Source organism: Chiloscyllium plagiosum, unplaced genomic scaffold (assembly GCF_037043375.1).
Source record: "Chiloscyllium plagiosum isolate Xiang-an unplaced genomic scaffold, Cpla_swu_hap1 HiC_scaffold_15, whole genome shotgun sequence".
Lineage (NCBI taxonomy): Eukaryota > Metazoa > Chordata > Chondrichthyes > Orectolobiformes > Hemiscylliidae > Chiloscyllium > Chiloscyllium plagiosum.
Genome location: NW_028270153.1, coordinates 51452548 through 51596726, shown reverse-complemented (window position 1 = coordinate 51596726; position 144179 = coordinate 51452548).

The following is a 144179-nucleotide window of genomic DNA, read 5'->3' as shown; positions in this document are numbered from 1 at the left end:
ATTTACAAGGTGTCACCTTCAAGGATGTTTGACAGTTGGAAAGGATTTGGTGAAGCCAGGGCTGTCTGGATACATCTTTAAAATCACAGTCAACATGGTTAGGGGCCAAAAATACAAATGCAAAATCCAACAAGTTGTCCTTGGATGTGCCAACATAGTCAGACACACAATGATTTTTTAATGGTTCTTAAAGGGATTTCTGCAAACCAAGTAGGTTCACTACACACTAAACACACCTACTGAAGTAAACATCCTGTTAATGGATCACTACAGAGTTCACATTTGTACATAATGCAGCAGCTAATCTCCTTAATAGCCACATATATGCAGTCAGTACAATTTAGGGCATTTATCATACATAAGCAGCACATGCATTTCAGAAATAATTCCACTAACCAAAAGTGTCATTGTCTAAAAATAAACAGCTGATGAAATCCAATTTTTCAGTATGGAATACCAAACAGCCCACAAAAGGAAGCCATGGTGTGGAGTATGGCATGGATGAAAGACAACATATTTTCACAGCAGATTATAAATTCTTTCTCATTTATTGATGTCATTATCACTATTACATAGATACTTTTTACAATGGTAGTGCCGCACTGATTCTTAGCAACTCAATTTCACAAGTGATTGTAGAAGCCTACAACTTCAGAATTAAGAGTTAGTTTCCACTTGGGGACCCTGCAGCCTTCAGAACTAAATAATTCAATAATTTTGGGGCCTGAACATCACTTTGCATCTCAAAAGTGTGGCACTGGAAAAGCACAGCAGGTCAGGCAGCTTCCGAAGGGCAGGAGAGTTGATATTTTGTGCATAAGCTCTTCAAGTGAAATTCTTATGCTCAAAATATCAACTCTCCTGCTCCTCGGATGCTGCCTGACCTGCTGAGCTTTTCCAGCGTCACACTTTTGTCTCTGATCTTCAGCATCTGCAGTCCTCACTTTCTCCTACTTCCTTCCATCTGTCATTGCCACACCCTCACCATTTAACATGTGGTGATTGATGTTGTGCTGCATTTTGAATTGGTTCAGTCCCTCTCTAAAGTGAAATTCCTTATGGCCTATGCTCTTTGTTAGTGTGACCCCACACCCACTATGATTGGAGATGGGAAGTGGTCTCGGGGTGGGGTGGGTGGGGGAGGGGGGTCAAGCTGCTCAAGCTGCCTTTAAACACATTATTAGAACTTATTTGAATTTGGGATAGGCAGTTGTTCTCATCTTCTTCCTTGCTGGAGAGAATGTTGACTTGTCAAACTAATTCAACATGCTTGCTCAGTGCTTCAGAGTCAATGAAAATCTCAATGGCATCCACTCTCTTTGGTCTACTTTTCACTTAATGCTACTGTTTACCACTTATCATACCAACCTCACTGTCTCTCAAATTGATAATAATTTTAGCTTTTATAAATCCTTTAACCATAGTTATGGAATCTGAGCATCCTTTCTCAAAGATCTTAGCTTCAAATGCTGGCTTGTGCAGAGTTTCATGATTTCATCCTCTAATATGGTCAAATTCCTCTGCAAATAGTTGGTGCAGTCATATGATAAACTTGCACAGTTTTGTTAGTTTGGGATTACCAGTCTAGAATTTCCAATCATCAATATATTGCTATTCTGCTAGCAGGACAAGCTGACTACCTAGACATCATGAGAAACTCAGGTTATTGAAATTTGACTCATTGCAATTTCACTGTAATCTAAATTAGCATTTCTAGTTAAGTAGCAGAATAATTTCATCATTGCCAAGAAATTTCATAACTGGCAAAAACTACCCTTGTTTATAAAATGCTGTTACCTTAATTGAACATGTCTAATTCAATACCCAGGAGAATTCCCTGCTGCTCTCACTTATTACTAACTTTTATAAACAGCAGCATATATGCTAATGGCCGGATGCTGTGCACAAACATGAGACGAAGATGCCTGTTATGTATCAAATTGTCAAAATACATATTTATATCTAGCACCATTTATTACTAATTATCTGACATTTACAGAATCACTGAAACTCAGGGATCATTCAAATGACCTGGATTTTTGTTATTTTTTTTAATTCTCATTCCTGGGGCATGGGCATCAATGGCTGGGCCAACATTTACTGCCTGTCCCTAGTTGCCCTTTAGAAGGTAGCGAGAGCTCATTGTGAAGCTCTACAGTCCACGTGCTGGAGATTGACCCACACTGCTGTTACAAAAGGAATTTCAGTATTTTGACCCAGTGACTGTGAAGGAATAGCGTTATATTTCCAAGTCAGGATGGGAAGTGGTTTGGTGGGGAATTTGCAGGTGGTGGAGCTCTCATCAATTCCAATTTGAATATCCCCAACTGTTCTGCTGCAGATTTACCCAGAGAAGTAGCCATTCCCAGTCTATTTTGGCCAGCTCCTGGTTTACTTTAATAAAACCTGCCTTTCCCCAGTCCAAAAACCTTTTCACAGACCAAATTCTCCATAGTAATCAATTCCCATTACCAAAAGGTTCTCCCCTGTAAATTGAACATCTGTACAGTGTATGGAGAATTCAACATTTCCATCTTCTCACTCTTCTTACAAACCATCATATGCAGTACCTTTCTTTTGAATATTCCATTTGCTCAATCAGATTAAAACAATTTCTCAACCACACAAAAAAAATCTAAGCCTCAAAAGCTATATTGTGAACAATGGTATTTACCATGTCTGCCAGCCAGCTGCTAAAGAACAACGATGAGGAACCTGGTTCTACTTTGATTACTAGGCATCATTACTGAATGACAAATAGACAGTGAGAGTAGGTGAGGTGGGCAATGGATGTATTATAGCAAAAAATCCCTTTGTAGACCTTTGCAACATAGTAGGTTTGGTCTTGCTAGAGTGAGGCAGTTCCTATTATATATTTCTCTGCTTCGTTCAGTTCAAAGTAATTTTGAATTACAATGTGCTATTAGGTTAAAAATCACACAACACCAGGTTATAGTCCAACAGGTTTAATTGGAAGCACACTAGCTTTCGGAGCGATGCTCCTTCATCAGGTGATAGTGGAGGGCCCAATCCTAACGTCGCTCCGAAAGCTAGTGTGCTTCCAATTAAACCTGTTGGACTATAACCTGGTTTTGTATGATTTTTAACTTTGTACACCCCAGTCCAACACCGGCATCTCCAAATCAATGTGCTATTAGTGTGAGTTGCTAATAGCATGACAAAGGCTCAGGGCACCTGAGAATTCAGTGGATAATGAAATTAACAGTATATCTCCTTAATTGTATCTGTGAGCGGGAGCACAAATCACAGAAGACACATTACAAAGGTATTAAGCAATTGAGCATTTCAAATGCAAACTTTCACTTTTTGCATCAATACTTGTAACCATTGATCGCCTTACATTACAATAACAAAAATCTTCCATTTCTGTAGTAATTTCCATCTGCAAGTTATTTTTTAAAGAAGACATTTGTCTGCATATTGTCAATGGGTTAGGACTGGCTCTTTGTTTTACCAAATGTGTCACATAGCATAAACACTATCAACACGAGCAAAGCATAGAATTATTAACGCCATTTGATGAAAATGTAAATTGCATTTTATTCTGATCTAAGCCTACAATTATAAACAGTTATTCCCTTTTCAGTAAAATGATTGTCTCGATTCTCCTCACCAGTGACAACTTCAATAGTATTGTCACTCTTGAATCAGCCATATCTCCAGATCCAGTGTTAGGTACATAGTTTCTTCATCACTCCATCTTTACCGTATTCAATAGGTCAGATCAATGCTATTAGGTTAAAAATCACATAATACCAGGTTATTTTGTTTAAAGGGAGCACTGACTGAGGAATTCAGTATTAGTATCATCACAGCTGATTTTTATGCGCTGGTAATTAAAATCATTATTGATACAGTGGGCTAAAATTTTCCAATCTGCAGTTAAAAAGTGTGATAGTGAATGAGTCTTCCATGGCCCAGGGTGATTTTTCTTGTGTGATCTTCCACCATGACGCTGGAATGTTTCTCAGGGAATTGCTTGGAAAATAGGACAGATGTTTCCACCATTGCTGTGGCTTCATTGCTTTCATACCTTAGCCATACTTAAAATACTTAAAAGCTCATTGATTCAGTTGCTGCGAGCAAGAAACAGCCTCTTGCAGTTTACTGCTCAACCCTAATCCCTGAAAATATGACCCAGAGGAAAGACAGGCTCACTTTCCACTTGCCCGACAGAGGATGGAAATCTGGGGGTACTGGTGGGTGAGATGGTCAGTTATTTCCCAGTTGACTTCAGAGTAGGCTGCAGATATAGCTAGCCTGGACCCAGCTAGCAGAACGTGTCAGGACAGTGTCCAGCGTGAAGCAAGAAGCTCAGCACAGAGCTGCATGGGTAGCTTCACATTCCAAGGACCAGCACTCAGTCTACCTCTGCCACTGCACAAGCATCGCACAGGGCTGATTACCTATAGCCCTAAGAATTACATACATCACATTCATGCAAGAGCTCTCAGTTTACTTATCATCCAAAACTACTCACCTCTCCTCTCCTCTGTGTTTCCTACTCACCTACTGGAAACACCTGAGCACCTCTCCTGCTCATGCATTACCACCAGCTGCCCTTACAACCATTTATATTCTTATTCCCTCCATCTCATTGCAGGAAATCTTTCCCACTCCCAAGACTAATGCCTCAAAAGCATCCTAACTGATCTGCCCATAATCTCAGCACTGTGTGCACTGAACCTCTGCGAGTGACTGTGGCCCAATTCCTGGTTTCCCTCTTGAGTCCATGTGCCTGACTCACTGTGGCCAAGTCTGAAGTGTAATTGGACAAGCTATTTGACTGACTGTTGCAGTAACCCCTGAATGGCTAGAAACTCCTTCACCCAACTAAGGACTCTGTCCTTTTGATGTTCATGCATTGCCATTTCCTTGAAACACATCAAATGTTTGTTACCTAGGCTGCTGGCATATGCTACTGCTGCCTCACAGCACCAGGGATCCCAGCTCAATTCCAACCTTGGGCAACTGTCTGTGTGAGTTTGCACATTCTCCCAGTGTCCGCGTTGGTTTTCTCCCACAATTCAAAGATGTGCAAGTTAGGTGATTGGCCATGCTAAATTGCTCAGAGTGTTCAGGGATGTGTAGGGTAGGTACATCAGGGGAAATATAGGGTAGGGGAATGGGTCTGCGTGGGTTACTTTTCAGAGGGTCAGTGTGGATTTGTTGAGCCAAAGGGCCTGTTTCCACACTGTAGGGATTCTACGATTCTATGATTCATAATGGTGTACAGCAACATCTATGTGACTGAAGCATTTAATGTTTAATGCTCCCCATCAAGACAAGTTGCCTACCTCTGTGTTTAAAAAGTAAGTTAAGCCACAGTGGGTTTAGTCTGTAACTCAGTCCTAAAGTCAGTAAGCATGAAGAAAACCATCAAAGACTCATAAGACAAGTATGGCCATGTTAGCATCCAGTAAAGATGAACAAAACATGTGGCTGTCACTGCATACAAGGTGACCTGGAAGAAGCATGCAAGTCATCGGTGTCCTTGATGTACAGTGTTGACATGACTTGCAGTGGTGTCTGAGCTGTTCCAAAAGCAGGGATGATGATGCATTGAAGCAGGTGGTTTGTTAATGCTGAAGTGAGTGGCTGGCGGGTCAGGGAAGATGGTGCTCATGGAGCCTTCAGAAGCAATTGCATGGTGGTTGGGCCAGGCAATGAAAGGTCTGCAGCTGCCAGGTACATGCTCTATTTGGTCTCAGAAGAATGTTGATAAAGCTCACAGGCATAGCATCAGCTCCTGGAGTGAGACAACATCCTGACTTTGACATACATCATTATTCCTTCATCATTTCTGGATTAAAAGCCCATAATTTTTAACCTAACATTATCACGGCAGTATCATCAAACAAGAACTATAGTTTTTCCACTAAGATATACCTCCAACGGCATTAAGATGTGGGTAATGATCACATCTGCACCAATGTTGCCAACAGCTCATGACCAAATAAAATAAAAGGACAAATTTATCAGCCTTCTTGATGTTGCTTTAATATTATTGATCTATATAAGATAGTAAAGGAAGGGATAAATCTAGAACACACTTCAAGCTGAACAATACAATTCAAACTAGTAAGGCATTTATTTCGAAGTAATTTCATCAAGTGCTTCACATATTGTGATTAATGCATGCAATGAGCTTTGGATAGTGTAGACAATGTTCTAATTATTGAAGGAACAATTGGATGCTGCATGTGCCTTTTTAGCTTGATGGATCAGGTGAACCGACTGGCCTTTCTTGTCAATAATTATGTGAACAAAGATTGATAAGTAACAATTAAAGATCTGACAATAATATGTATTAACATATACTCTTTACTTGCTTTGGGACAACAATGAGACTCGAACTCTTTCAAAGATAAAGTACTCTTTATAGTATATTCATCACAAGCACTTCTAATAGAGGTCAAAGCAGCTAGTTCTCATGGTGTTGTGAATTCCCCAAGAAACTTTTTGTTCAGAATGGATATGTCAATAAATGGAGCCCAATTCATTACAGATGCTTTGCAAAATGTGCGTAATCTACAAATCAGGAAATCAATCCCTTACAGCTGGTTAAAATGAGTAACCCAGCTCCCTTTATACACTCAAGTCAATGCAGTCAGTGTATTGACCTGTCCATAGCTAGACAGGAGAAATAACTTTACCCAAAGTCATTGACAGAGATTGGAGACATCATATTAATGTAACCCAACTACATGTGTAAGCATATTTAGAAATTAAGTGTGCTGAAATGATACTTTCAATATTTTAATCATTCAAGTGGAGTCTTTCAAGTAGAACTAACAAAGATAATTTTTAAGAAAGATAAAGATTTGAATTTAAATAGTTTCATGATGACAAGATATCACATAAAACTTTAAAGTAAATGAATAGTTTTGAAGTGCTGTCATCATTTTATTATAGGTTAGAACAAACAGTTTTACCACAAATTCAACCCAAACTCTGGGTCAGATACGTTGATGACACCTTTGTAATCATTAAAAACACGGAAATAGAGAATACACACCGGATCATCAACTCCACACTCACAGGAATCCAATTCACGAGAGAGGAAGAAAAGGACAGCCAACTCCTATTCCTAGATGTGAGGGTACAGAGAACACCAAACGGAGAATTCACCACTAAGGTACACAGGAAAGCCACACACACAGACCAAGTCCTGAACTATGAAAGCAACCACCCCAATACACACAAACGAAGTTGCATCAAGACACTGTTCAAAAGGGCCACAACACACTGCAGCACACCAGAACTGCAAAAAGAGGAAGAGGAACACCTATACAAGGTATTCGCAAAAAACGGATATCCTCGCAATTTCATCAACAGATGCCTAAGGGAGAGACAACAGAACGAGGACATGCCGCAACCCAAAGGACTAGCCACACTACCATACGTCAAGAACATCTCTGAAATGACAGCCAGACTACTGCGGCCACTAGGACTTATAACAGCACACAAACCAACAGCCACTCTCAGACAACAACTCACCAAAACTAAGGACCCGATACCCAGCATGAGCAAAACTAACGTAGTGTACAAAATCCCATGCAAGGACTGCACAAAACACTATATAGGACAAACAAGAAGACAGCTAACGATCCGCATCCACGAACATCAACTAGCCACGAAACGACACGACCAGCTATCCCTAGTAGCCACACACACAGACGACAAGCAACATGAATTTGACTGGGACAACACTACCATTATAGGGCAAGCGAAACAAAGAACAGCCAGGGAATTCCTAGAAGCATGGCATTCATCCACAAATTCCATCAACAAACACATCGACCTGGACCCAATATACCGGCCACTACAGCGGACAGCTGAAACTGACAATCAGAAGCGGCAAGGACAGGCCACTATAAATGCCAGAGGAATCACCACAGAAGCGCTTCACAGGAAGCTCCCAAGCACTGAGGATATCACCTAGACAGAGGCAACAAAAACTTCCAGCTCGGCGAACAGAACCACAGCAACGAGCACCCGAGCTACAAATCTTCTCACAAACTTTGAAATTATAGGTTATACTTTTTTAGATCATTTATTACAAGTTTTGGTTATTGGATTTTGGGTTAATGAATGACATGGATTTTTCTGTGTTTGAGAATAATTTTTTTTCCAATTTTTCTGTGTGCATTGGTAGCTTTCTGCATCTAAACCAAGACAAACTAGCCCCATTTGGAAAGTCAGAGGAGGCCTTTATTTCACTTAACTGTAATATCCATAGCTTAGAGAGAGAAAGATTTTCTCTTTCAGTTTTACTTTGAGTTTTGGAGCAGTCGTGTGAAGTCTTTTGTTGAAGATGGCTTTGGAAGTGCTCTTGAATGGGGAAGCATATAGTGAAACTAAATAACTTTAGACTAAAGAGTTAACAGTGATCACAGATTAGAGGTAATGGAGTAAAACCCTAAAGAGGTTACTTATTGTTGGTACATAATGACCCTCAAGAGAAAGCTACCTACAGTTTCAATCTATATGTTAAAGTCACAAGTATTGTAAACCTATCCAGGTCTTAGTGACAGAAATTGAGGTGAGTGCAGTACAAGTGTTTTTTTGGGGGGGTATTATACAAGATGCATTTTTTGAGTACTATATCAGGGATATCTATTCAAAAGCTATTGTCTTTCTTTTCAATTTATAGATTTTTTAAAAAATCAACCTTTTCAGAGATGTTATCATGCAAGGATTGTTTGGGATTATTGGGATTTTGTATTTGCTATCTGTTTTAAAAGCTTTGAATCCATGTTACAGAGACAGTCTTAATTTCCTCTGTTAATTAACTGTTTCATTGTGAAGGCAAAATCTGAAGCATTGAAATATAAGAGAGAACACTTGGTTTAAAACTAAAATGAAAAGATGATCTACCAAAGCAGAATCCAGTCTGGGATCTGATTTGTCCAGTACTAACATCAGCTGGGATCATGAAATTATATTAAAATTTGCAAGTTTGTATTGCTTTATCTGTAGTTTTGCAATTTATTTAATCTCAAAAGTTGGTTATTAATAGAAGTTATTCCAGAAGAGAGGCCCCAGGCATTGAACAGTATAAACAGATAAGCGATGAAAGCCTTGCATTCAATTTTCAGAACTTCAGTTTTATTAATATTGCATAAGAGCAAAGGAAATAAGTGAGTAAAACTAAACCACTAAATTTTGTTATTGTGAAGAATAGATGGGAAAATAGTTATTTAAGAATTTTAAAAAGTGACGAGCATTACATTTACAAGAAAGCAAGAGATGGTAGTATAACAGTTAGACCACTGGATTAGCAATTCAGTGAGTCAGGATAATGCTCAGGGGACACAGGTACCATTGGTGGGAATTTTAATTCATTTATTAATATCTGGAATAGAAAGCTAATCTCAGTAATTGTGACTGTGAAGCTAGCAATGACTGTCAATAAAAACCCATTTGGTTCATTAGCTTCCTTTATGGAAGGAAATGTATACTCCTCACTCAGGTGACTTTAGTTCCACATGTGGTTGAATCTTAACTTTCCAGTGATATTCGCATCCTATCAACTGTTAACAAAACATAGCAGAAAATGTCCTTCTTTTGAATATTGCTGTCATTTCTATTGTCTTTTCATGCTATTGGTGAAACAGCATTTCTTCAACATAGTGAGGATAGAGCTGTTGATTTTCATGACAGCTGTAATTACTTTGATTTATAAATAATGGCAAGAAATCTTAGGGGTTTTAATATTATGTAGAAGTATGAAAAACAAGGAACATATGGATATCTTCCATTCATTGTTTGCAATTCATAGTCGAAATGTCATATGCTTGGAAAACTGATTTCACCTACAAACATACCATTAGAGCAAATAAACAATCCTAGTCTCAGAAAGAAAATACGGGCAGCTTGGTTTTCTAAAGATACAGGTGACTAAGACCACCAGATTCCACAAAGGAGCCCTCAGTGAGCCTCTGGGAAAAAGCATGTATTTCTTTATCACTGCAATCCCTTTAAAAGTTAAGTAGTCTGTGAGTATTCTGAAATTGAGTTAATTGGTTAATTAGGCTCCAAGAAGTGTTGATGCAGCTGCAGTGAGGTTGAACTGCTAAGATGTGGTTTTGTTCAGTCTGTTTTTCTTCCATTTGAAGTCTGTGACCTGTCGAGCTCAAAGCCCTCTATCACATTTACAAAAAGCAAAAGAAAGGTTCTATCTTGATTCCTGACATAAAAGTTAAATTATAGCAGCCTACTTGGAGCTAGGGCAGCACAGTGGTTAGCACTGCTGCCTCACAGCGCCAGAGACCCGCGTTCAATTCCCACCTCAGACAACTGTCTGTGTGGAGTTTGCACATTCTCCCTGTGTCTGCGTGGGTTTCCTCCAGGTGCTCTGGTTTCCTCCCACAGTCCAAAGATGTGCAGGTTAGGTGAATTGGCCATGCTAAATTGCCTGTAGTGAAAGGGGTAAATGTAGGGGAATGGGTCTGGGTGGGTTGCTCATCGGAAGCTCAGTGTGGACTTGTTGGGGCAAAGGGCCTGTTTTCACACTGTAAGTAATCTAATCTTAAAAGCAAAATCAGCAGTAAAAGTCTTCCTACTGTCTTAAGACTAACATTGGCTCCCAAAAGACATGGTTCATTTAATTCCAGAGCCTTCACATTTGAAAAAAAATTGAACTTTATTCACAAGAAATGATTTTCTAACCTGAAAAGATTTACCTCTACACAATGATCAGTTGGTTCTGCCATTTTGTTTGTTTCAATTTGGCATCATCATCATTGTGACCATAACTATACAAACAAAAGAAAAATGGAAGCAAAAGAAGAAGAGTACAATTGCAGAACACTGAACCAAGTAAAAGAAATGAACAAACAAGACATGAGTTCTTCAATAAAACAAAAAGATACAGGCTTTCACCAAGAAACAAAAGGCAAATATTTGTTTATGGACTAAACAGTGAGAAACATATTCACTGAATTACAGCTTTAAATAACATATGCAGGTTCATCTCGCAGATCAAACTATCAATGATCCCACGAGGAGATCCTGGAAAATGTGCCTTGCTATTGGCAAAGGAGGGGTTTTGTAGAATAACTACATCTTGTATTTCAAAAGATCCAGAGAAAATTTGGACAGTACTTAAGGACATTGCTTCATTGGCACATTTGAAAACTCTGGGCTACTCCGGTGGCTGCAGTATTGTGAGTGAAAGGCTGCTAGTTTTCCATGGACTAAACAGAGTTAGCCTTGCAGGATAATAATGACTAGGTCTGGCCTAGCAAGGTCAGTTTTAGACTGCAACATGCTGCCTAGGTGATCTGGGCTGGCTGGCATAAGGGCATCAACAAGGACATTTATTGAGTATGTGGAAGGAGCACAGAAACAGTTGAGGAAAGAAACCTTGTGGCACATGGTGTTAATGCCACTACCTTGGGCACCATCTCAGCAGGTTGTACAACCTGATGGAAAACACCTTGCTGGCCTGTTACGATAGCCTGAATATCTCTTTAAGCATTGAGAACTGCATATCATGATGGTAGCAGCCAGTAAGGCACCAAGCAGCCTTTGCAGCAGGGCATCAAGCTGAAATTGTATTACTTCATTTTCTGAGCTTCCATTGATCTTAGACATTGGGTGGGTTTTGCTTTTGCTGCAAGGGAAGGATGCTCATGACAGGAAATGAAGGTTCCTTCATACATTGCCCACCATTTTGTCACTGGAAAGAATGGCTTTCACACTCCATGTAAAGCTTTGTGCCAACTTGGTGCCAGACACCTTTGTACCAGTCAGTGCAGGTGTTCTGCCAATGCACCAAGCATTTCAAAATGCATTTATGTCCAGCTTTTTCTGGATAGCAACCCCACCAAAGCCCTCACCTACTTCCTCTGCAGCAGAACACATGTGCAACCTCGTCCTCCATGGAGGTAGCATTTGTGTAATGCTTTTCTCTGCTCTCTTTGCAGGACCATTCATCATGTACAGTTATTGCCTCTATATTATCCTTTAATGTTCCTTTAGTGCTGACACCTGAGCTGATAGCTGTGAATGTAAGATTGCGTGATGATGCTTCATCATCATCAGCCTCTTGCACCTCTTGCCTCCTGCATCAGGAGCTGATGAGATGACAGTTCTTGGGTGTCTGAAAGAAGCAAGACATATAAGTAAGACTGGGATGAATGTAGAGAATAAAACAAAAGGAACATGCCTTCATCTAGAGGGGAAGTTAGATGTCAAAATGACAGTTAGTAGAGAACAGGCAATCTTATTAATTTCTTTCAGTTACTTGCCACTAAATACAGCCTCAATCACAGTTACCCCAGTAGGGTCAGAATGTTATCCTTCTTCAGGGCAAGTGTAAGTAGCACTGCCTGTCCCCTGTTAATTGGTCTTTTTAAAAACAATCACTCATAGGATAAGAGCATCGTTGTGTGGTCAGCATTTATTGCCTGTCCCTATTGGCCCCGGAGAAGGTGGTGGTGAGCTGCCTTCCTGTACCGCTGCAGTTCATATGCTGTAGATTGATCCACAATGCCCTCAGGGAGGCAATTCCAAGATTTTGACCCAGTGATACATTTTCAAGTCTGGATACTGAGTGGTTTGGAGGACCACTTGCATGTGGTGGTGTGTCCAGGTATCCAACTGCCCTGCCCTTCTAGATTAAAGGGAATTTATATTTGCCAGGAATTGGTGTTGGAGAGACTGTTAGGCCTGAAGGCTGATAAGTTCCCGGGGCCTGATGGTCTACATCCCAGGGTACTGAAGGAGGTGGCTCGAGAAATCGTGGATGCGTTGGTGATTGTTTTCCAGAGTTTGATAGATTCAGGATCAGTTCCTGCAGATTGGAGGATGGCTAATGTTGTACCACTTTTTAAGAAAGGAGTGAGAGAGAAAGCAGGAAATTATGGACCAGTTAGTCTGACCTCAGTGGTGGGAAAGATGCTGGAGTCAATTGTAAAGGATGAAATTACGACACATCTGGATAGCAGTAACAGGATAGGTCAGAGTCAGCATGGATTTATGAAGGGGAAATCATCTTCTGGAATTTTTTGAGGATGTAACTCTGAAGATGGACAAGGGAGATCCAATGGATGTCATGTACCTGGACTTTCAGAAAGCCTTTGATAAAGTCCCACATAGGAGGTTAGTGAGCAAAATTAGGGCTCATGGTATTGGGGGCAAAGTACTGACTTGGATTGAAAATTGTTGGCTGATAGGAAACAAAGAGTAGTGATAAACGTCTCCCTTTTGGAATGGCAGGCTGTGACCAGTGGTGTGCTGCAGGGATCAGTGCTGGGACCGCAGCTTTTTCCAATATATATTAATGATATATAAGATGGTATGAATAGTAATATTAGCAAATTTGCTGATGATACAAAGCTGGGTGGCAGGGTGAAATGTGAGGAGGATGTTAGGAGATTATAGGGTGACCTGGACAGGTTAGGTGAGTGACAGATGCATGGCAGATGTAATTTAATGTGGATAAATGTATGGTTATCCACTTTGGTGGCAAGACCAGGAAGGCAGATTACTACCTAAATGGAGTCAAGTTAGGTAAAGGGGCAGTACAAAGGAATCTGGGTGTTCTTGTACACCAGTCAATGAAGGCAAGCATGCAGGTACAGCAGGTAGTGAAGAAAGCTAATAGCATGCTGGCCTTCATAACAAGAGGGATTGAGTATAGAAGCAAAGAGGTTCTTCTGCAGCTGTACAGGGCCCTGGTGAGACCGCACCTGGAATATTGTGTGCAGTTCTGGTCTCCAAATTTGAGGAAAGACATTCTGGCTATTGAGTGAGTGCAGCGTAGGTTCACGAGGTCAATTCCTGGAATGGCGGGACTATCTTCTGTTGAAAGATTGGAGCGACTTGTATTGGATCAGCTTGTATACCCTTGAATTTAGAAGACTGAAAGGGGATCTGATTGAGACATATAAGATTATTAAAAGATTGGACACTCTGGAGACAGGAAACATGTTTCCGCTGATGGGTGAGTACCGAACCAGAGGACACAATTTAAAAATACGGGGTAGACCATTTAGGACAGAGATGAGGAGAAACTTCTTCACCAGAGAGTGGTGGGTGTGTGGAATTCTCTGCCCCAGAAGGCAGTGGAGGCCCAGTCTCTGTATTCATTTAAGAAAGAGTTGGATAGAGCTCTCAAGGATAGTGGAATCAAGGGTTATGGAGATAAGGCAGGAACAGGATACTGATTGAGATGATCAGCCATGATCATAATGAATGGTGGTGCAGGCTCGAAGGGCAGAATGGCCTACTCCTGCACCTATTTATTATTGTCTATTATCTATTATGTAAGTAGTTTGGAAGGTGTTAACTAAGAATCTTTGGTGAATTTCTGCAGTGCATATTGTAAAAAGTATATATTGTTGCCACTGAGCATTGATGGTGGAGGGAGTGGATGCTTGTGAATGTGTTCCAAAAAGGCCAGCTGCTTTGTCCTGGATTGTGTCAAGTTTCTCGAGTGTTGTTAGAGCTATATTCATCCATGCAAGTGGGGAGTATTCTATCACACTCCTGACTTGTGCCTTGTGGATGGTTGTCAAGCTCTGGGGAATCAGGAGATGAGTTACTCATTGCAGTGTCCCTAGTCTCTGACCTGCTCTTGTAGTCATTGCATTTATGTGGTACATCCAGTTGAATTTATGGTCAATGGTAACCCTCAGGAAGATGATAGTGTGGGTGGGGATGGGGGGCAGGGGTGCGATTTCAGTGATGGTAACATCATTAAATGTCAAGGGGCAGTTGTTAGATTGTCTCTTATTGGAGATGGCCATTGCCTAGCATTTGTGTGGCATGTATATTATTTATCAGCCCAAGCCTGGATATTGTTCAGATGGCAATTTGACTTTAGTGATGGTCTGAGGAGTGCACACAACCTCCTGTAGTTTCTTACAGTCCTGAGCAGAGCAGATGCCATACTAGGCCACAAAGCACCCAGACAGTAATTTTTCAATGATGCACCTGTAAAAGTTGATGGGGGATCTTGTGTATAAGCCAGATATCCTGATCTGCCTGAGGAAAAAGAGGCATTGGAGAGGATACATTGAACACTTAGAGCAGTGAGAGGCTTCAGGTAAGTGCAGAGAATTGAGAAGCCAATATTGTCTTCTTTAGATCTGGGACAGTTAAAAAGAGATTTAATAAAAGTGTTCAGAATTAAAGGGCACTTTGTTAAAGTAAATGGTGAGAAGCTGTTTCCATTGGCAATGCATTGGTAACCAGAAGAAATGAAGTTAAGATAAGGAAATTAGATATATATCAAAGGGGAAAAGCAGGCAATTGAAAGAATCATCCAATTAGATTCAAAGAATGGGAAGAGGCAAGATGAACTAAATGGTCTCCTTTTGTGCAGAAATATCCTTTAGTTACACAATCAAATTCCATCCCACAGGTAAATTGTACACATTTTAATGATCCACAGTTCCTCTAATTTAACTGCTTTCTGCTGATGATACAGTTAATGTTTGGACTCATTATGGAATGATGATCAAACTGATATCATCCTTCTATTTTCTAAACCTTGAAATAGACTTTTATTTTTCATATAGTGAAGCACTGCCTGAATTCTATATCTTGAAAATGTTGAATGACTTTCTTGCTGACAGGAATCCTGCAACAGAGGCATAGTCATGGTACAATTGGTGCAGAAAATGGAAATATTACCCTCCTGCCACTATTGCAAAGATAATTCAGGCTCTAATAGACATAACTACCAAACTTGAAGGAACTTTGTGAAATTGTTTTTTAAGTCGTTAGCAATAGCATGGCTAAGCACCAAATGGTTGTCGACATCCATCAGATAAAAGTGTTGAGTTAATCCTAGAAAATACTGCAGGAAAAAAAAATGCTGTTAAGGCAATTATATGTGGACATGCATTGACTGACAGATGAAATGTTGGAAATATTTTTGTGTCTACTTACAGTTGCATTGCACCAACAGTCTACAATGTCCTCATAAGCATTCACCTGAGGAGAAAGCAGTTAAACAGCATTTTTAACCTGAGGGATTTTGTTTTGCCTCCAACAGTGATGAGATTGTAAGGAGAGAACTGATTACTTTCTCAGTTCGCTGCAATCTTGGAAGAAATGCACGTTCAGAAATCCTGTGACTCACATTTGAGGATAAAAAACTCTTTGGCGAAGCATAAATAAGTGTCGATAGGGATGATAAACAGTTCGAGCTGGTAGCTTACAGAAACACAGAGCACAGCCAATTGAGCAGCCACTGTGCTTTAGCTGACTGTCAGAATATAAATGTCACAAGTCAAGTTTCAGGGGGAAAAAAAACTTCCCAAGATATTGTTTTAACAAAGATTTTGAGTCTAAAATAATAAAATGATGCAGACTGCCAAGATAAGACTGAGTGGAAAAGTGCTACAATAGCAGGTTCCAATCCAACGAAAGTAAAACAGTTCACTTTATTGTATTCATTAGTGTTCAACATTTTTACTGGACCAATGTGTGTGAATTATTTTGATCATTGAATATCAACCTTGCAACAATTTCAAGAGGACTTGGTTTGAGTTGTATTTATAAAACAAAAAAAAAGGAAAAAAAAACAAGTGACTACACATGAATAAAGGGCACAGGTTGCCTCTTCCTATGCCCCATTCTAAAGTTAAGCCTAAGGTTGAATATAAGGTGCCAGTGCTTTCAGGTGCTGTTCAGTTGTTGATGACTTATTACACTCCTTCGATTTTTGCCATTTCAATTACAAAATCGTGCAGTACCTGTGAAACAGTTCTTTATAGCACAGCACTTTGCACGAGCATTATGAACAAGATTTGTCACAAAGTCACATATGAGGCGTAGGACAGGTGCCCAAAGCTTGGGAAAATATTTAGGCTTTATTTGATTTGTTTTTTGTCACATGTATTTTGTTACAAAATACAGTGAAAAGTGTTGTATAGTGTCACCACTCTCCAGCACCACCTTAAAATACAGAAAAAAAAACATTGATGATTAAAGGCAGAAAAATAAAGAACTAAACAAAAGCACCTGACACACAACCACCTGATGAAGGAGAGGTGCTCTGAAAGCTAGTGCTTCCAATTAAACCTGTTGGACCATAACCTGGTGTTGTGTGATTTTTAACTTTGTACACCCCAGTTCAACACCGGCATCTCTAAATCAAAAATAAAACATGTTCAACCATACAGTCCTTCCTGTTAATGCTCTGCCATGGGCCATTGGCCTGGTGGACAGGCACGAGTCCCATTTGCTGTGCCGCTGGAATGAAAGTCGCCATTCTTCGGCTTCACGCACTCACCACAATGAGTTCTCATTGGATCATTCCAGTGGAGACACCACCAATGCTGTCAGATACTGCACTGGCCCAAACTTGAGTCCGCCATTGCCATGAATCGGCTTCGGGCCCACCTTGCTGCAGTAGCCACTACCGATGCCACCAGGTGTTGTTCTGGGCCCAAACTCACCGCCACCACTGCCTCCATGAATCTACGCTGGATGCAGATGGTGCCGGGAGCCTAAACTACGCTCCGCCGTGGCAGCCATGAGTCAGAGCTAGGGCCGCCTCGGCGACACGGAAGCCACCAGGATCCAAATGCACCTCTGACATGGGTCCACACTGGGCCCATTTGATTCTGCGCTGTGCTTACTCACCACTGCTGATGCCGTCACTGTCACTGAGCTCCTCAACAAGAGGTAAGGCAAATAAAAGAGAAAAAATAAGGGAATAGAGAGAAAAAGAGAAAATAAATTGCAAGCTAAGCGGACGGAGCTGACAAGCCCCAGGCTCAAAAGTCTTACTCCTCCGCCATCTTACTGGGACAATTTAAAAGATATTAAGACACATTGGTAGAGAACTTTTCCAGATTGGTGACTTTCTTTTAACTGCTAATCCATGCAATGTTGGTGTGATTACAATTGATGTTTGGCAAGAATTAGGGGAACACATAGATCCTGCTAGAGTATAAGGCTGGATGATGTTTCTGAGTTAGAGAGGGGCAAATGTTAGAGAGGGATGAGATTTGAAATAAGGATGCAAATTTGAAAATGATGGTTTTTCCCAACTGTGACCCAATATAGTTTGTTATGTATAGATGTGATGAATAAGTATGATTCATTGAGACTTAGGAAATGGACAGCAGAATTTTGGATGAGCTCCAATTGACAGAGGATGCAAGGAGAAAGTCTGGTGAGAACAGCATTGAGGCTGTCAAGGACAAAAATAAGAAAAGTAGCAGTAAGGGTTTCAATACAAGGATGTTTCCAGGATTGGAATTTGCGCTGTAGGGAGAGGCTGACTAGGCTGGAGCTGTTTTCCCTGACACTTCGAAGGCTGAGGGGTGACCTTATGGAGGTTTATAAAATCACAAGGGGAATGGATACGGTAAATAGACAAGGTCCTTTCCCTGGGGTGGGGGTGTCCTAAATTAGAGGGCATAGGTTTGGGGTGAGAGCTGAAAGATATAAATGAGGCTTAAGGGGCAAACTTTTCATGCAGAGGGTGGTACATGTATGGAATGAGCTGCCAGAGGAAGTGATGGAGGCTGGTACAATTACAGCATTTAAAAGGCATCTGGATGGGTATACAAATAGGAAAGATTTAGAGGGATATGGGCCAAGTGCTGGTAAATGGGACTTTGAGTGCGAGCAGCAGCTAAGGTAAGACAGTTTGTTTTAAAATTACTTACCGGTAGCGGGCAGCGGTGTTTTTTTTTTCTCTTCACAGAAAGAGCGGGAGCAGCAGGGGGAAGTGACGAAGACCAGAGGGGCAGCCGGGAAGGAAAGCAGTGAGTATAAATACTCATCCTTCGACGCCAACGGTCACTTTGAGTGCGAGCAGCAGCTAAGGTAAGACAGTTTGTTTTAAAATTACTTACCGGTAGCAGGCAGCGGTGTTTTTTTTTCTCTTCACAGAAAGAGCGGGAGCAGCAGGGGGAAGTGACGAAGACCAGAGGGGCCGCCGGGAGCCGGAAGCAGGTAGAGCGTAAGCTTACCTGGGTAGGTTTTTTCCCTTTAAAAGCGCGCAGGAGAAGAACCCGAGGCACTATAGAGGTGGTGTCTCCCACCCGCCCTCCTCCTCTAACCTAAATAATAAGACCCGTTGTGGTAAGTAGGTAAGGGCTGCATTTTGCTAGTTGTATTCTTTAGACCCAGTTTTTTTAAAAAAGGTTACTTTCAGAGGGATGGCAGTGAAGGCAGTGCAATGTTCCTCTTGCAACATGTTTGAGGTGAGGGATGCCATGGACGTCCCTGCTGATTACACTTGCAGGAAGTGCACCCATCTCCAGCTCCTCCAAGACCATGTTAGGGAACTGGAGCTGGAGTTGGATGAACTTAGGATCATTCGGGAGGCAGAGGGGGTCATAGATTGGAACTTTAGGGAAGTAGTCACTCCAAAGATGGCAGATAGATGGGTGACAGTGAGGGGGACTGGGAGGAAGCAGCCAGTGCAGGGACCCCCTGCGGCCGTTCCCCTCAAGAACAAGTATACCGTTTTGGATACTTGTGGGGGGGACGACTTGCCAGGGGTAAGTAACGGGCTCAGGCCTCTGGCACGGAGCCTGTCCCCGTTACTCAGAAGGGAAGGGTGGAGAAGAGCAGAGCAATAGTAATTGGGGACTCGATAATTCGGGGCACAGATAGGCGGTTTTGTGGGAATGAGAGAGACTCACGTTTGGTATGTTGCCTCCCAGGTGCACCGGTATGTGATGTCTCTGATCGTGTTTTCCGGGTCCTTAAGGGGAAGGGGGAGCAGCCCAAAGTCATGGTCCACATTGGCACCAATGACATAAGTAGGAGGAGGGCTGAGGACGTTAGGCAGGCTTTCAGGGAGCTAGGTTGGAAGCTCAGAGTGAGAACAAACAGAGTTGTTGTCTCTGGTTTGTTACCCGTGCCACGTGATAGAGAGTCAAGGAATAGGGAGAGAGAACAGTTAAATGCGTGGCTACAGGGATGGTGCAGGAGGGAGGGATTCCGGTATTTGGATAACTGGGGTTCTTTCTGGGGAAGGTGGGACCTCTATAAACAGGATGGTCTACACCTGAACCTGAGGGGCACCAATATCCTTGGTGGGAGGTTTGCTAGTGCTCTTGGGGGGGGTTTAAACTAACTCTGCAGGGGCATGGGAAGCCAGACTGTAGCTTTAGGGTGCAGGACCTGGAGTGTAGGGTGGTTAGGAACATGGCATCAATTTCAAAGGAGGGTGCCTGTAAACAGGAAAGTGGCTTGAAGTGTGTATACTTCAATGCAAGAAGTATACGAAATAAGGTAGGTGAACTTGCAGCGTGGGTTGGTACCTGGGACTTCGATGTTATGGCTATTACGGAGACATGGGTAGAACAGGGACAGGATTGGCTGTTGCAGGTTCCAGGGTTTAAATGTTTTAGTAGGGTCAGAGGTGGGGGTAAAAGAGGGGGAGGTGTGGCATTGCTTGTCAAAGATAGTATTTCAGCTGTGGAAAGGACGATGGATGAAGACTCACCATCTGAGGTAGTTTGGGCTGAGGTTAGGAATAGGAAAGGTGAGCTCACCCTGTTAGGAGTCTTTTACAGGCCTCCTAATAGTCCTAGAATCGTAGAAGAAAGGATTGCGAGGATGATTCAAGAGAAGAGTGAAAGTAATAGGGTGGTTGTTATGGGGGACTTTAACTTTCCTGATATTGATTGGGAAAGCTACAGCTCAAGTTCGTTAGATGGGTCAGTGTTTGTCCAATGTGTGCAGGAGGGTTTCCTGACACAATATGTAGATAGGCCAACAAGAGGAGAGGCCATACTGGATTTGGTTCTGGGTAACGAACCAGGCCAGGTGTTAGAATTAGAGGTAGGTGAGCACTTTGGGGACAGTGACCACAATTCGGTGACTTTTACTCTAGTGATGGAGAGGGATAAGTGTGCACTACAGGGCAAGAGTTATAGCTGGGGGCAGGGAAATTATGATGCACTGAGGCATGACTTAGGATGTGTGGCTTGGAAAAGTAAGCTTCAAGGCAAGGGCGTAATTGATATGTGGAGCTTGTTCAAGGAGCAACTATTGAGTGTCCTTGATAAGTATGTACCCGTCAGGCAGGGAGGTAAGGGTCGTGTGAGGGAGCCGTGGTTTAATAAGGAATTGGAATCCCTTGTTAAATGGAAGAGGGCGGCCTATGTAAAGATGAGGCGTGAAGGTTCAATTGGGGCGATTGAGAGTTATAAGGTAGCCAGGAAGGACCTGAAGAGAGAGCTAAGAGCAGCAAGGAGGGGACATGAAAGGTCCTTAGTTGGTAAGATTAGGGAAAACCCTAAGGCTTTCTATAGGTATGTCAGGAATAAAAGAATGACTAGGGTAGGAATAGGTCCAGTCAAGGATAGTAGTGGGAAGTTGTGTGTGGAGGCTGAAGAGATTGGGGAGACACTGAATGAATACTTTTCATCAGTATTCACTCAGGAACAGGACATTGTTGTCGGTGTGAATACTGAGTCACAATTAAGTAGAATGGATGGCTTTGAGGTATGTAGAGAAGAGGTGTTGGAAATTCTGGAAAGGATGAAAATAGATAAGTCCCCTGGGCCTGATGGCATTTATCCTAGGATTCTCTGGGAAGAAAGGGAGGAGATTGCAGAGCCATTGGCCTTGATTTTTATGTCCTCGTTGTCTACAGGAATAGTGCCAGAAGATTGGAGGCTAGCAAATGTGGTTCCCTTGTTCAAGAAGGGGAGTAGGGATAACCCTAGTAACTATAGGCCAGTGAGTCTCACTTCTGTTGTGGGCAAAGTCTTAGAGAGAATTGTAAGGGATAGGATTTATGAACATCTGGATAGGAATAATGTGATCAAGGATAGTCAGCATGGTTTTGTGAAGGGCAGGTCGTGCCTCACAAACCTTATTGAATTCTTTGAGAAGGTGACTAAGGAGGTGGACGAGGGGAAAGCGGTAGATGTGGTGTATATGGATTTAGTAAGGCGTTTGATAAGGTTCCCCATGGTAGACTACTGCAAAAAATATGGAGGTATGGCATTGAGGGTGAGTTGGAGGTTTGGATTAGGAGTTGGCTGGCTGGAAGAAGACAGAGGGTAGTAGTTGATGGCAAAGGTTCATCTTGGAGTGCCATCACTAGCGGTGTTCCGCAAGGATCTGTTTTGGGACCATTGCTGTTTGTCATTTTTATAAATGACCTGGAGGAGGGGTTAGAAGGTTGGGTGAGCAAGTTTGCGGATGATACGAAAGTCGGAGGAGTTGTAGACAGTGAGGAAGGATGTGGCAGGTTACAGCGGGATATAGATAAGCTGCAGTGCTGGGCAGAAAGGTGGCAAATGGAGTTCAATGTAGCTAAGTGTGAGGTGATTCACTTTGGTAAGAGTAACAAAAAGATGGGGTACTGGGCTAATGGTCGGATACTTAGTAGTATGGATGAGCAGAGGGATCTTGGTGTCCATGTACACAGATCTTTGAAAGTTGCCACCCAGGTAAATAGTGCGGTGAAGAAGGCATATGGCGTACTGGCTTTTATTGGTAGAGGAATTGAGTTCCGGAGTCCTGAGGTCATGTTGCAGTCGTATAAGACTCTGGTGCGGCCACATCTGGAGTATTGTGTGCAGTTTTGGTCGCCATACTATAGGAAGGATGTGGAGGCACTGGAACGGGTGCAGAGGAGGTTTACTAGGATGTTGCCTGGTATGGTAGGAAGATCGTATGAGGAAAGGCTGAGGCACTTGGGGTTGTTTTCATTGGAGAAAAGAAGGTTTAGGGGTGACTTGATAGAGGTGTACAAGATGATTAGGGGTTTAGATAGGGTTGACAGTGAGAATCTTTTTCCATGTATGGAGTCAGCTATTACAAGGGGGCATAGCTTTAAATTAAGGGGGTTAGGTATAGGACAGATGTTAGGGGTAGGTTCTTTACTCAGCGAGTCGTGAGTTCATGGAATGCCTTGCTAGTAGCAGCGGTGGACTCTCCCTCATTATGGGCATTTAAGCGGGCATTGGATAGGCATATGGAGGATAGTGGGCTAGTGTAGGTTAGGTGGGCTTGGATCGGCGCAACATCGAGGGCCGAAGGGCCTGTACTGCACTGTATTCTTCTATGTTCTATGTTCTAGATTAGGTTAGGAAATCTGGTCGGCATGGACAAGTTGGACCGAATGGCATGTTTCAGTCACATTCGGTCATGTTATTAGAGTCTTAGAGATGTACATGACTCTTTTTTTTTTAACTTAGATTTTGATAATTTCTTTTCTCTTATTTTTCTGTAACACAAGAATCTTCTCAACATCTTCATAGTCATCTTTTGATGACATATTCAACAATTTGCTAAAGGTCAGGCTTATGTGTTTGAATGACAGGCTTTGTTTTGAATATGCTGAAAATGTGTTGCTAGAAAAGCGCAGCAGGTCAGGCAGCATCCAAGGAACAGGAGAATCGATGTTTCGGGCATAAGCCCTTCTTCAGGAATATCACAACTTGCCAACTGTCGACATTATATTCACAGTACTTTCAGTAGCTATTCATTGTTTTGATTGAGGGGTGCTTCAAGATAAACTACTGGAACACTCTGCCAAACATAAATACCCTCTCAGAAATAATTTCATTCAAAATTTTCTCCTTGATCCATTTGCTTGCTTTAGTATCTTTAGTAAAAGAGTCAAGTCAAAAATCAGCCAGACTAATTATACCCATTTACTGACTTGGTTATACCTATGCAGAATTCCAGTGTTTGCCCATTAGATATATTAGTTTGTATTATTTTCTTTGCAACAGATTTATATTTTTGCCACTACTTCTTGAATTTACAGGGAAAATAATCAAATCATGCAATGATTTGTATCTTAATAGCTGCGGCTTTAATATTGTGCTTGATTCCATCTTCCCTCCCATTCTGCAATTTTTATATTCCATCTGGGCCTGGTGACTCATGTGTTTTCAAGTATTCCAGTTTCTTTTTCATTATTAATACATTGATAAAAAGTTCCATCATAGCATAATAAATGTTCTTTTCTGCTTCTTAAATTTATTATGAATTCTATACAAGTTCCTTGTGAAAATCTATTTAATAATTTGACAAGTTCTTTCTATTTTTAACTCAGCTGATTTCTTATTTATTTTCCTTAGTTTCTGTACTTTTCTTCTTTGACACCTTCTTTGCTTCAGAAATGATTGAATCAGTTTTTTTGTTTCTATTGTTGCCAATTTCCTTTGTTTCCTGATCATTTTTACTTTGGCTCTGACCATCTCATGAATTTATTGGAATTTGAATATTGATGACCTCCAGTGCTATCCATTGAAGTTTATAAAATTACTAAATCTATATGTACCAAATTGGGCATCTATAAATTCTCATCCAATATTGGGTTCTTTGCAAGTGAAATAACATCAGAAAATTTAGGATGGCACAGTGACTCAGTGGTTAGCACTGCTGCCTCACAATGCCAGGGACCTGGGTTCAATCCCAGTCTGTGTGGAGTTTGCACGTTTTCCCTGTGTCTGTGTGAGTTTCCTCTGGGTGCTCCAGTTTCCTCCCACTGTCCAAAGATGTGCAGGTTGGTTGGATTGACAAGGCTAAATTGTGTACAGCGAAGTGTAGACTAGTTGGATTAGCCATGGGAAATGCAAGGGTTGGGGGTAAGTCTGGATGGGGGGGGGAGGGATGGTGGTAGTGGGGTCAAGTGGAAATCACCAGAGCATTGCTGTGATGGCACTTATCTTTTTTAGAAACTGCTTTTCCCTCTCTTGAGATGCCACGTTTCCTGAGGTGTGCAAAATCTAGCAGGACAGGGTTAAATGAGGGAAACACGTGAAAAGTGAATTTCCAGTCTCATGCCTGTTCTGAGATGCACCCACATCCTCCCCCCCCCCCCCCCCCCCCCCCCCCCCCGCCCTCCCCAATCAAGTGGGAGGTTCACTACTTCTTTTTCTGCCTCAATTAAACTCAGAGGTGGGTGACTTGGAGATGGTTCAGAGTTAGATTTGAGATTTTGAAAATTTTCCAACTGATCTAAAGCTAAGCCATGTCTTTTTGTGGTTATGAATATTCATCCTTTTTTATTTTCAGATGTTCAGTTCTGTTTTGAAATCACCTAAATACTTCCTTATGTTTCACTTCATTGGTTATTATGCTGGACTTTAACTGAAATTCTTTTGACCTGGAATATATTGGAGATGTGTCCTGTCTTCTTTCTCTTCCAAAATTATTTAGCTTTCAGAATACCTCCATTTCAATGCTACTCTCTACTGCAACCTCCCAAATTATTTTACCATTAATTTCAATTGAGCTGAACTCACATCACTATAGTAAATTCATTAGCTCCTCCTTGAGCTGATATTATATTCATAAATAAAACAACAAGTCACAGTAATGTAAATGAACAGCAGCAAGTGCATGTGGACATAACTATGTCCAGAGGATTGTAAGAGAGAACATGTTATTTGGAGCCTTACAGACCTGGGTCTGGTTCCATGTGATCTAACATCACTATGATATAGTTCCTTTCATGCAAGTTCTCTCGCTGTACTGAGAGTAAAGGCATAATTCCCTTCACTATACCCCATTCCCTCCATTATTTCATAGTAACCCTTTTCACCATTAATAAGTAACCAGGAACATTTAACTCTTTTTACTACACTTGTACCATGATCCACTCATTTGCTTGGTCTTCATGAGAACTCACTGTTCTTTTTGAAGACAAAGAAGATATACATGCTTTCCTTTCATTCCCTTGGAAGGCTAGCATGATGATGGAATGGAATGACAGCTGGACTTTGGGCTGCGTCACTCCCAAAATTTGAACGTAACAGCAGCCAAGATCAGGCAAAAAGGTATTGAAAGGAGAAGATCTAAGAACTTTAAAATTGAATATCTTTTATTGTTGTATGTATCCAGTACAGGGGTACAGTGAAACGTTTTACAATGGCTGCCTCCAATGGTGTCATCTTAGGTACAAGCACTGAGGCACAAATCTCAGTTACAAAAGAGGAATAAAAAGAAAAGTAGTAACATTACTTACAGTGTCTAAAAAATAAGTTAGAAGTAAGATAGTTATCATATAGTTAAAGGATTGACATTATTGTCCAGGAAAGAATTTCAGATCGACATTATATTGTGCATCAGTTCAGCGAGCAAATGGCCTGCCATCTGCACTAGGCCTCAGTCCAACAACAGTCCCACTCCACTCCAAGCCTCCAGTCCGCTCTGCACTGGTACTTAGCTGCTCCAAGGTAAGTCACATTATTCCAGGACTTGCTTTCCTCTTGCACAGCACCGGGACTTCGTTCCCCTTGTTGCTCCAGGACATGCTTCCCCTTTCACCGCTCTGGGACACTTCTCCCCTCGCACTGCTCCAGGACGTGTATGATTGCAGCCTCTTGGAACGTAAGACAATGAATTGAAATGCATGTTTTTTTCTTGGTTTTAAGGGTGATCGAACTATTGCAACATTTTGTTCTTTTTGCATTTCAGCAGTGGGCTGGACTTCTACTCTGAAAGGAGCTTTTTCATTTAACTGCGACTATCATTTCTGCTGTTGCATGTTGTTGTGTAATATGTAGACAATTTTACTTCTTTATCTTCTTCAAGAAAAGACCAACTGTTCTCAAAAGAGACAACTGGATTTTCACAAATGATGCCACCTGAATTCATAGATACAAGAGACCGAATGTTGTAGCAAATGAAGGACTTGTGCAGTGGTTTGTTCTCTGTAACCATATGCTGAAGGGCTCATGCCCGAAACGTCGATTCTCCTGTTCCTTGGATGCTGCCTGACCTGCTGTGCTTTTCCAGCAACACATTTTCAGCTCTGATCTCCAGCATCTGCAGTCCTCACTTTCTCCTGCTGAAAGAACAAGTCAAGTCTGCTTCCTTTTTTTAGAATAGATTAGATTACTTACAGTGTGGAAACAGGCCCTTCGGCCCAACAAGTCCACACCGCCCCGCCGAAGCGCAACCCACCCATACTCCTACATTTACCCCTTACCTAACACTACGGGCAATTTAACATGGCCAATTCACCTGCCCTGCACATCTTTGGACTGTGGGAGGAAACCAGAGCAAACCCACGCAGAAACGGGTAGAACATGCAAACTCCAGACAGTCAGTCGCCTGAGGCGGGAATTGAACCCGGATCTCTGGCGCTGTGAGGCAACAGTGCTAACCATTGTGCCACCGTGCCGCTTGATATATTCTTTCGCTTCTGTTCTAAAGAGAAATGAAGGGTCTGTCCCATCTTTTATATTGTTAAGGCTGTTGTGTCTCTAATTAACATCTGTATTGGAGTGTGATCCCTGGCTTTGGTATCTGGCAGCTGAAGAATATTAAACATCATCCAAGCAGCCCCACATAGTACAAATCATAATGTGTTGGAATTCGGTACAAGATCTCTGTAATCTCTTTTCCATTGTGGCAAAGTGCAACACACATTAGGTCTGTCACTTTGATTCTAGTACTTCCTCAGCTACAAAATTAAATGGATTTTTGCCTGTGGATTTTTGGCCTCAATCTTGACATTACATAGAAAAGACTGACTGGTCTCATCTGACATGCAAATTAGAACTAACATTTCCTACCATTCACTTTAAGATCTACATACGCCCAGGTTCATCCTGCAGGCCTGTATCATTAGTGGAGTTGAATTCTTATTGTGAGTCTGCCTCATCCCCCAAGAAGTCTTCTTATTCCTTTATGTCCCTTGCTGATGGAATCCCTGAAGATTTCTGTGGTCAATGCTTAATTCACCATGCAGCTGTTCCAGCTGTGGCTTGGTCTCTCTCTTTACCCTCATGACCCTGTTTAAAACTGTCATTTTGGGTTCCTGACAAAGGAGTTTTTGAATGGCATGAATCATGTCCTTTCTTTGCACACTTTCTGCACTCCCTTTATGATAAGGATATATTTCTTCAGTTAAAGGAGCTAAACTACATAAAATACCCCAAGTCTGGCATCAATAAGATTCTATCCAATTAAAACAAATTCTTGCTCCTGTCCCAAATCTTCTTGGACACAGTCAGTCAGCTACTCGGGACAGTCAGAGCCAGGATATTATCTACATAAGGGGTAAAGAACTGAATGATATGTTTCCCCATCCATCTTGACTCATTCTACCCCATTGTGTGTCTTTTCTCTCCTGGAGTGATGTTCAGGTAGGTATTAAAATTGGCACAGCTGGGGCTTTTTTGTAAAAATGAGGAGATGTCCCCAGCGAGTGTATAGGCAGCAAAGTAGGCATGTAGAGTGAGTGGTGTCAGATATTGGGGTGGATGACAGCGAGTGAGGGAAGATGTTGCAGCCAATACTGAGATTGGTAAAGCATGACCCTTCATAGAAGGTAGGTAAAGTAGAAGAGATAGAGAAGATGGTGGCACTTACACTAGTGGAATGGAGAATGTCTTGACCTTCCTCCCATATTACTGGCCATTTTTCCATATGGCTGAGACTGCTTTAATCTGGATGGAAACCGTGGAGGATGCTGGCTGGATGTGGTGTAATGCACTCCTGGAGGAAGAGGAAGTTCTGCCTCTGATACTCATTGTCCAGAAAAACCTCCAGGTTCCTGTCCATAAAGTAGGTCACCAATTTCCCCCCTCTCTCCCATATCTAGGACAATTGTCAGGGTAAGGTAACTCTGGACTGGCTGTGTTTGTCTAGATGCATGATGGGCTTTTAAAGATAGCATGGCTACAATGGATATAAACTGAGTGGAAAGTTGTTTCAGGAGTATAGATGGGGCTGTAGTTGGACATGAGGGACACCGTAGCAACAGGGTAGATATTGATGGAAGTCTTTTTAAGATCGAGAAATCACTTTTGGTTTTGCAGTGAAAGATCTTCCAAAAAGCTCGATACAACTTGCATTTACCCAAAAAGAAAGGAGTTTCAGGCTAATATGTTTGCTGTCTACTTCCAAATCCATTCATTGAAAATAGCTGGGGTCCAAACTTTGAACAGTGCAGTATTCCATTAGTCACAGACTACCAAATGAGAACATTTACTGTTAATTTCTATTTTCTTTCTTTTAACCAATCTTGAATGTATTCCAACATATTAATTCCTCTCCCATGGGCACTAATTTTGTTTGTCATCGTCCCGTATGGTTAGAGACAAAAAAAACTGCAGATGCTAGAATCAAAAATAGACAGGAGGCTGGGAGAACACAGCAAGGAGAAAGTGAGGTCTGCAGATGCTGGAGATCAAAGTTGAAACTTTATTGCTGGAACAGCACAGCAGGTCAGGCAGCATCCAGGGAACAGGAGATTCGACGTTTCGGGCACAGGCCCTTCTTCAGAACAAAGCAAGTCAGGCAGCATCAAGAGGTGGAGAAGTCGATGTTTTGGTTGCAACACGTTTTCAGAACTGGGGCTGGGTGTAGGGGGAGCTGCAGATAAAGGGCATGGTGGGGGCAGGGTGATGAAGTGGGGATAGGTGAAGACAGCTAGAGGGTACGACCTGGTTGATCAATGGGAGGAATAAATCCAGATGGTGGCTGGGAGGAGTGGAAGGGATGGGGAGGCGCTGGGAAGGGAGTCTCCAATTTCAAATCCATCTTCTGCCTGGGCAGCCTTTAGCCTGGAGAACTCATTATTTAGTTCTCCAATTTCAAATAACCTCCCTTCCCATCTTCTGGCCAATGGACTTGTCACCAATGGAGCCATTCCTCCCATTGACCAAACAGGTCATACCCTCTTTCTGTCTTCACCTATACCCACTTCACTACCCTGCCCCCACCACCCCCTTTACCTGCAGCTCCCCCTACAACCACCCCGAGTACTGAAGAAGAGTTACACCCGAAACATCGGCTTCTCCACTTCCTGATGCTGCTTGGCTTGCTGTGGTCCTGCCTGTCTATCCTACCATATGTGTCTTTATTGAAAGACTTCTGAAAATCCAAATGTATTACATCTGCTGGTTTTCCCTTATCTATTCTGTCAGTAATATAAAGTCATTGAGTCAGAGAGTTCTACAGCATGGAAACTGACCCTTCAGTCCAACTTGTCCATACCAACCAGATATCCTAAATTAATCTAGTCCCATTTGCCAGCATTTGGCCCATATCCCTCTAAACCTGTCCTATTAATGTACCCATCCAGATGCCTTTTAAATGTTGTAATTGCATTCTCAAAACTTCAAGTTTATCAAACATGGATGCCATCTCACAAATCCACATTGAGTCTGCCCAATCAAATCACTAATGTCCGCATGTCCAATTATATAACCTTTTTGAAATCTTATTTCTATTTATCTCCCACTCTTTTCTGAATTTGTAATCCTCCAATCTGATCACATTATTCCAAAATCTATAGACTTTTGTAAGATCATCAGTTATGTATCTACTATGCCTATAGCCATAAAGATTTCTGTGGCTTCTTTTGCATCGAGACTGGGAGGGAACGGATCTCCTTCCAGGCTCTGAAACATCTAGAATAGGAGTGCTAACCAGAAAGTACTTACATTAGTTCAGTGGTGGCAGGCAATCAATTAAACTGGTAGGAGAGTGTGTGATGGACATCCAGATGTATTCCTAGTCACTGTCACCCAGTGGGAAGGATGGAAGATGATATTTTGAGTTAAAGCCAAAATGAGGGCCTTATATGGCAACTTGAGGACATTATCCTACTGCTGGTAATTAACAAATGATGGGGGAGGCTTACTATCTGGGGAAGCTACCTAGAAATTCCTGCTGAGTCTGTCTGTGGCCGATTGAAGTTGCTAGGAGTCGCTCATTTACCGGCATTCTATCCCTCATCAAGGGACCAGGCATTTGGAAGGCAGGTGTCCATGTACTGCTAAACTATACCCTTGTAACTGACCTTACTCTCCATTCTTTACCATTGATGTGTGACTGTGACGTCCATCCCATCCACATCTAGAGGTCCATAAACTGATCTGTGCTGAAGATATGAGGGTGATACCAGAGGTTACCACAATTTCCCCATGATGCTGGAGGTTCAGAAAAGCTATTCAACTGTGATTGGTCAGAAGCTTTCAAGGGCAGACTATCCACATGATAAAGAGTATAATCAAGGGGATGCCAATACTGTCCAGCTGAGTGCCTGATTGCCTGCTGATTCGAACCAGTGGATGAGACTCCCATCACATTCTTTAAAACCTGCTTCGAGTAACCTTTCAACACTTCTCACCTCATTTTGCTTTTAGTTCCAGTTAATATTCTGTTAGCTGCTACTCTCCATCACTTGTCCCTGTACAGATTCAATCCTCTTTAATGTTAATAGGATCTGCAGCACATTTTTTCGACATTTTGTGTGCAAAGTAATTGTACTCATGACCTACCTCTCCTGACATATTACATGCCACCCTTAGTAATTACTCTTTCCATCATTTCAACACTAATTATGTACTTAACAAAGGATTTAAATGCTAATGGTTGTATGAAGGAGATGAAGGGGCTAAGAATCCATTTTGGCCAATATCGACTCTGCAGATTCTAATTAACGTCATGGTGCTATCCTGTTTCGCAAATGTATTGTACCTTTGTTTATGCTCCACAATTCAATGGGCAAATTAGGGTGGTTGCTGCTGCAGGAATGGAGCATTAGCACTGATTTTTCAGCTTGACACTTTCTTTTTAAATCTCCTTTCCATCACAAATCTATTCACTCATATAGGTCTACAGGTCATCTTAATAATAAAGTGTTCCACACTTATTACCTGTAACAAACTTATTTACGAATATAGTCACTGTAGAACTTGAAAGGAATCATGAACAACAATAGGTCAGAAGAAGTGAGGCGTGTACAATCTTTCAATTGTGCAAAACTTATGGTAATATTTCAGCTTCTGTTACAATAGAACTAATAATGGGGCTTGGGAAGAAAATTAGTTCTTCTGATCATTATCTTTAGAAACATTATGAATGTTCATTATAATCTCCTCTGGTTTGTATTTCTAGCAAAATCATAAGAGTATATTTTAATATCTTGACAACTTTACTTATCAGCCTCATTCCTGATGAAGGGCTCATGCCTGAAATGTCGATTTTCCTGCTCCTTGGATGCTGCCTGACCTGCTGTGCTTTTCCAGCACCAGAGCATCTGCAGTCCTCAATTTCTCCAACTTTATTTGAGAGGGTGACCAAGTATCTTCATAAATTTTTATATCACTGTGCAGAGGAAATAAAATGGTTCCTTCTCTAACTTTTTTTGACATTTAGAATAAACTTATAATTACTCAAGGGGTCTCAAAACCTCAACGTATCTTAATGTGCTTTACACACACTTATGTAGTGTTGCAGTATATTTAAGGGGAGGTTACGGCGTAGGGGTATTTTTGCTGGACCGTTATTCCAGAGACCCAAGTAATGTTCTGGGGCTTATATCCTGCCCTGGCAGATGGTTGAATTCAATGAAACCTGGAATTTAGAGTCAAATGATGACCATGAATCAATTGTTGGTTGTTGGGAAAAACCCATCTGGTTTGCAAATGAGGAAACTTCCATCTTACCTGGTCTGGCCTCCATTCATTCCTGAAGAAGGGCCTGTGCCCGAAACGTCGAATCTCCTGTTCCCTGGATGCTGCCTGACCTGCTGTGCTGTTCCAGCAATAAAGTTTCAACTTTGATCTCCAGCATCTGCAGACCTCACTTTCTCCTCCATGTGACTCTAGACTCACAGCAATGTGGTTGACACTTAACTTCACCCTTGGCAATTAGCGATGCTCAATAAATGCTGGCCTAGCCAGTGATGCCCACATCTGTGAATAGGAATTAGCCAGCTACCTTTTCACAAAGCAAGACTGAACAAACCGAAATATGACAATGATCAAATAATCTGGTGATGTTGGTGAAGCAATAAATATTCAAGCCCAACAGAGTTTAAGTTGCATGCCCATCCATTTGAATGGATTTACTTCCGTGGTATTGTTATCTAAGCCTATCTAAACATTATCTAGGCATGTGGGGAGAAAATAGGAATATTGTATTGTGATAGAGGATCAACCATGCTCACATTGAATGGCGGAGCAGATTTGAAGGATTGAATGGTCAACTGAATGTTTCAGTCATTTCAGGAGATCTTGTCAGGGTGAGAGCAGTACCTCTGCCTCTAAGTCAGAAGATCCAGGTTTGATGGAGGTCAGGTCTTGATGTTACATCCATAACTTGGGCGGCACGGTGGCTCAGTGGTTAGCACTGCTGCCTCACAGCACCAGGGTGCGAGGTTTGACTCCAGCCTTGGGTGACTGTGTGGAGTTTGCACATTCTCCCCATGTCTGTGTGGGTTTCCTCCAGGTGCTCCAGTTTCCTCCCACGATCCAAAGATGTGCAGGACAGGTGAATTGGCCATGCTAATTTGCCCATAGTGATAGGTGCATTGGTCAGAGGGAAATGGGACTGGGTGGGTTACTCTTCGGAGGGTCGGTGTGGACTTGTTGGGCCAAAGGGCCTGTTTCCACACTGTAGGGAATCTAATCTAATCTATCTTGGACAAGCAGGTTTATTAACAACCTGCAAATCCTTTCAACACACTCCAATGGCAGGTTGTGGGAGTAGGAAAGATACCTTGTCAATCAAGGAAGTTGGAACTCTTGCTATCAATATGTATAGCTCCCATGTAAAACAACATGGCACCATAACAATTTATACTGCTTGAGTGAAGTGGAAATCACTGTCACCACCATATTCTTTTCAAACATTTACTCCAATATCCATAATACATGGGAGAGGTATTCTGATCATCTCCAACAAAGTCCAAGTCACTTACTAAACTTCACAAACAGGGAGAACTTCAGCAGCTGGAGAAAACGTGCTCCTATGAATAGTGTTGAAGGAAATGATGAAGACTGCTGCTACAATCAAAGTCTAGATCTCTCTAATGCTTGTTGGTGATAGACTTACAAGTGAACTTGTCTGCAATAAACCTGGGAGAAATCGTCACACTGAGGCCCTCCAGAGCTGTGTGCTCAGTCCACTGCCATTCACCCTGCTGACACACAACTGTGCAGTGATGCACAGCTTGCATCATATTATTAAGTTTACTGATGACACAACGGTAGTAGGTCTCATTCGCTGGAACGATGAGCCAGCATACAGGGAGGAAGTGCAGCGGCAAATTGACTGGTGCAGAGCCAACAACCTGTCTCTGAATGTGGACAAAATGAAAAAGATGGTTGTTGACTTCAGGAGGGCACAGAGCGATCACTCTTCGCTGGACATCGACAGCTCCCCCTTGGAGATTGTGAAGAGCATGAAATTTCTTGACATCCACCTGGCAGATAATCTCACCTGGTCCCACAACACCAGTTCCATAGCCAAGAAAGCGAGCAATGTCTCAACTTTCTGAGCAGGCTGAGGAAAGCCCATCTCCCATTCCCCATCTTCACCACATTCTACAGAGGGTTCATTGAGAGTACCCTGAGCAGCTGCTTCGCTGCCTGGTTTGAGAACTGCACCGTCTTGGATTATAAGACCCTACAATGGATAGTGAGGACTGCTGAGATGATCATCGGGGTCTCTCTTCTCTCCATTACAGACATTTACACCACACGCTGCATCTGCAAGACTAAGAGCATTGTGGACGACCCAAGACATCCCTACCCAAACTCTACACCCCTTCTGCCATCTGACAGAAGATACCGGAGCATTCGGTCTTGCATGGCCAGACTGTGTAACAGTTATTTTCCCCCAAGCCATCAGGCTCCTTAACACAGTGTGATCACAATCAATTCCATTTGCAATTCTTGGACAACTTTTTGAATTGCTGCTCAAATAATGTTTTATTAATGACCATTCATTGTTACACTGTAATTTGTCCACCACTGTGCCTATTGTCTTGTCTTGTCGGGAATTATTGTGCTGCCTTATATTTTTCTAAGCACTTTATGCTGCCCTGTAAATGACTGTACTCTCGTGTAGTCTACGCATTCATATAGCACCTTGGTCCTGGAGGAACGCTGTCTTGTTTTTATTGTTCCAGCTGCATATGGTAGAAATGATAAAAAGAAGTTACTTTAGTCTACATGTGACAGGGGAGCAGCAAGCTGCAGGAAAGTCAGTGTTGCTGCTGAAAAAGTCACCATGGAGCACATTCTACTGGAAGCCAGGATTTGATATCTGGTTGGAAGAGGGGGCAATAGCAACACCTGGTGATGGTTGGGTACGAGAGCTGAGGCTGTGCAGCACAGCAGAGCTGGATCTAAAGTGGTGAAAGCTTGTTCACAGGGGACTGGAAAGGAAGCGAGAGAGGCCATGGAGGGGTGTGACTGCTGAAGTCAGGAAAAGCAGTCAGGTAGTGATGGTGGGCTGTGGGAGTACTGTTGCAGAGAGCCGCCAGTGGCTGGAATGTGGAACTTTTGTCAGGGCAGCTTTTTGCTAAAGCTAGAAGTATCTTTTGCCAGTGTTGGCAGCTCCATCTGCTAGGTCGAAGGTGAGGGCCAGAGGAGAGCAGTGGTAAGAAGAGGACATGATTACAGAAAGGGTTATTGGACTGTTAAGGTAGAAGCTGTAAGGATATCAACACAAAATACTAAAGTTATTGTTTCAACATGGCAAGATCACCTAATAAATGAGTGATGGAGACTGAAAAAAGTAGTCCTGGAAGACCAATAAGTCACCCTTGAGGAAACCTGGAGAGTAGCCCTTTAAGAAGAAACATTACTTTGAGCCTTGGTGCTCTCAATGCAAAGCTTATGTCAGTAAAGATAACTATTTTGCAAAATACATCTCAATCAAACCTGGGATTGGATTTACAAATATGTTTTTCTTCAATAGAAAACACCTCACTAACTGTTCTATTTGAAATGGACTCCATGCAAATTTTAGTGTCCTATCTTGAAAGATTTTAACTGCTGTATAGGAGTGGTTCAGAGAATATTGACATGGACAATTGCCGTATGCAGAAATTAAGCGATGCTGCAGCATGACAAATTTCAATTCTTTACCGAGACTCATGAAACAAGCAATAAACCAGCTCCATTACACCCAGCAGATCCTCAATGGTGTATTGGTTCATCCTGTAAGCAAAGTGGTCGCCATAACATTTAGAAGTAAAATCTTAACAGGAACTCCTGGAGGTATATGGAATGGACATCTATTTTAAAACTGCTTAGCTGCTTAATTAACTAATTAACATCATTGCACATCAGCAGCTGTAAGAACAGCAGGAGCTGCACCGGACGCAGACAAAACAACAAAATCGCATGAGCATCAGTGAAATTTTCCCAGAAGACCAATCTACCGACCTTATGGTATCTGCCAACTCTTCTAGCACATGGTATGAGGGAAGGATTGGTCGAGGTAGTTCACTGCTACAAATCCCCATTTATCTTTCTTTCTTTTGGGCTTTTTGTGATTAGTAGTAGAGGATACATCACTGTAGAACATCGATGGAAGGTACACTGCACTTAGATACAAAAACAATTGCATGATGGCAATTAAAAATCTATATTTTGTCAGACATTATGAGTAGGATCTAAAGGAGCTGTTACAGAAACGTTTGCTCTCTTTAAAAGCTGGAGTGGAACTCCTTATCTTCTCCCAGAAACTATGTGCAACATCAGTAAAATTGGCAGACCCAATTTAACATGAACATTAACCTCTTCAGAACCATTAACTTATAGAACAGCAAAGTCTGCATTGCAATCCTGGCATGCATTATCTGCAAGCAGAAGATAAGCTTCCTCTAATGTCTGTGCCTGAGGATGCTCAGGATGTGGCATCAAATGGTGGTGGATATTAGCAACTTGCTAGAAACAAGACGTGTTACTTATTAGACTTGATGGAGAAACTTACCAGTGGCTTTCAGTGTCAGCACTGACCTCAATACTGTTGTCTCTAGGCCTTCTTTATATTGTGTCAGGTTTCTATTGGAGACAATTGTGGGATCTCACCATTAGCAGCACACACTTAGTTAAGATAGTTGACTTCTTTGCAATTACATAAACTTGCCATTGATGATACCAGTCAGAATGAATGGCTGCACAGGTTTGCAGGCCTGGATGATATCTATATTATAATTAAAGCACCCACAGCCCATCCAGGAATACTTGACTGGAAGGACTTCCTCTCCTATGGGCAGTTGAACAACTACAAAGTTTTACAAAAGTGCTCAAAATTCCTGGCTGGCTGACATTGTCCTGCAGCAGTCCATCCTCCCTGATCGTGTTATATTTTGAAGCAGAGTTGTCAGTAGGTTGCTTGGAGAGAAGTGAAATCCTTTGGGAAAGGAGAAACCTGAGACGTAAGGCTTTAGTATGGTAGGAATGTTATAATAAAAGCCACGTGATTGGTATATGTGTGTTCAAAGAAATCATCAATGTTCTGAAGATGTGCATCAGGTCCCTTGGCAGATCAGGTAGTACCCTTCAGAATGGTATTGTGGAATAACATCACACAGCTCTAGCCCTGCAGCAGAACAAACTTCTACTGATGATTCCAAGGATGAGGAGGGAGATGAGAAGGAGGGGAAGACAAGAGAGAGAGAGAGAGAGAGATGACTCATCTTCATGGAAAAACACCAGTCCCACACCAAAGAGGAAGGTGATTCCAATGATCCAGTTCAGACATGAGGATCATTGCAGGTAATATCCTTTCTCAGACAGATAGAGCTGGACAGACAGTAAATACTGTGGGAATTTGAGAAATGTTCACATGGTGTTTTTAACAAGGAATTTCTTGCTAATAAAATTGAGCTGAACTGCAAATCGAATTCTGTGTCCTTTTATCCGCCTCACCGACAGGAGTGCTTGAGTAAAATGCTTTTAATGCATAAACTGGGTTCGAAGTGTCCAAAGGACAGACAACAACACACTCAAACAAAATTGATTCTCCCTGGGGAATCTTTGTTGTTATCCACAGCCTGGAACACATACTGTGTGAGAAAGAAGGAAGAAATGTTTGGAGATAAAAAGATAGGAGTGAGAGTATTTGAAGTTATAGATATGCAAATGAGCATCTTTCACTCACTATTGAAAAATAGTCACCATGACGAAAGGTTATTTGGTGAATAGCTGGCTAATTTCATTCAGACACTTCCTCCTCTTTGATTTTCAATTGCAAGTTCCTTTATAGTGCATGTTTGGAGTATTCTTAAAAAACATTATTCAGTTTTTGATATTCTTCTCATCAAATTGAACAATCTTACATTTTCCCATACTATGCTCCATATGCCAAGTTTTTTGCCTACTCATTTAATTTACATATATGCCTTTACAAACTCCATCTACTCTCACTGTCGTGTGAGTAACATTGTCCCTCACTCACTCTCAGACCCACCCCAATACCCCAAACTATTAACTCTGTATAGCCTGCATGCTGCCTATTCCCTCACCCTGATACCTCAGCACATTTCCCCCATTGGCTCCAGCACTCACAGCTTTGTCACTCATGTTCATTTCATTGGATCCCTCCCTTTGTCTTATTCCAGGAGAAAATGCCCCATGAAAGGCTGGACAAAGTCAAAATGGCTGGTGGGCCACTGGACCGCTCTTCATCAAGAAACCCTGGCACTTGCTGGCAAGGTTGGGACTGCTCTTGTAGAGATCCCAAAACCTCTATGCTCTGGTAACCAAGTTTGAACCATTGTCCATTGTTGTTCTACTCTTCCCATCTTAGAGGTCAGAATTTCTATCCCTCATTCACGATTCATAGTCTCATTGTTTACCTGCAGGTATGAGTCGCATCAGCACTGTCCATGGCCCCCAGAGGGCAGTAGGCCTACCTCATGCCAAATCTCTGCAGCAAAGGAACAAACGTCCCAGGTCCTTGCGCTCAGAGGAATGTCAGAGACCAAGCACATACTCAGTCTCAGGCAGCAGACAACCCCATGTTGTCAGTAATTAACAACTTAATTCAAATGAACAAGCAGACATTAGAGCAGCCAGAGGGTTTGTCAGGGGCACTGAGCAAACAGACACAAAGGTTGCAGCAATGTGTTGGCATCCTGCTGCCTCTCATATGCGAGCATCTGGCATCCTCCACAGACAGGTTGGCAGCTGCCAGGAAGAGCCACCTCCTGCACTCAGTGGCTACTGGAGAGATGTTTGGCTCGGTACTCAATCACTCCAGCCACAGGGGCTCAGCACCATAGGGAAAATGGTCAGGTACTTTACTCCAGATATGCCTGTGCAAGTAGTTAACACACACAGGCACTCTCCTACACCCTTTTCCTCCCCCCCCCCCCCCCCCCCCCCACCAACAACACACACACCACACACACCCAACTTCCAGAGAGATGACCAGACCTTCCATATCCACTTTACCTTCCATTCTCAGCCCTGTGGAAGTTCAAGCTGGGGAGGGTGTGTCTACCTCTGGGTAGGACACACTCAGCATGTCTGAGCCCTCTGGACACAAGCACTCTGGGATCACCTGACCATCAATAATCAGCAAGGCCAATGAGCTTCGCTGCTCAGTGCACTCTTTCTGTGGATCCAAAGAATACAGCAAAACTTACTGGTAGTGAAAGAAAGAAGAAGAAATTCTGATGGTATCAATCTGGCACTTTATTGTAATTACATTATTGCATTTTGAGTGAAAGTTGACTTTCAACATCCGTTTTGGGTGCAAATGTCTTCAAGTACGAGACTGAAGAAGCAGAGCTGAGCCACCCTTAGTGCTATGTCAGGTGCTATGGCCTAAGTTGTAAAGTGAACAGTTCCTGCACAGTGTGCATACATTGGTACTGATAAGGTGATTGCCACCTTGGCAACTAAAGTGAATCTTTCCAGGTTGTAACTCATTGCTTGTACATCACACCAATAAAGGGATTGTCTCCTGATGCTGGATGATTTAGTCAAGAGAACTTGAGGCCAGGAATTGAATTCCACAACAGGTTAATATTTACATGTGGGATGTAGTGCTCCCAGATATGTTTCAGCTGCACAGTATGGGTGTCTGTGTAATGCTGATGCCCCTTAAAGGGCCTCCCACTGCTCAAACAGAGAGCCCTGACTCACAGAATGAAAATATTAACTCGCTTTCTGAATGTGGTGGCAGACACTTTCAGCTCCATTACCTGCTTGCTATTATTGGAAGGAAGTAGCTGTCACTCCTCACACACTGAGCCTCAGATTCAACACCTTACCGTTGGCGATTCCCTTCTAATAGCCCTCCCTGTCAACCCTAATCAGCTTTGAACATCACCCATGTTTTCCCCTTTCCTGATGCTCATATCCCTGTGTTACATTCCCAGCCGCAGGCATGTTGAATCAACATGTCTGATATAGTGATCCATTGTCCCAAAATTGAAGACAGGATTTTGCTAGGTGTTGGTGAGCTCGTTCTCGTTGCACTTTTCCCTTCAAAGCTCCATTGAGTTCATCTCTTTCATATTCAATTGACCCTGTCCCTATAACACCTTCTTCATTGTTCGTGCACTGACCCCCATGACTGAACCTGACCTTCCCCTTTGAAAGTCTTTGATGGACATCCCACAGTGGTGAGTAATTGGCCCCTGATTCTGTACAGCACCCTGACTGCCTTCCTGTGACTCCCTGGACTGTTTGTACTGGATATAAGGTGCTACCCAGAGCCCAATTCCCAGATTATAGATGGACAGATGCCCTAGACGCTGACTGTCCAAGGTCCTGGAATTGGAGGTTACGCCTGACTTATTGTGCCAGTATCCCCTGACTGAAGCGTGCATCCCTTGACTGGACTGGGGCCTACTCCTTGTGGAGTTTGAGATGTGATCATTTAGTTGATTTGCATGCAGGATGTTTTGCCCTGGATATAGCTGGCACATGGTTCAGAAAGCACAACTACCTGCTTGACTGAACATTGCTGATAAGTATGACATGCTGCCTGGCTTTCTATCTATGCTAAAGGGCAAGTCAAGACTGAAGAACTATGAGCTTTTAAGCTTTAACCAAGCACCAAAGCAGAGAAAGGTAGGGATGCTGTGATCATTCAGGTTGGCACAAAGTGGCTGAGTGCTAAGAAACTGACTGAGACAGTCTTGTCCAATTGCACAATGGGTGCCCATCCCTGCATGGCTACCTGCTTGCCAGTAGTTGGTTAGCCAAAAAAGACCACATAAAATGCCAATTGAGACGACTTTCCATTAGCCAGTTCAATTTTCTTGAGAGGGACAAGCCAATGACTGGATCCTTCGATAGAATGGGTGCATCCTCACAGTGGGAGGCTGGGGTGAGCAGAGGCAAAGAAGCCTATCTTGCATCTTCTGGCCTGGGAGGGTCACAGAGGGGGCCAGAGGCCAGCGTATAAATGGGGTCCTCTTCCATAGTGATGACCTAGCAACTATGGCCATATGAATGCCACACATTTCTAAGATATCAGAAAATCACCTCTGTCCTGAAAAGCTCCAATGGCCTTCCCAGCTGTGGAACCTGCCAACATCCTCAATTGGATGGTACTCACAGGTATGGCCTCTGAATTGACCACATACTTGAAAATCTCCTCCTACCCAAGCCATTTCCAGGTTACCATGCTGCAATTCAGTGCATCATCAGATTTGGGAAATTGGGACTAAAATTTAGTGCTGAAAATGTGTTGCTGGAAAAGCGCAGCAGGTCAGGCAGCATCCAAGGAGCAGGAGAATCGACGTTTCGGGCATAAGCCCTTCCTGAAGAAGGGCTCATGCCCAAAATGTCGATTCTCCTGCTCCTTGGATGCTGCCTGACCTGCTGCGCTTTTCCAGCAACACATTTTCAGCTCTGATCTCCAGCATCTGCAGATCTTACTTTCTCCTAAAATTTAGTTACCGCTCTCTGCTTGTTGGGCCACTATTTTTAATGTTAATGGATAAATAGTTAGAACTGGTCCTTTTAGAAAGATCTTAACCTTTTTTTTGAATGGGTTAATATTTCTACAAGAACTAAGAAAACATTAATATCATAGGCACTTGTTATGTCTTCATCCAATTATATCACTAACAATAATTAATAGACTTGACTCTCAAATAAAATGATGACATGTATTATTAAGGTAGCCAGCTTATTGCAGTTTCTATAAATTTTATTAAACTCTGACATGGATAATTTGATTAGCACAGTCAGGTTCCATCAAAAAGAAATGGTCAGTGGTATGTAATACAATTCTGTAAATCAGAAAACCTGAATTGCCTCAGAACCATCTGATCCTGACTGAATCCCTGATTGTAAGTCTCCAAGCCTCATGAGTGATCTTGCAGGACTTCACAAGTATATTTCTTCTTTGTCTTTGCCTTTGGTTAAACAATTAAGATATTCTCACCAATTGTATGACACCCTGTAACTTCACACAGCTATATAAATAACTCAATTTTAAACATCTGCAATTATTAACAACAAGACATGAATGGCATAGTATGTAAAAAGCAATGTAAATCTAACAACGGAGTTGTTGAACAGTCCAGTTCATCTACGTAAAACAGCAGTGAAGATGCTTCAGAAAGTTGCCCCTTAAAAGCTTTCCTGCTGTTCCATTTATTTTCTTTCCATTCTTGACATGTTACATACAAATCTATTTACTTCAGTGACAATTTGGCAGCTGATAAAGCAGCTGCTGTTCTCCCACAAAGTAGAATATTTCCAAGGCTATTTTTAAGTATTAGAAAAACCATTTAATGGTTCAAAAAAATTATCCCGTTGTGCATGAAAAGACAGCAATATGCCATTGCACAGATGGGTCTGTCAGGTAACTTGTACTTTAAAGGTCATATCCTCACTGAAGGCTCTTTTGTGTGGGAGAACCTTCTGAAACGTTAACTATGAATATATTTTGCGAAAGAGAATAATCCACTACTGGCTTAGATCTGTAAAAGAATGTTTGGAATGTTCTATCAGGAAAAAATTAAATTGTGTTGATGTATCATTTTGGATATCCAGGATATTTGCCTTTTTTCTTCACTGATTTTTGCAGTTACACTAAATCAATACGGAAGAACAGTGAAGAGTGAATTATTTCTCTCACTGATGTCCATTCACAGTACTGCAGCTCAAAAAGATCTTGGGGATCTGAATTAAAAGTAGAATCTGGTCTGACTGCTGCTCGCAAATTCTTCCATTAGTTGGTTTTAATTGCTTTGACCAGTGTAAGGAGAAAATAAAGTGGACCTCTCTTTATTTTAGACATAGTTTGGTTAAGAGAATAATTGAAGAAAATTGTTACATTTATAAATATTCTGGGGAGAGATAGGGTTTCAGGTTTGGCAGTACTAATCTCCTCAAAGCAATGCATTTAGCATTTGATTTGTTTATGGAAATCTCTATCAGTCTGTCTCTCTGTCTCATTGGTATATTGCATCCCTCTGTTTCAATATATCTCACTGCTCTGTTTGTCTGTCCTCACTATTTCTCTTTCTCTCTTCAACTGTCAGACTGCTAATGTTTACAACTTGCCAACTGATTTTAAAAAATGCTTAATTTCATCAGAACCTTTACATTTAACTGACAATATATAATGCAGGACAACACTTTCATTATCTTCCACACTAACTTCAATTGAAGCATACCAGAAAACCTACAGCGAATTACTGCACGTGAAAGTTAAGTTTCTAAGACTAATGTTTTTGCTGAAATGTAAAAATTCTTACATGGCACTAACAAGAATTTAGAAGAGTTGAAATCTACAAAGTCCCATCCTCTTGCTTTTCCAGAGTTAACAAGTCAGGGACTGTACTTGGCAATTCCCACCTCCAGAAAGTAGACAAGAAGTATTTTTATTATTTTATTATTCCACTATTGTTTAAAAATAAGTAATGGCTTCCATTGAGGCGGACATTAATTTGTGCACATTAAATTAATCAAAAACAAAAGGTATAGACAAACTTATACAATTTCACTCAATTATTTTTCACAGTACTTTCCGCTTTCCGCAAAGACCGTTCCCTCTGTGACTACCTGGTCAGGTCCACGTCCCCCAACAACCCACCCTCCCGTCCTGGCACCCTCCCCTGCCGCTGCAGAAATTGCAAAACCTGCGCCACACCTCCTCCCTCACCTCTATCCAAAGCCCCAAAGGATCCTTCCACATCCATCAAAGTTTCACCTGCGCATCCACCAATATAATTTATTGTATCCGCTGCTCCCGATGCAGTCTCCTGTACATTGGGGAGACTGGACGCCTCCTAGCAGAGCGCTTTAGGGAACATCTCCGGGACACCCACACCAATCAACCCACCACCCCATGGCCCAACATTTCAACTCCCCCTCCCACTCTGCCGAGGGCATGCAGGTCCTGGGCCTCCTCCACCGCTGCTCCCTCACCACCCGATGCCTGGAGGAAGAACGCCTCATCTTCCGCCTTGGAATACTTCAACCCCAGGGCATCAATGTGAATTTCACCAGTTTCCTCATTTCCCCTTCCCCCACCTCACCCCAGCTCCAGCCTTCCAGCTTAGCACCGCCCTCATGACCTGTCCTACCTGCCTATCTTCCTTTCCACCTATCCACTCCACCTTCCTCTCTGACCTATCAGCTTCATCTCCACTCCTATTCACCCATTGTACTGTTTGCTACCTTCCCCCACCCTCCTCTTTGACCTATCACCTCCATCCCCACCCCCATTTACTTATTGGACTCTATGCTACTTTCTCCCCACTCCCACCCCCCTCTCATTTATCTCTCCACTCTGTGGGCACCCTGCTTGTATTCCTGATGAAAGGCTTTTGCCCAAAATGTCGATTTTCCTGCTCCTTGGATGCTGCCTGACCTGCTGTGCTTTTCTAGCACCACTCTAATCTAGACTCTGGTTTCCAGCATCTGCAGTCCTTGTTTTTTACCAAGAACATGCATCATGTCATTTGTATTGGGTAACCTGCATTTCTTGAATGATTTAACAAGAATCTTCATTCTTGTTTCATTCAAAGCCACCACAACTATTCATTGGAGGTGTCTAACTTTGGATACTTCTGCTGCCTCCCTTGGTAAATATCTTTCTTTCTCCAATCATCCAGCCATAGAGTCATAGCGTCCTACAGTATGGAGACATGCCTGTTGGCTCAAACTGGTTCATGCTGACCAAAACGCCCACCAACGCTAACCCCATTTCCACTTTTCTCATGCTATCCCTGAAGGGCTTGTTTGCAAAGACATCCCATGGTTTAACAAGGTTAGTTAGACCATCAGAAATTACTGAAGTACTGAAGAGATTTCGCTTCAACAACAACATGAACAAGATGTGATCTTAGCATGTCATGGATGAAAAAAATTTGTTATTTATGTCTTTATTCCTGGACAGACATTCCAAACTTTTCTCAGATGTAATTTCAAGCCACTTTCATCCATCCATCCATTTTTATTGTGAATATGGACAATTTCTCCTTACGGCAATTGATGTTCATGTTTATTTATCTCTTGAGCATCACCATTAGCTTAAATCCAATGTTTATAAATGCATCATGGTAAATTTACTCTTTCTATAGTTACTTGTCTTCACTTAAACTGTTTTCTCTCCAACTTGGCTCACCATTTAACTGGATGACATGTCAAATTCAAGATACTCACACCCATATTCCCAATACAGCCCAATCTGTTTCATGATTTTGTCAATCTTTGGTTATAAACCATTTAATTACGATAAGTTTGCATTCTAATTCTGCTGGGAGATCATTTGTGTTGTGGTTTTATACCCACTTCCATGAGTTTGAGTTCAAGTCAGACTGGTCAAAGAGGAGGCACAGTCAAGAAGTGTCTTCAGGCTTGGGATTCTTTATAATACCGTTTTTTATAAATTAAGACTAAATATTACATTACATGGCATTCCTGCTCTAAACTTACTGCTATATTATTAAAGGGCTAATCTGCTGTCTAAGTCTTGTGTTTCTACTTCACTTGCTTCTCAGCACATTACCATAGCTATACTCCAGGATTCTGCCTAGCTGTCTATGTATTTCCTGTCCTAGCTTTGAAATCTGCAATATCTCAATTTTCTTTCTTGTCACAGGGAGAAGATTTGGATAGACACTTGAGAACCTGAGAATCTACTTTGCGGCTTTTCATTGATATAGTTTATGACATAATTTCCAAATCCATGCTAGGATTTGCTCTTGTTGGATACTTATTGATAGGCATCAGCCTCATCTGTTTTGTGAGCCTCTTCCAATGTTTATCAAACTTCCCTGATATCTTGAATTCTCCAGCTGATGCACAATTACTTCAGTGCTCTGCAAACTCAACCAGTTTAAGTTTGAACAGCAAGATGTATCTTACATTCCCTTTCAATATCATATTGCTGAATTAAAGGGTGGGTTTGGCAAGAACACAACATGCACCCGTGAAGTGGTAGCCTTCAGAGTACATGTTTCCATACACAGGCAAAAGGAGCTGACCAGCTACCTTTGATGATGTGGCCATCTATGATTTTTTGAATGAGTAGGTTTGCACCAGGGAGAGGTTTGGGTTGACTAACCTTGGCACATATGAAAAATGACCGTATTTTTTGCCAAAAGTCAGGTATCAAGTTTTACATGGAATCAATCATTATTGAAGTGTATTATTTCTCAAGGATTGCTGATGAATTAAAAGTAAGAGACCAGGAAAAGGGCCATAGTAATTATTGGTGTACAAATATAAACAGAAGTTATCTTTAATGCTACATTGATTTTAGAACCTCAAAGGAAATGAAAAGCAATATCGTATCCAAGTTCCTCGGCACTGAAGCAGCCATAACCAATGCTGACGAACTAGGTTTATAAATGACTACATCAGAACAATAAGCTAGCTGTACACTTATTGGATGATCACCTCTTTTCAATTCTCACCTGACAAGCAGACCATCACAAGAACCAAAGGGTTTTGATTAGTGGGAGTCAATTACCCGAATGGAAATTCTCATCATGACTATAATAGTCTTCCTCCTTCTCAGTTTCACCAACAAACTTGATAAGTTTTACAGTCACGTCACCTTTTTCTACCAACAACCTTCTCTCCACCATTTTATATTTTTACCTTGTCTGACATTCAGCTGTGAGAACAGCATTAGCTGGGTAATGTCACGCGCAAAAAAACACATCCTCTTATGCTTATGCATTTTGAAAAGGCCAATCTATAATCGCTTCTACCATTCAGAAAAGAACAGCTGCTCACGTTTTGATCCACGGCTTCCTACTGTTAGATATATTAACTCTTTAAGGAGTGGATTTCATGGAAATTGAGTTTGATTTAATTGCCAAAAAACTTCCTGGAAAGTAGTATAGCATCAAATAAAATTAAACAATTTCCAGGAATTCAACATTTTTGCTGGCAGCAATCTTTGAGCAACACAATTTAAAATGATGAACGATCAGCTTTCAGGCCCCTTTTTATTGGACACAGTCTGTGAAAGGCCCAAACTTCAATTAGACCAACAAGGATGTGATGCCAGTTTTAACTAAATCCACAACAAAGTATAAATGCACGAACTGTTCTTTCCTCTAATTTTCACAGCTTGCTGCTCACTTGAGTAAGTCTCACAACTTTTATGTTAAGTGCTTGAACCATTTTCTTGTTTTAAGTTGCCCTTTAACAATTTTTATGTCATCTAGCAATTTTCTAATCAACAAATTGTAAATTATTTGCCCCAATAACTCAATTTCCTAGATTGTGGTACTTATTCTTCCTCCCCTCCTTTGTTTCAATAGTGTTTTATTTTATTTAAATGATTGTTTACCTATTTAAATTTTCATCCAAAACAAACTATATAGACCCGAAACATTTAACATGTTTTTTTTCTCTCTTTTAATTGTGTATTTGTTTGCATTGTCTTATATTCCAACTTTCAACACGAGTTTTTAGGTTATACATAAAGTCAAGAGAAAACTGTATGGTCTCTTTTCTACTGAATGATCAATTGTGCATTCCTTCCACAAATCAGGGACCCTCCTGCACATATTGTGTCCCTCTTTATTCCAGGCACAGGCACTCATTTTGTGCTCAAAGATGGGTCATGACAAATTATACAGCCACAATATAACAATTAGACAAGAAGGCCTATTGCCCTGCATGCGTAGCTGACCAGACAGCTCATTTTATGTTGCCAATTTGTTTAATCACAAATTACTCATTGTGCAGAACAATTAACGAAGAAAGAGCATTCATGGTGATGTGGGACAGAGCGCAATAGGGTGTCTGTTTCTTTTAAAGTCAGTGAAACAGAGATGGAAGTTTTCCAGATCAAAGTTTTCCTGCTGGTATTTGAGTATCGAGGCATAGAATTTCCTTTAGGAAAGGATATCTGCCATCTTTATCTGGTCTGGTCCATGTGTTGGTTTCCAGTTCACCACTACAGATACTTTGTGGTATTTGACATCTCTACCAATATGTATTCCTGGGCAAGAGTTATTTGAGGTAGTTAGCTGTCACCAATTTTCCTTTGTTTTTGCTTTGTCTTGAGCCTGATGATTAGTAGAAGACAATATACCAGTGAAGAATATCCACAGAAGAACCATTGTTCTTAGACAAAAAACAGTCTATTGCACAATAGGAGGAATTACAATAACACTTAATTAGGCATAATAAAAAAGGTATTACAGAGCTGGTATGGATGTATCTGCTCCTTCCAAAAACTACATTCATACTCCTTGTCTTCACTCTGTGTGTGATATCAGTACAATAAGCAGACCCAAGCATTTCTGCACTCTCTCTAATGACTTGGAAGCATAATAGCAGGACCAGGAGTAGAATGAGGATCTAGGTCAGCATCAGCCTGTATTGGGACCAAGCTCAGAGGCAGGGTCTGGTTGAAGATGAAAGCTAGTTTGTGGACCAGCACTAGACTCGAGTCCATTCCCCTGTAGTTTGGAGCCCTAGAGCTGGTACTCCAGCAGGAACTGAAGGAAAGGCTTGCAGAGCCTTGTGTTGGTCATGTGGGATACTATGGGATATTGCTATGACCAATGCCCAAGTAAGGGACCCTAATTCATTATGATTCAGGATGGAACACACCCAGATTGTTATGCCCTGGAATTCATTATCCTTCTTTATTCAATTTCCACCCACTACCCCATCCCACAATCATGTCTCATCAAAGTTAACTTAACACAAGGAAATCTTTCCTTTATCAATGCCTTTCTGAGTTCTGATGAATTGTTATGACCAGCCTCTGCATGATGTTTCCTGTTTCATTATAGTTCGAGTGGGGACACCATATTCTAGGAGCAAATTACTGCAGATGCTGGAATCTGTACTGAAAACAACAAATGCTGGAGATCACAGCGTGTCACACAGCATCCATGGAGAGAGAGCAAGCTAATGTTTCAAAACTAGATAACTCTTCATCAGAACTGGAGTGAAGTGTGGAGGGGACAGCATTTATGCTCTTGTTGGGGGGTTGGTGGTGTGGGGGTAGTGAGTGTATGGTGCTGGTGGAGAAAAGATGTTGAAAGTTCAGATTAAGTGATTGGAATGAGAGAATGGCAGAACAATGGTGTGTCGCCTGCCAGACTTGAAAGGATAGAGAGTCCCACTGGGATTGGGGGAAAGGGGAGAGAGAACATGATAACAGAATGTAGCAAGTAAAGCTAAAAGATAGGGAAGAAATGGAAGTTGGCTCACCATTAGATGGTGTTGAACTCAACATTAAGTCCAGAAGGCTGTAAAGTACCTAGTCTGATGATGAGATGTTGTTCCTCCAGTTTTTGCTGTGATTCACTGGAATACTGCAACATGCCGAGGACATACATGTGGGCATGTGAGCAAGACGCTGTGTTAAAATGACTGGCTACAGGAACATCAGGGTCATGTTTGCGCACAGACCGGAGGTGTTCTGCAAAGTGGTCACCCAGTCTGCGTTTGGTTTCTCCAATGTACTAATATCCAAACAAGTCAAGAGAATTGGGGACAGAGATAAGTACGGTGGCCATCACTAAGGAGAAGGTGTTAGAAAAACTGAAAGGTTTGAAAGTGGATAAATAACCTGGACCAGATGGACTACACTCTAGAGTTCTGAAGGACATAGCTGATCTTTCAGGAATTACTGGAGTCGGGGGGGGGGTGTCCCAGATGACTGGAAAATCACTGATATAAACCTCTTGTTTACAAAGGGAGCAAGGCAGAAGATGGGAAATTATAGGCCGATTAGCTTGACCTAAGTCATTGATAAGAGTTTGGAGTCCATTGTGAAGGATTGGATTTCTGAATACTTGGAACTACATGGTAAAATAGGGCAAAGTCAGCATGGTTTCATGAGGGGAGTTCATGCCTGACAAACCTGTTAGAATTCTTTGAGGACATAATGAGCATGTGAGATCAAGAAGAGTCTATGGATGTTATCTATCTAAACTTCCAGAAAGCCTTTGACAAAGTGCTGCATAGGAGGTGGCTGAGTAAGATAAGGGCCATGGTGTTAAAGGCAAGGTGCTAGTATGGATAGAGGATTGACTGTCTGGCAGAAAGCAGAGAGTGGGGATAAAAGGGTCATTCTCAGAATGGAAGCCAGTGACTAGTGGTGCTCCACAAGGGTCAGTGTTGGGACCACAACTTTTCACTTTATATATTAGTGATGTAGATGAAGAAACTGAGGGCATTCTGGCTAAGTTTTCAGATGATACAAAGATAGGGTAGAGGGATAGGTAACATTGAGGAGTTGGGGCGGATGCAGAAGGATTTGGACAGGTTAGGAGAGTGGGCAAAGAAGTGGCAGATGAAATACAACATGGGAAAGTGTGTGGTCATACACTTTGGTAGGAAGAATAGGGGCATGGACTGTATTTTAATTCGGGAGAAAATTCAGAAATCTGAGGTGCAAAGGGACTTTGGAGTTCTAGTCCAGGTTACTTTTAAAGTAAACTTGTAGATTGAGTTGGCATATAGGAAGGCTAATGTAATGTTGTCATTCATCTCGAGAGGACTAGAAGATAAAAGTAGAGATGTATGCCTGAGGTTTGTAAGGCTCTATTCAGGTCACATTTAGAGTATTGTAAGCAATTGTGAGCCCATATTTCAGGAAAGATATCTTGTCCCTGGAGCGGGTCCAGAGGACATTCACGAGAAGGATCCCAGGAATGAAAGACTTAACATATGAGGAACATTTGAGGACTCTGGGACTATACTCACTGGAGTTTAGAAGGAGGAGATGGGATCTAAATGAATCTTTCAGAATAATGAATGGCCTAGACAGCGTGGATGTTGAGAAGATGTTTCCATTGGCAGGAGAGACGAGGACCTGAGGGTACAGCTTTAGAGTAAAGGGAAGACATTTTAGAACGGAAATAAGGAGAAACTGCTTTAGCCTGAGGGCGGTGAATCTGTGGAATTCTTTGCCACAGAAGGCTGTGGAGGCCAGCTCGTTGAGTATATTTAAGACTGAGATAAATAGGTTCTTGATTACCAAGGGATCAAAGGTTACAGGGAGAAATTGGGAAAATGAGGTTGAAAAGCCTATCAGCCAGGAATGACTGGTAGAGTAGACTTGATGAGCCGAATGACCTAACTTCTGCTCTTCAGATTTTATGGTCTTAATGTGAATAGTCAGCTCCATTCTCCAAGACAAGTGCTGTCTGCTGTTATCCTGCACAATTTATTTTATTTGCTCCAGACATGTCTAACAGAGGTCATTTGGTACCTCACTCTTCTGCCAGCTACCTGGGGAGGTTTAACTTGATGGGAAGTACATGCTATTGATGCCCATGAAGCATGCCCTGAGATGGTGGCAATGAACAGAGGTCCCGAGGAACAAGCAGCGAATCAAGAAACTGATCTGACTATCATGTCAGGAAATGATCACAGACTAGTTTCTATCTCATGAGTGGGAGAATGGGAAACTATGGACAATGGGGTGAAGTGATGCCATATGATGAGGTTAATGCACGCTAATGTATACGAGTGCATGCAAGTATGTTTCTTGCCACTCTTTAACGAGAATCTCATCTTGCTGTTCAACATTTTGTTGGAAAATAGGACTTACTGCTCTCAATGGCAAGGAGCTTCTCACTGTTGACTTCACACAATTCTCTCATCTTTCTCACCAATGTACAAATGCGTCAATGTCTGAGAAAACTCAGCCCAGTATGTCCAGAATTAATTCAGAACTATGATCCAAGACAAGAGATGACAGAAGAAACATAGTATCAGAATAGATTACCAACAAGTACTGACCTTACAAGGAATGCCTACAGTCTTTGGAAAAAAATTGTTAAAGTTGTTCTCAACTCATAAAGAATGCAATGTCATGCTAATAACAACAAACGTTTAACTACTTCTAATCAATGGTCTCATGATAAATATCAACAACAGTTCTCTTCCTTATTGATGCTGCTTGACTGAAGCAGCATTAAAAATACTGAGACAATCTTTTAACTGGTTGATATAGGCATGTGCTGCTCTATGGCTCACTTTACTGTTTACACAGAAATATTTTATACATCTATACTTAGACCTGGCGTTCTGGCAGTATGCACACATGCCCCTTCTTCTTTGAAATTGTGTCAGGCAATATTTATAGCCACCTAAAGAGGTTGATGGGACCTTAGTTACAAATCTCATCAGAGGGACACCTCTCACAATGTAGTGCTTTCTTAGTACGGCACTAGAGTGTCAGCGTAGGGTTTCACTCATTTTTGTAATTTGATGGACCAGCCATTAAGTCCTTTGCATTTCTGCTCTGCCATTCATCCAAAAAAACATACATTTCTGTGCAATTTTGATAAATTCTTTACTATATTTTTGGCCTCTACCATTTAAGCTCCAGCTATTTCAATTCTCTGCTGCCTGTATCCTATCTCACTGAACCTGTTCTTGCTGGGAGCTACTGCCTCATTAGTGCAGTGTAATGAGAACAGATATAATAATGTGATGGTGTCATACAACACGTTGTAATGGTCACATCAGTCGTAATAGAGAGGCTGGAGAATGGGTGAAATACTTTGTACTAGTGAGAGAATAGTATTATCTACAATAGTGTAGTTTGCAGAAGGAGAAAGTGAGGTCTGCAGATGCTGGAGATCAAAGTTGAAACTTTATTGCTGGAACAGCACAGCAGGTCAGGCAGCATCCAGGGAACAGGAGATTCGACGTTTCGGGCACAGGCCCTTCTTCAGGAATGAGCAGAGAGTGTTCAGCAGGAGAAGATAAAAGGTAGGGAGGAGGGACTTGGAGGAGGGGAGTTGGAAATGTGATAGGTGGAAAGAGGTCAAGGTGAGGGTGATAGGTCGGAGTAGGATGGAGGCGGAGAGGTCAAGAAGAAGACTGCAGGTCAGGAAGGCGGTGCCGGGCTGGAAGGATCCGGCTGAGACAAGGTGGGGGGAGGGGGGATGAAGAAACTGGTGAAGTCCAAGTTCATCCCCTGCGGTTGGGGGGGTTCCCAGTCAGAAGATAAGACGCTCCTCCTCCGACCGTCGGGTTGTTGTGGTTTGGCGGTGGATGAGTCCAATGACCTGCATATCCTCGGTGGAGTGGGAGGGGGAGTTGAAATGCTGTGCCACAGGTTGGTTGGGTTGGTTCGTCCGGGTGGCCCAGAGGTGCTCTCTGAATCGCTCCGCAAGTAGGCGGCCTGTCTCCCCAATATAGAGGAGGCCTACCAGAGAAGCCTACCAGAGACAGGCACCAGTCACTCATTGGTCAGGAAAAACCATTTCAAGCATGAAGCCATGCAATGCACAACTATAAAGTGTGACATGGGACATTTTTTAAGTAGTTTAAGTGTCAAACTGTGGGTCACCTTGTCTTGGTACTACCTAACCAGGGGTTTCCTTCGATTTAGTTCACAATCTAGAAATAGCCAGCAGTCAAACCAATAAATATCTCTGACCATGTTTGCCGAACACAGTGTTGAAAACAGTTTCCCCATAGTTTGAAATTTGACTACCACTCATCTGCTGTATCTCTTCTAAGCAAATATCCAAACTGTAATAATAACTTCTGCGTTGAGGACAGCTCGGTTTTACAAAGGAGACCACAGACAACAGCCCTTCCATTAGTTGCTGTTTTGCTCTTTTGTTGGTATTGCTTATATCAAAATGTCCAACTATGTTTTCCAACTTAATCTATTTCTTTTTCCTATCTAGCAGTCACTGCTTTGATTGTGTCAGCATAGTAGATTAACATTTGTACACCGAAAACATTAAAGGGAAAACAGTGTGAATGTGGTTTAAAATGTGATAATGACTAAATACTCTGTACTTTGTGGTGCTAATTCAGAGATAGATATTGGCCAGGTCACAAGGAATCATGCCCCTTCTTCTTTGAAATTGTGTCAGGCAATGTTTATAGCCACCTAAAGAGGTTGATGGGACCTTAGTTATAAATCTCATCAGAGGGACACCTCTCACAATGTAGTGCTTTCTCAGTATTACACTGGATTGTCAGCCTTGGTCTTTCTGAACTTCAAGCTCAGCAGTGGGATTAGAAATTTGGACCTTGTAGGCTCAGAGGCAAGAGTGCTGCTAACTGACCAAGAGGGGACACAGTATCTCTTTTGAACATTGCATCAGTATTATTAATTCTGACAAACTCTTCCTGGACGCTTTGTGTTTCTCACCTTAACCAAACAGTGACTATTGAAGCCAACTGTGCAAGTACTTTATCTAACATTTATTCCAACAGATCTTCAATGGAGACATCAGAAATTGAGCTGAATAATCTGAAACAACTCTATGAAGTATCCCATCATCAAGTCACCTGTTATTTAAATGCACATAGCACATGAAGTGACCCAGCTAGCTCAGAGTCAGTTCGTAGGATGAACAAAACCCCTGACACTCCTGTTTATATCTGTCAGCTAGGACTGTCTGATTAGACCTGGTTAATAGCCCCACTCAGGGAACTCCATATTCTATGAGATCCATCTGACTAACCATTACTACAAAACCAACTGCATCAATTTGATCTTGGGGCAAGCTCAAGAGTACAATGTGCTGATAGATGATGCCAACTTAGGGTTTGGGTTGTCCTACATGCTCATTTTAATGGAAGTTTATGAATAATTTAGCTGAAAAGCAAACCTTGTCCTTAAGCTTGTCTTTCAAATCACTCAATATTACCACCCAAACGTCAAGTAAATATTTTGCAATCAGTCGTTAATTATTATAATGAAGTTGATTATGAAAGAATCGATGAGGTTAGCCCTCCTTCAATCCATGAGCACAAAATTAATTACACACATCTCCCACTCTCTTTGCACTTGAACTCAGAACCCAGTGATGTTATGTCCACCTGGCCTTGATGCAGGAGCTCGAATTGAATTGTCGAGTTGATTTCTTAAGGTTCCTTCCACTTGTTTTCAGTTACTTGCTGATGAGACATAGTTATTTGCCCACTGACGCTGTCTCTCATTCAGTTGGTGATAATTTGCCCCTTCCATGAAGGACTTTTCTCCTTTTCCATTTCCAACAGGAAACTTACAGAAAGGGCAGAACTTGCAGAAAAATTATGGAGTGAGAACAGCTACTTTAAATACTAGTCAGGCCATAAATTGCACATTGTGAATAATTTCTGTCTCTTTACCTAAGGAAAAGTGTACTGGCATTGAAGTCAACCCAGAGAAGGTTCATGGGGTGCTAACTGGGAGTGGAGGGACTGTCTTATGGGAAGAGGTTGAGTAGATTGGGCCTCTACTCATTGCAATATAGAAGAAAGAGAGGTGACTTCATTGAAATTTATGAGATTCTTTGGGGAATTGACAGGATAGATGCAGAAAGGTTATTTCCCCTTGTGGGAGGATCCAGGATCAGACAGCATACTCTCAGAATAAGGGGTTATACATATAAGAGAGAAATGAGAAGGAATTTCTTCCCTCAGAGGGTAGTGAATCTGTGGAATTCTTAACCAGGACAGACAAAACTGGGTCCATAAGCATATTCAAGGATGAGGAAGACAGATTTTGAATTAATAAAAGAATCAAGCATTGTAGGGAGAGGGAAAGAAAGTTGAGTTAGCGATTATCTGATCAGTCATGTGCTCATTGAATTATGGAGAAGATTTGATAGGCCTATAGGCCTAGTACTGCTTTTAAGTATTTTGGTTTTATGGTCAACTGGGAGATTTTCTGTTACTTGTCTACGCACTGAAGGTGAAGTGAGACCTTTCTGCTCTGTTGTCCACACAAGGGTATGGTCACTTTGTGATTGGAAGAGAGGGAATCAAATGAGCTGCTTTGTCCTAGATGATGTCAAGCTTCTTGAGTGTCTTGGGAGCTGCATGCTCCAGGCAAGTGGAGAGTATTCCATCACACTCCTGACTCATGTCTTGCGCTTGGACCGATAATGGGGAGACAGCAATTGAGTTACTTGCCATGGAGTTCCTACCTTCTGACCTGCTGTTGTAACCACAGTACTTATAAAGCCCTGTTAATTTTTTTTGTACAATTGTAACCTCCATGATATTTAGAATGGGGGATTCAGCAATGGTAACGCCATTGAATGTTAAGGGGAGATGGTTAAAATCTTTCTTGCTGGAGATGGTCATTACCTAGGGTTGTCCAGGCTTTTCTGCCATGGGCTGCATCAGCATCTAAGGAATTGCAAATGCTGAACCTTATGCATTTATCAGCAAACATTCCCAATACTTTCCTCATGGTGCAGGGAAGATCATTGATGAAGAAATTGAAGATAATTGGATTGAGGACATAACCTTAAGCAATTCCGACTATGATAGCCTGGAACTCAAATGATTGAGTACCAACAGCCACAACCAACTTGCTCTGTGTGAGATTTATCTCCAATCAGCAGAACTTTGTCTCCAATTCTCACTGACTCCATTTTTGCCAGGTGTCCTTGATGTTATACCCAGTCAAATTCATCTTTGATGTCAAGAACAGTCACTCTTGCTTCCCCTCTGAGGTTCAGCACTTTTGTCCATATTTGGACTAAAGCAGTAAGGAGTAGTGTGGATCAAGCTGAACCCAAACTGAGCATCAGGCAGCACGTGCCACTTCACAGGACTGTCAATAATCCCTTCCACCACTTTGCTGATGATGATAAGTGGACTGCAAATATCTAAGGAATTGTGAATACAATGTGTATCCAATTTTCCAAAGTAAAATTTTCAAAAAGGATTGCTTATCAAGTAAATGACCAATTATTTTCAACTAATAGAATAGAAATGTTTGTTTATACAAGGGAACAAGTATTTTGAGGGGAAAGTTTGTCTTCCTTAGTGATTGAGCACTTGAGTGAAATGTTTGTTTTCATAAGAGAGAAGATAAAGGCACTTCAATATACCGAATGTTTTTGAATCAATCAAAGTGTTTCCTTTTCAATTGCAACATTGTCCTTAGACTGATCATTTTATTTTCTGTCACCTGGCCCTGTAGGCATAAGTGGTCTAAGGGCAACCGGGATCCAAGGGGGATACATAGATTGGTATAGACTGGTACAAGTAGCATAAGGAGCAAAGGAGTATTGTATGATTAGATTAGATTAAATTCCCTACAGTGTGGAAACAGGCCCTTCGGCCCAACCAGTCCACACCGACCCTCCGAAGAGTAACCCACCCAGACCCATTTGCCTCTGACTAATGCACCTAACATTACAGGCAATTTAGCATGGCCAATCCACCTGATCTGCACATCTTTGGACTGTGGAAGGAAACCAGAGCACCCGGAGGAAACCCACGTAGACACGGGGAGAATGTGCAAACTCCACACAGACGGTCACCCAACGCTGGAATCAAATCTGGGACCCTGGTGCTGTGAGGCAGCAGTACTAACCACTGAGCCACCATGCCGCCCCAATATGTTGGAGGCGATAGTGAAGGACAGGGTTAAGAAGCCATAACGAAGATACCGGTACATTGGTCAACATGCAAGGTGTGCAGACTGTGAGGATGGGTAAATGGGCATGGGTTGGCATAGATGAGATGTGAGGGGAATGAGTGGATGAGAACCGGAGTCACACTTTATGTTTTAATTTTTATTTTCAAACTTTGATCACTGTTCCGGAGACCTCATGCAGGCTTTCTGTCCAGCCCACCTCAGGAAGCAACAGCCTCCTCTGCTCTTTTATTAGATTAGATTAGATTACTTACAGTGTAGAAACAGGCCCTTCAGCCCAACAAGTCTACACCGACCCTCCGAAGAGCAACCCACCCAGACCCATTCCCCTACACCTAACGCTATGGGCAATTTAGCATGGCCAGTTCACCTGACCTGCACATTATTGGACTGTGGGAGGAAACCGGAGCACCCGGAGGAAACCCACGCAGACACGGGGAGAATGTGCAAACCCCACACAGTTGCCTGAGGCGGGAATTGAACCCACCTTGCTCTTGACAGGTAACCTTGCCCAACTCCCATCCCTGGCCCCCAACAACCCTGAACCAAAATGGAAATTGCAGGCAGTCATTATTAAAGATCAGAGAGAGCTGGGACTTCTTCTCACTTTGTGTAGCTAACCTGAGAATGGCCTCAATCATTTGTATCCAATTCTGTAAAGTATTGGGTGGCATGGTGATTCAGTGGTCAGCACCACTGCCTCATAGTGCCAGGGACCTGGGTTCAATTCCTGCCTCAGGCAGCTGTCTGTGTGGAGTTTGCTCATTCTTCTTGGGCCTGCATGCATTTCCTCCGGGTGCTCTGGTTTCCTCCCACAGTCCAAAGATGTGCAGGTCAGGTGAATTGGCCTTGTTAAACTGCCCATAGTGTTAGGTGCATTAGTCAGGGGTATACGTAGGGCCGGGGAACGGGTGTGGGTGGGTTACTCTTCGGAGGGTTGGTGTGGACTTGTTGGGCCGAAGGGCCTGTTTCCATACTGTAGGGAATCTAATCTAATCCAGTATCACTAATATAATTGAAATAGTATCTTCACATGAGTTCTTGAGATTCAGACAAACTTAAAATGCAAGCTTTTATGTAAAATTGTTTTTCAATTTTCACAATTTTTCTGTACATAAAAAATTGACAAATACTTAGGGTTGTAAACTTTATCCACTTGCACTTCTGCATAGTTATGGTTTGGAAAGAGTTAAAGAACCAAATCAAATACTGCATTATACTGTGTCATACAAGGAGCTAAACCAACTTTAAGAACTGATAACATTTATCACACATATAACTACATTATTTTCTGGGCATGCAGCCAGATGCTCCTTGAAATTTTTGTGGTTCTTTCAGATTTGTGATGCAAATTTCATGGAATCATTCCCTTGTGAAACAATATTAACACTGAGAACCATCTGTCTACGAGCTGAGTTTCAGAATAAGTTCGATACAGCTGAAGTGGTTTGCTTGCTTGATCAATAGAAGATACAGAAATGATGCTTTAATGTGTAACAATGCAAGCAAAAGAGAGAATATTAAAAAGCTAATGATAACTGCTGAGTAATAAAAGTCAGCAGAACTTAAATTTTGGAGGGGTGAGGTGGTGGCTTGCAGGTAATGGAGCATTTTCTTTTCATTTTGGAGTTGTTAATTTGATAATTTCAGTACTCAAAACTGCAGGAACACCTATGTAATACATACTTTCCCAATGTTCTTCACCCATAACAAAAGATATACAGGTTTGGGGGATTGGCCATGTTAAATTGCTCAGAATGTCTAGGGACGGAGAGGCTAGGTGGATTACCCATGGCAAATGCAAGGTAAGTGGAGGGTCTGGTTGGGATGCTCTCCAGAGAATCACAATAGGCCAAATGGCCTGCTTCCACAATGTAGGGTGCTATAATTCGAAAGTTCTACAAGTGTTTTGTTTTAATTATAAAAACTCCTCAAACAGTTTTATTATGAAGTTAAAAATCACACAACACCCGGTTATAGTTCAACAGGTTTATTTGGAAGCACTAGCTTTCGGAGTGCTGCTCTTTCATCAGGCGGTTGTCCACTTGATGAAGGAGCAGCACTCCAAAAGCTAGTGCTTCCAAATAAACCTGTTGGACTATAACCTGATGTGGTGTGATTTTTAACTTTGTAGACCCCAGTCCAACACCGGTACCTCCCAATCAGTTTTATTATGGGTATTGCTATAGAGGAAAATACTAGGAAAGAACTGCAGGAGATGGATGAGATATTAAACAAATATTTCATGCCAGAGATGGATATGGAAGCTCGACAGCCGTGGGTGAGATGCCAGAAGCTGAAGGGTGGCTTATGTGATGCCATTATTTAAGAATATAGTAAGGAAAGGCCAGGAACTATAGACTGGAGAGCCTGAAGTCAGTGGTGGACAAGTTGTTGGAGGGGATTCTGAGGAACAGGATCTGCATGTACTTGGAAAGGTAAAGACAGATTAGAATAGTCAACATGGCTTTGTGCATGGGAAATTGCAACCAACAATTTGATTGAGTTTTTTGAAGTAGTGGCAAAGAAGATTGATGACGGCTGGGTGGTGGAGATTGTCTATATGACTTCTGCAAAGCATTCAACAAGGTTCCACATGATTAGACTGGTTAGTAAGGTTAGATTCATGGGATACAGGGAGAACTAGCCACTTGGATCCAAAATTTGCTTGAAGGTGGGAGACAGAGAGTGATGGTGCTGGGTTGTTTTTCAATGTGGATGACTGTGACCAGCAGTGTGCTGCAAGAATTGGCGCTGGGCCTATTGCTTTTTGTCATTTATATAAATGATTTGGATGTGAATATAGGAGGAATGTTTAGTTCCTTAAAGGTGGAGTCACAGGTAGACAGAGTAGTGAAGAAGGCATCTGGTACATTTGACTTTATTGGTCAGTGCATCGACTAAATGACTTGGGATGTCATGGTGTGGCTGTATAAGATATTGGTTAGGGCACTTTTGTAATACTGCTTTTAATTCTGTTCTCCCTGCTATAGGAAAGATGTTGTTAAACTTGGAAGTTGCAGAAAAGGTTTACAAGATGTTGGCGGGGTTAAAAGGTTTGAGCTCGAGGGAGAGGCTGAATAGGCTGGAAGCTATTTTCTCTGGAGAGTTGGAAGCTGAGAGCTGTTTTTATGGAGATTTATAAAATCATGAGGGGCATGGATAGGGTGAATATCCGAGGTCTTTTTCCCAGGGTAGGGGAGTCCAAACCTAGAGAGCACAGGTTTAAGGGACCCAAGAGGCAACATTTTCACACAAACGGTGGTGCATGTATGGAATGACGTGCCAGAGGAAATGGTGGAGACTGGTACAATTATAACATTTAAAAGGCATCTGGATAGGCATTGAATAGAAATGGTTTAAAGGAATATGAGGCCAATATTGGTAAATGGGACTAGATGAATTTAAGATATCTGGTTAGCATGGATGAGTTGGACTGAAGGGTCTGTTTCTGTGTTGTACAACTCTATGACTCTATGGAGTCATAGTGGCTCACTGGTTAACACTGCTACCTCACAGTGTGAGGGACCTGGATTTGATTCCAGCTTCGGGCAACTGTGTGTGTGGAGATTGCACATTCTCCGCATGTCTGTGTGGGTTTCCTTCAGGTTCTCTGGTTTCCTCTGACACACCAAAGATGTGTAGGTTAGGTGAACTGACCATGCCAAATTGCCCATTGTGTTCAGGGATGTGTAGGTTAGGTACATTAGTTAGGGGAGATGTAGAATAATAGGATAGGGGAATGGGTCTGGGTGGGATACTCTCCAGAGGGTTGGTGTGGATGTGTTGGGCTAAATGGCCTGTTTCCACATTGTAGGAATTCTATGTGTTTAATTCTTATAGAGGAAGCTTTTATCATTATGAGTCACTGACCAGAGTCTACCAACAGGCCTCTGGATCAATTTTAAGATGGGTTACCATTAATTTACACAGACATCTTAAGTTGTTGATGCCAACAGACTTTCAGATTTAAGATTTATCAACTAATGACATTTATAGACATTTTAAAATCTCCCAATGCACAAAGTTCAAGAGGAAATATCAGTGAGTAAGAAATTGAAGCAGATGTAGCAGTGAGAGCTGATGACTGGGACCCATAGGACTCAGTTTGAATGACATGTCTGTAACAGCTTCTATTGAACTTTCCCATTAATGCACTAAACTCAAACTGATTTACTCACTTTCCACAGCACTTCCCACTTTCTCTCACTCAATGTCCTCCTTTGCACTGCATCCACTTAGAATTTGCAGCCACCAGTTAATGAATCAGATGTGATATCAACCTTCAAAAGTCAATCAGGTTTATTACGGACAGTGACTGACTGAATACTTCACACCTGGAGACTCTGGGATCAAGACTTGCTTGGCAACAATTTTACTTTCATCAAGTTCATGATCATGTTTAAATTACAGAAGTAGTCAGTGTTGTAATGTGCAAAGATGTCGCCAAGCACTCTGAGATTATAAAAGGGTGATATTTAGAATTCTAACTAACACAAAGGAATCTATTCAAAGTTACAATAAAGATTAATTTAATTTTATAATTGTAGAGGCCCCTCACACTCTCTCCACAATGGCAAAAATCCAAATTGGGAAATGGAAAAAAAACTACCCGGCTTTCTATGCCAGGATAGTGACATGGTTTAAGGTACAGAGTGTGAATAAGAAAAAGAACAGGAGCGGGTAACTGTTGTTGCCAGAAGTAACAACACTTCAATTTATTTTACACTAAACTTGTCAGCAGCAGTGATGTCTCATGACTGCCAAAGCTCACTGCGCTTTTTGCAGAGTTTCACAGCTCTCTTTCATTAACAAAAGTTGATGGTGGTCACATTCCAATACACAAGGTAACTTTTAAATATTTACTGACAAGTCATGCTAGCATCTGCTTGCTTATATGTCCTCATTTACTGATAGCCAGGTTAAGCCTCACAGTAGCAAACCATTCTCAACTGACTTCAAACAGCAGTCATGTCTTGTGTATTTATATTGAGACATTCTTAGCTTTCATGCTGAAAACTCACCCTGTAAACAAGTTCTGAGACTCAATGAGAATGCATGATATTATGGTCAAGCAGATAAAAGAAATGTAAAAAAAAGTAAAATTGTTATACAAGCTTAAGTTGGTGAAAGTCAATTTGGGTGGGATACAAATCTGTCAGTAGTTATACATCCCATTCGATTGATATCAGTGGAACTTCAAGAGGCACAAACTTTAATTAATGGTGTAAATTCTGAATTTTGTGCTTTCAACCTATTCTGGCTCTTGTTATGAAGGTGTAAGGGGTACTGTACCATTAAGAGAGTTAAAAGCTAGCAGAACTACTTGACACATCACCAAGTATTCTGAACAAGGTAACAATGTAATATTTGGTCGAACAGCGAGCTTAGTTGGATTGTCTGGAGTCGACCAAACAAATTCAAATTTGGCAAATCAGTTTAAATCAGTTTAGTATCTTGGAAACCAAGGTACTAAACTCTAATCAAGTTTGAATTTGGTATTTTGACAATATTAAAAGCAATGAAACAACCTGATGCTTTGGGATATAAGTATTAAACAAGTGGAATAGTTGGGGGAGTACTGCCAAGCCATCCACATGTACAGATTGCCTGAAACACAATTCTCTTAAAGGTACCTTTATCAGTCAATGACCTGTGAAACAGAAATCTTGAAGAAGAAGAAAATCTATAGAGGATGATATAAAAGGAAGATTCGAAGGCTGCCTGGTTTTGAAATTTGAATTTTTGATACATTTCACTTGGGGGTTTTATCAGACTAGTATTGTAGAAGGGAAAGTAAAAGATAGGTTAGAGGATGGAGTTGTAAATAGTTGTTAGTTAATTATTCTCTGTTATACTTTAATAAATAAAGTTGTTAATTTTTACTTGAAATAGTCTTTGGCCTCCCAAATTTTCACAGATTACTGCACAAGATAAATCTTTTCTGTGTTGCTGGTTTAAGTTAGCGGGGGAGGGGGAGGGGGTTTACCCCGTGTCATAACACTCTAAATAAAAATGCCTCAGGTTAAGGTTTAACAGTAATGTGAAACATAAGTGTCGATAGTGAATGTGATTATAACAAATGTGATTATGTCTCCGTCTGCCTCAATCTTTCTTCCACCTCTGCCCATTACGTGCCAGGCCAACTCAGTTGCATGGACTGTCTGATTTATTTGTCTATGATTAAAGCATGTTTTGTTGACCAACACACAAAGCCAAGGCTCGTTATATGTAGCATTATTGATGATGAACTGATGACCCAGATTGGAAGCTTTATAGTAGAGCTGCATAACTAGGGAAGGAGAGTGAGTTTTAGATTAGATTCCCTACAGTGTGAAAGCAGGCCATTTGGCCCAACAAGTGCACACCGACCCTCTGAACAGTAACCCATCCAGACCCATTTCCATTTGACTAAGCACCTAACACTATGGGCAATTTAGCATGGCCAATCCACCGCCTACACATCATTGGATTGTGGGAGGAATTCAGAACACTCGGAGGAACCCAAGCAGACACGGGGAGAATGTGCAAACTCCACACAGACAGTCACCCGAGGTCCCTGGCGCCGTGAGGCTGCAGTGCTAACCACTGAGCCAATGCACTGCCCCTAAATGGGATAAGATTGAAGAAAATGCGGTAAACCAAATAGTAGAACAAGATAAATCTAGAAAAGTAGTTGTATAGGAAATGAGAAATGGCCTGTGACAGGAAGGGAAAAGAATACAAATCTAAGAGTAAAGCAACAGTTATGGTTAGAGGTGACATTAATAATAATAAAAAATAAAACTAAAAGCCCTGTATCTGAATGCATATAATATTCGGACTATAGCAGATGAGTTAATAGTGCAATTAGACATAAGTAAGTATAATCTGATAGCCATTACAGAACCATAGCTGCAGATGTCAATAGATTGAGATTTGAATATTGAAGGAATTATTAAATTTAGAAAGCACAGGAAGTTAGGAGAAAAACGTGGAAGGGTTGATCTGTTCATTAATGTGGATAGTAGCGCAAAAGAGAAAGAAGATTTAAGTTGAGGAAACCTGAATGTGGAAGCTGAGTAGAGATGAGAAACAATAAATGATAAAGCCAAGAAATTTCTTATGGTAGTTATGTAAAGGACCCTAACAATAAAGGCCCCTAGGTGCGGCATGATGGCTCAGTGGTTAGAACTGCTGCCTCACAGCACCAGGGTCCCAGGTTTGATTCCAGCCTTGGGCGACTGTCTGTGTGGAGTTTGCACATTCTCCCAGTGTCTGCGTGGGTTTCCTCCAGGTGCTCCGGTTTCCTCCCACAGTTCAAAGATGTGCAGGCCAGGTGAATTGGCCATGCTAAATTGCCTGTAATGTTAGGTGCATTGGTCTGGGTGGGTTACTCTTCGGAGGGTCAGTGTGGACTTGTTGGGCCGAAGGGCCTGTTTCCACACTGTAAGCATTCTAATCTAATAATCACCTGGAAAGATGGAATACAACTGAAGAAATAATGAAGGGTATATCAGAAAGGTACAATGATAATTATGGGGGATTTCAACTTATACATAGACTGGAAATATCAAACTGACAAAGATAACCAAATGTGGAGTTCACATAAAGTTTTTGGGGTAGTTTCTCAGAACAGCTTATTATGGAGCCAACAGATTTGACATGTGATTTGGGATAGGATTAATTACCTCATAATGAAGGTTTCGCAAGTGACTATAACCTGATTAAATTTTACACATTGAGAGCAAGAAGATTGTCTTCAAGACAACTATTTTAGACTTAAATAAGGGTAAATAAGTACTTACAAATACTTAAGTAAGTACAGTAGACAAATGAATGATAATGAGAAGAAGGATGGTTAATACAGGACTGAAGTTGTTATACCTGAATGCACACAGTATAAGGAATAAGGTAAACGAGCTTGTGGCGCAAATCAAAATTGGCAGGTTTGATGTGGTGGGCATCATGCGGACACGGCTCCAAACGGATCAGGACTGGGAGCTGAATATTCAAGGAATTACATCCTAGTGAAAAGATAAGCAAGTGGGCAAAGGGGTTGGGGTTGCCCTATTGTAAGAAATAAAATTAAATCAATAGTAAGAAACAAAGTAGAGTCAGATGGTGTAGAATCTGTGTGGGTGGAATTAAGGAACCGCAAAGGTAAAAAAATCCATCGTTGAAGTCATGTGTAGGCCACCAAACAGTAGTCAGGAGCTGGGAAGCAAGATACACCGGGAGATAGAAAAGATGTGGAGGAAAGGCAAAGTTACAGTGATCATGGGGTCTTCAATATGCAGGTGGACCGGGAAAATCAGGTTGGTAGCGGATTACAGGGAAAGGAATTTGTGGAATGTCAATAAGATGGCTTTTTGGAGCAGCTTGTGGTGGAGCCCATTAGGGAACAGGCAATACTGGATTTAGTGCTGTGTAATGGGGCAGAATTGCTAAGGGAGCTTAAGGTGAAGGAACTCTTAGGAAGTAGTGATCACAACATGATCAAATTTACTCTGCAATTTGAAAGAGAAAAGATAGAATCTGAGGGAATGGTATTTCAGCTGAATAAAGGCAACTACAGAGGTGTGAAGGAGGAGCTGGGTAGAATTGATGGAGAGAGGAGCCTGGCAGGAAAGATAATTGGAACAGCAATGGCAGGAATTTCTGGGAGTTTTCAGGAGACACAGCAGAGATCCATTCCAAAGAAAAAGAAGCATGGTACAGGGAGAGTGAGACAACAATGGCTAACCAAGGAAGTCAAGGATAGCATAAGAGCAAAAGAGAAAACATATAAAGTAGCGAAGAACAGTGGGAAACCAGAGGATTGGGAAGCTCACAAAGACCAACAGAGGGCAACAAAAAAAGAAATAAATTGGGAGAAGATTAAATATGTGGGTAAGCTAGCCAGTAATACAAAGGAAGTCTGTAAGAGTTTCTTTAGACAGATAAAGGACAACAGAGAGGCAAATGTGGACATTGGGCTGCTGGAAAATAACACAGGAGAGACAGTAGTGGGGAACAAAGAAATGCTGAGGAACTGAATAATTATGTCTTGTCAGTTTTCATAATGAAAGACATGAGTAATTTCCCAAAAATTCAAGAGAGTGAGGAAGCAGATCTGAGTATGGTAGATATCACCAAGGAGAAAGTGAAGAAAAACTGAATCATCTGAAGGTGGCTAAATAAACTGGACCAGATGGACTACACCCCAGAGTTCTAAGGGAGATAGCTGAAGAGATAGTGGAGGCATTACTGGGAATCTTTCAGGAATCACTAGAATCAAGGAGGATCTCAGAGGATTGGAAAATCGCTAACATAAACACCTGTTTAAAAAGGGAGCAAGGCAGAAGATGGAAACTTACAGACCAATTAGCCTAACCTCAGTCTTGGGTAAGATCCTAGAATCCATTGTGAAGGATGAGATTTCTGAATGCTCGGAAGTGTATGGTAAAATAGGGCAGAATCAGCCTGGTTTCATCAAAGGTAGGTCATGCCTGACAAATCTGCTAGAACTCTTTGAGGAAGTGTCAAGCAGATTAGACCAAGGAGAGCCAATGGATGTTATCTATCTGGACTTCCAGAAGGCCTTTGATAAGGTGCCACACAGGAGGGTACTAAGTAAGATAAAGGCCCATGGTGTTAGAGGCAAGACGCTAGCATGGATAGAAGTTTGGCTGTCTAGCAGAAAGCAGAGAGTGGCAGCCGGTGACAAGTGGTGTTCCGCAAGGCTCAGTGTTGGGACCATAACTTTTCACTTTATCCATTAACAATCTAGATGAAGGAACTGAGGGCATTCTGGCTAAGTTTGGAGATGATACAAAGATAGGTAGAAGGTCAGGTAGCATTGAGGAAGTGGGAAGGCTGCAGAAGGATTTGGACAGGTTAGGAGTGTGGGCAAAGAAACAGCAGATGGAGTACAACGTGGGAAAGTGTGAGGTCATGCATCTTGGTGGGAAGAATAGAGGCATGGACTATTTTCTAAATGGGGAGAAAATTCAGAAGTCTGAAGTGCAAAGAGACTTGGGAGTTCTAGTCTAGGTTTCTCTCAAGGTGAAATCGCAGGTTGAGTCAGTAGTTAGGAAGGTAAATGCAATGATGGCATTTATTTTGAGGGGATTTGAATATAAAAGCGGGGATGTACTTCTGAAGCTCTATAAAGCTCTGGTCAGGCCACATTTGGAGTATTGTGCGCAATTGAGATATGGACCCCATATCTCAGGACAGATGTACTGGCCCTGGAGTGTGTTCAGTGAAGATTCATGATAATGGTCCCAGGAAAGAACAGCTTAACATATGAGAAACATTTGAGGACTCTAGGTCCATATTTAATGGAGTTTAGACGAATGAGGGGGGAGCTAATTGAAACTTACAGAATATTGAATGGCCTGGACAGAAGTGAGAAGATGTTTCCATTGGTAGGAGAAACTAGGACCCAAGGACACAGCCTCAGAGTAAAGAGAAGACCTCTTAGAATGGAGTTAAGGAGAAACTTCTTCAGCCAGAGTATGGTGAATATATGGAATTCACTGCCACAGAAGGCTGTAGAAGCCAGGTCATTGAGTATATTTAAGATGGAGATAGATAGGTTCTTGATAATAAAGGGGTTCCAGGGTTACGGGGAGAAAGCGGGTGAATGGGGTTGAGAAACTTATCAGTCATGATTAAATTGGCGGAGCAGACTAGTTGGGCTGAATGGACTAATTTCTGCTCCTATGTTTTATTGTCTTATGGTATTTTCAAGAGTATGTAAACATAGCTAGCTAAGGAACTAACAAATTAGAAAATTGGCCAAATTAAATTCACCAACAGCCTGCAGCTATCAGCTACTGAGACTGATGGAAGCCCAGATTAAAAAGAAAACAAAATTTCTGGAGAACCAGTCCCACCAGCCCAAGGGATATGTATTGGAACAGTATCAATCAAACTTTCTGATATGTACATTTTACACCTCCCCAGCATAGCAACAATGAAGAGGGTAGATATAACCATAGTAAATTCAGGAAGTTTCAGACCGAGGAGGGATAAAAACACACACCTGGAAATTACACCCACAGTGAAGACCTGCGGCAAAACTTGTGCCAGAAGATCTGAGACAACCCAAGAAAATCCAGGAGAAGATCTAACCTGACCTGCGAGACCCACCTTTGTGGAAAAGAGTCAGCCCTTTGTTGGAAATGGAGATTCCAACAGCCCATCTCAAACACATGAATCATTGTGGATAATATCCTTTCACAGACGATAGAGCTGGATAGAGAGTCAAGATTGTAGAAGGTAATGATCATATGACATTTTTAATGAAGAACATTTTGTTAATAAAATCAAGTTGAACCAGAAACTGAATTCTGTGCCCCTTTGGCTGCTTCACCAACAAGAACACTTGGATGAAGTTTTTTTAATGCATAAATTAGTCAAAGTGTCCATAGCATGGACAACAATAAAAATAAGGAACATTCATTAAGTACTCGCATTGATTAATGATTGACTAACAGTCAGAGTTGGAATAAATGTATCAATCTCGCATTAGCAGGATGTAATGATTATGATGCTACACACCCATATCTGAAGAAGGATCACTGGACTAGTAACGTTAATTTTTGTATCTCTCTCCACAGGTGCTGTCAGAGCTGCTGAATTTCTCCAGCAATTTCTTTTTTTTTGTTTCAGATTTCAAGCATCTGCCATTATTTATTTTATTTCCGTGGAAATAGGTGAGGTTGACTACTTTGGTAGGAGGAACAGATGTGCAGAGTATTTCTTAAGTAGTTAGAGGTTGGAAGGTATAAATTTACAAAGGGACCTTGGTGCCCTTGTCAATATATCTTTTAATACAGCTGCAGTAAGCTATCAGCTGTTTAATGTTAGCCTTTATTGCAAGTCTTTCTTTAATTTGTGTGGAAGCTTGGTTTGACTTCATCTGGTGTATTGTGTCTGGTTTGGTCTGCTTACCCCCAGCAAGGATATTATTGCTATAGAGAGAGTGTAACAAATCACCACATTTATTCCTGGGATGGTGAGACTGTCCTGTGAAGAGAGACTGAGTAAAGTTGGAATGTATTCTCTAGAGGTCTAAAGATTGAGAAATGATCTCATTGAATCATCCAAAACCCTTAAAGAGATGTACAGCGTCGATACAGGCAAGATGTTTTCCTGGTTGGAGAGACTACAACTAGGAGTGACAGTGTAAAAATAAGGGGCTGTCTTTTAGTAGCAATTGGAGGAGAAATTGTTTTACTCAGAGTTTTGTGAATCTTTGCAATTCTCTACCACAGAGGACTTTGGAACCAGTCTTTGAGTATGTTTGAAGTTGGGATTGGTGTGGTTCTGATTGCCAATGGCAAGCATGGTAATGAGGATAGTGTGTGTAAAGAATGTTGAAGTGTTGAATCAGATATGATTGCATTAAATAGTGGAGCAACTCGACGGGCTTGAAAAACCTACTCCTCCTCCTATGTTACTGAGTTCCTCTTGCAAGGGAATTGAATGCAAAAACAGGAAGGCTGTCTTCAATTATGCGGGGCTGAGAAGCCACATCTACAGTGTGTTTAGTATTGGTCTCCTTATTTAAACAAGGTCATTAATGCATTGGAAGCAGTTTAGAACATGGTTTATTATACTTACACCTGAAATGGATCAGTCTACTTATGAAGAAAGTTTGGACAGGCTAGGCTTCACTGGAGTTTAGAAGAGGAAAAAACTACATTATTGAAACAAATAACATCCTGAGGGATCATGAATGGATGCATTTAGAAAGTATGTTTCTTCTTAATCCAGAATCTAAAACTATGTATCACTATTTCAAAATAAGGCATCACCCAAGTAACACAAAGACAACCTGATCTTTTTTTTCTCACAGAAGGGTGTGAAACGCTCTTTGGAACTCTGTTTTTCCAAACATAGTGGATGGAGATTCATTGAGTATTAAGACAAACGTGGAGATATTCTGATAAGTAAGGGAGTGAAAACTTATAGGGGGTTTGAGGACTTGATTGGTGTACTCCTGCTCCTAGTTTGTGTGCTTGTATGTGCAATGATGTATTTTTCGTATAAAATGGGTGTCAAGTTGATGCCAAGCCACGAACTACAATAAAGCCAACTTACATTTCCTTTGTGTCTTTAAGTTGGAAAAATGTTCCTTCATCAGTCTGCCAAACCAGTCCTTCTGGTTTATAAAATACATTGTCCTGATTTACACAACTTACCTGCTCTGTGCATGGCTTTTATACTTTGGTTATTGACATTAATACGATCATTGGATTGAAAAGTTGTTTAGTGACTTAACTGATCATTTGTTGTGCTCTCCAAAATGATAATATGTGCAAATAATATGATGTATTGGAAGATGTCTTCTGTGGCACATTCTGTTGTGTATTTTGCATTGAGTGTGTGTCCAACTGAGAAGGTCATGGGAAAAATACATTCTATCCTGCACTTTTACATTGCCAGTTAATGCAATATTAGATCAGAATCCAGCCATTTGCATTGCAGTCACTGCAGGGTACTAGTGCATATGAATGTAAGAATCAAGAAACAGTGCATGAAGGAAGACTCTGTTACCATAGGAACACATAGGGTGGTTACATTCCAAACATATCAATCCTGGCTACATACCACCTATTTATTTATACCAGGAAGGTACAGGTAGAGAAAGGATGTGGAGCTTAGACTAATCCTTAATCTGAAGGTACTACTTTATTCCTATTGAGAATGTGCCATGGACTACAACAGTTCAATAAAATGGCTTGTCATCACATTGTCAAAATAAATTAGGGATGGACAGTACATTTTCCAGTATTGCCTACATCCTATGAGCAATGAAAACAAACATATACTGACCCCCATATAAGGGTCTTCACTTTTCAGCTAATCACTAGAGAATTATCTTATTGGAGTCGAGAGTGTGGTGCTGGAAAGGCACAGCAGCTCAGGCAGCATCTGAGGAGCATTAAAATCGACATTTTGAGCAAAAGCCCTGAATCAGGAATGAAGCTGGGAGCCTCGGGGATGGAGAAATAAATAGGAGGAGGGTGGGGCTGGGGAGAAGGTAGCTGAGAGTAGGTTATGTGGATGGAGGTGGGGTTAATGTGATAGGTGGGAAGGGAGAGTGGAGCAGATAGGTGGGAAGGAAGATGGATAGGTAGGACAGGTCATGAGGGCGGTGCTGAGTTGGAAGGTTGGAACTGGGATAAGGTGGGGGAGGGGAAATGCGGAAACTGATGAAATCCACATTGGTGCTCTGGGGTTGGAGGGTCCCGAGTCAGAAGATGAGGTGTTCTACCTCCAGATGTCACGTGGTAAGGGAGTGGTGATAGAGGAGGCCCAGGGCCTTGCATGTCTTTGGTGGAGTGGGAGGGGGAGTTGAAGTGTTTAGCCATGGAGCGGTGGGTTTGGTGGGTACAGATGTCCCAGAGATGTTCTCTGAAGCACTCTGCGAGTGGGCACCTTGGCTCCCCAATGTAGAGGAGACTGCATCGGGAGCAATACATACAGTAAATGACACGTGTGAAAGTACAGGTGAAACTTTGATGGATGTGGAAGGCTTCTTTGTGGCTTTTGCAGATGAAACTGCCTAATAATCTTACTGGACCTGTTGGAGTTTATACTCTCTGTAATATATAGAGCATAATGATATCAGCACATCTCTTTGTCTCAGTTAGAGATTTCTAATTAACAGTTTGTGTCATTAATGTCAGATGTCAAATGCAACAGACCAAAACTACATGTTTCATACTCTAGCTGATCCTATAGCAACCACCAGGAAAAGTGGATCTCAGAGTAATGAAGGCTGAGTCATTTAAAATTACATGTATAGCTGATGGTTGAGAAGACTATATCAATTAGTGGCAGCATTCTTCCAGTTTAAAAAGGCCTTCATTTTTTTCTTCGAGTGGCTTAATTTCAGCAGTTTTGTTAAAGATGATGCAAAGCCAATATATCGGTGTTGACATTTGAAAATATTTAAGTCGGACAATTGTAACACGCGCAGACAATGTAAAGACAAAACTCAGGGCATTTAAGTGATTGCTGAAAAGCTAACATTTATTACCTATCTGTATTTGCCCTGAAAGAGTGACATGGACCTTTGTGTGATATATTGCAAATAGCATCTTGCTTGGCCACTTCTGGAGGCATTAGTGCACGTCTGGAGTGACATTCACATTCACATTCAACCAGATCTTAAAGGAATTGTTGAGTTACAACAATCGGACAGCTGAAATATCAATTTTACATGTTTATTATTGCCAGACTTATAAAATACAATTCAAATTTTTTAAGTGTCAATGAGTTGCATCCAATATTAGCCCTTGAGCCATATTTCAATGAAACTTTGAGCAGCAGACAGCAAGAGGCAGTTCATTGGTGAAACAGAATTGAAGACCAATCCATTGCTGCCTTTGGCTGGAAAGAGTGGCAAGGTAATCAGATTGGCAAGGGGAGCATCCGTGGAGCCGATAGGATGAGGGAATAATGTCACATTGAGCAGGAAACGCTGTCTTTCAATGTGAGATGACAAAGAGAATTTCAAATCCTCCAGACTCTATATTCAAGGATATATGTTTTAATTTTTTTGTTTAGTCAGTTGTGGTCTATGATGGTGTTTTTAAGGTTGAATGCCTTTTTCAATGTATGTAGGCCTGTTTTTACTATTTGAGACTGGCCTAGGCTACATATCACAGGCCAAACCTGGGAGTCTAAAAGAAGCATATGCAAAGGGATTAAGTCTGATTCTGGTGTGTGTACTGCAAGAAAGTTCAGGCATTGAACTTTCTGGTCAGGTGGATAGTTAATATCATGCTGTTATTTACCTCAGAAATATCTGAACAGATGACAGGGAGCAAATTGTACAGCCTTTAGATAGACAATAGTATGCAAAAGGAAGCAACTTAAAGTTGTGGGAAAATGACAATAAAATTCATGAAAGACTTATCTAATTATTTTGGAGATTAGACTGAGGACATAACCACGGGTTAACCTTTTATTCCCTACCCCCCCCCATTTGAGTTGTATGTTTAGAAGTTTCATAATGTCTTTCTCTGTAGCCCCAAGTTTGATTATAGACTTGAATCTTGAATCTGTAAACTGAATCAACATGAATGTGACAAGTATGGATCTGATTTATCACTTGCTTCACTTCACCAAGAAATATCACAGAACAAATTAAACGAATATTTGTTCTTCGTAAGTAAGGAAACAAAATTGTGACAATAGTTATTGATTGCAGAGCTATACCCCAATTTTTTTATATCATTTATGTCTGGTTATGATTGATTAATATCACATAGTAGCATGGGTATTCAGCCTGGAATAATGCAGAACATTACTCAACAGTATAAATAATTTCAGGTATTGGGGGTTTATTACAGTGTAGAATGGGAAAAAATAGCAATAGAGCAAACTCCCAGTTATTGACTTTAAAAGAGTTCTCCTCAGTTATATCTATCTATTTATGACTATATTGATAGTTTTGACACAAAAGCAAATTGGTGCAATTTTTAAAGATTAGCAGTATATTTATGCATGATGATAACGGAATGTTTATCATGATTGTACTGGTGGATTAAAGCACTGGATGTGGGAAATGATAGTCAACTTTAACCTGATTTCAAAACTGCATTTTCAAATTGAGCACTGATAGAGTCATAGAGCTGTACAGCACAGAAGCAGACCCTTCCATCTAACTCATCCATGCTGACCAGACAACCCAAATATATCTAGTCCCATTCGCCAGTGTTTGGCCCATATCCATCCAAACCCTTCTTATTCATATACCAGATGCATTTTAAATGTTGTAATTTTATCAACCTCCACCACTTCCTCTGGCAGCTCATTCCATACATGTACCACTCTCTGTGTGAAAATATTGTCCCTTCGGTCCATTTTAAATCTTTCCCCTCTCACTCTAAACCTATACCCTCTGGCCTTGGGCTTTGTCTATTCACCCAATCCACGTCCCTCATGACTTTATAAACTTCTGTAAAATCACCACTCAGCCTCCGACGCTCTAGGGAAAGTAGCCCAGTCTATTCAACCTTTCCCTCAAATCCTGGAAACACCTTTGTAAGTCTTTTCTGAACCCTTTCAAGTTTCACAATATCATTCCTATAGCATGAAGACCAGAATTGAACGCAGTATTCCAAACATGGTGGAACCAATGTCCTGTACAGCTGCAACCTCGCACTACTGGCTTCCTCTTGCAAAGAAGGATCAACTCAATGACCAACTGTTATTTACATAAGAAATAAAAATCTTTAATGCGCTCAGAATTTTTAAAACTTCCAGTGACCAATTTATTTCATGAATTATCAGAGGAATGAATTGAATAAAGTACATTGAATTGAAAGGAGAAAGTGAGGACTGCAGATGCTGGAGATCAGAGCTGAAAATGTGTTGCTGGAAAAGCGCAGCAGGTCAGGTAGCATCCAAGGAGCAAGAGAATCGACGTTTCGGGCATGAGCCTGAAGAAGGGCTCATGCCCGAAACGTCGATTCTCCTGCTCCTTGGATGCTGCCTGACCTGCTGTGCTTTTCCAGCAACACATTTTCAACATTGAATTGAAAACCAGCCTCACACATAGCAACAGGTGACATTGTGAGCCAATTACCTGCCTATAAAGCAATTGAGAAAGTCCTGAGACTATGAAAGGTCCATGAGAGATGTATATTCTTTATCTTGATTTTTAGATTTCCATAATATAACCTTGAAGCACAGTTTTGCAGATAGCCTGGTCAGTGTTTGATTCAAAACACCATAAGTTGTATCTTAAGTATTTTTGGCTCAAGGTCAGTTTTGTTGAGCCTTTTGAAAGATTTTTCAGCATGAGACCCAGCAACATTTTTTTATGGTATCTTACCAAATGCACCTCATTTAACACCCACCCCATATCTATGGATCCCCTCCTGCCTGGTCTTAGCTTCCTCTTGCCACACACCATTCCAGAGGAACTCCCCACTCATGTGATATCCATTGAAAGACTGACATCGCTACCACCTGCAATATTTTTAAAGACCCACAGAGCACCCTGACAAGCACTGACATCGTGAAGCTGCCCTGCTCAGTGACAGAAATTTATTCAGAGGATGAAGTCATCCAACAGTTAAAAGGGAAGGTGAATGGAATGTTGGCCTTCTTTGCAAAAGGGAGTAGAATGAGTTCTTACCAAAGCTATACAAGACACTAGTTAGACTACATCTAGAATCTTGTGAACAGTTTTAATCCTCTTAGTTTAGGAAAAAATAGGATTTGGAGGCAGTGTAGAGAAGGTGCACTAGATTCATCCCAGGAATAGAGTCATTTTCTTATGAGGAGGCATCGATTAAGCTGAGCTCTTACTCCGTGGAACTTAGTAGGTCAACCTTGTTATACACAATTCTTAGGGGTCTTGACACAGTACACGCTGAGAGGTTGTTCCTCCTTGTAGAGTCAAAGACTAGAAAGAAAATCTCAGAATAATGGGTCATACATTTAATTTAGAAATGAGGAAAACTGTCTCCAAGGGTATTGAATCTGTGGAAATCTTTACTACAAAGGGTAGTAGAGGTTGAGTTAATTAAGTATATTCAAGGCTGAGATGGACAGCTTTTTAATCATTAACCATATCAAGGGTTATGGGCAAAGTGGAGTTGAGGATTATAAGAAGAGCCATGATCTCACTGAATGGTATAGTATACTCAATGGATAGATTGGATTACTTCTGCTCCGACAACTTATAGACTTATGGTAATCATGGGAAAATATACTCAACAATTCAATTTGGAGGCCGACATAAAAATTCCAGAATCTTCATGAAATAGGAAATTTATGTGTCTATAGTTAGTCGTTCAGAATTATCATCAATTTGGAAACTATACCTATAGCTTTATGACCACCTATTCTTTTGTAAAACTGAGAGGCCTATGCAAAAGGACTAAGTACATAACATAGAGTACTGTCAAGATTGAAAATATTCATCAAAATCATTTAGGTCATTCTTGATTTTATTTCTTACTTCCTATCAATTTTAATACTCTTTTCTCTACTGAAAGTGTTGCCTCAGATGGGACTTTTGCAAAAACAGCATTTTACCCTCTGGCATCTTTATAAACAAAACAATTATTCACATGTGTCTTAGCAAGGATTGCTTAGAAACCAAATGGACACCAGAGGTGAGTTGGAGCGGATGGAAATGTTATTCAGTAAGCATTGTATCCAGGTTTGCTCTTGTCCTCATCCAAAATATATTCAGCAGAGATCATTGTAAATCAATCAGGCATGCATTTCTTGACAAAGCTTTTGATCCAATGTAAAAGAAGATCTATTTCAATGTCCTTACTGGTTAATTAACTCTGGATAGATCAAACCTGAACCCTTCCTGGGGTCTGTAACTCAGTGACTCACAGCATAAAATGCCAAGCTATAGGATACTAAGTTTAATTTTGGAAAGCCTGCTGACTATAAGTCTGTATCAGCCCAAGAAAGAGAGTGACACTCCAAAGAACTCCTATCATAATGCTGAAAATTGGCAAGGCTGAACAATTTGGGAAAATAAATGTGCCACTTGTGCAAAGACATGCTGTTCAGCTTTTCATTAATTTTAGCCGACTTAATAAAGTATTGTTTCCATTCAACTAGCATAGAAAGCTCCTTGGTTAAAGAAAAAAATCACAGGCAAAACTTCTGCACTCAACACTAACCTTAATCTTTGTTTCTGCATGTACTGTCTGTCAGATGTCAAAGTGCATAATGAAAAGGAGTTGTAGTATTAATTAAGTCACAGCCAAGAGCTCAACTGAACATCTTACTGCGTCTTCATCATTATTAACAGATGAGCAAGTTAATTACAACATGGAAACTATTCCCTCGCCTTCGTCCTTGTGATTTTGTATTTCGGCAGAAGTTATGTAAAAGTTACCACCAGCCGAACATTTCTGTTTCCAAAACATTGAAGCTGCGTTTGCAATAATTTAGCAAAACAATAGAAACCTACTTTTTAAAAATGTATATCTAATTTAACCGGTGATAAATTGATGTTCATTACCATAGCATTGCAACAATCATGAACACTTTCTCCAAAAGATTGAGTGGTTGTATCTAGAATAAGATCTTGCCGGTAATTACAAAAACAATGAAATTCTTCAGAGAAATTGAGAAAACAACATTACTGTCTTCCAATGCCCACGGAATTGGCAATTCTGGGAGTATTTATATGTTTATAAGTTCAGACATCTTTGGAAAGATGCACTGAGCTAATAGGCAGAAGTATATCTGCCAAAGGAAGGCAGGTTTTAGGAGTGTGGAGGACCAAAATCCTGAAAAGTGAGCAATCAATCCAACCACTTAAGCTGGGTGAGTTTGATGGCAACTATGAACCCTATAGAGTGGTTAGGTAAGGGATTACACTATTCATAGAGGTATGTAGATTAACATTTATCCAATGTACGTGTTTCTTGAGCTGTCTGTAACTTGCCAGAATCCACTTGGCTTGTTGTACAATGGGAAATCTCTCTTCAGTAAAGTGACAAACTTGGAAGCTTAAGGAGTGAAACCGAATAGGTGCAGCCCTGACTGGATGAGGGGCTGCTGTTCACTACATTTCGACTGACAGTGTGTTTTCACTGCTTGATATGTGACTTCTCACTTAGCAGAATCATACACCTCATTGCATTCCTCTGCTGTCAGCCTAAAACATGTTGAGGAACTATAGTAGCTACACAAACAACAGCACAGCAGCTGCTCCTCAGCCACATATCAATTTATAGAACAAAAGGGATGGACATTGAGGTCCAACTCAAAAGGAGTGAGACCCTTGGGTTTTCAGGCAAAACATAAGCGTTCAACAGTTAAAGTGTCAATTCACAGGTGGCTCAGGTACTCGTGGCTGATCTGCACTGATATCTGCAGCCAACAGGAACACAATTTTCCTCCCAGAGAAGTGGATGACCCTGCACTGCCAGTTGCTGACATGATATCAGGTCTTTTAGTGTTACCTTCTCCTGCAAGGATAGAAAGAGAAAGTGATGAGTGTGAGAACTGGATTGTGTGGAGAACAGAGAAGCAGAGCCTGTGGAAGGTGACTATGAGACAATAAGCAGGATAGCAGGATGAGGTTGATGAGGGAGAGTGTTAGCTGATCAGAGAAAGAAATGAGGTGCCCGGAGAGAGAGGCATAAGTGGAGCTGCAGGATGTGCAGAAGAACAGTGGGAAGGTCAAAGTGTAGAATCTAGCATCTGACTAAGATAACCACTCACCTTTCCTGCTCTCATGTAGCCATTCAGCCTCATGGGGAATGACGAACAGGTTTAAAAGATACATTCAATTTTTCAGCTGTTAGTTACAACTCTTTCTGATATACATCACTGACTTAGCCCTTGGTATATCGGACATGATTTCAAAATTTGCAAATGGTATAAAGCTTAGAAATAGTGTGAACTGTGAAAACGATAGTGTCATACTTCAAAAGGACATAAAAAGGGTTAATGGAATGGGTGGACAACTGCAGGTAAAGTGTAATTCAATGAAGTAATTCATTTCGGTAGGAAGCAAATGAAGGGTCATATGATAAAGAGGACATTATTCTAAAGAGGGAGCAAGAACAGGGATAGCTAGGTGTATATGTGTAGAAATAATTGAAGGTGACAGGATAGGTTGAGAGTTTGGTTAATGTCACATACAGTATGCAGTAAAGGGTAATTAGACCTTTAAATCTACAAATAGTTACTAAGCATACAGGGAAGCATAGTGATGTGAGGTCACATGGAACTGGAGAATGGATTTGAAGGGTTCCAAAGATGTATTTTTTTACCATTGCTTGTATGTAGTTATGTTTAATAAAGCATAATAATGTGGAATGTCAGAAGTGTAGACCGTCAGGAGTGTAGACCTGATCTTACTACATGCAGAATTCTAGGCTTTATTAATAGCTGCAAGAACAAGCAAGTTACATTCAACCTGTATAGAATATGGTGTTGGCATCAAATGGACTGTTGTCTCCTGTTCAGAATGACACACTTTGGAAGGATGAAAAGGCATTAGAGAGAAACTGCAGAAGAGGTTCATGAAAAAGGATCAAGGGATGAGGAGGTTCTTTCACATAGATTGGGGAAGATGGGACTGTATTCCTTGCAGAAGAGAAGTAGAAGGGGAGCTGATTGAGATATGCAAAATCACGAGAATTTGGACAGAGTAGGTCAAGAAAAATTGTTTCCATTGGATCGAGAACAGGCAGGCTCAAATTAAATTGGCAAAAGAAACAACAGAGACAAGGGGAAAAACCTCTTCATAGAATAAGTAATCAGAATTTGAAACACACCGCCTGAGAGCATCATAGAGAATGAGGTGCTAGTAAGGCATTTAAAGCAGAGTTGTACTATTTAAGAAGAATTTGCAGAGCTACAGGTAGAAGATGGAGGAGTGGCACTTTATAAATTGCTCCTTCGAAAGCTAGCACAAACACAACATGGCAAAAGGCCTCTTTCTGTGCTGTAACTATTCTCTGATTCTCTCCAGTAATTGATCTTGTGAAAGGAATCAGAAGTGTTAAATACAGTCAGCATGAGTGCAGCTGCTCTAACCTGTGATGGCTAATTAAAAATGTCTTGACAAACAGTGCGAATTTGAGAAGAATATAAAGATCTGAAATCTAACAGCAGGTAGTTAGTTTCCATTGCCAACTAGACAAAAATTAAGGTGAATCAATTGACTCATTGAAAATGACGACTCTTACAATTTCAGTAAAGGCAGCAATAAAAGATGAACAAATTGGAAGTACTTGACACCTAATTTGTCCCTCGCAAAGTGCAACTTTTGCCAATGAAATCTTTCTTCAAAAATTATTTCAATTATGAATTTAAAAAGGTCACAGTAACTTATTAGAAATAACAATCACAGAATTGAAATTGAGATGTCAAAGGATTGTGTGCTTTTAAAAGAAAGCATAACATTTTGGTCTTCAGACCAAATAAAATTAGGTTCTGTTATCCAGAGTCCGACCAACTCAATATTGCAGTAATTGAACTCCCATCTCTGGAATCAAATAAGTTGCATTAGATTTTCTCATGACAATGTCAACATTTGTTTAATTTTGTTCAGTATTAAGATGAACCTTCAATGACCTTAACCAGAGCCATTAGTCAAATACTTTGGCCACTTAGTTGCTTCAGATAAGGGATCAGACTCAGAAGAACAGAAAAAGAAATGAAGGTAAAAACCTCACAAATAGGCACTTGATAGATAAGGTGACTGTTTGGTATTACCCATCTGCTACAGATGGGCTGCAATCTCCAGGAACGCACTTAACTGACAACAAACATAATTTAATTTCTTGCTGGGATTCTGGAATCTCTCTCTCTCAAGCGCATACACACTATTAGGAGAATTACCTGTGCTGGTTCTCACTGTTGTAAGCAATGATGCAGTGGATTACACGGAGTTTAATTAAATCTTCAAAGAATGAGGCAGTCCATGCTTGCATGCACCAAAACCTTCATTGTCATTTCCATTCTAGCACATCTGCTCTCATCACTTCTTTACTCTCATCAAATCACAACTGGGTTTCCCTTATCATTACCTTCTACTTAATTAGCCATAAAATTAAACTGATGATCTTACACCATGTTTTGTTCCATCAACAAACATATAATCCCTTCCCTTCTTCTTTCACTATGATGAAAGAACTATCTTTTTGCATGGTACCATGGGCCACTCCTCAATCACCCACTATATCTTATTCCCTTTATCAGGCAGCTTCCAACACAAGCTGAGAAGATGCAATAACTGTCCTTTCATCTTTTCCCTCACTATCATTGAGATGGCCAAACACTGAATCCAGGAGCATAGTGATTAGAACAAAGTGGATCCCATTGACTATGAGATCCTTGATTTGGGCCATTAACCTGGACCATTCAGGAAACCATGGGTGACAGATACAAATAGGGGACTTAGAAGCTCCTTAGTCCAGGGGACAACTTCCCTAATATTCATTGGAATCTCCTTAGTGCAAATAGTATGGACGGAGCAGATTTTGTCAGGTGTGTCCAGAAAGTATTCCTGACTCAATATGTATATAGGTCGAAGAGAGGGGAGGCCATATTGCATTTGGTGCTTGGTAATGAACCAGGCTACGTGTCAGATCTCTCAGTGGGTGTGCATTTGGATAGTGATCGCAACATAGCCCAGAAGGAACTGAAGAATGGACTTAAGAGAGCTACAATGGGGCATGAAAAAACCTTTGTGGGTAGGATTAAGGAAAACCACAAGGTGTTCCACACATATGTGAGGAACAGGAGGATGGCCAGAGTGAGGGTAAGGCGGATCAGGGACAGTGGGGGAACTTGTGCCTGAAGGCAGAGGAGGTAGGAGAGGTCCTTAATGAATACTTTGCTTCAGTATTCACTACTGAGAGGACCTTGTTGCTTGTGAGGACAGCATGAACAAGGCTGATATGCTCAAAGAGGTTAATGTTTGGAAGGAGGATTTGCTAAAACTTTTGAAAAATATGAAGATAGATAAGTCCCCTGAGCCAGATGGAAAATACCCATGGTTACCAAAGGACATGGGGGAAGAGATTGCTGAGCCTTTGGCAATGATCTTTGCATCCTCACTATCAACTCGAATTGTGCCAGATGATTGGAGGATGGCAAATGTTATTTCCTTGTTCAAGAATACGAATAGGGATAATCCTGGGAATTATAGACCAGTCAGTCTTATGTTGGTGATGGGCAAATTGTTAGAGAGAATTCAAAGACAGGATTTATGATCATTTGGAAAAGCTTAGCTTGATTAGAGATAGTCAGCATGGCTTTGTGAGGGGCAGGTCATGCCTCACAAACATTACAAAACACATTGCATATGACAAAACACCTTGATGAAGGTAAACCAGTGAATGTGTTGTATATGGATTTTAGTAAGGCATTGATAAGGTTCCCAATGGTAGGCTCATTCAGAAAATAAGGAGGCATGGGATACAGTGAAATCCAGCTATCTGGATAAAATATTTGGCTGGCCCATAGAAGATAGAGGGTGGTAATAGATGGAAAGTATTCAACCTGGAGCTCGGTGAGCAGAGGTGTTCCACAGGGATCTTTTCTGGGATCTCTAAATTTGCTGATAACATGAAGGTTGGTGGAGGCATGGGTAATGTGGAGGGCTTTTGTAGGTTGCAACAGGGCATTGACAAGGTGTAGATCCAGGCTGAGAAGTGGCAAATAGAGTCCAATCTGGAAAAATGTGAAGTGATTTATTTTGGAAGGTCTCACTTGAATGCAGATTACGGGGTTAAAAGCAGGATTCTTGGCAGTGTGGAGGAACTGAGGGATCTTGGGGTCCATGTCCATAGATCCCTCAAAGTTGCCACCCAAGTTAATAGGGTTGTTAAGGAGGCGTATGGTGTGTTGGCTTTCATTAGCAGGGGGATTGAGTTTAAAAGCTGTCAAGTTATGCTGCAGCTCCATAAAGCCCTGATTAGACTACACTTGGAATATTGTGTTCAGTTCTGGTCGCCTCATTAGTGGAAGGATGTGGAAGCTTTAGAGAGAGTGCAGAGGAGATTTACCAGGATGCTGCCTGGACTGGAGGGCGTGTCTAATGAAGAAAGGTCAAGGGAGCTAAGGCTTTTCTCATTGGAGCAAGGAAGGATGAGAGATGACTTGATAGAGGTGTACGAGATGATGAGAGGTATAGATAGAATGGATAGCCACAGACTTTTTCCCAGGGCAGAAATGGTTATCATTAGGGAGCATTAATTTTAAGGTGATTAGAGGAAGGTTTAGGGGAGACGTCAGAGGTAAGTTCTTTACACAGAGAGTGGTGGGTGCATGGAAAGCACTGTCGGCGGTGGTAATAGAGTCAGATACATTAGGGACATTTAAGCACCTCTTGGATAGGCACATGGATGATAGTATAATATAGGGTATGTAGGTTAGTTTGATCTCAGAGTAGGATAAAAAGGTTGGCACAACATTGAGGGCTGATGGGCCTATACTGTGCTGTACTATTCTCTGATCTATGGCTGACTTCAAGCTGGCTGGCCACAGCCAGTGTACTGTGCACAGGTAAATAAAAGGTGACTTGGTAATGGGCTACCAGTCTCTGTGCAGTTATTTCAAGGAGAAACAGTGATTTATTTGTTCTTCTTTCAATTTATTATACTATGTTCAGAGCTCATGATATGCTAATCTTAATATTGGGGAGATAGAATAGACATTGAAGGTTTCTTTTCTTTTTAGTCCACAGGTTGGAATCACATATCGTACATTGGAAGATGGTTGTGGCTTTTGGAAGTCAGTCATCTCATCTCCAGGACACCTCTGTAGAAATTCCTCAGGGTAATATCTTAGGCCCAACCATCTTCAGCTGCTTCATCAATGACCTTCCTTCTATCATAAGGTCAGAGGTGTGGTGTTCGCCAATGATTGTACAATGTTCAGCACTATTTACGATTCCTCAGATACTAAAGCAGTCCACGCTGAAATTCAACATGATCTGGATAATATCCAGGCTTGGGTTAACAAGTAGCAAGTAACATTCACACTACACAAATGCTAGCCATCATCTAAACAAGAGACAATCTAACTACATCCCCTTGACATTCAATATTGTTACCATCGCTGGATTCCCCACTATTAACATTCTCAGGGTGACCATTAACCAATAACTCAACTGGACTCGCCGCATAAACACAATGGCTACAAGAACAGGTCAGAGGGTAGAAAACAGTAGTGAGTCCAATGACCTGCATATCCTCGGTGGAGTGGGAGGGGGAGTTGAAATGCTGTGCTACAGGGTGGTTGGGTTGGTTCGTCCGGGTGGCCCAGAGGTGCTCTCTGAATCGCTCCGCAAGTAGGCGGCCTGTCTCCCCAATATAGAGGAGGCCACACCGGCTGCAGCGGATGCAGTAGATGATGTGGGTGGAGGTGCAGGTGAATCTGTGGCGGATATGGAAGTTTCCTTTGGGGCCACCCACATCATCTACTGCATCCGCTGCAGCCGGTGTGGCCTCCTCTATATTGGGGAGACAGGCCGCCTACTTGCGGAGCGATTCAGAGAGCACCTCTGGGCCACCCGGACGAACCAACCCAACCAACCTGTAGCACAGCATTTCAACTCCCCCTCCCACTCCACCGAGGATATGCAGGTCATTGGACTCATCCACCGCCAAACCACAACAACGCGACGGTCGGAGGAGGAGCGTCTTATCTTCCGACTGGGAACCCTCCAACCACAGGGGATGAACTTGGACTTCACCAGTTTCTTCATCCCCCCTCCCCCCACCTTGTCTCAGCCGAATCCCTCCAGCCCGGCACCGCCTTCCTGACCTGCAGTCTTCTTCTTGACCTCTCCGCCTCCATCCTACTCCGACCTATCACCCTCACCTTGACCTCTTTCCACCTATCACATTTCCAACGCCCCTCCTCCAAGTCCCTCCTCCCTACCTTTTATCTTCTCCTGCTGAACACTCTCTGCTCATTCCTGAAGAAGGGCCTGTGCCCGAAACGTCGAATCTCCTGTTCCCTGGATGCTGCCTGACCTGCTGTGCTGTTCCAGCAATAAAGTTTCAACTCCCAGTGTAGAGGAGACAGCATCGGGATACAATAAATGATATTGGTGGATGTGCAGATGAAACTTTGATGGATGTGGAAGGCTCCTTTGGGGCCTTGGATGGAGGTGAGGAGGGAAGTGTGGGCGCAGGTTTTACAATTCCTGTAGTGGCAGAGGAAGGCTCCAGGAGGGGAGGGTGAGTTGTTGGGGGGCGTGGTCCTGACCAGGTAGTCATGGAGAGAATGGTCTTTGTGGAAAGCGGAAAGGGGTGGGGAGGGAAATATATTCCTGGTGGTGGGGTCTGTTTGGAGGTGGCAGAAATGTCGGCACATGATGCGGTTTATGTGAAGGTTGGTAGGATGGACAGTGAGGACCGGGGCGTTCCGTCCTTGTTACGGTTGGAGGGGTGGGGTTTGAGGGCGGAGGTGCGGGATGTGGATGAGATGCATTGGAAGACATCTTTAACCATGTGGGAAGGGAAATTGCGATCTTTAAAGAAGGAGGCCATCTAGTGTGTTCTATGGTGGAACTGGTGGAACAGATATGGTGGAGGCAGAGGATGCATTATTAAAGGCATACTGGTCGAGGTTACTTAGCAACATCATGCCAGCCCAAAACCTTGTGTCGGTGAATGTAATATTCGGATATAATAACGAGATGAAAGCTTTTAAGACACAATAATGGATAGCAGAATTTCTGTTGGTCAGTTGGCACAATGCCAACTTTCAGTTCCACCTCCCTCCTTCCTCCCCAGCCCCACCATGAAATTTCCACTCCAAAGTTTCTGATCGATGTACTTTTGCCACAGCTGGGGAAGACATACAGTCATTCCACTGTATGCATGAGGGTTTCATTCCTGAGAATGCCCGCGATTGATGAAATTTGCGCGTGTGGAACTCATCAAAAATACAAGCTAACAATAGGTTAAAAATTGCAAATATCTGAATATTACCTGCAAGTATTGAATTTTGTTGTTACTTACTTTTTGGCATGGGCAGGTGGCCTCAGGGATACAGAGGATTTACTGTAACAGGTTTTAAGCAAATGCAGAGGTAGGGAAAGAAGGGATCAAGGAGGAAAGTATGAAAAGGAAAGGTCTGTGGCCAGATAGAATGCAGCAAAGATTAACTGACCAAAGCGAAGACTCCACAATTAATGACCTTGTCACCTCGAATCACCCATTTGTCTTTCTCACCCAATCATCCCTTCAAATCTGACTAATCCACAATATCAATACCACTAACCCAGATTGCGCTTCCCACCATTCAGTTACCTCTTTGACCTGACTAACTAATCCTCTGACCCAACTACCAGCCATCCGTTCACTAACTTTCAAAGACAAGACCTTCCAACTCACCATTTAGCAGCCAGTGCTGTAAAAACATAGTATATCTAGCCTTACCCCAACTCTAATCTGCTGTAACAGAAATCTCTGAGACACACTGTGTTGCAGCTTTCTGAAAAAGCTGGGATTGGCAGATCCAAAAAAAAAATCTGTGTAGCCACGTTGAATTTCGAAGAATTCATAAGCACTGCTGCTGTTCAAAAAGTACAAATTATCATAGTGGAGGAGTTATTACCAAAAAGTAATTGATTTATACAGGTAGTTTCTGAACATTTTCAGGAAGAAAGCATCATTGATGCTAACAAGTGCAAACACCATGACTACTGGAAATCTGAAATAAAAACAGAAATGCTCAACATTCTCAGCAGGACTCCCTGACAACATCCATGAAGAAGGAAGCAGAGTTTACACTTCAAGTCAATATTCTTTTATCAGAACTGACACTCCTTGACCTGAAACCTTAACTAGTTTCTTCACAGACACTGCCCAATCATTAATGATAAAATGGGATAAACAATAAACGACAAGTGAATGCATGCTATATGAAAAATATTCATGCTTTCATAGTTACAAATTAGATGATAAATTTCACAGTACATTGTTCTCCAATTGAGTGACTGTTTCAGATCTTGATAATAATGTTTTAATTGAAGCATAGTGTGAAGGTCCATTGATGATTGGCATCTTGCCCTGAACTGGTCAATTGAACTGTCAATTAGATTTGTCTGTGTGTTGACTCACTCTCAGTTAGGGCCATCCAATATTTAATTCAATAACTGGCTTTTTTCCCCCAAATCACAGAACTGAATTAATCAATACACTTTAAAAAAAGGAAACATAGACACTGCACGTAGACTATTTGCTCCAATGAAGTTGAATAAGCACCTAAAGGCAAAAACATCGATGCTGTACTACAGGAAATGGTTGAGAAGTGTTGGAAAACATTTAATGACCTCACTCGACAGTCAAGGTCAGTCAGTGCATCTTCAAATACCATATCTTACTGACTTTACCATGAGCCTCAGCCTGTTTCCTTCAGTATTATGACTGGGACAGGAAGAATGCGCAATAAAAAACATCCTGCTACTCCATGTGTTGTATTGTTATTATATATGTTTTGATTCAAATATCAAAAGTGCTAGTCATTTCTATTTGGATGCTCTATGCAGAGTAAAACAGATTCCCATCAGGCTTCCTTAATGAATTCAAGAATAATTTATTTATTATAAGGCATATTCATTTTTTTCTTTAAAAAAGTGATAAAATTGGTAACATTTAAGGTGCAAGCTGGAATTAGAACAATATCCCATTTTGATCTCAACTCAAATGTCTCACAACATATTAAAAAAAACAAAGCTTCTGCAAAGGCAAAAACACCCTTATTGCCCAATTATCTGAATAATGAATTATCCAATTTGTTGAATTCTCATAATGCATTGGATGTTTTGTTGAGGAAAGCAAACTGCTGATACTATAAACTGATGGAAAACCTTCTCAGTAATTTTGGCTTAGATAGGACTTGGCCTGTTTTCAAGTCCTTGCAAAGTGGTCACACTTCAGCTTCGCAGCGTTTACTATAGTCAACATGTTGAGATGTCTAATATTTATCAGTTTCTCCAATGCATCAACAAAAAGAGGAAAAGTTTTGCTTTTACTGTAAGCTACTGAGATTTTTAAAATTCTGATTCTTTATATATTTTGTTAGAAACGAAAATCGCTTCTCAATAATCGCTCTAGACAAATTCAGGAAAACAAAGTTTTATTAACAAGTCAAGTCTGCAGAGTCGGGCACCCTTGAAGAAAAGGCGCGCTGAGGCTTACAAAGTCTCCCATTATATACAGCACAAGTCCCTCCTCTCCTTGGCTCCAACAAGCCATGAGGTTCACATTCTTAAAAACATCATTATTCTTATCACAAAGTCTGCAACAAAAGGCTCCAGAGTCTCCAAAGTTGTTGTTTTTCTCACCCTGTAGTCTTATCAGTCAAAGGCTTTAATCTGTAACAGATGTCTCTCGAGTCGTTCCCCTATCCTGGAGTCTTATCAGTCAAGGACTCATCCTTCCCGCCTGTGTTAATGGTTTCATCAATCAAGGGCCTGTTTGTTTTTACTCTGCTCACAAATTGTCAGCATTCTGCACAATTTAAACTAGCCTGTTTGTTTTTACTCTGCTCACAAATTGTCAGCATTCTGCACAATTTAAACTATTCTACTTTTGAGTATATAAAATGTCCTAGAAAAGAAACAAAAGTTTTGTCTTTTATTATAGACCAGTCTGTGGTCCAGGCACATCTTAAAGTTTAAACCGAAATTACCTCTCACAATTCCACCCTTTTCTTTCTTTAAGATGTGCCTGACCAAGATAAGCCCCCCCTCCCTCAAGGGCCCGGGAAATCCTTGGTCTTTCGCAGCAACATCACTTTAAGTTCCCGCGTCCCATGTTGTGGAACCACCACTGCCTGGAGTCGGGAAATATTTTTCTGAATTAAAAACTGAATACAGGGAGTTAGGCAGGGTAATACGAGAAGAAGAATCATGCCTCCCCCAACCACCAGCAACGCCGTGCGCCACCATACTCGCGTGGTTGCATCCAATATATTCTGACAGGGGCTAATCCCTACCTTCACGGTCCCCTTGCCTTCAAAACAGAACTGGCCCTCAGGGCTGTTTGTCAGTCTCCACCCCTGGCTTTTTCTGTCGTTGTCATGAGTCCAAGTGGTTTGCAGCAATTCCCCTATGTCTAAGCTTTGACCAGTCCACGGCCATTGTTCCGACATATGCGGCCCCCCACAGACCCAGCAATTGCTAACATTTAAAACAGTGGCTATTCTAGAGGTGAGATCAATAAACAGGTTTTGTGTAACATCAGGGAGTTCAATCTTTCCTTCTACCTCTGCGTATACAGATGGCACTTTAGGGAGCACGACCGTTCCCTGACGGTCTTGCTCTTTTCCCAACCCCCAATCAGGGATCTGTATCTTGGTCTCCTTGACTCTGTCAACCTGCTCCCTGAGCAACACGGAGGATCGGTCCCACCTCCCAGTTTTGCTAATACACACCCAGCGGTCATTTATAGGGCATCCATGGATTTTGCCACCGTATCCTTTATTATATATCTGATAATAGGGTCTCCCATCCTCCCAACATTCATGGCGTGCACTCACATCGTAACACCTATCGTCCACATAGGAATGGGACACAAATGATCCCGAATAGATTCGAATCCCAAGTCTTACTGTAGTTCGACATTTGTCACATCTCCCCTCACCCTCCCCCACATACAGGAGTAAACTGATCAATATCCCCACCAATACAGTCCAAGTAGAGTTCATTATTGCTGTCTTTTCAGTTTTACCGACAACGGCTTGTTCCCTTTCTCGCATGTCCAGGTGCTTTCTTCTTCAGGCGGAACAGGCCCCTTTATCCTTGATGCGTGGACCCACCCTTTTTCTTTCGTCCGAACAGCTGCTTCAGTTGTTAACAGAACCAGGAACGGTCCTTCCCACCGCGGCTGGAGCTTTTCGGCCTTCCAGGTCTTAACAAGTATCCAATCTCCGGGCTCCACCTTATGCAGGAGGAAGTCAAGTGGCGGAGTCTGAGCCAGGAGACCTTTCCTCCGGAGTTCTGCAAAAGAACGGGATAAGGCCAGTAAATAGGTTCGGATAAATACATCCCCCCCTTGTAGAGTGGGACATCCATCAACCTTACTCCAATACGGTAATCCGAACAGCATTTCATAGGGGGAAACCCCCACATCTCGGCGAGGTGCCGTACGTATCCTCAATAGGGCAATGGGCAGGCACTTTGGCCAGGGTAACTTAGTTTCTAACATCAGCTTAGTCAATTGGGTCTTAAGCGTGCCATTCATTCTCTCAACTCGACCCGAACTCTGAGGATGCCAGGGTGCGTGGAATTTCCATTGGATACCCAAGGTAGTACAGATCAAATGGTGTCTCTTTTCCTCTGCTCTTGCCACGACTCTCCCCTTTCCTGTTTCTGCCACGGCTCTCCCTTTTCCCTTCTTCCAGCTGTCATTTGTTGCACCGTTTGCATCATTATCTTTGTCGCCTTCTTTTGCTTCTCATCGTCCCTTCTCACAAACACCTTTTGCGCCTCCCGTAGTAGTTCACTTAAAGATTTACTATCCCAATCATCCATTTTCTCTAACTTCTTTCGTATGTCCGGCCAGGCTTTTGATACAAACTCTACCCGTATGAGTTGTTGCCCCACGTCCGTCTCAGGGTCCACCCCAGCAAACTGCTGCAAATTCTTCCTAATCCTGTCTAGGAAGTTCGTAGGGGTTTCCTCCGGGTTTTGATGATTACCAAAGGCCTTGGTAAAATTGTGCCCCTTCGGGGCTGCGTGTCTTATTCCTTTTATCCAATATTCCCGCATGTCTCTCATGTTGCGCCGTCCTCCCTCCGTGTTCTTATCCCACTCGGGGTCGGTGAGGGGAAACTTCTGTTCCCCTCCTTCTCCCCCCTCTCTCTCCCAGACCAAGAGCGCAGCTTGTCGTATCATCTGACGCTCCTGGCTAGAGAACAATGTTTTCATGATGGAACACATCTCTTCCCACGTGTAAGTATTCGGACCCAGGAACTGATCCAATTGTTCAGCAAGTCCCATGGGGTCCTCTAGTAGACCCTTCATCTCCCTCCTGAAATTCCGTACTTCAGTACTCGTCAAGGGAACGTTCACATATCCCGTCCTTCCCTCCTCGCCCCCCATGGGCACTTCCCGGAGTGGATTCATTCTTGCAATCGAGACAGGGTTTTGTCTGTGACCCTTTTCAGCTTGAGATCTGGTCTGTACCCCTGAGGTAGTTTGTGATTCCTCCCCATTTTCTTCCCCTTCTTCTGAATCGTCGTCACCCGAAGGAACATTCTGTGGGGCAGACGGGGTCACGTAGGGCGGCGGTAAGTGATCTAAAGGGTCCCATTCTTTCTGCCCTTTCGAGTCTTTATTAGTTACCTGCATTTGGCAAGATATCGTAACCGATAGCCAACAAAGGGCATAATCACTTTCTTCCAGATTAACATCAGGTTTTGAATTGACATATAAAATGAGGGCTTGCCGGACCCAGTGTTCGTCAGTACCGAATCTAGTCCACCACACTGAGTCGCCCTGAATAGGTTTCTGGGACCACTTTTTTCAGTATTTTACCATCTTCCTTTTAGATTTTCCCTTTCTTCCACCCTGATCCCAATTATTTAGCATTCTCCCTAACGGACTATCGTCAGGTACCCCGGGGTATGTGTCATTGTCCCTGTTTAAGCCTACCTTTCCCTTACTCGCCTTAGATCCCTTATTTCCCATTTCCGAGGACTTCGTATTTTTCCCGTGATAATCTATCACAATGTAGCCAATTCCCGGACCTTCAGTCCCGTGATCGCCCAGGTTCCTTTGCAGGCACCCCCGGTCTTTGGATTCCTGTGTCCTACGTCTCTGTGACACAAATCACAGGCACCCCGTAGGTACACGTTCCTCCTCAAACACGGTCTCTGCAAAATCCCTCACAGGCGAGCCCCGGTCTCTAGATTCCTGAGTCCCACGTCTCTGTAGAAAAAAAAAATCCACAGGCACCCCGTAGGTCCCCAGTCCTCCGGAAACACGGTCCCCGCAAGTTTTTTCTTACCTGGGTTCGGTGCACCGAAATTACTCGACCGTTAACCATCCCCACTGCCTCGGGTACACCCCTCCTTTATTTTCCTGAGCCTCCCGGATATCACTCGCTCAAGCCGCGCGGGGCGACAAGCAAGGAATCAGGGACTGCCGAACTCGGCAGGGTGCACCTTCTCCGATATCCTTCCTCATCTCCCCTTGCGGCCGGAGTGTTGATCCCGGATGACGAGCCCCCAAGTTGTTAGAAACGAAAATCGCTTCTCAATAATCGCTCTAGACAAATTCAGGAAAACAAAGTTTTATTAACAAGTCAAGTCTGCAGAGTCGGGCACCCTTGAAGAAAAGGCGCGCTGAGGCTTACAAAGTCTCCCATTATATACAGCACAAGTCCCTCCTCTCCTTGGCTCCAACAAGCCATGAGGTTCACATTCTTAAAAACATCATTATTCTTATCACAAAGTCTGCAACAAAAGGCTCCAGAGTCTCCAAAGTTGTTGTTTTTCTCACCCTGTAGTCTTATCAGTCAAAGGCTTTAATCTGTAACAGATGTCTCTCGAGTCGTTCCCCTATCCTGGAGTCTTATCAGTCAAGGACTCATCCTTCCCGCCTGTGTTAATGGTTTCATCAATCAAGGGCCTGTTTGTTTTTACTCTGCTCACAAATTGTCAGCATTCTGCACAATTTAAACTAGCCTGTTTGTTTTTACTCTGCTCACAAATTGTCAGCATTCTGCACAATTTAAACTATTCTACTTTTGAGTATATAAAATGTTCTAGAAAAGAAACAAAAGTTTTGTCTTTTATTATAGACCAGTCTGTGGTCCAGGCACATCTTAAAGTTTAAACCGAAATTACCTCTCACATATTTTAACTGAAACAAGGATGAAAGAGTTGCTGGGTCTACCATTAGTTCAGGGCACAATTGTTACTTCCAACCAAGTGTTCCAGCAATTAAAGGCAATAAGCCTGTTCTCTTATCTTCCTAAAAGCCTTACAGTCAGTTTTCCAAAATCTCTAGTCTTTCTGAACCGACAAATGATTTATACTCAACATTAAACTGTTAATCTCATTCCTTGCTAAAACACTGTTCGTCCAGAAACTGCGCCAACAGTTCAATAGCTTCCAGTGATTCACAAAGTTCACAAGTATAGAAATAACAGTCCCAAACATCAGTGAGTTAATTTACCCCCTCCCATCATTCTGCTGCTGAAAGTGAACATATCTTTACAAAAGAGCAGAGTTCAGACAATGATTAGACATTCATGTCACTAACATGTCCTCAGAATTGTTTTTCCCTATCCCTCCCTCCCTTTCCGTCTCTGTGCAGGCCCAAACTCTTAATTGAGCTTGGAGGGAACTTGCTGTGTGCTATGCTATGTTGATGTTAACGACTTAGTTAGTGATCCCTGGCAGCTTTCAGCCCATAAAGACCGAGCCTATGGAGATTGACCTGCCCAGATACAAGTTAACGCTCCTTGGCTTGAACTGCTGAAGGCTTTGTAGCCACAGGCAGGATAGAGGTGAAGAACCAGAGCAACTAATGATTATCCTGAGAAGAAGCCACAAGGGCTCCTGTGTGTTGTTCCCCTCCTGGCTGGCAACACCCATTCTCCTTTAGTGGAATGATATTGGTGTATTGTCATGCCATTGACAGTAACGCAATGACATGCAACTCTGAAAAAATATCCAGCAGCCATTTAGCTCTGTGCTGGACATGGGTCTCCAAGTTGATCACCAATCTGCATTGCAGGCAGCCGCCATGGAGCTATAGGAGCCACAACAATGATAACATGGATGGACACCTCTATGTTTTGTTTGAGTCTATCAGGTACCTCTGGTACATCTGCCAGATGTCCCTGGGCCTCCCTCTGCATTTGGACCATATCACTCATGGCTGAATACATGCGTTCAACATGAGACTGAGCAGGTACCTGATTTCCACCAATACTCAGAGACCAAGGGTATTTCTTCCTCCACTGATTGCAGACAGTTGTCACTGATGCTATCACCAAACCACTTTCCTGAGTCTAATACAGATAGAATAAAATGAAATAAAATAAAATAAAATGAATCAGTAGAATTTACTACCTTAGAAAGTGGTGACTACTGGGACATTGAGGTAGGTTTAAGGAGGAGGTAGACAGACTTTTAATTAGTTTTTAATTGGTCATTATGAGTCCATGAGCACAGCACTCTGCTGCCAACCCTGCCTCAGCTGAATGGGTGTGATATAATTGTCTCTTGATTATATTCACTGGAAAGAGGTTATTCCGTTTTGTGTGATGCTATGCATCAATGTATGCAGGACATCTTTGATAAAGCAAGAACCTACAGAGATGTTTCTCTTGTCATCTCTTCATTGTAGGAATGACCACCTCAGGCTGAGGGGCAGTTCCTGGCTTCCAGCATCTGAAGTGGTGCCAATTGGTCATTAATTATACCACCAGAACCATTTCACCTGGAAGGTTCAGCTTTCTTGCCACATATTTGGATGAGTTAACCACACAATACTCACTTGCAAAAAAAATGAATTATAAAATCGATGACCAGACAGAAGAAATTACCCTGGACCATGGTGAATATTATACTATCCAATATGTCCACAGCATACATCACCTTTAAATAGGAAAGGTCCATTCTGAATGTTTTTGTATTGTTCTTTTTTATCTTGTTACAGCATTGATTTTCTTCAGTCCATGGGTTTACATAAAGGGGCATGTGTTTAAAGGGGAGTTAGACACGTATTTGAAGGAGAAGGGACAGTGGGAAGATATTCAAATGCACCATAAGTATTGACATAGATTGCTTGGGGTTGTTGGTCTTTTTTGTGTTATACATAATCAGATGAAATCTAAAGTAATATGATTCGGAACACATTTTATTTTTTGCAGTGCTGACAATGATTTAAATATTATGTTCACTTTCTCACCGTGAATAAATAAAGTGTGTGTACAAATAAAGTGATTCTGGAAAGTGTGCATTATTCAAAATGATTTTTGATGCATTGTGAAATAAATGGCAGCATAATTTTGAGGTTGAATTGGAAAACCATTTCCCAATCAATGAATATGATTAATTATTGAAAGAAAGAAAGCACATCACAGAAGGAAACATCTCATCACATTGTTCTCATACAGATGCTGGCTTGACACAGCTATCTTCATTTACTGGCATTCAATTTTCCTAATTTGTTTGTTTTAAGTGTTTATTTAATCCACCTCTCATTTTATAGAATTGACCACTTGTTTAATGTGGTCACTATTTCAATAATCCATTGTGCAAGCCAGTTTCTGCAACATTTCTCTTTATGTTTTAAGTGTATCTGCTTCTGTAAGTGACTTCTTAACCTAGTGCAATAATTTTTAACAATCTTCAACAATCTTCTTAAATATTTTCAAAATCTTGAGTGTTTATAATAGCTCTAACATTTAGGCTTCAGAATGGCAATCTGACCCTAAACTCAGAAAAAACTTTTTTTTTGATGACCACAGCTTTATTTCTCCAATACCACAGACATAGTTTCTTATGGATGATTGTATCCTCGTATATCACTTTCTCTAAGTCTGTGCCACCTTCCAGTCTCTCTCTTAAAGGTACAGTGCACAACTACACCTTCACAACTGCTGGATGGCTGGTTTGCAATTCCCACACTAGGTGAGGATACTGTGAAGGACTCTCCTTCTCAACATCTCCCTTCACCTGGGGCATGATGACACTTGAGTTAAACCATCACCAGTCATGTCTCTGCAATGAGAAATTTGTCTATGGTCCAGTGAGACTATAGCAACTTTACCTGTATAAAACTGCACATACCTGACCTAGCCAGTATCTCTTTCATCACCAATTTCTTTCAATTGTGTTCAGCACTTTTTAAAATAAAACCCAGATTATCATTGACCATTTCCTTGTTGCATTGTCTCCAGTGATTTGTGCATTTACAATAGTACTGATCGGTATTCTTCTCAAAAAACACTTTTCTTTTAGTTTCCATCTTTTTCATTCTTATCTATGCAGAACTGCATTTACCACTTATTTGCCCATTTCTTGTCAATGTTTATGGAGATTTGTTCTTGAGGTTTTTCAATCATTTTGTACCATCAGCATATTTAAATACTATTTCCTTCTGCCTGCATCCAGTTAATTAAAGCAAATTAAAATGAGGAAGTGCAGCCAAAATTCTTATATCACTTTGTTACCTACTTACAGTCATAGAGTAATAAAGTTGTAAAGCACGGAAATAGACCCCTTCAGTCCAACTCGACCATGCTGACCAGATATCTGAAATCAATCTTGTCCCATTTGCCAGCATTTGGCCGATACGCCTCCAAACCCTTCCTATTCATATACCCATCCAGATGGCTTTTAAATGTTGTAATTGTGCCAGTCTCCACAAAATCCTCTGACAGCTCATTCCATACACACAAACCCTCTCTGTGAAAAGGTTCTCTCTGACCTTAAACCTATGCCCTCAAGTTTTGGACTCCCCGACCCTGGGAAAAAGATCATCGCCATGCTGTTCATGATTTTATAAACATCTCGAAGATCACCCCTCATCCTCCAATGCTCTAGGAGAAAATAGCCACATCCTATTCAGAATTGCACACAATATTCCAAAAGTAGCCTGTCCAATGTCCTGTACAGCCGCAAAAGATGGCGGATGGGAAAGATTTCTGGCTGTAACAGTCTACTCCTTTTTTTGAGTTATTTTAGGCGTTGGAGGTGATTCCTTTCAATTCCAGGATCAGCAATTACTGTTTTATATGCTGTTGCATTGTTTTGGAAATTTGGAGGGAAAAAATGTCAAAACAACAACACTATTAAAAGGGAGAGGAACAGACAAAGGCAGAACATGGCGATGTCAGTGCAGAAGAGAGAGAGAGAAAGAAATCCACACTTCTAACTGACACAGCAGTGAACCTGCACAATTAATGCCTTTACTGTTTGAATTCATGTATTGCTGTACATTGGACTGTGTCGGGGAAAATTAACAAATTAACAAACAATGAAATTCACAACTAATCTTGGAAGAACCTGTTTGGGAGAGGTCACAGCACAAATAAGTGAATATTTTTAAGGGTGGTTTAAAGTAAGTCTGCATGAGTGAGTAGAGTGTGTTCTTTCTTGATTAGATGCTATATTGAGATATGTCTCTTGATTAAACTTAAAAATATAAGCCATAAGTATTAATTTAACCTGAAGTAGTGTTTTGTAAAGAAACAAGACAGTGCCATTTTCTGGGTCTGTAGATTGAAAAGAAACAAAAATGGCCTTGAGTAGAGTGATATGCTCTTCTTATCGGTTGTAGGAGTTTAGGGAGAGTTTATGTGTTACTGAGGATTATATCTGCAACAAATGCCATTGGTTGTGAATCCTATCAGATTGAATGAATTGGTTGGAGAGACAGTTAGAGACAATAAGGAATTTAGAAGAGCAAGGGGATATGATGGATGGCAGTTAGAAGAAGTGAGAAAAGTCGCAGATACAGTTACATAGATGGGTTAACTCCAGGAAAGGTAACAGAGGTAGGCAGGTAATGCAGGAGTCTTCTGTGGTTATTCCCATTTCAAACAAGTATATTGTTTTGGAAAATATAGGGGGTGATGGATTCTCAGGGGAATGTAGCATGAACAGTCAAGTTTCTGGTATTGAGACTGGCTCTAATGCAATGAGGGGTACGTCAAGTTCCAAGAGATAGACTATGTTAGGGGACTCTAGTCCGAGTACAGACAGACGTTTCTGTGGCCAGCAACCAAAAAGCAGAATGGTGTGGTGGTGCTTCCCTGGTGCCAGGATCAAGGATGTCTCAGAGAGGGTGCAGAATGTTCTCAAGGGGGAGAGGGGCCTTGAGGTCATTGTACACATTGCAACCAATGAGAGAGGAAGGGAAAAGGTTAAGATTCTGAAGGGAGAGTACAGAGAAGTAGGCAGGAATTTAAAAAGGAGCTCCTTGAGAGTAGTAACATCTCGATTACTCCGAGTGCTATGAGCTAGTGAGTGTAGGAATAGGAGGACAGAGCAGATGAATGCATGGCTGAGGAGCAGGTGTATGGGAGAAGGATTCAAATTTTTGGATCATTGGAATCTCTTTTAGGGTAGAAATGACCTGCACAAGAAGGACAAATTTCACCTAAATTGGAAGGCGACTAATATCCTGGCAGGGAGATTTACTGGAGATGCTCGGGAGGATTTAGACTAGTAAGGTTGGGAGGAGGGGAGGGGAGTTAGGAGCCAGGGAAATAGCGAGGAAAGAGATCAATCTGAGACTGGTACATTTGAGAACATAAGCGAGTTAAACAGTCAGGGCAGGCAGGGACAAATCAGAGAACAAGATAGCACTGATAAATTAAACTGCATTTATTTCAATGCAAGGGGCCTACCAGGGAAGGCAGATTAACTCAGGGCATGGTTCTGAACATGGGACTGGGATATCATAACAATTACAGAAACATGGCTCAGGGATGGGGAGGACTGGTAGATTAATGTTCTCGGATACAAATGTGACAGGATGGATAGAAAGGGAGGCAAGAGAGGAGGGGGAGTGGTGTTTTTGATAGGGGATAGCATTACAGCTGTACTGAAGAAGGATATTTCTGGAAATACATTCAGGGACATTATGTGGGTGGAACTGAGAAATAAAAAAGCGATGATCACCTTATTGGGATGGTATTATAGACCCCTGAGTATTCAGAGGGTAATTGAGAAACAAATTTGTAAGGAGATCTCAGTTATCTATAAGAATAATAGGGTGGTTATGGTAGGGGATTTTGACTTTCAAGACATAGACTGGGACTGCCATAGTATTAAGGGTTTAGAAGAAGAGGAATTTGTTAAGTGTGTACAAGAAAACTTTCTGATTCAGTATGTGGATGTACCTTCTAGAGAAGGTGCAAAACTTGACCTACTCTTGGGAAATAAGGCAGATCAGGGGACGGAGCATTTTGGGGCCAGTGACCATAATTCTATTAGATTTAAAATAGTGATGGAAAAGGATAGACGAGATGTAAAAGTTGAAGTTCTAAATTGGAGAAAGGCCAATTTTGATGGTATTAGGCAAGAACTTTCAAAAGCTGATTGGGGGCAGTTGTTCGCAGGTAAAGGGATGGCTGGAAAATGGGAAGCCTTCAGGAATATTGGATGACTAAAGAAAATGAGTGTTTGGTTAAAAAAAGGAAGCATATGTCAGGTATAGACAGGATGGTTCGAGTGAATCCTCAGAAGAGTATAAAGGCAGTAGGAGTATACTTAAGAGGGAAATCAGGAGGTCAAAAAGGGGACATGAGAAAGCTTTGGCAAATAGAATTAAGGAGAATCCAAAGGGGTTTTACAAATACATTAAAGGGCAAAAGGTAATTAGACAGTGAATAAGGCACCTCAAAGATCAGCAAGGCCGTCTTTGTGTGGAGCTGCAGGAGATGGGGGAGATACTAAACAGGCATTTTTCATCAGTATTTACTGTGGAAAAGGACATGCAAGATATGGAATGTAGGGAAATAAATGCTGACATCTTGAAAAATGTTCATGTTACAGAGGAGGAAGTGCTGGATGCCTTGAAACACATAAAAGTGGATAAATCCCCCGGACCTGATCAGGTGTACTCTGGAAGTCTGTGGGAAGCGAGGTAAGTGATTGCTGGGCCCCTTGCTGAGATATTTGTATCATCGATAGTCACAGGTGAGGTGCCAGAAGTTTGAAGGTTGGCTAACATGGTGCCACCGTTTAAGAAAGATGGTAAGGACAAGCCAGGGAACTATAGACCAGTGAGCCTGACGTCGGTGGTGGGCAAGTTGTTGGAGGGAATCCTGAGGGACAGGATGTACATGTATTTGAAAAGGCAAGGACTGATTAGGGATAGTCAACATGGCTTTGTGCGAGGAAAATCATGTCTCACAAACTTGATTGGGTTTTTTGAAGCAGTAATAAAGATGATTGATGAGGGCAGAGTGGTAGACATGATCTATATGGACTTCAGTAAGGCGTTCAACAAGGTTTCCCATGGGAGACTGATTAGCAAGGTTAGATCTCATGGAATACAGGAAGAACTAGCCATTTGGATACAGAACTGGCTCAAAAGTAGAAGAAGGTGATGGTGGAGGGTTGATTTTCAGACTAGAGGCCTGTGAGCAGTGGATTGTTGCATGGATCACTGCTGGGTCCACTACTTTTCATAATTTATATAAATGATTTGGAAGTGAGCATAAGAGGTGTAAATAGTAAGTTTGCAGATGACACCAAAATTGAAGGTGGAGTGGACAGCGAAGCAGGTTACCTCAGTTCACAACGGGATCTTGATCAAATGGGCCAATGTGCTGAAAAGTGACAGATGGAGTTTAATTTAGATAAATGCGAGTTGCTGCATTTATGGAAAGCAAACCTTAGCAGGACTTATACACTTAATGGTAAGGTTCTGAGGAGAGTTGCTCAACAAAGAGACCTTGGAGTGTAGGTTCATAGTTCCTTGAAAGTGGAGTCGCAGGTAGATAGCATAATGAAGAAGGCATTTGGTATGCTTTCCTTTATTGGTCAGAGTATCAAGTACAGGAGGTGGGAGGTCATGTTGCGGCTGTACAGGACTTTGGTTAGGACACTTTTGGAATATGGCTTGCAATTCTGGTCTCCATCCTATCGGAAAGATCTCTGTTTGGTAATGCTCCCCAGGAACCTACCATTAGATGTATGTTTCCTGCCATGATTTGCCTTACCAAAGTGCAACATAAGACATTTATTGAAATTAATTTCTGTTTGCCACTCCTCATCCCATCGGTCCATCTGATCAAGGTTTCATTATACTCTAAGATAAGCTTTTCACTGTCAACTGCACCACCAATTTTGTTGTCATCTGCAGACTTACTAACCATTCCTCCTATATTCACATTCAAATCATTTATGTAAATGACAAAAAGCAGTGGAACCAGCACCATTCCTTGCGACACACCACTGTTCAGAGATTTCCAGTCTGAAAAACAACTCTTCACCACCCTCTGTCTCCTACCTTCAAGCCAATTTTATATCCAAGTGGCTAGTTCTCCCTGGATTCCACATGATCTAACGTTTATAACCACTCCACCTTAGGAACCTTGTCTATTCTTCTGAAGTCCATGTTGACAACATCCTCTGCTCTGCATTCATCAATCTTCTTTGTCACTTCTTCAAAAAAATGCAATCAAGTTAGAGAGACGTGATTTACTCCATGCAAAGCCATTTTGATTATCCCTAATCAGTCCTTGTCATTCCAAATACACGTCGATCCGATCCGTCAGAATCCCCTGGAAAAGCTAATCCATCATTGACATCAGGCTCACTGGTCTATACTTCCCTGGCTTTTCCTTACCACCTTTCTTAAATTATGGCACTGCACTACCCACCGTCCTGTCTTTCAGCATCTCATCCATGGCATACAAATATCTCAGCAAGGTGTCCAGCAATCACTTCCCCAGCTTCCCACAAAGTTCTGGCATACACCTGATCAAGTACTGCGGATTTATCCACCTTCGTGCGTTTCAAGATGTCCAGCGCCTTCTCCTCTCTAATATGCCTTGCTGCCCTTAAATGAGCTTATTTGCCATTATTCACTCACATTCCACATGTTTGATGATGACATCTGACTATGAATCTGTTATCTTTCTCGACCACATGCCAGCTTCTATACTGACAGACTGCTTACCTAACATTTACTTATGGATCAACCCAATTTCTTATTAGATTAGATTACTTACAATGTGGAAACAGGCCCTTCAGCCCAACAAGTCCACATCAAACCTCCGAAGTGCAACCCACCCAGACCCATTCCCCTACATTTACCCCTTCACCTAACACTACGGGCAATTTAACTTGGCCAATTCACCCAACCTGCACATTTTTGGACTGTGGGCGGAAACCGGACCATCTGGAGGAAACCCACGCAGACATGTCTAAGTACAGCTAAGATCTAAGTTAACATTTTTGGTTACAGACTTCATGCCACTGCTATGATTTTTGATACAGGTCTATTCAAACAGCCTATTGAGACCAAGGACTTTTAATTAAGTGGTCTTTCAATGTCTTGTTACTGCACTAACTGGAAATTTCAATTAACCAAGTGGGCAATCTCCACTGAAGTGGTGAACTCAGATGGGGAGGAGGGAGAGGCAGACTGTGATTGTTCACATGAGAAGCCATTTCCAATTCTGTAATGACCATCAAGCCCCAGATACAACTTGCACTGGAGGAGTTTCCCTCCAGGATTATGGCCATGCGGCTACTGGATTTTTATTAAGGAATATAAGCCTAAATGAACTTGTCACTTGCAATCCCCATGCTCAGATTAGCAGTTCCCATTTCGGCGTATAAGGTTGCCAACCTTTGAGCACTGTGGACTTTTCCACTAACCATCTAATAACCAAATTCAACGTTCCTTCTCCAAGTGTATAGTGAATATGCTGTCTGATCTGGAACTGATAGGGTACTGAAAATTGCAGTGAGCATGTTTAATGCATATTGTGAATGATCAGGACCAGCATTTAGCACATACAACTAGTTTCTGACACCTGACTAACAATTTTTGAGAAGATTTGTAGCTCAGATTGATGATAACTATGTAAGTTAGCTCGCTGAGCTTGAAGGTTTGTGTTCAGATGTTTTGTCATCATACAAGGTAACATCATCAGTGAGAGGCTCTGGTGAAGCACTGGTGGTTCATCATTAGATTCTATACAATACCATTTCTGGCTGAACCAAACTATTCTTGATCACAGTTGTTATTTGACCAAAATTTAACTCTTTCTCATATGCAAACTCTATCTCCTTCTTTTCAATTGACAACAGACAATTCCTAGTTTGTGAATGGAGTTGTGGATCTGTTTTAAAGTCCATTTGTACACAAGTTGGAAGACTAGGCAGGACGATATAAAATAGCCATTCCTAAACAAATGGAAATGTTCATGTTGGATCTTTAAAATTGCTTCCCTGGATAAGATTGTGTTTACAAGTCAACATAGAACATTTGTCAGTCAGGAACTCCCTCTATACCTTCAACTTGACTCAGTTGCTCCCGAATCCCTCACTTGTACCTTTATCAGTTCCAGAATTGATAATTCATTGATTTTCTTGATCAGGGAGAGTTTGGACAAGCTAGAGTGTAGGAGACTGAGGATGTGATCTTTAGAATTGTGTAAAATTATGATAGGTATGGATAGGATGAATGTACTCAGTCTTTTTCCCAGGGTTGGGGAGTCGAGGGCGAGAGGGCATCAGTTTAAGGTTAAAGGTGAAAGAATAAAAGGGAACCTGAAAGGCAACCTTTTTACACAGAGGGTGGTACGCATATGGAATGAGCTGCCAGTGGAAGTTGTAGAGGCGTGTCCATTAACAACATAAGGCATTTGAACAAATACATAGATAGGCAAAGTTTAGAAGGATATGAGCCAAGTGCAATGAAATGGGGTTAGTGTGGATGTACATTTTGGTCAGCATGGACCAGTTTGGGTCGAAGGGCCTGTCTCCATACTGTAGGATTCTATGACTCTATGTCCCAATGACTTCAGGTCATCCAAAACTCTGTTGTTCATATTTTAACTTCCAAACATCCTATTCAATTATTATCCTTTCTAATATTCCTTGCTCTGTTTTACTATCTATTCTGCCTCTGACAAAGAAATGGAATTCTCAAAGATTTCCTGTCCAGCCACCAGTTACCAGTTCAGGCCTCAGAATAATATTTTGCTATTCTGCACACTAGTTTAATTTTCCTGCCACTTTTTAATTACTGTTACACATTGTTCAGTCAAAACTGATTTGCAGTAGATCTAAAACCATGAAAATTTTAAACTTGCACCACATTACGAAAAAATACCACTTTCACATTTCCAGCTAAACTGCTAAATCTTGTGTATAGTTATATAAATGCTGTTTGTTCCACAGTTTGCAAACTGAATAGATAGAAATCAAAGTGTTTAATGCTATTAATACTCAATCTCATTTTCAGATAATGATTTCTACTCAAATGTTAGTAACCTTATTAAAAACGTCAATAAATTCCTTCTATTTTCTTCCACTAAGGAACACAGTACATCATTTAAACCTTTTATTTTAAAAAAAATCTTAATTAAGTTTACTTAATTCTGTACTGTTAAATTGGTTTTAATATACAATATAAACAGTATGTGAGCAGAATGCATTAGAACAAGCCACGTATAGCCGCTTCCTGTCAGAACCATGGAAATTGCAATTCTCATTAAAAGCAGAAATCCCGTCAGTCATGGGGATAATGGAAAACTAATTTTGACTTTAATTGGATGTAGTTTCAACCAAAATCAAGACCTTGCTCATACAGCAACAGTCCTTTGCTAATATGCATCCAACTTGTCATGCAACTTAATTCTTTTGAATTCATCTCACAACTGTGCACCTTCCTGACCATAGATCTGAATGCGAGCTAGACAATTGATGTCTAACATTAACTTGGGTTCTGCTTTAAACAGTTTGAATTGTTTGAGTTTTCTCTAATAGTAATCATTAACCAGCTAATAAATTATTCCTGAGCTGAATCTACATCCTACACATTTCTGTTTCATCTTGAGCTGCAAAGAGAAACTGATGGGTTTCATTTAGTTGAAAATTCAAGTTCTGCCATAACTATGATACACCAAACACTTTATATCTGCATTTACATCTTATATATAAAACACTACTTGGGTGACAATTTCCTATTTATTTCCCCCCACTGTGGATACTCATTGGCCATGTATGTCCACCACATACAGGTGGTGCTGAAACACCTCAGCTCTATAGCCTCTCCAGTTTCTCAATCTACACAGCATGGAAACTTTTGTATGTAAAATAATGTACAGTATTTCACATTTTTTTTCCAAAATTGGCTTAATGTTTAAGTTTTAAATCATAAAATCAAATGAGATTATTTAGGGATAGTACTAGAATTTTTAACTTTCAAATGAAAATGAATGGCAGCTTTATCCCTGGTCCACAGGCCTCCTATCATCTGACTGCTTAGTCCAAGACTATATTTGTTCTTGACTGTCTATGTATAACTATAATAGGAAATTGACTGACATACCTTACATTTATATTGCAATTTTCAATCAGCAGTTCCTCATGCTGATATTTATCATACATCAGTTCTGTCCATGATAAATCCAGTATGTATATGTTATAAAACAAAGAGTTTGTGCATTGTTGTCAAAATCTAGTCGACTCAAAAACATTCTATAAATCGAATTGAAGTTGATGAAAGGAGCCATGAATAATAAGCTGTGGTTTTATACATAGAACCATCAAATTGGGTCTGAAAATAATATGTATGCAATTCCAACATCCCAATTCAATCTACTAGTGTCACATGGATCAAGCTCATCTGGAAAACATTGTGCATCAATATTTCTTGATGGAAAATCCATTAAGATGCTTTATATTTACTTGCATAGCACTGCAGCACTATTCTCTCTTTTCAATTCAATGGTAAACACATCATCATAAAATTAGCTGTCCAATCAGGCACAGGTTCAATTCATGCAAATTAATCAACTTAATTATCAGGAAATAAGCCACTTGACCTTTTTTTTAAAAGTCAAGTGACGTATCCATTGTTAGTATTTAGTGGAAAAGAAAATCAGAAAATGCAATCAAGTCACCCACTTCAAAGATATTGAGACTGATGATCTGATGCAAGAAATGTTTCAAATGATTAAATCCATTTTGGGTTTAAAAGGTGCTATAATTTTACATTTGCATTCTGCTGCATAAAAGTGGCTTTCCAATGATATTTCAAATTGCCTCCTTTTTAAAGGAGCATTTGGGATGATAGTAGATCAAATTCAAAAACAAACAGGAGAAAAGGATTGATATGACAGCTCTTCCAATTTATAGATAGACATTAGCCTACCAGTAGTCTTATTGTAACAAAATGGGTTCTAATTATAATGGTCTGGATTTAGTGCTAAGTATAAGACTGAGACTATCATTGCACATGAAAATTAGGAGTTTGCTGACAATATACTCACTCTTCCACAAACTCTTTCCATATCTCACTAATAACCATGAGAGGGCAAATTTCCTGTACTTGCCCAGCAGTTATCCATCAATTAAACTAGATAAGGATTTGCCCTTTCAGGTACTGGAGATTTTGTTCTTTAATAGTGTGGTGCATCTTAATTACTGCCAAACAACTCCTCCAGCATGAAAACAACTATCCAAGCATGAGGTCTCATTTTTTCAGAGTTTGGAGATACTGAGAGAGTTAAAGACCTCCTTTTCCTAATCCCTTCTTTCTTTCCCTCTCTACTTTCTGTGCATGATTTCACAATGCATTAGGTAGTCTAATTTAGATTTTCAGCTGTCGAGATGATAATTCAATGGGATTGGTTTAAGAGATATGTTGTCGCTGGGTTATTCACCCAGGCTGCAGATCCCTGTAAAGGGTGACATGCTAAAAATGATCCTATAAACTGTAATTTGCCACTCAGAAGTACACTGCAATTCACTGATCAGCTTTAAGTACATTGAATTACAAGCTCTGTTGCTTTGATGTTGGTGATTAATTTCCTTCGACCTTAAAATATTGCACTTTATTTGACACAGATATTCACAGCTTCCATTCCACACCTTTCCACATTTATAGTCTTTAGGCACAGGTTGTCCAATTACTGCACAAAGTTTTCTTCTGAGTCAGTTGTCCACGAGCAACATATTATCTATGGCAGCTTCCTATTTTTAATCACAAAAATCAATCAGATAACCTACTGACATTTTCACACTGCTGGAGCAGTCAGTTGAAGTGATGACCAAGCCCACCAAAATCAACTTCTGCTACAGGCAGTCACTTCTGTTACTGCATCTGGAAGAGGAGGATACCACGGAAACTCCTTCCCTTCCAATCAGTCAAGTGGAGTCTGAGAGCACCTAGGGCAGACAGGTAGGCTCTGCGGGGGTTAAAGCTAGTGAAGGTAGACAGTGTTTTTGCTGTAGTTTTAGCCATTGACAATCAAAGCTTCTCCATGGACCAGAGAGTGCCCAAGTAGAAGGGAATGCCTACCTCCTGGGCCCACGGAAATGTGACTAGGTATCATTAGGTGATCTTCCCATGAGTACCCACCAGCTGCTGGTAAAATGCCACTGATAGTAGGAAGAGGTCCTTAATTAACAACTGCTTCTTGATGGTATAGGAAAATTCTTGACCTGACCAATGCTGATAAAAGGGCACGGTGGTGGGAAGGCAACAGTGAATATCAAACTATAGATTTATGTCAAATAATGTTCAACTTATTTATTATTGCAATGTAATTATAGATTTGGCTTATTTTAAATAATTCCTATTCTTGATATTGTCTACTAAATTGCAATCAGACAAATTATTGTTTTTTTCATATTTGTATGTGACATTATGCTTTTTGTGTATCTTTAAAATTCCTCTTCAAAGCTTTGTGCTATCTCCTTTGCCAACATGAAGAAATATTTCCATTTAGTTTTGCTTTGGTTCCAAGTTATGTAACTAAATTCAACTATTTCCCACTATGCTTTTAAGAGACAGGCTCATGATATTACCACTGTATCATAACATTTGTCCTGAAGATATAAAGATCTCACACCCCATCACACCTCAGGATCGCTTGAAGATTGGCACCCTACTGACAGCATTCTTCTTTGTTGCATGCTAATAGCTCAATATTAGTCCAGCATTTATGTAAATGAGTAATATATTGTTTGTTCATAAGAGTTAGTCATAATAAATGTTTGCATGATCTTTTAATATTATATTATCCACACCTAATTATTTATATTACAGGTGATGACATAAGTATTTCCACATCAAATAAACCAGAGGCAAAGTTACAGCAGGAAGGATGATGTAAAATAAAAGGAAAACACTCAGTGACAACTTTTGTAGTAGTTTTCTTATTATTTGACCATTCATGTCTGGAAATCTATTTCTATTATCTTATATAAATTGAACTTCTATAATCAGGACTATTTCCATTTATCTCTAGAAGGGGTGGCACGGTGGCTCAGTGATTAGCACTGCTGCCTCACAGTGCCAGGGACCTGAGTTCAATTCCCACCTTGGACAAGTGTCTGTGAGAAGTTTGCACATTCTCCCCCTGTCTATGCGGGTTTCCTCCCACAGTCCAAAGATGTGCAGGTTAGGTGAATTGGCCATGGTAAATTGCCCATAATGTTAGGTGCATTAGTCAGAGGTGAATGTAGGGGAATGGCTCTGGGTGGGTTGCTCTTTGGAGGGTTGGTGTGGACTTGTTGGGAAGAAGGGCCTGTTTCCACACTGTAGGGAATCTAATCATACAAATATTTGTCAAGTCACTGGCTGTCTGCAAATTAATGAAAATTTATTTTTGGGTCTCAATCAATAATCTTGTGTTGCTTGGGGAATGTTACAACAGCCTGGATAAAATGAGGAGTATATCTCAGTCTGTGTAGGGAACTTCCCAACTTCTTTAAGGTAATATCCCTGCAGTAGTCTTGTGTGGCCATTAGAGCTAAAGGTTCCACAAACTACAAAATGAGCCACAGGCCAAAAAGCCAGTCCCTCCCTCCCCAATAGTCTTGTCAGAAGGATTTCTTCTTTGATCTTGACAGCATCTTCTGCCCTCAGCAATCTTGATTTTTTTTAAAGTTCAGTTTATCCCACTCTAAGTCTGCCTCTTTGTCCAGATGCTCGCTCAGTCTCTGGCCTGCATCAGCAGCAACCATTTCTCCCTGAGAGGCCGCATGGATAGCCAAAGAGTCATCCTTAGTTAGATGGCTACAAATGAAAAATAGATCCTACCACCAGAAAGCCAGAGCCCAGGAGTTCTACTTGGTTAAAAAATGAAAAATAAACTGCAGATGCTGTAAATCAGAAACTATAATAGGCTAGAAAAGCTCAGTTGGCCTGGCAGCATCTGTGGAGAGAAATCAGAGTTAATGCTTCAGGTTGAGTTCTGAGGAAGGGTCACTTGACCTGAAAAGTTAACTCTGCTTTCTCTCCACAGATGCTACAGACCTGCTGGGCTTTTCCAGGAATTTCTATTTTCGTTCCATTTGGCCCCAATATCAGAGTCTTAATATCCATCAGAAAATTCAGTCCAACATTTCTGGTTGATGACCTTCACCAGAATCACTGATGAAAGATCATCAACATGAAGCATTATTTCTCTTCACTCAGATGCTGTTTGACTTGCTGTGTACGTCCAGCATGTTTTTGGTTTTATTGAGTATATAAACATCTTTCACACCTGTTATAGTTGGAAACTCATCAAGAGAAAAAGATGTTGTTGATTTTCTAGTTGCTGTTAACACTTAGTGTAAGGGAAGTATATACAAATGAAGTCCCCAATGTATCCAGGCTGTTGTTACATGCCCCAAGTAATATAAGATTATTGATTGAGACCCAAAAAACTAACTTTCATTACTTTGCTGAGAAGAACCTGTGCAACTGATGTTAAAGATACTTTTAGGCCATCCTGGCAAATAAGGATAGTGAAGGTCAAGATTAAAGTGGTGCTGGAAAAGCACAGCAGGTCAGGCAGGAGTAGGAAAATCGACATTTTGGGCAAAATCCCTTCATCAGGAATGAGACTGAGAGCCTCAGGGTGGAGAGATAAATGGGAAAGGGTTGGGGCTAGGGGGAAAGGTAGCTGAGAGTGCAATAGGTGGATGGAGGTGAGGGCAAAGGTGATAGGTCGGAGAGGAGGGTGGAGAGGATAGGTGGGAAGGAAGATTGACAGATGTCCCAGGTCATGAGGGCAGTGCTGAGCTGGAAGATTGGAACTGGGGTAAGGTGGGGGTTGGGGAAATGAAGAAATTGGTGAAGTCCACATTGATGCCATGTGGTTAGAGAGTCCTGAGGCGTTCTTCCTCCAGGCGTCGGGTGGCATGGGAGTGGCAATGGTGGAGGCCCAGGACCTGCATGTCCCCGGCAGAGTGGGAGGGGGTGTTGAAATATTCAGTCATGGGGGTTGATTGTTGCGGGTATCTCAGAGATGTTCTCTGAAGCTCTGTGCAAGTAGGTGTCCAGTCTCCCCAATGTAGAGGAGACTGCATTGGGAGCAACAGATACAGTAAATGACATGTGTTGAAGTGCAGGTAAAACTTTGATGGATGTGGAAGGCTCCTTTGGAGGTTCAATACTTTTCTCCATGTTGGCCAAAACCTGTGTTGCTTCAGGAACATTTAAGTATGGGAGAGCCAGGTACATACACCTGCACCAACCAACCCAACCGTCCCGTGGCTGAACACTTTAGTTACCCCTCCCACTCTGCCAAGGACATGCAGGTCCTTGGCCTTCTCCATCGCCAGACCCTGACCACACGATGCCTGGAGGAAGAGCACCTTATCTTCCACCTAGGAACCCTCCAACCACACGGGATGAATGTAGATTTCTCCAGCTTCCTCATTTCCCCTCCCCCCACCTTTTCTCAGTCCCAACCCCCGGATTCAGCACCACCCTCTTGACCTGCAATCTTCTTCCTGACCTCTCCGCCCCCACCTCTCTCCGGCCTATCACCCTCACCCTCACCTCCTTCCACCTATCGTATTCCCAGCGCCCCTCCCCCAAATCCCCTCCCCCCTGCCTTTTATCTCAGCCCGCTTGGCACACCAGCCTCATTCCTGAAGAAGGGCTTATGCCCGAAACGTCGATTCTCCTGCTCCTCGGATGCTGCCTGGCCTGCTGTGTTTTTCTAGCATCACATTTTTCAAAATACATCCTGCTTCAACATGAGAAATGTCTGCAAATTAAATTAAAAGTTGCTAGAATTAATGTTGAATTAGTTCTAATAATAACTTTAATTTGCTCATTATTACTTTGATGCAAAACATCACCACCGGATATCATTAGCAAATGGAAATTTGAATAAATATGGTCTGTTCAGTTCAATTGGTTCAAAAGTTGAATACTGCCAACACTAGTTCCACCCAACTAATTCCACACACAGCAAAACACAGCCTGCAGGCAACATTCATACCATACTGTGAGTATAGTTCAGACATAGCTTGATAAATAGCTAGTATATAAGAGTGAAGAGGTCTGGCATGTAATTTGTTTCAAACTTTCATGCTCTATACTGCACTGACAGCTGACAGTTTTTTTTAATTTACAAACCTATGATGGTTGAATGCATTGGGATATCTTCTTGTACAATAGTATGATTATTAAAGCAGTTTCTGTTACTCAGAGCCCGTGTAATTTCATTACACAAATACACCACATACGTCTCAAAGAAAATATGGAATCAAATTAAACCAGAATTCCAGCATAGATTGCTTTGGTTTGTGATGTATTCCAGGGGCGATCCTATTGTTTTAGATACTTGAATATTCCTAAGCAAGAAGAGACATGCTACCATTGCTTTTATGCCTTGCATTCATCAAGACAGAATCACAAAAAATATCAAATCTCAAAGGAATATTGATTTGTTCTGTAGAAAATGAGGGTTCTGAGAGGATTGACATATTTTTTCTGATTGCATAGGGGAACAACCTTTCCCTCTGAGTTCCCATAGCAATGTCTTGTTCAAATAAAGTTGGTTTTACTTTGAAATAAAGCAAAAGCTTGGCAGGTAACTGTTCCTTGGTGCGTTCTCCATAGTAACACTTTTAACAGTCAGCATCTACTTGCCAAATGTTGAGCTCCCTCTCCACAACCACCTGATGAAGAAGCAGTGTTCCAAAAGCTAGGGCTTACAAATAAACCTGTTGGACTATAACCTGGTGTATCATTTTTAACTTTGTATACCCCCCTCCAACACCACCACCTCCAAATCATTCCTTTTTCTTAGTTTATTTTCTTGTCTTGTCACTTAACCTAATGCATAAATTCTTTGCTTATACTTGTAACTGGATCTGTTGGCGCTGAGAAGCAGATGCTTGAATATATTCACTATTCAACATTGTATCAATGATAAAAGAATAGCTTGTCTTGAGAAAAAACAAAGAGCTGTGATCAAATCAATTCACTTCATGTCCATTAAATGAGGCTAATAAGATTTTTATTTAATATACTTCCAATGGTTGCGTGAAATCCTTTGAATGTGATATTGATGCTGTCCTGGTATTCATTTGGTATAGCAGTCAAAGACTTTCAAATTATGGAATGTGGACATCATTGCCAAGGGCAGTATTTATTGCCCATATCAAATTCCCCTTGTAAAGGTAATGGTAAGTTGGCTTCTTAACCTGATGCTGTTAGAAGGTAGTTATATCCACATTGTTGTTCAGAAAGGAGTTCTAGGATTTTGACTCAATGACAAGCAAGATACAGTAATATAGATCCAAGACAGGAGTGTCTTTGAGGGAAATTCACAGAATGTGGTGTTCCCATTCATCTGCTGCCTTGTCCTTTTTGGTGGTAGAGGTTGTGGGTTTGAAATGTCCTATTGAAGGAGATTTGGTGAGTTTGTGTCGGCACAGTGAGTCATATAGATGTGCATCAGTGGTGAGCAGAGTGATTGTTGAAGGGAATGTCCATCAAGCAGTCTCCTTTGCTCTGGAGGGTGTCAAAGATCTTGAGTGTTGGAGCTGCATTAACCCTTGCGAGCAGAGAGCTTCCCTGCACATTTCTGACTAGTGCTTTGTAGATGTTGACAGGCTTTCAGAAGTCAGGAAGTGAGCCAGTCACCTCAGAATTCCTAGCCTATGATCTGCTCCTGTAGTCACAGTTTTTATATGGCCAGTCCAGGTCAGTTTTTGGTCAATGGTAATCCCCAGTTGCTGATATTGGCAATTTCACTGACTGCAAAGGGATAGGGTTAGACTCTTACTTCCTTGCTATATGACTCTCAGACTCTGTACTTGAGATTCTTATCAACCTGCACTGGTGTGGTCTGAATATCATTTGTCTGTCATCAGCCCGAACCAGCGCCTTGATAGATTGAAAACAACAAATGCTGGAGATCACATTGGGTCAGACAGCATCCATGGAGAGACAGCAATCTAACATTTCAAATATAGAGTAGCATGAGAATGCCTGCAGTGTCGAAGCAGGCCATTTGGCCCAACAAGTCCACACTGACCCTCTGAAGAGTAAACTACTTAGACCCATTTCCCAATCCTATTACTCTACATTTAACCCTGACAAATGCATCCAACCTACACATCCCTGAACACCATGGGCAATTTAGAATTGCCAATTCACCTAACCTGCACATCTTTAAAATGTGGGAGGAAACAGGAGGAATCCCATGCAGACACAGGGAGAATGTGCAAACTCCACACACAATCGCCCGAGCTTGGAAACAAACCTGGGTCCCTTGCACTGTGAGGCAGCAGTGCGATCCCTATAGATGACTCTTCATCAGAACTCTCTCTCAATGGATGCTGTCTGACCCGCTGGGATTTCTAGCATTTGTTGTCTTTAGTACAGATTCCAGCATCTGCAGTAATTTGCTCCTACCTGGATGGATAGATTTGCTGTCATCAATGATCATTTATATTTCCTTTTTTATTTATGCAGTGATAAGATGGAGGACTTACTTTCTTGGTTTCAATTTTTTAAGCAATTACAATAATTGAATATAATATCTTGTTTTTATTCTCATCCAAACACAGAAATGAATTGTTGTGCAGTTGCATTCATTGCATTTAGCTGAAAAGTCTTTAGTACTTGAGTGAAAAATCAATCTTGGTTAAGTATCAACAATGCTTCACATAGTTCTGTTGTTTAAACCTTCAGATAATTCTGTTGCGACTGTGATTGAGTATTTCATTCTAAAAGTAAAACAATTAGATAATTCAGTCAGATGGCTATTTTAACATCAAAGACAATTATTCTCTTCAGACCTGATCACACCACATTTAGGATGCTATTTTAAACTGAACAGAATATGTATCATCTTCTAAGTCATTCCTGAGTGACCATCTTAAAAGGCATTGTTGCTTTGGCTTTCCCACTCTCCTCACTGTTGCATCTCTAACATTGATTAGAGACAAAGAAAACTACAAATACTGGAATCCAAAGTAAACAGGCAAGAGGCTGGAAGAACACAGCAAGCCAGGCAGCATCAGGAGGTGGAGAAGTTGACATTTTGGATGGAACCTTCTTCAGGACTGACAAAGGGTTACACCCAAAATGTCTACTTCTCCACCTCCTGATGCTGCCTGGCTTGCTGTGTTCTTCCAGCATCTGTAACATTGGGTAGCTCCATAGCATGGCTATTATTCATGTATTATGATTTTTAGGACTGAATTATGATTTTGTCCATTTATTAATAATTTCTATAATATGCTTAGAGAATAATTAAATTCTCAAAACATTTGAACTGGAAGAAACTTAAGAAGCTCACAAAAGAGAGATTGGTGAGGACTATATTCACTGGAGCTTAGAAGAAGGCAGGTTGCAGGAATCTCACACATACCTTCAAAGTTCTATCAGGATAAGACAGGGTAAACACAGGAAGGATGTTCCTGATTACCAGAGAGTCTAAAATCAAGGGTCATATTTTAAAGATATGAGACTGGCCATTTAAGGTTGGGATGAGGAATGATTTCTACACTCAGAGAGTGGTAAGCCTGTGGAATTCTCAGCCACAAAAGCAGTTGAGGCCAAAACATGGAATATTTTCAAGAAGAAGTTAGATATGGGTTAAGGTTAAAGGCACCTAAGGGTATGCAGAGAAAGAGATCATAGAATTCCTAAAGTGTGGGAGCAGGCCATTCAGCCCATCGACTCTACATTGACCCTCCTACCCAGTCCCACTCCATTTCTGTAACCCTGCATTTCTCATGGTTAGTCCACCTAGCCTGCACATCTCTGGACACTATGGGCAATTTACCATGGCCACACCACTGAACCTGCACATGTATGGACTGTGGGAGGAAACCAGAACAGCCGGAGAGAGACACACAAGCACGGGGAGAATGTGCAAACTCTACACAGACAGACAACTGAGGGTGGAATAAAACCTAACTCCCTGGAGCTGTGCTAATCATGGGTCCACTGTGCCATGCTGAGTAGGATGATCAGCCAAGATCATATTGAGTGGTGGAGTGAATTCAAAGGGCTGAATGGCCAATTCTTGTTTCTAAATTTTATTTTGTTTTTAAATAGATATTCACCTTTAGCTGTTCTTACCTGTATTTAATTACATTCTAAATTAATACTATTGCAGTGAAATGGCAGTTTTTAAAGAGACAAGATAAATGGAAAAGTGCACAGTGGTTCGCACTGCTGCCTCACAGTGCCAGAGACCCGGGTTCAATTCCCGCCTCAGGCGACTGTCTGTGTGGGGTTTGCACATTCTCCCAGTCTCTGCGTAGGTTTCCTCCGGGTGCTCCGGTTTCCTCCCACAGTCCAAAAATGTGTAGGTTAAGTTAATTGGCCATGCTAAATTGCCCGTAGTGTTAAGTGAAGGGGTAAATGCAGGGGAATGGGTCTGGGAGGGCTGCTATTTGGAGGGTCGGTATGGACTTGTTGGGCTGAAGGGCCTGTTTCCACACTGTAAGTAATCTAATCAAAAAAAAATTATCTGCTATAGAAATTCTATTTTGAAACTGTAATTCCATTGCTGTTATTTGAACAGTGAACAGTGCCCTAGTGGATATTTTGTTTTCTTGGCTAGATATTTTAGACATTTTTCTTCAAGTGTAAGTAAAATAGTCAGTTGAATTTGAGCAATTCAATGGAATTGCATCTGCGCCTACACCCCCCACCAACCCAACCTCCATTCCCGGCACCTCCCCCTGCAACCGCAAGAAATGCAAAACTTGCACCCACACCTCCCCCCTCACTCCCCCCCAAGGCCCCAAGGGATCCTTCCATATCTGTCACAAATTCACCTGCACCTCCACACACATCATTTACTGCATCCGCTGCACCCGATGTGGCCTCCTATACATTGGGGAGACAGGCCACCTACTTGCGGAACGTTTCAGAGAACACCTCTGGGACACCCGCACCAACCAACCCAACCGCCCCGTGGCTGAACACTTTAACTCCCCCTCCCACTCCACCAAGGTCCTTGGCCTCCTCCATCGCCAGACCATGGCAACACGACGCCTGGAGGAAGACCGCCTCATCTTCCGCCTAGGAACCCTCCAATCACAAGGAATGAATGCAGATTTCTCCAGCTTCCTCATTTCCCCTCCCCCCACCTTTTCTCAGTCCCAACCCTCGGACTCAGCACCGCCTTCTTGACCTGCAATCCTCTTCCTGACCTCTCCGTCCCCAACACCTCTCCGGCTTATCACCCTCACCTTAGCCTCCTTCCACCTATCGCATTCCCAGCGCCCGTCCCCCAAGCCCCTCCTCCCTACCTTTTATCTTAGCCTGCTTGGCACACCCTCCTCATTCCTGAAGAAGGGCTTTTGCCCAAAACGTCGACACTCCTGCTCCTTTGATGCTGCCTGACCTGCTGCGCTTTTCCAGCAACACATTTTTAAGCTCTGTAATTGACAAGACAATCACTATACTCCCCAAGTCCTCTCTTCTGCCCTGAATACCTTGAAGAAGTTCTCCTACTCTCTCTACAAAGATCTCAGTGAGTCCTTCTCTCACTGTAATCCCCAAAGTCTCTCCTCTGCCCTGAAATACCTTGAAGAAGTTTTCCTACTCTCTCTACAAAGATCTCAGTGAATTGTTGTCTTACTGTACACCCCAAGTCCTCTCCTCTGCCCTGAAATACCTCAAATTGGTATAATCAGCTTAGTTGCTTAATGCATGTGATACCAGCCAGCCATTGCAGGCACATTAAGATATATCTTGATGAGAGAGCATATACTATTTAAGAAATGGTGGGCATGATTGAAAGTTATAATTCATGCTGGTGTGTCTCCCCAAGTCTATCAGGATCCAGCCTTGGGATGATGGGTGACACTCAGACCACACAAATGCAATGGAATGGCAATCTTCAGCAAGTGAAAATCTTACCACCTCCCCTTGACATCCCATGGAATTGCCATCACTCTATCCCCAACTATTAACATTCTGTAGATTACCATTGAACTGAATTTCACATGATCTGAAGGAACCTGCCTTTTTTCTCTAAAGATTGCTTTCCATTAATGGGAAGAGAAGATTATCCTCTGAGAAGTAGTCTTATATTCACTCATTCTGAAGAATAAGAGACAGCAGCATCGACGATATAAGATTCTTAGAGGTGGTGACAGAGGTGCAGCCTGGAGACTGTAAAACAAGGAATTCATCGGCTGGGATTTTATACCATAACCTACCCTCATTACTTCCCATTCCCAGACCAGGCTTGGATCAGTGGTGTAAAAATTAGGTGACATCCAAATTGCATCCAATGAAATTTTAATAGGGTAATATTTGGGCAGCCCACCAGACATTGAACAAGTGAGGACCGCAAGTGGTCAATTAAGGTTGACAAGTGGAATTTGATTGGTTCAGGTATTACCATGGAGAATGCAACAGTTAATGATGTTTGCCTACTAATTGGCAGTTTAGATTTTAAGTAAGGTAAATTGGATCAGATTGGTCAGGGTATTTTCCTTAAAAATGAATGAGCAAATGGCTACACCTATTATGGTGAGTTAAAACAAACATAATGTTTGGACATGTACTTTCTGTCTCCAAAGAACTGGGACCAGTGTGCTTACAAATGTAGCTTCCAGTAAACACAAGCACACTACACTTCAAACCCAGCTGCCAGTTGTAAATTCGTTTTCAATGTAATTCATCTCATACTCAGGATTATCCATCAGCCGTTGTCCAATTGCAGAAACCACATTTAATGTTGGAATCCATGTTGTGAACTTTGCAATTACAGGCTGGTTGGTTCCAGACAATTGCTCACAAACAATTAAAAGGATAAGATGTTTAATATGATCCATCAATCTCTGGGCCATACATCTTTGGATGTAAAGTGACAAACATTTTATCTCCTCTCACTCTCCTCCAATTTACCAGCAATAGGGACATCAGCATCATCTGATGATGTTGCCAAGTAAACCTTGGTGGTGTGTCTGCAGGTTTGGGAAGAGAGGAGTCTCTCCTGTTCAGCATGTTTTAATGTACATTGGGGAGACTGGGCGCCTCCTAGCAGACCGCTTTAGGGAACATCTCCGAGACACCCGCACCAATCAACCAAACCGCCCCGTGGCCCAACATTTCAACTCCCCCTCCCACTCTGCCGAGGACATGGAGGTCCTGGGCCTCCTTCACCGCCGCTCCCTCACCACCAGACGCCTGGAGGAAGAACGCCTCATCTTCCGCCTCAGAACACTTCAACCCCAGGGCATCAATGTGGACTTCAACAGCTTCCTCATTTCCCCTTCCCCCACCTCATCTTAGTTTCAAACTTCCAGCCCGCACTGTCCCCTTGACCTGTCCGGACTTGTCCGATCTGCCTAGCTCCTTTTCCACCTATCCACTCCACCCTCTCCTCCCTGACCTATCACCTTCATCTCCTCCCCCACTCACCTATTGTACTCTATGCTACTTTCTCCCCACCCCCCACCCTCCTCTAGCTTATCTCTCCACGCTTCAGGCTCTCTGCCTTTATTCCTGATGAAGGGCTTTTGCCCGAAACGTCGATTTTGCTGCTCGTCGGATGCTGCCTGAATTGCTGTGCATTTCCAGCACCACTGATCCAGAATGTTTTAATGTGAGTTTATCTATTCAGCTAAGCTCAGTCCAAACTTCAGTGGTTCCTCAAATAATATTGATCTAAACAATATACAAAATGTTCTTGCAATCGACATTTTTGCCCTTAACTACACTACAACTTTAAAAACAGTGTCTCTCTTACATGACCCTGCTTGTCCTTTTGTGGTTCAACTGCATACTGTTTAAATTCCATCTCTACAAATTCATTCTGAGTACTAAAATTAACTGTAAGTACTCCTAAAATGAAAATATTTAACTATGAACATATTTCCTAACCTGATATCTCGTGCAAAGTTCATAATTTGAACAATGAGTAACTTATAGTTAGGTCATAGTCTGTCAGTTCGTCAACACCTAAAACTTCATGATATTGGATGGAATGATTGTTGGGTAGCTACATGAGTGTTTATAGAAAGGCTACCACATCACTTACACTTGATTAGATTTTGAAAAGTTTCATCATATGATGGTCTTTCATAATACCTTCTATTGAAAAGATCATTTGATTATGAATAACAGCTGAATGTCAAAGTCACAGCTCAAAAACATGCTAATAGTATCACCATCCTTCTTCCGTGCCATGTAATGATATTTGGAGTGCCTTTTGGCACATCCTTGGATTTAGGATTAAAAGTAAGCTAAATCGTCTGGGATAATTCAGAGTGCTGGACTGCAAGGACTGCAAATTGTGGATGAATATTGGATGAAAGTTGGAGATATTATCAAACTTAAAGAAAAATCAAATTATTGTGCAAAGATGGGTGGCAGGTCAGAAGATTGGACAGAATATGAAGAACAGCAACGAATGACTGAAAACAAATGGAAAAATTAGAGCAAGACAGATAGCTGGGTAGCAATATAAGAAAAGAATACTATCGACAGATCCATGAAGTAGTCAAAAATGAGCAAAGTTAGCATTAGTTCCATAGAGGATGATATTGAGGAATTATTAATTGAAATAACGAGTTGGAAAATGAATTGAACTGGTGTTTTGTATAGTCTTCCACTACTCTTTATGAAACACATCCCAAAAAATAGCTGTAGAAGGGAGAACAGAATTAAGAAAAATTATAATAACCAGAGCAAATAATTAGAACTATGAGCTGAGATGTCTTTGGGTCCAGATAGATTTCATCCTAAAAATTTAAAAGCCAATATGTCAGTTGATACATACATTTTAATTTTACAAAATTCCCTCAATTCAGGAAAGATTTTATCAGTGTGAAAAATACTGAGTGTAATCCCACTATTCGAAAAGGGAAGGAGTTGGAAATCAGAAAATTAATTAACAATTGTAGCAACCATAGGGAAGATGTTAGAACAATTATTGAAGATGTTGTAACAGAATATCTACAAAAGTTCAAGGTAATCAGGCAAACTCAATATGGTTTTATCAAAGGAATATCATGTTTTAACAAATTATTGGAGTTATATGAGGAAGTAATATATGCTGTAGATAAAGGGGAACCAGTGAACATACCATACTGAGACTTCAAGAAGGAATTTCATATGGTGCCACAGAAAATAAAAGTTCATGGTGCAGGGCTGATGTACAGGCATGGATCGAAGATTGGCTGGCAAACAGGATCTAGAGAATTGACTTAAAAGATGTAAGAAAAGATATGCCTCAGAGATCAATACAGGAGTCTCAATAGTTTGTAACTTCAATAAATTTCTTGGATGAAAGAAAGTTATGATTGTTAATATTCATTATATTACAAAGATATGCAGGAATGTAAGTTGTGAAGATGGCATAAAGGAATGAAGATAGTGTAAGTGAAAAGAGCAAGAATAGAAACGAGGCATTTTATCTAAATATTGAGAAATTGCAAATCTTTGAGATATAGAGGTATCTGGATGTCCTAGGGTGTGAGTTATAAAATATTAAAACAATCGTAGAAAGATCATTGAGAAGCAATGAGAGATTATCAGGTGTTGGTGTGAATGTGGAGCAATCAGATTGCTCATGATCTTATTGATTGGTAGAACACACTGGAAGCACTGAGTGACCTGCCTTTTCCCTTATTTCTTACGAATGCATGAACATATGAATACTTTTGCAGACTTATTCCCTTGTACTGAACAATTTGCTGTTATTCCTGACAGAATCCCTAAAAAGCTGAATGAGGCCAAAAAATCTTCTGAGCTTTTGTAGATAAATTGAATATCATTTTCATTTTGCTTTTGTATTGCTGAGGGACCTTCCTGCATGTGCAGTTTGTTATGCCCTGCAATCCTGTGTGATTCATGAATTCTCACTAGGCTTAGCCTGTCTGTTGGAAAATCATTGCGTTCACTTCATATGTGTTGTGTATGTGTTGCAAAAACCATTCCCCCAAGTTTGAATGTACAAATAAACAATACTTTTGATTTAATCATTTAAAAAATCTTTGTTGTGGGTCATTTAAAAATTAGGGAATACATACCACAGCCTATTTAAAAAGGGAAAAGATACAGGATTTTTATTTTTGAAAGACAGCTTTAATAACGGACAGGAGAACTATAAAATAATTCAACTCATCTCTTCCTCTTGTCTGTAACAGGATAACGTTTGGCTCATCAATCAATTTGCTCACTGCTCAAGAAATGCTGTGGAAATGTTGCCACTAAACTGATTCATGATTAATATGATCAGTCTGGTAATAAAATTGTACATGTGAATTACTGTATCATGGAGCAGGTGATTAATAGGTTAATATTATATTAAAACAGAATATTCCATCAATATATAGTGCATCTTGTACAAAAAAAGGAACACATGAGTTGTGGAGCAGATTGAGTGCACTGCTAAAAAGAAATATTTTTGCTGACTATTGGCAAGGGAGCAAACAAGTTATGTGAGACCTGGCAGTTGCTGAAATATGACTACAACCATTGGCATCACAGAAAGCTTGGCTGAAAGCCAATGTGATGAGCAAGTAGAAGCATTTGAAAAAAATTGAAGCTAAAAAGACTCTTGAAAAGAGTGTGAATTTCAGATGGCTACTAGCAGTATTTAGAGGGTAGTATGTAGGTGAATGAGGCAGTAAAAGACAGAAAGAGAGAGAGAGAGTGAAGGAGAGAGAAAAATGGAGACAGAAGGCAATAGAGAGAAGCTGGCCCAGCTAAATCTGTTTAGGTGTTCTCTTATTCTCAGAGTTCTTGTTACTGTTTTAATTTTCAAGTAAATTGATTTACATTCCTAGTACAATACATATTACAAAATGTCAATATGTTCTTGGATCCATTTAAAAGTTAATGTACTTGATGAGATTCCCAATAAAGAACAGTAGAGGATTGAATTGAGATGCCAGCTGAATTCCTTTTCGCTGTTAAGTAGGTTCAATTTTGTATCTCATCTGTGTAGATCTTTCAGCAATGCTGGTCCATTAAACATTCAAATGCATATGAATTTAAACACAACATCAAGAAAAAATGTAATGAGTCCGACATCTATTTAAATATATACAAATCTCTGACCTCAATACAATAATGAAATGAAGCATTTACATTTCAATCATGTCAACATTCCCCTGAAGGCATAGAATTGAGCCTGAATGAGATGTGGTTGTGACTCCAGATATTTCAAATACGGTTCAGTTTCACTGACAGAACTATTGTGTCTCTATGAACGACCATGCTTAATGTAATTAGTTCGAAGCAGGGGGTGACAATAATTTTCTTTGTGGTTCTGTTCTTGTAAAGACAAGTGTTTGGTTTGATGTTTACTGGTCAAAGAAAGGACGATTCTATTTCTATGTTAGTTAAACAGTAATATATTGGAAGAACAAACTCAACTAGAAAACTAATCTCAATTTAGAACAGCTACTTTAAAAAGGATGCATAATGTATAAGCTTTGAACAGTTATAGAACATAGAACATAAAACATAGAACTAGAACATTACAGCGCAGTACAGGCCCTTCAGCCCTCGATGTAGCGCCAACCTGTGAAGCCAACGTGAAGTCCATCTCACCTACCCTATTCCACTTTCGTCCATATGTCATCCAATTACCATTTAAACGCTCTTAAAGTTGGTGAGTCTACTACTGTTGCAGGCAGGTCATTCCACGCCCCTACTATTCTTTGAGTAAAGAAACTACCTCTGACAACTGTCCTATATCTATCACCCCTCAATTTAAGGCTATGTCCCCTCATGCTAACCATCACCATCCGAGGAAAAAGGCTCACTGTCCACCCTATCTAAACTTCTGATTATCTTATATGTGTCAAATAAGTCACCTTTCAACCTTCTTCTCTCTAACAAAAGCAAGTTCCTCAGTCTTTCGCCGAAATACCTTCTCTCCATACCAGGACACATCCTAGTAAATTGCCTCTGAACCCTTTCCAAAGCTTCCACATCTAATCTATAATGCAGTGACTAGAGCTGTACGCAATACTCCAAATTCAGTCTCACCAGAGTTTTGTACAGCTGCAGCGTGACCTCATGGCTTCGAAACTCAATCCCTCTATTAATAAAAGCTAACACACCGTATGCCTTCTTAACCATCCTATCAACCTGGTGGCAACTTTCAGGGATCCATGTACCTGGACACCGAGATCTCTCTGCTTATCTACATTACCAAGAATCTTACCATTAGCCCAGTACTCTGTATTCCTGTTGCTTCTTCCAAAGTGAATCACTTCACACTTTTCTGCATTCAAGTCCATTTGTCACCTCTCAGCCCAGCTCTGCAGCTTCTCTATGTCCTTCTCTAACCCACAACATCCTTTGGCACTATCCGCAACTCTACCAACATTAGTGTCATCCACAAATTTACTAACTCATCCTTCTACACCTTCATCCAGGACATTTATAAAAATGTTGAACAGCAGTGGACCCAAAACAGATCCTTCCGGTGTGCCACAAGTAACTGAGCGAGTTCTGAGAAGAGTTGTAGCTCAGGTTGAGGTTCTGGATGTAGGTTTGCTCACTGAGCTGGAAGGTTCATTTCCAGACGTTTCGTCGCCCTATAAGGTAACATCTTCAGTGGGCCTCCGGGTGAAGCACTGCTGATGATTCCTGCTTTCTATTTATATGTTTGAGCTTTTTTTGGGTTGGTGATGTCATTTCCGGTTCTTTTTCTCAGAGGGTGGTGGATGGGTTCTAACTCGATGTGTTTGTTGATAGAGTTCCAGTTGGAATGCCATGCTTCTAGGAGTTCTCGTGCGTGTCTCTGTTTGGCTTGCCCTCTGTTAGATGTGTTGTCCAGTCGAAATGGTGTCCTTCCTTATATGTATGTAAGGATACCAGTGAGAGGATATCACTTCGACTGGGACAACACATCCATCCTAGAACAAGCCAAACAGAGACATGCACAAGAATTCCTAGAAGCATGGCATTCCAACCGGAACTCTATCAACAAACACATCGAGTTAGACCCCATCCACGACACCCTGAGAAAAGAATAGGAAATAACATCACCACAGGAAATGATGTCATCAACACAAAGATACCCAAACATATAAATAGAAAGCAGGAATCATCAGCAATGTTTTGCTCGGAGGCCCACTGAAGATGTTACCTAGTAGGTTAACAAAACATATGGAAATGAACCTTCCAGTTCAGCGAGGAAATCTACATCCAGAGCTAGTAACTGAACTCTGGGATGAACATTTCCCATCAACCACCACCCTCTGTCTTCTTTCAGCTAGCCAATTACTGATCCAAACCGCAAAGTCACCCTCAATCCCATGCCTCCATATTTTCTGCAATAGCCGACCATGGGGAACCTTATTAAAACCTGAGTAAAATCCATATACACCACATCAACCATTTGACCTTCATCCACCTGTTTGGTCATCTTCTCAAAGAATCCAATAAGATTTGTGAGGCATGACCTACCCTTAACAAAATCGTGTTGATTATCACTAATCTACTTATTCCTTTCAAGTTAATTATAAATCCTATCTCTTATAAATCTTTCCAACACTTTACCCACAACTGAAGGAAGGTTTACTGATCTATAATTACCAGGATTATCTCTATTCCCTTTCTTGAACAAGGGGACAACATTTGCTATCCTCCAGTCTTCTGGAACTATTCCTGTCGATAATGACGACATAAAAATCAAAGCCAAAGGCTCAGCAATCCCCTCTCTGGCTTCTCAGAGAATCCGAGGATAAATCCCATCCAGCCCAGGGGACTTATCTATTTTCATACTTTCCAGAATTGCTAATACCTCCTCCTTGTGCACCTCAATCCCATCTCTTCTAATAGCCTGTACCTCGGTATTCTCCTTAAAAACATTGTCTTTTTCTCGTGTGAATACTGCTGAAAAATATTTATTTAGTACTTCCCCTATTTCCTTTGATTCCATGCACAACTTCTTGCTCCTATCCTTGATTAGCCATAATCTTACTCTAGTCATTCTTTTATTCCTGATATACCTGTAGAAAGCTTTAGGGTTTTCCTTGATCCTATCCGCCAATGACTTTTCATGTCCCCTCCTGGCTCTCCTTAACTCTCTCTTTCGGTCTTTCCTGCCTAACTTGTAATTCTTAAGTGCCTGAACTAAGCCTTCACATCTCATCCTAACATAAGCCTGTTATTTCCTCTTGACAAGAGCTTCAACTACCTTAGTAAACCAAAGCTCCCTTGCTCAACTGGTACATACCTATCAAGGACACGCAATACCTGTTCCTTGATTAAGCTCCACATTTCAATTGTGCCCACCCCCTGCAGTTTCTTTCCCATTCTATGCATCCTAAATCTGGCCTGATTGCATTGTAATTGCCTTCCCTCCAGCTATAACTTTTGCCCTGCGGTATATAATTATCCCTTTCCATCACTAAAGTAAACATAACCGAATTGCAGTCACTCTCACCAAAGTGCTCACTACCTCCAAATTTAACACCTGGCTGGGTTCAACTAATGTGGTATCACCCCTTGTTGGCCTGTCGACATACTGTGTCAGGAAACCCTTCTGCACACATTGAATAAAAACTGACCCATCCAAAGTACTCAAACTATAGTATTCCCAGTCAATATTTGAAAAGTTAAAGACCCCATAACAACTATCCTGTCTCTCTCACTCCTATTGAAAATCATCTTTGCTATCCTTTCCTCGACATCTCTGGAATTATTTGGAGGCCTATAGAAAAATCTCAACAGGGTGACCTCTCCTTTCCTGTTTCTAACCTCAGCCCGTACTACCTCAGTAAACGAGTCATCAAATGTCATTTCTGCCACCGTAATGTTGTCCTTGATTAACAATGCCACCCCTTTTACTATCTTCCCTGTTCTTACTGAAACATTTAAATTCCAAAACCTGCAACAATCATTCCTGTCCCTGCTCTATCCATGTCTCTGAAATGGCCACAACATGCTGCAAGTTCACCTACCCTATTCTGGATGCTCCTGGTGTTGAAGTAGACACACTTCAAACCAATATCTTGCTTGCCTGTACCTTCTTGCAACCTTGAAACCTTATTTCTGACCTCATTTGTTGTAACTGGTTGTAAGTCAGATTGGAACTTAAGTTATTCAATATTTCAAATCGGAATCAACCTGCTGTAAGATCCAAGAAAGGTAAAATGAGGGTTACACAACCAAGTCTTTTCAAGAAATAAGCCTGTCATTGAAACCTTTAAAAAGGCATGGGTTTATGCAATGGGATTTATCATTTTTTAAAATTATTATTGCCTCATTTCACAATCCTAGAAGCAACCACACATAAAAACAGTCAAGAATAGCTCGATCCAAAACAATTCATGAAGTTTCAAGTTTCTTTTCATATGAAGCAAGTCAATTCTTTCACACCATCTTGAAGTGTTCAGTTCATCATCTTTTTATTCAAATACAAACTCATTGACTGCCTGGTGCAGCAGAAGGAACAGAAGTATTTCTTCCAAGTCTAATAAGCTTACTTCCTGAATGCAACCCCATCTCTCCCCCTTGCTGCCACCACTAAAGTTTATTTGTTCCTTGATGGTGGTAATTTTCAGGACCCTTCCTGATAGAGTTCATCCGAATATTGTTTTCTGATATTAAGAAGCTGGTGGAGGCTCCAAGAAGAAAAAGCATTCTGACATTTCCCAGGAATGTCTTGTACACACAAAAAAAGGAAGAATCCATGCCTGTTAATTATTGCCTCATCAGCCTACTCTTGATCATCAGTAAGGTAATGGAAAGTGTCATCAACATTGCTATCAAACAGCATTTGCTTCACAATAACATGCTCTCAAATGCTTAGTTTGCATTCTGCTAGGGTCATTAAATGCTTGATCTAATTTGAGCCCTGGTTGGAACAGGGATGAACTCCAGAGATGAGCTGAGGTAAGTGTAACTGCTCTTGACATTAAGGTTGCATTTAACTGAGGGTGGCATCAAGGAAACCAAGCAAAACTGGACTCAATGGGAATCAAGGGCAAACTCTCCATTCTTTGAAGTAATACCTGGCTTATATGAAGATGGTTGTGTTTGTTGGGGATAGATATCTCAGTTCCAGGACATCTCTGCAGGAGTTCCTCAGGGTACTGTTCTAGGCTAGCCAACCTCAGCTCTTCATTGACGGTGTCCCTTCTATTGTAACATCACAGTGACGGTGTTTGCTGATGACTGCACAATATACATCAACATTCATGAATATGCAGATGCTGTCGCAGTTCACGTGTAAATGCAACAAAACCCTGTACAATGCCCAGGCGTGGGCTGAAAAGTAGCAAGTAAAATATGTGCCACACAAGTGCCAGGCAATGATTATCTCCAACAAGAAGGAATCTAACTATCACTTACCCCTCAACATTCAATGGCATTACCATAACTGAATCCTCCAATATCAACATCTGGGGGATTACCATTGATCAGAAATGGAACTGAACTAGTCATATGCATATAGTGCTTACAAAAGTCGGTCAGAGGCTAAGAATTCTATGGCAATTAACTGAGCTCCTGACTCTCCAAAGCCTGGCCACCATTTATAAGTCACAAGTCAGGAATGTGATGGCATTTACCTGGATGACTGCAGCTCCTGCAATGCTCAAGAAGTTTGATACCAGCCAGGATAAAGCAATAATTGCCACCACAACTACAAACATTCACGCCCTTCAACACTATTGCTCTGTAGCAGCAGTGTATACTATCTTTGAGATGCACTGCAGAGATTCATCAAGGTTTCTGAGACAGAATTGTCCAAACACATTACCACTACTATCTTGCAGGACAAGGGCAGCAGATATGTGGGAACACCACCATCTGCAAGTTGTACTCCAATTCACTCACCATTCTGATGTGGAATTATTATTTATGTTCCTCTATTGTCGCTGGCTCAAAATCTTGCAACTCCCTCCCTAATGACAACAGGAATGTCCCCAACACAACCCTCTCCCTGGAAAAGACTACAGCAGTTCAAGAAGACAATTTGCCATCATCCTCTCATGGGCAAAAAGTGCTGACCAAGCCAGCAAAGCCCATATCCCCTGAACAAATTACAAAAAAAATCAGAATGTAGTTCTTATGAATGAGATTAGATTAGAAAACATGGTAATCGTAGAGTGAAAAACCTGTCCAAACCGTGAAATTGAAAACAGTTTCGTTCTGCTCAATGAACCATGCAATATCAAACCACATGAATTCTTATAGACCAGCAATAATTTTTGAGAAACCCATTTGATATAAATAAGTAATAATATGGCACAACTTAACAGAGGGTAGACAAAATTTAACACAGCGAAGTATGACGTGATGCATTTTCAGAGAGGAAATCAGAAATAAATGGTTCAATTTTAAACAGGGTGCAGAAAGAGACAGAGATCTGTCGCTGCATATTCCTAAATCTTTGAAAGTGACAGGTTTAGTTGAGAAGGCTGTTAAAAGCATTTGTGTTTGTGGATATTAATAACAGAGATATATGTTATTATGGTATCTTATATAGAATGCTGTCACCAATCCTTCTTCCTATCCTGGTCTGGAGCCTTTCAAGTATTTTGTGTTGAAGAATGAACCAGCTAAAATTTATTACATTTTAGTACAACATTGAACTTACCTTAACTCTTAGATTTTTAACTATTACTAATATGAGGCAAGTAATACATGAGTCTTCATGAGTCTTCATGAGGACATTGTGCCTCAATTCCAACTGCTGTTCACCTGAACTCAAACTGTTTCAGATTGTTCAAAGACTGTCCAAGTACTTCCAGAAACTCTAACCAGCAGCTGGTGTTTTCCTCAGAAAAAGCAGAGGTTTCATTTAGCTTCTGGATTAACTCTTTCACATCCATTACTTTGTGAAAGGTAAAGAACATAAGGCTGCTCTCTCACTGGAGAGAGACAACTAGTGGTGGCTTAACCTGAGGGTCACTATGTCTCAGGTGAGGAGAGAGGTTGAAAAGCAGAGTCCTTAGGTGACCTTAGCTGGCATAGGAATTGTACCCATGTTTTTGGCATCACTCTGCATCACATGCCAGCCATCCAGCCAACTAAGCAAAGTGAATTACCTCATTACCAACAGTACAAAGTACAAAATATGGGGGTGATACTAAATCTTTTTGAAACACAGCTTCCATAAGATCCAGCTTAATTATTGTTGAGAATTCCAAGCACCATATTACAGGAAGGTTGTGAAGATCTTGAAGACAGTCCAATAAAGATTTGCTAGAGTATAACAAGGGATGAGGAGATTCAATTATTGATAGACACCAGACAAGTTGATATTGTTCTCCTTAGAGCAATGAAGGTAAGAGGCAATTCATTAGTGGTGATCAAAATCATGGATCGTTTTGACAGTATATTGTAATAAAAAAAAGTTTTAAGTGCCAGAAGGGTTGGTGACTGAAAGGAATGAATTTATAACGTTCAGAAAAGAATGTGAGGTTACTAGAGGAAACATTACTTTTTACATAATTTATAATCTGCAATTCACAATATTAAAGGGTTATGGAAATAGGTGCAATAGATTAATTCACCAGAAAATTGTATACATATTTGAAAAGAAAAAAGCTAAACATCTATTGGTAAAGAGGAGTTTTGAATGCAATTAATTAAATATTTTAAACAATGGGATAGAATAAGCATGATGGACCCAAACGTCTCTTATATACTGATCATTTCATGGTCCTATGAATTTTCAGCATAATTGCTGTGGTTCTGTTCGCCGAGCTGGAAGTTTTTGTTGCAAATGTTTCGTCCTCTGTCTAGGTGACATCCTCAGTGCTTGGGAGCCTCCTATGAAGCGCTTCTGTGGTGTTTCCTCCGGCATTTATAGTGGCCTGTCCCTGCCGCTTCCGGACAAACACATAGACCTGGACCCAATATACCGGCCACTACAGCGGACAGCTGAAACTGACAACCGGAAGCGGCAGGTACAGCCACTATAAGTGCCGGAGGAAACAGCACAGAAGCGTTTCACAGGAGGCTCCCAAGCACTGAGGATGTCACCTAGACAGGGGACGAAACGTTTGCAACAAAAACTTCCAGCTCGGCGAACAGAACCACAGCAACGAGCACCCAAGCTACAAATCTTCTCACAAACTTTCAGCATAATTGTTCTGGTCTATTTCAGATGAACCAAAGGAAGGACCTCTGATGTGTACACTTTATGCTGAGTTCTAATGATTGCATCAACTGAAATAATCCCCAATACAACAATTCAAGATACAACTCAACAGCCCAGATTAGCATTTTATTTCATTCAGAATAAGTTCACAAGAAACACATGATTGCAACACCATTTCACATCCAGTTCATATAACCCATAGTGGATTATGGCAAGTGCCACAAATATTCATCAAAGTACCAATGAGTGTAAAGAAATCACATTGTGACTGTTCATTTCCTGAAAGAAGTGTGATAGAATTCACATTTGTACATCATCTGGCTTTACAAATTTCAAAACTGTGGTAAAGAGTGTGCTTTGTACCAGGTGAAAAGAAATTTTAATCTTTATGCTGTTGAAAATTTACAAATGCACTGAATGTAAAACACAGTTTGAAAATAAAATGTACCTTTGAGGCCTTTTGCTCATTTAAACATAACTCAGTACGAAGAAAATTCTCTTTCACACTTAGGGTATAGATCCCAGAACACAGCTTGTGGTGTTAAATGTCTATATGAATAACAAATATCCATTTACCCAGCCAAATTACTTCTGCTATTGATTTCTCTGTTTATTTTCATAGCATTAAGACAAAAGAGGCCATTTCAATGAAGAATTTATTTTATTCCTGTTGAAAGCAGATAGATATACTATGGTTACTGTGGTAACAAAAAGGTCACTAATCCTTCAGCAATAACTTCCACGCAATTCAGCCTCAAGAGATTTATTGAACAACTAGTTTTGATTTAGAAACAGAAAGCAATCTTTGGAAATCCGAAATAAAGAAACAAGAAAACGGTAGAGCAGATTGACAGCACCTGTGGGAGAGAAAGGGACTCTGATCTTTTGGCTGAAGCAATGATAGGTTGACCACTACTCACTGTGCCCCAACATATTTGTGGTCTTCCACCCAGAATCTTTTAACCCAATAATGTTTCAATGCTGTCATCTGCAGTAAAGAATAAAAAAGAGGAGGCTGGTAATGGACATAACACCTTTACAACATAGCTACTGTACTCGGGTATGTTTTAGTAGGTAGAATTAATTGAGTGAATGGGTGAATCAGTTAAAGTGGGTGAATGAGTGTGGGCGAGTGGGTAACTGGGTGGGAGTAGATGGTTGAATTGGACCGGGATTTAGTTAGGAACAGTTAGATGAGTCAGGTGGTGTGATGAATAACCAATTTGGGCATCTCTGTATATAAGTAGTTATATCATGGAGACTAGAGAGTCAAACAGAGGAGGTGCTTGGGAAGTTGGGGTATGTGTCGTGCGAGGTTGTACTTTGGTTTCCGCTGTTAATCACTGATTAATAAGTACAATTGCACAGTGGAATAGGAGACTTTACTTATATATTATCATATATATCCAGAAAGGTACAGTAAAAAGTGTTTTGTCACTACAATCCAGTGCCATTTTGAATTACAAAAATAAATTCATATAATCTTATAAAATTTACATATAAGTTCATCTTATATACAATTAAAATCTACTATTCCAATGTGCAATTGCACGTATCAATCAATAACTTCAAACACAGCTCCAAGGCTTCTACAAGGCATCGCAGGTTTCAAGGAGGCCCTGCTCTGCAAACAGCAGCAAATGTCCCACCAAGAGTCCATGCTTTAGACAAAGCACAGCCAGGAGTACCAGTTCTGGGCATCGCCTCTGCCGCAGTGACCAGCCACCGCCACAATGACTGCTGCAGCAGACGATCTGCCGAGTCCAAGCTCCATGCCTATTGCAGCCAGAAGTTTTGGTGCCTCTTAATGTTCTCTGAGAGAGGGCAAGCGAATCATATGCATTTAGCTACAATGCATTGTTGGCCTATTAATAGGAAAGGAGCAAGTTCACAGGTAAATATCTGCGTAAGTAACACACATCTAGCCCAAGTCTCTGACACTAAGGTCAAGACTGGAAATGTTCCCCTGGCAGTTGAAATTCAGCTCATCAGAAGTTTAATATTCATGGATAATTACCATGGATATGCATTATTCAGGACTTCTGATGGGTTCTGAAGTGCAACAATAGTAGGCATTGCTAAAATCAGAAAACTCTGCCCCGATGTTCACATTTGATGATGTTTCATCAGAATTCAAGCAAAGAAAAAGGTAAAGAAAGGGGAGAGGGCTGGGGGAAGAAGAACTGAGAAGCTATGCAATAAGGAAACAGTTGATAAAAGAGATAATAATGCAAGACAAAAGCAGATGGTAATGGGCCAGCAAAAGATGGGTCTATATTCCAGAGGTGAAAATACGATAAAACAGAATGCTAGTAGCTGCATTTAGGGAAATAATATAGACATGGTTTTAATCTGAAATAGTAAACTCAAATTTGGAATCCAGGAAGGTGCAAAGTGTTTGATTTGAAGGTAAGATTTTGTTGCTTTAGCTTAGATTGAACTTCATTGGAACAGTGGAGAAGACAAAGAACAGAGAGTTCATAACATGAAATGGTGACTGAATTAAAATGGTGAAAACGTTCATTTATAATGACTTATAAGACTACTGTCTTATGAAAAGTCATGAACTAAAACCTTGAAATCTTAAGTCTGTAAGCTGCTTCAGAGATCCTACCAGTTCTGCTTAGAATTTCCAGCATTTTGAGTTTTTTATTTGTCCCTATACAACTTCACTGCAACATTATCTCAAACAACAAGTGAGTATCTATCAAATATTACGATCCAGTTTCGTCATTTAGTGGTAAAGTCCTAGCATGGATTAATGATTGGCTAACAGTCAGAAAAATATTTCTATACATCAGAAATAAATGTATAATTCTCGCATTGGCAGGTTGTAATGAGAGGGATGCTGTACACTCAGTTCTGAAGAAGAGTCACTGGACTTGAAATGTTAACTCTGCTTGCTCTCCACAGATGCAGCCAGACCTGCTGAGTTTCTCCAGCAATGTTTCGATTCAGCTGCTTTTTGAGTTTTCTAATTCTAACTGTCCTGAGAGTCTAATTTTCAAATCTCATTAAACCAAGGGACAAAATTTCCCAGTTAAGTGGAGGGATGTGCCAAACCCCACTCTGACTGGGCCAGCATTGTCCTGAATGCATGTCTTAAGTTAATGCATCTTGTGGCTCTACCAAATCTTGTCTCTCCAGCAATCTCTCATTCCCATCTATGTACTTCACAATCAATTGTTAATGCAAGTCCACAGAGCTGACTGTGAAGGGGAAATGTACTGGAAGGTTCCTTTGAGGAGTGAAATCCATTGATATTAATGTGGGAACAAGATCTGAAACACATTATCTTGCAAATACCTCCCATGGTGTTTAGGGGAGGTGGAGAATGGTATTTGCGGGTGTCCCTTGGATCGGAAGGGAAAACGATTCATCCAATTAAAATGACAATGGAAAGGCTTTTTTGTTGTTCCTAGATTCCTTGTTTCCCAGCAGTGCTGTTTCACACTGTGTTCAAACTTTGCCATTATCACCGAAGTGAGGACACTGTGGTATGAGCTACTTCAGTGAAATTGACAAACTGGGAAATCTTTCAAACGTTACACTGATGATCTCCAGCCACAGCCATTGAGAAACTGCTGTTCAAAGCACTTCTTTTTTCAGCAACTTCTATCATTGCCGGGCTGGTGGTTGTCATATGTTTGGAGGGCACTTCACCTGTTTCGCACTTACACTCATCTCCAGTTGTACTCCCCCACAGCCAGTCTTCACACAGCTCCAACTTTAACAGCTACTAAGGGACAAGGATAAAGGTCACAACCACTATCAATAGCAGCAGAAGTAAATCCTCCTCAATTGCACCTCCAAGAGAAGGTCTACACTGAGATCTGGCTGGAAAGAGCTGGGATTCCTAATGAGGACAAAGGACAGCTAGTGCCTCGGGGGTTCAGGCATTCATTTCAGGTTGCTGTTAACATCTGCAGTCTTCTGGAACATTTCCCCCTTTAGAGTCAGCTACATGGACTTGAATTGACAATTGATTGTCAACTGCTGAGATGGGGATGAAGGAGAACTTGAGAAAGAGGATTCACCAGAGCCGCAAGATGTATTAACTAAACATCTCTCTGTGCAGGAGAATATTGTGCAAGTCAGAGTGGGGCTTGGCACCTGAGGATGCTATGTGACATACTTGTTACACCATCCTGAGGTCCTGAATCTGCTTATGTTTGTACTGTATCCAGGTGAAGGGACCAGACATCTTATGTCTTTGGCTACTTTCATCCACACTTGATTGGTGAATTTGCCTTCTTCCTCTCATCAGATCTCATCTCTAATCCTGTGTTTGCTGCAGCCTCAGAAATTCAAGTGTTGGTCAACCCTATAATTCATGCCATGATCCATTTAATTGGGGAGAATGGAGAAACCCTGTCTAATACATTGGGGTACCTGGCAGTGAATGCTAATGCTGGCTCTGCAGGAAAAAAATTAAATTTTTCCATAAGCAATTAGGTTCCTGGCTCAAACATGATCCTGCCACTAGAACCTGGAAAAGTACATGTGATTCCACCTTATTTGTCTGCCTTAGATTGCCTGGTTAGAGAAGTCTAGAGACGCTAGGACTTCTTTGTTTTCACTGGAGTGTGGGAAGTTATGTTTTCTCTTGGCTCCAAGGGCAAAATAAGCAAACCTTATTCTATTCTACCGAGATTGGTTGCATTCCTTTGTATGCTATTTTATGGCACAAGCATTCCCAGGAATTGTCGCATCCATTTGATGTTATTTTATTGTGATCATACAGCTCCATTTTAAATGTAACAACTGGTACAGCATTAAATACTTTAGCTGGGAGACACTTTCACTCATACAAAACTACACTGAAAAGTGCTGTACCAAATGTTGCTGAAGACCCTTTAATTTTGTATTGATTAGATTAGATTCCCTACAGTGCAGAAACAGGCCCTTTGGGCCAACAAGTCCACACCAACTCTCTGAAGAATAACCTACCCAGACCCACTCCCTACTAATGCATACTATATACTACTATAGGCAATTTAGCATGGCCAATTCACCTGACCCGCACATCTTTGGACTGTGGGAGGAAACCGGAGCACCTGGAGGAAACCTGCACAGACACAGGGAGAATGTGCAAACTCCATGCAATCGCCCAAGGCTAGAATCGAATCCAGGTCCCTAGTGCTGCAAGGCAGCAGTGCTAACCACTGAGCCACTGGACCACCCCATAGTTCCATAGTTCTGCTCTGACAACTCAAGCTAAAATGTTGCTTGCATCAGTGTTAATACTTGCTCAGAACATTATGAAGATATTGCTTGTGATTCTTTTTAATTCTTGCTTTCTTTAAACCCATTATAATTTTACCTGTTACTGCTAGTTTGTACTTGGGAAATAGCCCCAGATATGTTTCCTCCATATTGAGAAGTCAGGTTCTGTAAAAATCTAATAAATACCTATAAATTAGCAAGGAGAGAGAGAGAGAAAAAAGCTATACCAAATGCAGATTTTTTTTGGTGTCTTTTTCAGACATCAGAGTATCCCAAAGGTATTGGAGCGAGCATGTCTCATATTTTGTCTCTGCTCCAAGAGAATTTGAGCACCCTTACAATATTAGTGACAATGGGCAGAAATGTCTGTTCCCAGAGGCAGCAAGAGCATTTAATTAGGGTGAGTAGTTGCATTTCCGAAACACACCACATTCCCACCTTCCCCTGATTAGGATCTGGGCAGGAATGTCCATGATGAACCTATTTTTTGTTATATATCTAGAAATGTTCGAACATACAACTGAATATTGTTTTTTTCCATCATCAAATTAGCCATGTTTCTTTTTCAGCATTTATTAACCATTACCTGTAAATTACCTATGTTTTCCAATTGAATCACTGGAGAGGTGAGTGGGGGGCAAGGAATGGTGGTGGTGGGGGGGGGGGGGGGTGCTACATCAAAATGGAGTTCAAAGGGAAGATAAAGCATTTTACTCCAGTGGTGCTCACATCTCCATCCAAAGAGATCAAGAATATTGGTTGACTATGTGTGCTTCCTCCTAAAGGACATCTGGGCACAAGAGGAGCTATGGAAGAGAGACAGAGGATCAGCAGCTCCTCTACAGTCCGCTGTCAACTTACTTCAAGCTCAGAAACAGACCCTTGAGAAGGTCCCCATGATGTACCTACCCAGTCCATTTTCAATTGAAGCCAGTAAATGGTCAACTAATGATTAGTTAAAGACCTCAAACTACCAACACTGGTGAAACCCAGTTTCAGGCAGCTGAGTCGCCATGCAGCATACATGACAATTGAAGCCAGTAAATGGTCAACTAATGATTAGTTAAAGACCTCAAACTACCAACACTGGTGAAACCCAGTTTCAGGCAGCTGAGTCGCCATGCAGCATACATGACAATTCTTACCCTGTGAGCATTTTCTCACCTTGTGGTCAACTAAGTTGACCTCAACTAAGTACTTGACCAAGGAGCCAGAAACTGCTGGCAGCCTCTGCCCTGCTCTTGTTTCTAAATCCAATGCCCACCTTCCCACACTTTGAACCTGATGGCATTTTATACATGAGGAATTGAGACGGAGGGATCCTAAAATTAGACGTATAGATCCCAGAAGTTGTTGTGAAGAGACAGGAAGCCCTTGATGCTTTGACAGACAGGGTTATCCAAACCTCTTTTCATTACTGTAAGGAAAATAATGTGAGACCATCAGGATGTTATCTAGTCTAAAAGTTTTTCAGGAAATTGGTGTACTTGAAGACCAAAAAATGCATTCAGATGATGGAAGAGGTGATGAAGCGGTAGGTTCAAGAAGCAGTATTTATAAGACCTGGGGGGAATTAAATTGATAAAATGGATACCCATTCCCAGGTATCACCTACTAGCTCCTAGGTTCTCTGTAATCCTGGGAATCCAGAGTGCTGTTCTAACAGCAGTCACAGTCTCCTCTGTGGCATTATTGAGCACAAGATTTCTCAGCATCTGATTGTCTGACAGCTCTCATTAGCTGGGTCTTTTATCCACAGGGACCTGCTTCCAGTTGAAAGCCCACGAGTGACCTTGCCACTGCCTGGTTGGTTTATGGTTTGGTGGATCTTTATTGAGTAGGTAATGCTTCATTCTCTTTAGCTTAAATGTTCAGTTACATTTACAAAAATTGTATTCAAATTGTGAATTTCCAAATCATCTCCCTGTTTCATAGAATTGTTTTTCCCATGTTTGGGCCAAAGTCTAGTCACAGTACAGTCAGGAAACAATACAGGTGTTCCTACTGTAACATTTCAGTTTCTTTTAGTCCTAGAGTCAACAGTATAGAAACAGCCCCTCCGTCCACCACTATGTTAACTAACAAACACAGCACTACATTAATTCCATTTATCTGTACTTGGTTGATATGCTCTGGCATTTTAAGTACTCAACCAAATATTGTGAGTGTATGCGCTTCCAACATTCTCAGGTAGCACATTTCATTCTCTGGGTGAGAATCTCCTCTAAACCACTTACTCATCATCGTAAATGTTTGCCCTCTGGTCTTAGACACATTTGCCATAAAGTATAAAAAAGTATAACATAGCAAAGATAAGTGGGAAAACTGAGGACTGGGAAGCTTTTAAAGAGCAACAGAGGATTACTAAGAAGGAAATACACAGAGGAAAAATGAGGTACGAAGGTAAACTGGCCAATAATATAAAGGAGGATAGTAAAAGCTTTTTTAAGTATGTGCAAGGCAAAAAAATGGTTAAGACTAAAATTGGGCCCTTGAAGACAGAAACAGGGGAATATATTACGGGAAACAAAGAAATAGCAGAAGACTTAAATGGGTACTTCAGATCTGTGTTCACTGGGGAAGACACAAGCAATCTCCCTGAGGTAACAGTGGCTGAAGGACCTGAACTTAAGAGAATTTATATTTGCCAGGATTTGGTGTTGGAGAGACTGTTAGGTCTGAAGGTTGATAAGTCCCTGGGGCCTGATGGTCTACATACCAGGGTACTGAAGGAGGTGGCTCGAGAAATCGTGGATGCATTGGTGATAATTTTCCAGAGTTCGATAGATTCGGGGTCAGTTCCTGAGGATTGGAGGGTGGCTAATGTTATACCACTTTTTAAGAAAGGTGGGAGAGAGAAAGCAGGAAATTATAGACCAGTTAGTCTGACCTCAGTGGTGGGAAAGATGCTGGAGTCTATTATAAAGGATGAAATTACGGCACATCTAGATAGTAGTAACAGGATAGGACAGAGTCAGCATGGATTTATGAAGGGGAAATCATGCTTGACTAATCTTCTGGAATTTTTTGAGGATGTAACTGTGAAGATGGACGAGGGAGATCCAGTAGATGTAGTGTACCTGGACTTTCAGAAAGCTTTTAATAAAGTCCCACATAGGAGGTTAGTGAGTAAAATTAGGGCGCATGGTACTGGGGGCAAAGTACTAGATTGGATTGAAAATTGGTTGGCTGATAGGAAACAAAGGGTAGTGATAAACGGCTCTATTTCGGAATGACAGGCATTAACCAGTGGGGTACCGCAGGGATCCATGCTGGGACCGCAGCTTTTTACAATATATGTTAATGATATAGAAGATGGTATCAGCAATAACGTAAGCAAATTTGCTGATGATACAAAGCTGGGTGGCAGGGTGAAATGTGATGAGGATGTTAGGAGATTACAGGGTGACCTGGACAAGTTAGGTGAGTGGGCAGATGCATGGCAGATGCAGTTTAATGTGGATAAATGTATGGTTATCCACTCTGATGGCAAGAACAGGAAGGCAGATTACTACCTCAATGGAATCAATTTAGGTAAAGGGGCAGTACAGAGAGATCTGGGTGTTCTTGTACACCAGTCAATGAAGGCAAGCATGCAGGTACAGCAGGTAGTGAAGAAGGCTAATAGCATGCTGGCCTTCATAACAAGAGGAATTGAGTATAGAAGCAAAGAGGTGCTTCTGCAGCTGTACAGGGCCCTGGTGAGACCACACCTGGAGTACTGTGTGCAGTTCTGGTCTCCAAATTTGAGGAAAGACATTCTGGCTATTGAGGGAGTGCAGCATAGGTTCACGAGGTCAATTCCTGGAATGGCGGGATTACGTTACGCTGAAAGACTGAAGCGACTGGGCTTGTATACCCTTGAGTTTAGAAGACTGAGAGGGGATCTTATTGAGACATATAAGATTATGAAAGGATTGGACACTCTGGCAGCAAGAAACATGTTTCCGCTGCTGGGTGAGTGCCGAACCAGAGGACACAGCTTAAAAATACAGGGTAGACCATTTAGGACAGAGATGAGGAGAAACCTCTTCACCCAGAGAGTGGTGGCTCTGCCCCAGGGGGCAGTGGAGGCCCAGTCTCTGGATTCATTTAAGAAAGAGTTGGATAGAGCTCTCAAAGATAGTGGAATCAAGGGTTATGGAGATAAGGCAGGAAGAGGATACTGATTAGGAATGATCAGCCATGATCATATTGAATGGCGGTGCAGGCTCGAAGGGCTGAATGGCCTACTCCTGCACCTATTGTCTATTGTCTATTGTCTATTGTCATAAGGAAGATATTCTCATGATTTACTCTGTCTATACCTCGCATAATTTTGTATACCTCTATTAGATCCCCAACTCAGCATCCTTGCTTCAAGGAAAATAAACCCAGCCTATCCAGTCTCTCCTCATAACAGAGATTTCTCATCCCAGGCAACATCCTAGTGAATATCCTCAACAGGGGAATCATGTCTTACCCTGATAGTGTGATGACCAGAACTGCACACAATATTCCAACTATTACCTAACAAATGCTTAATGAAGTTATAACAAGACTTCCTTGCTCCTATATTCTACACCTCAGCTAATAAAAATAATCATTCCATATGATGACTTCGCCATCCTATCTACCCACACTGACACCTTTATCAGGTGCCCTTTATCTCCCAGTATTCCATGGGGATATTAGACATTTATGGGCGGCACGGTGGCACAGTGGTTAGCACTGCTGCCTCACAGCGCCTGAGACCCGGGTTCAATTCCCGCCTCAGGCGACTGACTGTGTGGAGTTTGCACGTTCTCCCCGTGTCTGCGTGGGTTTCCTCCGGGTGCTCCGGTTTCCTCCCACAGTCCAAAAGATGTGCAGGGTCAGGTGAATTGGCCATGCTAAATTGCCCGTAGTGTTAGGTAAGGGGTAAATGTAGGGGTATGGGTGGGTTTCGCTTCGGCGGGTCGGTGTGGACTTGTTGGGCCGAAGGGCCTGTTTCCACACTATAATGTAATCTAATCTAATCGTAATCTAATCTCAAAATTCATCATGTCACACTTCTCAGGATTAAATTTCATCTGCCATCGCTCTGCCCAATTTATCAGCTAATGAACATTAGACTATAGCCCGAGACCGTCTTCCTCACTATCAACAACTACACCAATTTTTGTTCCATCTGCAAACTTACTATTCACATTCAAGTCGCTAATGTACATAACAAGCAATAATGGTTCCAGCACCAATCCATGTGGTACACTGTTTGTCACAGGTTTCTAATCACAAAAATAACCCTCTACCACCACCATTGCTTCCTGTATGTAAGCCAATCTTTGATCTGGTTTGCCAACTTGTCTTGTATCTCATTGTCTTTTACTTTTTGAACCAGCCCACGATGTAGGAGCTTGTCAAGGGCTTTACTGAAGTCCATGTAAACCGTAGAAACAGCACTACCCTCATTAATATATTTAGCCATCTTTTCAAAAAACTGAATTAGTCAGACAGGATCTCCATCTAACAAATCTGCGCTAACTACCCCTGAACAATGCCTGAACAAGTATTAACTCATCCTGTCCTTCAGAATTTCTTTCAATCACTTCCTTCCACTTACAAAAAACTAACTGCTCAGCAATTACTTGTCCTATCCCTGCTGCCCTTTAAACAAAAGAACTATTTTAGCTATTCTCCAGTCATCTGGCACTTCACCTGTGGCCAGCAAAATAATAACTGTGTTTGCCAGGGCTCCAGTAATCTCCTCCCTTGTCTCGCATAGCAGCCTGGGATATATCTCATCAGGTCCTGGAATTTATATATCTTAATAGTCAGTCAAAATCTAAAATTTCCTCCTTATTCATCCTAATGTGTTCCAGCTATACTACTTTTAAAAGATTTCCACTTTTCAAATATTGACTAACCTGCAAGTATCTGCTCCCAGTCTGTTTGCCAAATCCTGTCTAATGACTTTAAAATCGGCCTTCCCCCAGTTTAGACAAAAAAAAATCTGCACTACTCTTATTGGTTTCCATAATGACTTTGAAACTTAGAGCTATGGTTAGGATCTCCAAAGTACTTACCCACAAATATCTAGCAGCATCTCTTGTCAGACTATTCATGTATTGGCACCAATTTGGTATTATGTCACCGTAGTCTTACCAGACCATGGAGGCTGCTCTCTCATTGGAGAGAAATGTTTTAACCTGAGGGCCACCAAACCTCAGGTGAGGGAAGAGGTTAAGAAGGAGAGTCTTTTATGGTAACCTCAAACCAGTGATGGGAATTGAACCCATGCTGTTGGTATCACACTACTCTGCAAACCAACAATCCAGCCAACTGAGCTAGACCAATAAACACTCTCTTAGATGCGCTTTAAAAATTCCACTCCGTCTAGTCCTTTGACACTAAGGCAATTCCAGATATTGAAACACACAGGGCAATACAATATTTCATCTATCTCAACAACATCCATTTCCAGTAAGATTCAAGTACTCAAATACCAAAGACAGAGAAAATACCATTCTCTATCACATATATAGGTTTGGCTTAACTGTTACTTTCAATTCCCTGACTGAAAGTCTGAAAGTATCTTCCTGCAATATTCACACAATTGAGCTGAGACTTCCTCAATTTGAATAATGCATTCATGGTTCTAACCAAACATTTCTGGTCTGAAACTTTCAAACTAAAACCCTTACACTGATGTAATCTACTTTTAACTTTACTGAACTGATTTCTTACTCCAACTTCAACTCCACTGGTTGATGAGAACTCCAGGAATTCTTACTCCAACTTCAACCAAGATATCTGAAAATTGAAACAAAAAGATTTCCAAGATGTGGGGATTTCCATGAAGCAGAAAAAACTATTTTTGATCTTTCGAACTGAAAGCAACCTAATGTTTTCAATGGTAATCTGTCCCCTTGAAAAAAAGCTTTCCTAATGGAAACAAACTTCTATTAACACTCCAGGGGCTATCTATCTCATGCTGATTTGAAACAAAATAAAATATAAGTTGTAGATACTGAAAAGTTAATCATTAAACCCAGCCCATCATACAAAAAGACCAAAAATCACTGGTTCAAAATCCAAACTCTAAAATGAATGTTGTGGTTCTGTTCGCCGAGCTGGAAGTTTTTGTTGCAAACGTTTCGTCCCCTGGCTAGGCAACATCATCAGTGCTTGGGAGCCTCCTGCGAAGCGCTTCTTTGATGTTTCCTCCGGTGTTTATAGTGGTCTGTCCCTGCCGCTTCCGGTTGACAACCGGAAGCGGCAGGGACAGACCACTATAAACACCGGAGGAAACATCAAAGAAGCGCTTCGCAGGAGGCTCCCAAGCACTGATGATGTCGCCTAGCCAGGGGACGAAATGTTTGCAACAAAAACTTCCAGCTCGGCGAACAGAACCACAACAACGAGCACCCGAGCTACAAATCTTCGCACAAACTTTGAACATCTAAAATGAATATATAATACTTTTCAACTGTGCAACACTTTTTACTGTATTTTGTAACAAAATACATGTGACAATAAATCAATCAAATAAATACCATCAAAAAGTGGATCAACTTTGGTTCAATTTCAGTTGCAGGAGGACATGCTGGGAGCAAAGCCAGACATAACCAATTGGTCAGACTTGCTATTTCAGCTCTTCATTAAATGGAAACAGTCATTTGTGAATCAACCACCACTCAAGAGCTGAAAGCAACCCTCTTCCATGCCCATTGAAATGCCTTCTCCACCTGCTCAGCAACTGAAGCAATATAATTTCCTCCCCTTTGCCCTCACATTCAAAAGGAGTTGAAACTAAGCTGGTTCCTTCCATCGTAGCCCCACTAACCCCAGTTATATAAAGTCTAAGGTCATATCAGCAAAACATTTGGGAAGCTATTTTGAACAAACTTGTGGTCATCTGTCCTAATATCCCCTGATGTTGCTCAGTGTCAAATTTTGCTTGTTAATGTTCAGTAAAATGCTTTGGGACCTTTTATTATTTTAAAGGTGCAATATAAATTAAATTACAGTTGCTGTGAAGAATTTGATTTACCCAGTAATATCTTATATTTGCACATAGGAACACGATAAAGCAAATCATGCAAGCCTCATCAGCAATGGACATTTGTTTTTACCATGTCTCCAACTAATCAGCAGCAATAATGAAACAAGCACGATGCACCACTTCTTATTGACATATCCCAGGGAAGAACATCAATAAAGTGGTTAAGCATTCATGCCCACCCAAAGCACTGGTTGATGAGAAACATATATTCAGAACAGGTGGAGAAGGTCAGCTAGCTGATACAAGCACGGTGTTTTCCCAAAAGGTCAATAACAGTCTCTGCTGAGTAGAGATAAACATCAATTCTCTCATCGGCTTTCTTCACAGCACCTCTTTTACTTCCTGCTTTTAGAAATCAAAAACACCAGCCAGAGACTCTCAGAATCCGAAATTCAACACCGAACGAATAAGACTCCCTGCAGATATGGAACCGAAATGAACCACAACCAATGTTTCCCCATGTCTTTCTGTTGCTCATTATTCTATTGGCATCTGACGGGAGATTTAAAACTAATCCAAGAATGTAACTGAGACATTTTCCAAAGCCACAGGGCATTGTACTCTGTACTGAAGGATAATAATTCTTGCAGCTTGTCTTTTTCTATTTGCCCTTCTACCAAACTACAGCTCTATTTGCTTCTTCTTCCTGCCATTGCTGCTCTCTCACCTATTCACAACCGTCTAGAATTCTCAGAAGGCTTCTGATAAGGCGCATTACCAGAAGTAATGCAAATTATTTCTGAATATTCAACAAAAACTGCCCGAAGTTGGAATTGTCAAAGTCACACAAAAAAAAAACATTCTACTAACAGTAAAATACTTGCCAAATATTCCTACAGTCTTATCTGAAAGCAACTTATGGTCTGTTAAAATGGTTGAAATGAGCTGCCACTTGATATGGTATCTGAACAGGATCGGGAATTATTGATCCTTATATAAGCTGAGATGAAATGGCACCAACT